This window comes from Astatotilapia calliptera, chromosome 7 (assembly GCF_964374335.1).
Source record: "Astatotilapia calliptera chromosome 7, fAstCal68.1, whole genome shotgun sequence".
NCBI lineage: Eukaryota > Metazoa > Chordata > Actinopteri > Cichliformes > Cichlidae > Astatotilapia > Astatotilapia calliptera.
Window position 1 is genome coordinate 34,055,918 of NC_137428.1, and position 119,516 is coordinate 34,175,433.

Genomic DNA, 119,516 nt, shown 5'->3' on the forward strand with positions numbered 1-119,516 from the left:
CGGACGGACGGACGGACGGACGGACGGACGGACGGACGGACGGACGGACGGACGGACAGACAGACAGACAGACAGACAGACAGACAGACAGACAGATAGATAGATAGATAGATAGATAGATAGATAGATAGATAGATAGATAGATAGATAGATAGATAGATAGATAGATAGATAGATAGATAGATAGAGCCATGATTTCTGAAGTTCTTCCAAAGTACTTCTTTAGACATTGTCTATTTTTCCACTCCTTTTCAGTCCAGTCCTCGTACTTGACCATTTTCAGACTTCTGAATCACTGAAGCACTGAAAAATATTGAATCATTCTTAATAGATGAACCAGTGTCTACACATCACAGACAACTCAGCAAAGAACCAAGTTTAAATTGCATTTTTAAATACTTTGTTACTAACAACTTGTCATAAAAAAAACCTACTTTGTTCCTATTTCTTCATCTGAATGTAGGAAAAATGCCAAAGAAAACACTGGCACAAAAAGTTCTGCACCAACAAGGTGATTCCCAAAGAGCTATTAGCTCAAAACTCAGCATATCTCTGTACTGAAAAAGTAGCAGCTGTCAGTATCAACAGGTCTAAGGAGTGAAATCAAATGTAAAACCTTTGGTTTAAATCATCGTCAGTATGTATTAGTATGTAACCTGGTTCTCCTGAAAGCCCATTGTTCTGGGTATTTGTCGGGGGCCACCTACCACTACAATGACTAAAATGAATGCAGGATTCTTGTGCCCAATGTCCTTTGCCTCACATTGGGTAGTCCAATTCCAAATCAGCACTTAAGGGGTTAATCCTCTGAGGTTTAATCCCCTAACGCTGTGCTGTCTTGAAAATTGTTTTCTGAGGTTTTTGGTGATGACTCTAACAAACAAATAAACAAGCAGTTTAAATTTCTTCCAAAAAAAAGTTATTTAGTATTTTCTTCCAAAACACAGGGTGGGGGTTAGCATAGGGTACTTGCCATACGTAGAACTCCCATGGTTAAATATTAGATGTCAGTATGTACAGTAATTACTTACCTATAAATAGCCTTGTAATGCTGTTTGTGGACATTGGAAAACAATACATAAAAGTAATAACTTTTCTTTCATAAAGACCTTTCTTTCTCCCGACCAACACAGCAACAAACGCTTTAACACTACAAAGAGTCATAAATGTAATTATAGATAACGCAAGCGCATGACTAAAGTGTGGTTTATAAAGTGTGGCTTAGCTCAACACCGGGACATTGTGTGGTTTAAAAATATCATACTTAACTCACCAAGTGAAGTCACATGAAAAACAGTCAGGTAGCCTGTGCAGATTTATATATATGACCTTTATATGTGTTGCTAGAGGTTAAGTGAAGGGTTATAAAGAACATTTGCAGATGAGCCTTACAGAGAACAGATGTGTTTGAGATATAAATAAATCAGTGTTGCATGGTGATCAATAAGACCAGGCTGTAACAGCTGATTCTAATAACACATTGTTGATTCCTGACTTCAAGCATGACAGACAAAAGCTCTCCTGCACAAGAGTCCGTGTCCGCGCAGTTTCCATAACAACGTGGTGGGCAGCAAATGGCTTTCCTGCTACTATTCCCTCTCCCAGAGGGCTGCAGTGTGTGTGTGTGTGTGTGTGTGGGTGGGTGGTCATTCCTGCAGGAAGATGGCAAAGTCTGATTTCTGAATGCCAGCAGTGGCTTCTGAAAGGTGAACATGCCTGGGGTACAGCCACACCTGAAGGCCAAGAGTGTGCCCTGACACCTGTACACCTCCTGCCTTTATCCTGAACTGTCTTTACACTAAAAAAAAAAAGTCCCCTGCTGAGAGCAGAGCAAGGGGCGGGGGGTGGGGGGGCAGCGTTAGATAATTAGAAGGGAAAGTTGGCGGGGTGCCCGATAAACAGTTGGAAGAGGCACAGGGAGAGTCTGGTCTCTGGACAGGAAGGGCACGGCTCTGGCATCCAGTAACAAATGTAGGACAAGCAGGGAGATCAGCAGTACGAGTGGATTCTGGAATCGGCTGCTCCAACCAAAACATACTTATTGGATTAGATTATTAGCCCTGTTCAGTTCAATTTACACAGCACTTTGTCAGTTTTGAGGGCAGCCAGTTTGATACTATGGGGGAGGAATGGAAACCTAGACTTTTCAGGAAACCCAAATCACTGAGCATGGGTCATCACTGAGCTGGTGCTAATTTATCATAAAAAGAAAAGCACAGGCGAAGAATCTGCTGCCTGATTTTGCATAGTTTTCTCTACAAATGACATGGTTTCCAGCATCAGTGTAATGAAGTAGGTTTAGAAAAGTCCAAATGAAATCAGAGAAGCTGGAAGGTCTGGGGGGACTGGTTGACTCTGTGTCTATGGAATCATTCAAAATGTCTCCATAAAGTTCAACACTCATTGTTTTTCTGCTACAACAGAACTTCTGCAACTTACACAGGAAAATATTATTCCAGTGGAAAATATTATTCCAGTAGAAGGAAGTTACAAAGGTTATGTGAAGAGAATTCATTTTTTAAAAATTTTCATCTACTGTACAAATACCATTAAAATGTTAGCCTAGCAGCCAGGTTGATATCTTACACTGAAGAGGCACAGACACTGATGTAATAGAGGTCTTTTGTTGTTGTTTTTTAATGAATTGTAGATTGAAGTAAGCAAAATTGTGCTTTTCGGTCACTGAATGTTATTCTTTGCTTATTCTTTGCTTATCAGCAGAATCATACGCAACAACCCATTGATGTCTCTGAGACGTTAATCTCGTAATCCTATTTAAATAAAATGATAAGTTTTAACAAGGAAATACTTCAATAAAACACAAGTACATTAAAACTTTACTTTAGTAACGTACTTTAATAAGTTACATTCCACCTCTGATTCTGTCTGTGTTTTTATTTGGGAGTTTGGGGCATTGTAAGCCTAACAATACTCTAGACCAATATCAGTGGGTGGGATCAGGAGGGGACCCCACCACTCGAAGGAAATCCCCTTCGTATCAGTATATGAACATAAATAAGATCAGACAATTCAGATACTTAAAGGAGCCTTCTGCTTACTGAAGACCTTTTTCCTTTTCAAAATAAGAAAATAAAAATGCTTACAATAAGTACAAAAGGTAATTTCAGTTGGAAGTGGGAAATGAGTGGAAATGAGTTACTGATGGAAACAAGCAGGAACAGGCACCCTGATCAAACCTGTTGGGCTGTGTTTTGTTCTGTTTCAGTATCTTTGTGTGCTGCTGCAGTGTATTCTGCTGAATCCTGAGAAGAAGGGGAAGAAAGTCTCCTTACAAGAGGGAGAGATGGAGCTGGCCACCACCCTGTAACCCATGGTAACGCCATCAGCTGCAGTGGGAGGGGCTATGTGTCACACTGTGTCCGGATTGGCTAGGAACAGGTGTGCTGAGGTTCCATATAGGGAAGATGGAGGAGGACCGGTGGAAGCATTATTGGGTTGAGGTGGATGAGGCTGCCTTCAGATCAATTATTTTATTGTCTGTGATTATTCTGTGTGGGGGGTTTTCTGCTACTTTGGATTATCCAAACTTCTGGTATTTCTACAGGTTGACCAAAATATCCCTTAGAAACCTGTAGAGTGCCACATCATCCCGTTTTGTGTTTCATAAAGTGTGCAGGATGAGATGATCTTCTCTTGTGTTACTTTTGACACTTTTGCTTCATTACAGGAGATGCCATACACAGTCTGTGTGTAAGCATCTTCTTGCTGGAGTTTGAAACCAGATCCTGACTCTCAATCAGCTGATCATGAACCAGAGTCTGGAGAATCAAATGTCTTTGCATCACAGATCAGTAGGAATTTTGCAGAATAGCAGCTTCCCTTTACAACCAGTAAATACAACTAGTAAATTTCCCAGATGTTAAACTGATTAAGTGGGCTAAGTGCACTTCTGTATGTTTACTACTTAAGTTACTTTATGTCAATTAGGTTATTCTAAGTCATTCAGAAGCTCATTACAGTAACTAAGTGCCCTGATCAAAGAAATGCAGCCATCCATTAGCTAAACCTACTTTATCCTTGAAAGTCATGTCGGCCTGGAACATATCCCAGCTGCCACTGGGCAAGACAGCCACGCAGGCTCATGCCCAAGGTCGGTTTAGAATCACTCATTAAGCTAACTGGCTTTGAACTGTGAGAAGAGAAAACATACTCTGCAGAGAAAGGCCGCAACTGACTAGCGCATTCAAACTCTGAATTTTGATTGATTATTTTTAGAACTAAAACTGATCTCTTACATTTAAACCTCGTAATGGCTGATGATATTCACTGCTGGTCATCTGACATCACTGAAGCAGTTTAAACAAACAGATGGATAAGATTATGAGGTTCATGTACCCTGACTGTGGTATTATCTAAACTACTGAGGAAAAGATTGTTGAAACTGTTGCAGAATACCTCCCACTTGAGAGCAGAGCTTCAAGCTTTTAAAGTTGTGTTCTTCAGGGGTCCTATGGGACTGTTTCTAATCACTAAAATCAAACCGGAAGGTCTTCCTGCTTCTGCTTTGTGCAGCTAAAATATCCAGATGATGTTTCAAAGAAGAAAAATTAAAGAAATAATATCTTCTGATTGGTAAGACTTTTAATAGACAGGTATGCACATTTAAAAACAAGGAGAGACATTCCAAAAGCATTTAAATGTATAATTTACCAAAATGTTAACTGAAATTTGAGTTTGGGGCATTTCATTATCTCTTAAAAGGCAACCTCAGCCACATTTCTTTCTCTGCTCTGAGAATATTAACACTGTAATGGTCAAGAGCTCAAAGGAATTTCCAGAGAAGCTTGATGCCCCAGGTCTTAGTTACGTGTGCTAACTCATCAGGAAAGCACAGTTTTTGGACTGGATTGCAAAGTAATAGCTGTGGACTTTTCATAGTAGCTGTCTATGGAAGTACAGTAAGTCAGAGGAAAATCAAACTCTAGCTAGAATTTATTCTTACAAATAAGACAAGCAAAGTTGAGTCCTCTGAAGTTAAAAATATACACTCACAGCCAATTCATTAGGTAGACCTAATACCAGGTTGGACACCCTTTTGAATTCACAACTACCCTAATTCCTGGCACAGGTTCAACAAGGCAATGAAACATTCCTCATGATGGCATCACACAGTTGCTTTAGATTTGTGAGCTGCACATCAAAGGTGGGAAACTCCCATTCCATCACATCTTAAAGATACTCAATTGGATTGAGATCTGATGGCTGCGGAGGCCATTTGGGTAAAGTGAGCTCATAGTCATGTTCAACAACTTGAGATTACGTGAGTTTTGTTGCGTTATCCTTCTAAAAGCAGCCATCAAAAGATGGGAAAACTGTGGTCATAAAGGGATGGAAATGGTCGGCAACAATACTCAGGTAAGACGTGACATTTACATGATGCTCACCAAATACCAAGGCTGGTATTATAGCATCACACCATTACACCTGAAACTTCAAGGCAGGTCCACGTTTTCATGTTGTTTACGCTATATTTTGACCCTTCCATCCAAACATCACAGCAGAGATCAAGACTCAAACCAGCCAACATTTTTCCAAACTTCTGGTATAGATTTTTTGTAGTCTATCCACTTCAAGGTTCAATACATTGTGCATTCAGATATGCCCTTCTACCTGCCTTGGTTGTAAAAACTGTTCAATAGCTCAGTAGTTTCGGAGATACTGTGACCAGCCCATCTGGTTTAAGTTACTTAAATCGCCTGTCTTCCGCAGTCTGATCCTCAGTTTATACTTCAGCAGGTCCTGATCATATGTACAGGCTAAATGCAGTAGGTTGCTGCCATGTGACTGGGTGATTAGACTACTTTAAACAGCTTCAAAAGATTAATTTAAATATTGCAAAGCCAACATCAAAACAAAGCAGTTGAAAATTATCTGAATATTCGATTGAGGTTTGTAAGAACTGCAAGGTGGTTCCTCTTTCCGAAAATAAAATTTAAACTTCAGGTTGTCAACTTTCAAGATAAAGAAAAAGTACAATACAATCATATTGCTTCATTCAGGTAATCTTTAATGACGAAAATGTCCATTATCTTCTCCAATGTAGTGGGGGAAAAAGAGATTAAAGCAAATGTAGCATTACAATAAACACTTTCATACCACGAGTCTTTCAGCTCCTTCCATTTCTATTCACATTAGGCCCTGCCATCAACAATGGAGGTCTTTTGTTTTCACACTTTAAATCATGATCCAGGTCCAACATGACTCCTGTGCGTTCACAATCTTTGTCCAACACCAAGAGAGGAGAAAAAAAACAAAAACATTTCAAAAACAAACTACACAGGAGAGAAGGATTACCACTTTCAAATGCTGCACATACAAACATAGGCAGAAAGAAAAACATTAGTATCTCTGTGGCTGAAACGAGAACATCCACACCCCGCAAGTGGTTCTTAGCCAGTCTTTGAATCAGCTTGTATGCATGATGAGGAGTCAAATTTTACTGTCCCCGTATCCTTTAAGATTTTGTATGTTATTCTTTTGTACCGTAAAATTTCACAATGAAATTCATTTTTGAAAAGGGAACAAGTCCTTGTTAACGTTTTGCATTTATGCTTGACTTTGTGTCATAAACGGGAAGAAACGGTCAAGCTAAAGCAAACGTGTTGTGTGGCGACTTACAGGAACTCATTGTGGTGCTATATGCTGATACGCGAACATCAACAGAGTAGACTCGGAGCAAGTGGATAAGGGGAAGAAAACTTAAAAGCACTCAGCTTACTCCTCGATGACTAAAAATAATTACAAAATAAAAAACATTTACTGCAGGTGGAGTGCATATCGACTCCAAATCAACTCTGCAGAAACGCTAACTGACTTCAAGTCATCTGGACCCAGGTTGGCTCAGACAAACTGATCAGCTTCAGAGATAAAGTTTTCCATGCATGCTACAGCCGTCCTAACATTAGAGCCTGTGTTTACACAAACTTTCCTCCAGTCAGTCAGAAGCTGCTGCAGCATCACGAAAGAGAGATAGATTGAGAACCACTGGGTACCTTCTGCCTATCCAAATTGATCCCTTCATCTGCAGCGTCAAGTTAATTCTCCTCGTTTTTTGTTTTGGCAAACCTGTTGGAGTGTCAGGAAGCACGGCTGGCTGTATCATTTTCCTTAATGGCTCTAAAATCTTTGGAAGTAAATTTCCATGTATAAAAGTAACTTGTTTCATGAGATATCCTCTAAACACTCAAAAATGTTCTCAAAGAAAATATCTAACTTCTTTTTTAATCTCAAATCAAAATCTCACTGTTAGGCCTTTTGGTATCGAACCTTTGAACAATACAACGCGTGCACTAATTTGAAACTATAATCGCGTAAAGTCCAGCCCAGTCTAGAGTTAAAAAAAAAACAAAAACACCACACATGCAGGAAATGATCAGTTATGCTCCGCAGAAACCAGGAGGCTCACTGAAAGGACAACTTGGACGCTCACAGTTTGGACAGACAGATGAACCTTTCCTGAAACATACACCACTGTTACCCAACCATATTGGTGTATGTAAAATACTGTTCGTGTACACACCGAATGGGACGCGCTGCCTGCCTTTCCATCTACAACCTGTATTCCAGTTCCTGTCACCAAGCAAAATATGCAATCGTATGCACATAACTGCATATTGTCACATAAATCTAACGGCAGACAGAGCCAGACTCCTCCAGTGAATTTCATGAGAGCTTGCGGTATGGGTTGGCCACTGTGGAAACGCCTTTCATTATTTAAAACTTCTCAGTAAACCACCATCATTACAAAATAAATTATTTAAAAAAAAAAAATAATAATCTAAATAAAATGGCTACTCTGAAAAAGGCATGGTCACATTTTTAGTTTGCGTAGCCAAGTCTGAATTTGCTTCCAAGGTCGAGTACTGGGCTACACCTGCAGGTGGCACAATCTCTGGTCAGTTCTATAACAGTCCTCCCTCCTTGTCAGTTAGTCAAAAGGGGACTAAAACAGCATGTGTAGAAGAAGAGTTTGGTTTGATGCTGCAACCCTCCCTGGAAACCCATGCATTATAAACATTCCAACTGATGAGGAAAAGGAAATATGACCTTCATTTCTGAAAAGTTTATGCAAATTAGTGAAAGATATTGGGGAGGTCAAGAGTAGGGGGAGTATCAACAGACAGTAAGAACAGTAGATCAAGAAAAAAACAAAAACAAAACAAGAGGCAGGAAGGAGGGGAGGCTGAGGAGGAAGAGGATGCACTTTGCCTGAGAACATGTCATATCTCAGGGTTTAGGAGGGGTAATAGGGGCAAGCAGGACAGGAAGGAGAGACAAGCATTCTTCTCACGACAGAAAAACTTCCTCTGACGCTTGCCCACTTCTGAGGCACTTTTCTTCATGTTCATTCTCATAAAGAGCTGGTGGGTGGCATGGTCAGCCTCTTGCCAATGTAGACCCTGAAAAGAAGGTAAATGACGTTAAACACGACTGGGTGTGGTGGTTTAATCAATGAGCTAGGCAAGGTGCCTAAAGCCTGATCTGAGGTAGGGGTACCTCAATTACTCTGTCACCTTTCAATGAATCCATTGAAAGTAAGTGGACATTAAACCAGTGGTTCCAAACTTGGGAGAGCCAGTTTATATGAAACAAGCAGCTGCACACGAGACTGAAAACTACTGGTGTTACATAAGTCAAACTGAATTGAACTCTATGGGGAAGGTAGATGACAGTGCTAGAACTATAGCTTTCAAGGGTCCCATTATAATAACGTTACTTAGTTACTGCTTTAAACAACTTCCCAAAGCAACTCCTGGAGACTGCCAAGCCACAATGACTGCTTAATCTGCAGATTTAATGCTAAATACTGTTTTGCATTGGATACATTTCGCTCTAAAACCAACCCTTTAGTTTGAATGCAAATGCCCAGCAGACATATTCCCCCCCCCCCCCCCCCCAATATGATTGGTTCGTTAATATCTCCCACTGAATACCACATCATGTTCAGCAAATGATGTCTGTCTGAAGTATTAATGCTGTGTAATGATTGTGTCTGACTGGGGAGCCAAGATTATTGTACCATGTGTTATCACATGGAACCCCTGGGAGTGTCACTATGAAGCAGCAGGTGTGCAGCCTTTTAGTCTGCAGCTGTTCTGCCAACATACAAAAAAGAGTGGTTGCAGCTGATGTTCGTCTGTGGTTATACAGCTCCCCCTGCTGGGGTTATGTACAACAACATGTTTGTTTTTTTTTTTAAGATTTTATCCTTTTTTGACATGCATTTAAAAAAATAAATCAATAAATCAGTTGAGCAAATTTCACTAACTACTGTCAGTCTTGCTTTAGACATAACACACGCTGCACAGGTGATCTGTGGTGTTTGATTCTTACCCCAGCCCCAGAGCGAGGATGTGTGATAGCAGCAGCGAGGGGATGAAGACTTTGAGGAACTCGGCAGAGAAAATGCCTCCTTTCTTCATGGCCCCAGTCTTCCTCATACTGAGCGTTACTGAGCGTCGGGGGTGCCGGAAATGAAATTCCCTGTTTAAAAACACACGCATTATAGATGCAGAACAGTTGCTTCATAACCTAATGCCTCTCAATAAAAGGTAAATATAGCTGTAAACATAACTTTCAGTCACATATGAAGCAAGCAAGCTCTTTCTGGGTAAGAGTTTGCACCTTTTCTTTGTTTTATACCTGCACACCTTAAAACACCTCGCGTGTTGGAGAAAAGTAGCAATTTGAAAAACACTGTGATGTGAAGAAAACTAAGTGATTAATCAACTAGTTTTAATCCCACAGCATTTTCGAAGCTGGTACCAATTAAAAGAGATGTGTCATGTATGCATGAGATCTTAGGTTGTATCACAGATGTCGTGCACATTTATCTGAGATACATTACAGAAACCTTTAGGTTTTCAAGGGTTTAAGTAATATATAGTTTTTATTCCAGCATCAGAGCTGACACCTTATAGCAGCTGGCTTCGTATTTGTTCTTTAGAGTGACTTTATTACCATAATGATCATTTCCTTTCTCTGCACAAACAAGCAGCTGAGCATGATCATTTGCACGCAGAAGGCTGATGTTTACAGAGTTCAGACTTACTTGGGGGGAATGTTTTCCGGTCGACTAGACCAGTCTGCAACCCAATCTGCGTCCTTCATCAAGATGTCCATGTCCTTCTCCTTGTCCAAGACATCCTCTTCAGACTAAAGGCATAAAAACATGTAGTTTAGCAATAAAAGCCTGCAGCCTTTAGGACCCTCACAACCTGTCTGTCAGGACAAACGAGACTTGTTTGGAATATTTGAGCATGTGCACGCCATGTTTTCAGATGTCTGACACCAGGAAAACACATAAGTAAAACTATAATGCTGATGACAGGCTGTGCAGACGATACAGAAATACACACTGGGTGTGGCAGCCATCTCCATGGAAACTAAAGGCAGGCAACGGCTGTCATCCCCCTCCAGGGCCAGTGGTTGAAGCTGCCATGGCAACAGACTGATGAAGCATATGATAGGCATACATATGCTTACGTCTTACCTGGCTGTCTCTTCTTTCCGCGTCAAAGATGATCTGACCCTCATCCTGGGGAGAGTGAGGTCGTGGGGGGCTGTGGTTTTAAAAAAATATAATAATAATAATAATAATAATAATAATAATAATAATAATAACAATAATAACAACAACAACAACTTGACAATTCCCTCATGTAACTTTAAAGTGAACAAGTGATGTACATGTTTTTGCGTCACCAGTTATCAAAGCAGTACAAAAGCGCATATATGCTGTGGTAATGTGTTCTACATACAGAAAAAATATTACTTTAATATCAGCATTTATTGTACCAGTACCAGCTGGCGGATCCTTATCAAATTGATCTGACACACAGCAATACACAGTCTTTATGCATTAGTTTACATTGCAACACTAGGCTGGACTGGATCATATGACCCAAGACAACAAAATCCAAAAATGAAGGCTCCCTATATTATTTTAACCTTGGGGTAGAAAAAAGCCCCCAGGTTTGGGTGGTATTGCAATATTAAAGTGTACTTCACACAATCTATAAACAAATACCACTAAAGCCTATTCCACAGCACATGCGCCTTGCCGTACCACAAGCACTATAAATGCATCGTCATCATGGATCTGTGAAATATTAAACAAATGAATCACTTAATATGAATAACAGGATTAAAATGCCAACTTGTAGCTTGTATTTATTGGCTATGAGTTAGAAGTCCTTTAAAGTGCTGCTCTTCCTTCACTCTGACCCCTCTGATGAAATGTGTGCAAAGCATCTCAGAAAGATAAGTAAAGAAAACACTTGCCTAATTGCCTCTGAGCAAAATGACACCAGCCTTGCTCTGAGAGTGTTATGACAAAATATATGTCAAGTGCTTGTGTCCCTGATCATTTCTGAGCGGTTTGCTGATACACTGCTCTCAGCTCAAATATCTGAAATCGTGCTCAGGTGACTTGCTGACAGCGGACTGATAAGGTCCCTTTTATCACAGTTTTGAGCATTACACACAAGCACACGATGTGGCTGTGGGGCAAAGGGTCAGTTTGTTGCTTACATGCCAGATAAATTGTGAAGTCTGCTAAGGAAAGAAGAAGCAAGTCGACTGAGACCCTTTCAACTCTGAATTGAATCTGATTTATTGTGACAGAGAAGCCGCTCCCAACGAGCTTTTAGAAGCAAACTGCCCAGTATTTAACACCTTGTAAGAGTTTTTATGTTGCACAAAGTCTTAATGGAGCCTAAAAGCAATTTTCTCAAGGGTTGTAGGGTTTTCACACCAAAATGCACAGATAAAAGCTGGTTTTGTAAATAAATATATGCCAGGAAAAACAATAGAAGAAAAAAAAAAAAAAGTGCAGCATAGTTTCTGGTTTAACACCATCATGCTAGTCAGGTGACAGGTGTGTTTACACTGTGCCCTGAAGATATCACATCTGATAGGCTGTTAGCACAGTGAGCTAACACTTCATCGAGTACTATTCCCTGTCATAGCATGTCACTGGTAAGAATCAGGTGAAAATAAGGTCATCATAGCCAAAACCCAGTATTACTTCAGAGGCATTTGACTTGCTAATACATGCTGCCTGTTAGGTTAGTGTAAAAAGGGCTTCAATTGTGCAATTTAAGATAACTGTTTCCAGTTTTTAACTTCTAAGAATAATACGTAATAAGAACATAAATATGCATAAATTTATTTTAGCAATTCATATGGCTTTAGCAAAAAATAATTTTCTTTTATTTTTTTAAATCTGCATTTCTGAAGCATGTAGCTTTACACTGAGAGAAAAATCACAGGAAAAAGCTGGAGAGGAATCAACTTCCTCATGTGACTAAATCTTCTATAAATACAGGCCTTTATGAACCAATGACTTTCTTGACTCTTGATCGTGATTAAACTCCCGTGTCCTAATCTGTGTTTAATGTCAAACAGATCTGGGAATACAGGAAGCTTTGCAACTAAGCTGGTTTTATTCTGAAAGTTTTAATATTTGCACTAAAAATGAAACTTTGTTGTTAAGAATAAACTGAATAGGTTAGAGATATACGGAGGAGCTTGAGCGATGTTTGTTCATAAAAGTACCTGTCACAGGACGAGTTGCTGCGGCTTGATTCATGCTGGGCATCCAAAAGGATCTTTTCCATGTCTCCGTTGTGGATTGAAGAAGAGGATGGGACATGCTCCAAGCCTCCCACTATGGCCTCCTCTTCCTCCACCTGAGGGAGCGGCAGCAGGCCCGAAACAGAGTCAACTGTTGACAATGACTGGGCTTGGTGATTTCTGTTCATCTCCAACTCCACCCAGGACCCTGAGGGAGAAAACACAGAAATATTATTCAGTATTTGTTTCTTTCTGATGTGAGTTAAAGCTTCATTTTAAAACATCTTCACTCAAACAGAGAAGAGTTTTGCTGCTAGGCTAACTGTAATCTCTCATAAAATGTGTTCTTGCAACAAGCAGATAGAAAACTAGCAGCTTCTGAATTTACAAGAACTTTGAGTTTAAATGGCCAAAGTTATAGTTCAAGAAACACCATTTACTTTCCATTTGTTGGTCTTTTACTTATTTGCAAAAAAATAACAGTAAAATATTCTTGGATCTTTTCTTTCTATTAGAATTACAAACAAAAAGATTGTTTATATTGTGATAAGAGAACCATTGTTATCTTAAATCTTCTTGTATAAACATGAGCCAGCTTCTATTTTTAGAAATCCAGTTGACTCTATGGACATGTGTTAAGCTAAAGATTAGATTAAATTTTGCATTGCTTTTCAAAAAGGGAGACGCGTGCACATGCTTCCCTGTGCATGGACTTGAAAACAAGTATTCAGGTTATCAAACAGTTAACCAAATTGTTTTTTAAAAAGTTAACATCCACCACTTTTTATAAAATAATTACAGACTTTAAAACAAACAAACGAACCAGACACAATGACAGGACATGTTTAAAATGTAAATTTCCAACAATGTGCCTTTTTAGCTTGTGAATGAAATAAAACCCAACCCTAAACCTTGATGGGTTGCAGTTAACAGGCCAGATCCTAGAGCTGTGCGGGATAGGTCATTAACTATCCTGATTAAAGTTAAGCATTCTTAGGCTTTGAAACTCACTGCCGTGCCCAGTAATGAGTTTCGAGTTGTTGCTGGTTCTAAGTAAACTTGTTTATACCCGTTACTGGCTTGCACAGAGCTAAAGAGGAACCTCAAGCAGGCTCTCCATGAGGAAACAGCTCAGCAGGTCTGACCACACAATAGAGAGCAGGAGAGAAAAAAAAAGAGCAGACCACTGTCAAATTTTTTTTTGCTCGTAGAGAGATAAACAACAATGGATAGTTGAAGTTTTGTTCAAATGGGATGGGGGTAGTTCACCTGCTCTCAAGTTACAGTTGCAGGAAAAACCTGGAAGTCTGGTGTGGGCTTGAATTGCATTCAAGCCATAAAAGTATATATCATATATGGGTATACCTAATGCCCCAGAACATTTTTTATCCATTAAAAATTTATGTTTTGTTCTAAACCGTAAACACTATTTGTTACCAACTCACTGTGTGTTGATAGAAGCATACAGCTATCAACTCTCTCCTAATTAGCCTCATATAGAAAAATGAGAGTTGTTAAAAGGAAATCTCATATTAAATACAGTTCTAATAATAATACATTTTATTTATGAGTGCCTTTCAAGTCACCCAAGGACACTTTACAATAGGATAAAACACTTAGTAAAACAATTGCAGAATAAGAACAATAAAATAAAAGCACAAGATAAAATTAACAAACAGTGGATTCACAGTGAATATGCAGATTTGAACAGATGAGTTTTGAGTTGGGATTTAAACTGGGGGAGAGAACCAGTGTTTCTTATTTCTGGGGGCAGAGAGTTCCACAGCCTGGGAGCAGAGCAGCTGAAAGCTCTGCTTCCCATGGTGGTGAGGCGGAAGGAAGGTACAGCAAGCTGGATAGAAGAAGAAGAACGAAGTGAACGGGCAGAACAGGTGGTGGTTAACAGGTCAGAAAGGTAAGGAGGAGCGAGGTTATGAATGGCCTTGAAGGTGAGCAGAAGAAGTTTGAAAATTATCCGGAATTTCACAGGGAGCCAGTGAAGTTCCTGAAGAACAGGGGTGATGTGCTGGTAGGAGGGGGTTCTGGTGATAATGCGAGCAGCAGAGTTCTGAACCAGTTGAAGCTTATGGAGGGATTTTTGGGGGAGACCATGCAAAAGAGAATTGCAGAACGGGTGAGATTATTGATGTGAGATTTATAGAAAAGCGAACTGTCCAGGATGACACCAAGGCTCTTAACCTGAGGAGAAGGGAAAACTGTTTCCCTTCTCCTCCACAGTTTCGATAACCATCGAAACTGTGGAGTTATCGATGGCTTTAATTTTTCATCATCTACATTTTTAAAAAGAGGAAGTGAATCAACTGTAAGCTTTCAAATTTCCCACTCTATAAGCCTGTAGAACCTGTTCAAATCATAATTTATCTCCACAATCATGATAATATGGAAAGCACAGTAACATACGCAAAGAATGGTTTTATAATGACATAACATTTTTTCCCATATGTACTAAGTAAAAGTGTAGAACAAGTAACCATCATCAAAAAGATATTATTATAATAATTTAAATAGAGATGTCTGAACGAGGTCCAGGGCTGTGAGTGACCAAAACTTACAACAAGTGTGACCTGAAATGACCATTTGAGTCCATCAAGTCATCAGGAAAGTGCTTATACGTCAGGTCTGGGAGGCCTTTCCCCATAGACACGGGGAAGTCTTTAAAGCCACTGATTATTATTATTTATTCTTTTTTTTTTTTTAAATCTTTGAGTTTTGCATGTCTACATACATTAGTCAGAATTTGACCGATTTATGTCTGTTATGACAACAGAAGTCTCTTTGCCACCCACAGGGTGACAGATTCCTTGAACTACTAGGGAAAGCGGCAAAGTTTTAGCTGGAGCCTTGGAAGACATTACTCTCAGCTGGCATCTGACTGGTTATTCAGATGATAAATTGCACCTGTTGTTATCCTGCCACGACCTGTCACAATATTTGCCTTTTGTTTTATGGCTGGTACAGGGTGTGACAAAGCCACAGCATTCCCTCTGATTAAGGTAAAGCGGCCTTTACTAGGAAATCCAAGCAAAAACATGCAAGACAACAAAGACAGAGCATGTCAACAATCACTTCCTGAGGGGAATTTCCTGGAAAGAGACAAGCTGGGCGCCCAAAACTGGCAGTTGAAGAAGTTAAAAAGTAATGTCATTTTCACAGCCCTGTGGTGAAAGAGCACCTAGTGTACAGTATGTGCTGTGGCTGTGATATATGACGCTGTCCCCATTTGTACGTGATGTCTGACATGAACTGGTAACTAAAGAGTACAGCATGTCAGAGATGAGTTACAAATTTAGAGGGGGGCAGATTACCCAAGTCTAGAATTTTGAGAAGGGGGTGGGGGGAATCTTTACGCAGCTTTAAAACACTTTCTCCTCCTACTCCACCCAAAAAAAAAAGGAGGAGAAGTCCTCATAAATATTACCATTACAGTATGTAAACACCATGTGGCATAGAATTTCATAGACAACAGGTCAGTTAAAAGCAAAGGGTGCAGCCCCCCCCACACACACACCCCTCCCCCCCTCTTAACAGGCCTCGACTCAGCACTCACACTCATCCTGCAGATTACACGGTGGACTGCAAGCCAAGCTGCTGTTGACAGGCCATTGTCTCCACTCTGTGGACTAAAACCACGTTACCATGGTGCTGATGCATCCGAACATTCTGGCCCAGCCCAGCCATCAGCTGTTGGTGGGGTTCATAGGGGTGAGACATGATGTTAAGGCTAAAGCTTATCCATGGTCGCATGTTGGGACTCAAGACCCCTGGGATTACATAACTATATTTATGACACTGGTGTGAGTGAGAAAACACCTAAAAAGAATCAGATTACAAAGTGCACTGCTGGCCTCTCCCTTGTGATAAGCACAAGGGCTAGCTGTCCTTATAGGTGTGTCACAGGTTTTTCTGTGACAACACAAACAGTACATGCACTAAGATCCACATTTTTTTCTTTTTGATCTTCTAATTTGGGCAGATGATATTCAACAGGCTGTTTCATATATATTAGAGATGGACCGATCTGATATTACGTATCGGTATCGGTCCGATACTGACCTAAATTACTGGATCGGATATCGGAGAAAAATAAAAAATGTAATCCGATCCATTAAATATCACGAAAGCACCTCACAAAACTTGCAACACGTCGTAACTCACCTCAGAACGTTAGCACGTCGGAGCAGTATGCATCACTTGATAGAGCGGCTGTGACATGCGGGACCTGTCGGTGGTCTGGATAGCATGTGGAGCTTCGCTAGCAACCAGGCATTTCATCTCCGACAAAGTTATCCCGAGAGAAGTAAAGCAAGTGTGTAAGTCCATCTCTGAATGTTTGTAAAGCATTCCTGCGTTAAGCTTAACGAGCGACTGCCTCTCGCTCTCCGGCTGCTACTTCAATCATGAAACTGCTTAACGATCAGCTGATCGGCTTTTCTGTCGCGAGTCCGTCTCTCTTGTTTGTTTTTGGTCCACTTTGCACCAGAAAGAGGAAACCAGCGGCTGAACAACAGCAGCACGTTTAAGCTTGATAAGCTGTTGTTAGAATTTATTTAATATTACTTTCTACTCGAGGATCTTTTTCTACGTAGCTGACGCTGGTAACTGTGCAGGGGCGGATCTTGCAAAGTTTAGCCAGGGGGGCCGATAGGGCATGAACAGGGAAAAGGGGGCACAAAGACATACTTTTCTTTCTTATTCTCATTTAAAATGTCGAGCTTTTAATAAATAATTATCTGACACCCAAAGTTTTAATTTGATGTAAAATGAATAGAAGTCAATTACTGTATATAGTGACTATTAAGTCTAATATATATACCCTAGTAAGCTATAGTACTCTTTACTTTGGGAAGGTACCATCTGTGCAGTCTGCAATTTTGTTGAAGAAAGATGTTGAATCTATTTAATATTTCTTGAAAAATAATTGATTTCTGTGCATTTTTTTTTCGCACTGCATCAAATTAAGGTTGATTACGTCGATTAAGCATCATATGGTGGAGCGTGAGGGGTGGTTCCCTATTTTTTATTTATTTATTTTTGTTGTTGCTGGGAGTTGGAACCCTATTAGTTAGGTTGCTTAATATTTACACTAAGTACTCTTTAAAATACCAGAATAGGGAGGATGGTGTAGGTTTAAGTTTATTAGATTGATCAGTATTGCTGAACTATGAAATATTTTTTTTGTATACAGGTATAACAGAATAGCTTTAGTGTAGTTGTTGTTTTAAACTTGAGTATGAACTTGCAGACTTGCAAAATGCAGCAAGATATTTTAAAAAACAGTTTTGTTGGTTAAAAAACACTATATCGGATTCATATCGGTATCGGCAGATATCCAAATTTATGATATCGGTATCGGACATAAAAAAGTGGTATCGTGCCATCTCTAATATATATATTAAAAATGTCTGCCATGAACTCGGGTGGAATACATTTACCATCCAGTGACCAAAAACTGGCAATTTTCTAGCCTTTTTTAGAAGCAGCTAATCTCCACTGGTTGTTCAAAATGATGTGTGTGTGTGAAAACCAGCTGGAAAGTTTGTTTCCTATCCAGCAGACTTTGGCTTAAAATTAAGCAGCCTCTGTGTTCTTACATGCTGCCTCTTGTATCATACTCCTCACCTCCCCAACCAATTTCTTTCGTCATGTGTATAAGGTCTGTCCCCTTGTCGTTGTGGCCAAAAATGGCATGCCAAGTCATTGCATGCTATTTATGTTGTAAAACTTGAATCACAAAAGCTGTCTAGGCAGAGCCCCCCCTCAAGTAAGTAAGCCGGAGTGTCAGCGTTCTAATCACACCACCTTTAAGGGCATGTTTTAGACAGAGGGATGCTAGCCAAGTTGCGGTCAATACTGGACAATCCTTCACACCCTTGTAGCTGTTAGGCACAAGATGGAGAGCCATAGAGGCAAGTTCAGCAAAAGACTCATTCAAACACAGGAAATCAAACTTTATAAATGCTCCTGATGAAACCTAGGTGTTTTTCCACTTATAATATCACATCTATACTGTACATAACATTAGTTTAACTTTGGGACATTTAATTTTAATTTAACATTAGTTTTACTTAATTTTTTTGGGTATTTTTTGGAATTTTTTTTTATATATTTAGAGATTTTCCATATTTGTATAAATGAACATCTGTAACAAAACAATTCGCCCTTGGGATTAATAAAGTATTCTGATTTCAATGCAAACAAGGGTCTTAAGTAAAATATTTATTTCATATCTTTCTATAAATACCAATGGACTTAGTTAATAAACTACAAAACGAAAGTTTAGAAAAAAAAACAAAGTGCAAATGTTTAAACAGACATTTATTTGGCAGAATAAATTAAAGCAGATGAAAACCAGAGGGAAAAAAAAGGAAAGAATATTAAGTTTTAATTCCGCTTATCAACAAAAACTTATGTCGACGGGAAAAAAGTTACATGAACGACAGAAGTAACCTCAAAAATCCAAGCAAACGAAAATCTTAAAGACAGTACTTAAGTCTTCTAAATTTCTTTTTGCTACTTTCCACGACACGAACGATTCAGGTTAAATTACCAAAATGCATTTCCCCATTTTTGCCACTTTGAACTTTTTCGACCTAGCCTTGTTGACAAAGCTTAAACCCCACGTCTACGTTCTACCTACCAATCGCTGATTGGCTTAGGATCCTGTCAATCGCGCGTACAACTAAAACACCATTGGCCCAAACAGTGTCAATAAACACACGGAACATACCGTTCTGTAAACCGTCCCCTTGTAGGCAGCTTCGCCGTGAAAAAAAATACATAAGCATACAAAATTACTGGTTAGCCCTGCAATAAACCTACTATAAAAACATCCAGAAATTATTTTTAGAAAGAATATAGACCGGGTAGCTGTCACAGTTGAGCAGTTTGGTTAGGATTTAGCTTACCGTTTAGCCCCGAGTCTCCGTTGTTGTCTGTAGAAGTAGTGTTAGCGTCGGACATCGTCGTGCCTGGCGAGCAGGATGGGTTGCATAAAAGGCTCGAGTCAGTGCAAAAGGCGCAGTGTTTTAGCTGCACACATTCAGAGTTGTAATAAGAGAATAGACCCGAGTCGTGTGCTTCTTTTTTTCCTTTTGTTTTTTTTTTTCTTTAAGATGGGGGTTGAGGGGGACAGCAGCTAGCTAAGCTACAGCACAGCTGTCGCTTGTTTTCGAGCGTTAGCTGGTCTGGAAGCAGCCAGTCTCCTCGCGAGCCCGCTCACGCCTTCGCTCCCTCCCTCTCTCCGGGAAGCTGGGTGATGACATCACAGCCTCCCGTTGATAAGCGAGAAGAGAGGGCGAGTCGACATAACGAGGCGGAAAAAAACAAAACAAAAGCTCAGGATATTACGTGCATCAATAATTGGAAAACAGAAGATCCGAAGTATTTTTTTTAAAAAATTCTTTTTTTTTAAGCATCGGGATTTGTTGCTCACGGGCTCTGCGTTTGCCATGCAGGACGGGACGTGTATGCCCCCACGTACACACGCGGTCAAGCCACGAGCCAGATGAATGTTTATTACCGGCTTTCAGCAAGTGGACACCCTTTCAGCTGATTTCAATAAACTTTCAGCGGCTGAATTTTATCACGTTCATCAAGTATTCCCTTAATCGCAACTGCACGTACGTCTTGCACGGTGAATGATGGGGCAACAGCTTTAAAAAGAAAAAAAAAGTCCCCTTACCAACTGAAGGAGTTTAATGAGGTCAACAACAATGCTCTGTGATAATCCAGCTGTAACGCTTAGCATAACATCAGTTGAGCAGTGATGAGATCCCACCAACAACCAAGCATTCACAAGGATGCAAAAAGTAGTTCCTTTATTTTCCCCTCCCCCCACTGTCATTGATTAAAATTGTAGTTATACATTACTAGAGGCATCAATATACTCTTAAGTGTCCACTTTTTAAATAGGGTGTGGAGACATCCAAGTGCTGCAGATCTTCTGTGAGGCTCATTGCACCATCACAGTTACAGTATCAGTTACGTCTGCAGTAGTTTAAACACTGTAATACCTCAAATCTTTTCTTTAAAAAAAAAAAAAAAAAAAATTGCAGTCTCACATCACAGACATCCAAATACTTGAGTTGGTGCAGCAACAAAGTCCAGTGTCAAATTAGATGTTATTCCCTGTTGTGAAGTGCAGCTTGAGCTGAATGTTGTGGTACAGGATTGGGGGGGTAAAAAGCCATCCCCCCCTCAAAAAAAAAAAAAAAAAAAAAAAAAAAAGTCACGTTTCGAGGTTAGGCTTCATCTCACAAAATAGGACGGAACAAACCTGTTGACTCTTTAACCTTTTTAATATAAATATGACCATCATAATTATCTTTGAATAGGCCTTCTCTGATACCTGACTATTATTGAAGACAAGAGAAAACAAAAAAAGAAAAAAAAAAGAAAAAAAAAAAAAAAAACAGGAGGAAGAGGAGCCGATGCACAAAAATATCACGATACACTCACACACACCCAAGGGGGAGAAAAACAAGGGAAAAAAAAAAAAAAACCAAAGGAGGAGCTCTTACTGAGTTTGGGCCTGTTTGGCCAACCAGAGCTTGAGGCACAGTGACAAACAGCAAGCAGAACAAAAATCTCACTGGACCAAATCTGAGCGGACAACAAAAAACAAAACAAAAAAAACAACCCCCAGAAAGCAGCAAAAAAAAGAAAAAAAAAAAAAAGAAAAAAACCACTGTACTTCTCAAAATCCTGGATGTGTCCAAGATGAGCAGCAAGTTGTGATGAATGTATGGTTTAATGAAAAAAAGGAAATGTGAAGACACTCAAAAACAGACAGCAGAACTGATGAATTTGTGAAAAAAAAAAGTGTACACAAAACAAAGGTCAAACTTTTCTTAGAAAAGTAAACACTACAATGGCACAGGATAATAATGGGACAAACTAGGGGTTTTTCATTTTCTACCATTTTAGGGGACGGGGTATTTATAAAAATAAGTGTGTCTGTATTCAGAAATTTAAGGAAATTAAACTTGTTTCACCCACATTAGAAAAGTAAAGGGCAGGCGGGTTGGCAAAAGAAAAAAAAAAAAAGATGATGAAGAGAAAGAAATTGGCACAACATCACTTAACAACAAGGCAGGCATCACTCTGCCACAGACAGACTGATGATGGGCAAAAGCAAGTCCTCCTCTGTCCACATCTAGTGGCAAAGTCTGGTCACTCAGTAGGGCCGGACAGGGATGCTGGTTGTTGGCATTACCACCACAGATGGCCCTGGATGAGGCTGTGAGGCTGCGGGTGGTTACAAATGACATCACCCGCGCCAGATGTGACAAGCTCACCCTGCAATTAGTTCACTTTATCCTGGAATATGTAGAGGTTGTTGGTCGTTGCCACCGCAATGATGTTGTCCTGGGGATGCCAGGCAGTGTGCAGGATCTTCTTATTGAAGTCCAAACTATCCACGCTGATTTCATCCTTTTTGCGTTTGCCGCCTGTGCACACCTTGCGGGGCTTCAGGACCTGCATGGGCTTGCTGTTTTCACGGGACGCCTCCAATGTCACGTCCCGTCTGTGGCCGCGATCGAACATCCTGAAGAAGTTGTTATATGAGCCGGTCATCACCACACTGCCCAGAGTAGGTGGGGAGACGTGGGAAAAGTGAGAGTCATCAAATCAAGTTATCCAAAAACAATGTCCATTAGAAAATAAAGTTTAAACTTTGTGCACCACTAGTTTACAAGTGATGGGCAATTAGAGGACAACTCTAAAACTGCTTACACATCAGAAGTGATTCCCAGGTACGTGGTTGCCAGAAATCATAAGAAAGTTAAGGATAACTTCAACCAGGCTTATGGGTGAAATGACCACTGGCTATACAAAGTGGGCAGAACCTGGCAAGTCACTGAATCGTCTACCAATGGATAAAGACTACTTCTGACTGACACATGACGTGGTAATAAATATGTTATAGGGTTACATAGGCAACCGGAGGCTGAAAAGTCAATCAGCTTTAAAGCAACAAACAAATCCCATCCATTGTGTATATATTTAATATATTTTTACAGAAAACATCAGTGATGGTGTTACAAAAACCGCACCTTAGTGTTCAAGGGTTAATAATCATTTTATCACTTGTTCTTTGAAAGCTTTTTATTTTTATGTACCATTGCGTTGGTTTATTTTATTTATATCCAATGATTATAGCATATTATTTTTCCTACCTTTTATCATTTTTATCTTTTTACTGCATTTTATCTAGCTGTACTTTCCATTCATGTTTCTTCATTCAAATATATTAAATTATGCAATCTCTATGCACTTAAGTCATTTTTATTACATTTCTTTGATTTTTTTTTAAAATTTATCTTTAATTGCTTATCATTGCATATTATTAGTTTTACTATATATTTGTTCTGTCTTATCAGCTTTGGCAGATATCTGTGAAGCACTTTGAACCTGAATGAAAGGTGCTACACAAACAGGGTTTGATGGATCGAGGCCAAATGTGCAGTGCACCAAGCAAAAAGAAAGAGTGGGGGGAAAAAAAACTTGCAGGGTGTAATCTTTAAAATCATGACAGCAATAAACAAAGTGCTACCTGAAAGATTATGTAATTTCCTAGTGTTATTATTGCATTTACCCCCTGTGTGTCTCAAACCTTTTACCTGTCATTGCCATTCCAGCAGCATTCAAACTTGTCAAAGATGCAGTCATTCTCATATAGCGAGCACAGCTTGCTTCTCAGGTACTCATGGACCTGTAATGATTTTTGTGGGTGGGGGGGGGGCAGAAACATGATGATAAGAAATTTTTAAATGAGACTTCCAAAAGACAAACCTCCAATATTCAAAATCTCCTGCACCCCCATAAAGTAGCAGAAGGTGCTTGAATCTGTGAAAAAGAACATCTAAAATGCCTGTCATTATCTGTAACCCTATCTTTCAGGGTTGGGTTCCCCCTAGTGGCCACTATATTACATTACCAGGAATGACTGGGCAAAAAAAAAAAAAGAAAAAAGAATGGCCACTGTCCAACTGTGACATGAATTACCACTGCATATAATAAAATAAAAACTAAAAGTACATTAAAATCAAATGAGTAAATATGAAAACCAGAGTTTAACAGGCTGTGGACACTATCAGACAATATTAGGTGTCAATCCTCCTTCCATGCATCACCTCTCAATCACATTTCCTAAAATATGCCTATAGCCTTTTCTAGCTGAGAGACATAGCAAACAGTAAGCGCCCACCTGAGATTATTACATTCCAGTAATGAAAAAAATCTATATGCTATTATTTCCTATGCAAAATAATGACAATAAATGATCTGTAATCATTTTGATAGTAAAATATTAGCAGCAAAATCACAAAGTTATTAACAAATTAATCGCCACAATTTGAAGATTCTGTGGCAACCAGGGCATCAGTGTATGAACCTACTGCCAGTCGTTTCATAACTGTTCATAACTGTGTAGTAAACCTGACACCACACACTAGTTTCTATTTGTCATTCTCACCTGATATGTCTCCACAGGCCTGGTTTCCATATTCAGGTCCCAAATCTTTACAGACAAGTAGTCTCTAGTCATCATGTAGCGTCCGTTGTGGCTAAATTTAACATCTGAGATTGATGATATGATCTCAGAGAAAAAGGAGCGATTACTTGGATCTTCTGGTTCCTCAAACACTGGATGACAGAAAGATGAAAAAAGTCAAACTGCAGTGTTCACCAAAAGGTCTGTGACATGAAAGTGCTTTGCATAACAAATCCAGTACTTAATCTGCCTGTCAGGGTAGAAGAAGGGACATATAAAAGTATGATGAGTAGGTACTCACACTTTGAGTGCTTGTCACATAGAGCTGAAACCCTCATGTCACACAGTCGGATGGTTCCTTTGCTGCTGCTGTAAACGAAGGTGTTACATTGATGAGGGTGGAACTCTGCTGCTGTGATCACCTCTGTAAGTTCCTCCATGTTAGCCGGTTTAATGTCAACAATATCTGAGGAGCATGCGGGTAAGGAGGGATAACGTCTTTCATACTCTGACACCTACCAAAAGAAGCTGAAGTGACTTTCAAACTGGGCGATTACAGTTGGTTTACTACCACAAGAGTTAATGGGCCATTTCAGGGCAACCTGTACCTTGCATGTGTGCATGCTGGAACTGCAGGAACTATCCCTCTGGGACCTCTGCAGAGCCATTGCAGGACAGTGTGACCCAATGTAGGTCCTGAAATGTTTTTTTCATGGAACTACAAGATTTCTTGGTTTGTCTTTTCCGTTTTCCCATTGCACTGAAGACCCACAAAGGACAGTCATATTAGCCACTGGACATGGCTACAGCTATGTTTTTCCATGCAAGACTTTAGAAAACAATGGACCAGGTTACATCTCAGTCCCCATCTTTTCTGTTCTGTGTCAGAGGTGAGAGCACACACGCAAACCAGCCACAGTAGAGTGAGTGAGGCAGAACCTTTCTGCCGGTTTGTGCTGAGGTGTAGGAATAATGATGCTTTTATGTTCACTGTTCACCCCCAGTTGGACAAAAACGTCAAGCTGATGACAGACAGGTTAATGCACAAGTCAGGTGCACAGACAAACATGCCCGCATGCATCTAAGGATACTGAAGCTGCGGTCAGTGATCTCGAGGTGCCAGAGGTTGATGCGGAGGTCGTCTGCAGACAGGTAGGTCTCGTTGTCGCTGTTGACTGAGACAGAGTTGATATGGTAGGTGTGAGCGTTGGCAAACACCCTCCGTGGACTGGCTTCCACCATGAGGTCCATGGGTTTTAAAACTGGTACCTGTGATGAGAAAAGGCAGTGAGAGTTAGCTGGCTCAAAGCTCTTCACAGATTTGAAACAACATCAAGCTATTAGCTAGATGAAAATAAGAAGCACCATCATATCTTTATACAGGAACACAGAACACAGTCTTAGCTTTGCAATAACAGGTTACACAAGGTTCTAAAAAGACAGCCCGGATTAGTAATAACAGTCATTTTTACCATCAGCAACAGCAACAGCAAAGGATGACAAACCAGTAGCCCTTCCCAACTTCTGACACACCCAGGTTTTAAAAGTTTTGCTTCCAAAGAACTACTGGTTTGTCTGACTAACCACACCCTTGAACCAGCCAGTGGTTGATTTGAGAACTGACCCGCAAAGATGTGATAGTGTTAGGGTCCTTGTAGCGCCCATCCTCCTCTTTGAGATTGTAGCCCTCTGGCCTCTTGTCTCGTTCACTGATTTTCCACAATTTAATCGTTTTATCTGTGGAAAAAAAAAAAAGACATTTTAAATGACATTACCAACTGTCGGGCACACTAAATGGAAATGTTATTTTCTTATAGATTTATGAGATTTTTAAAGCAATTCAGGTCTTAATGTAGTCAATATACAGCAGACTTTCTTAAACTGTTTGTACTCTGAAAAAGTTGCCTTTTCACCTGGTGCTATAAATAATGAACTTTTTGCTCAGAGCCGTCTATAAAATGCAAGTGTATGGTGTCTACATACATGCGATGGTGGTTTCACAAGAGTCAGGTAGCAATTTTATGATAGACAAAGTACTACTCTTAACTAACAAGCAGATTCATTAATTTCACCATCTTGTGGAGGAAATTATAATATTATGTTTTAATATCTAGTTCTCTTCACATCTGAGTCAAGTGTGACGGGGTCTATGAGTCACTCATTTCTCTTTAATGCCTGTATTCAAAATTAAACTCACTGCAGACTGTTGTTAAATATCTGATCATCAGCTTAATTAAAGAGAGAATTTTACCATTAGTTGACAACAGGAACTGAGCAGCATTCTTCTGAGGAAGCCAGCGAATCTTGTTGATTTTCTCTTCTATTTCCAAACTCTTCAAGTAGTCAAACTCTGGCTCGTGGCTCTGAAAAGTGCTGTAAACATTGTACTCGCTCCGGAACTGAGGCTGATTTTTGTTCTGTTGAGAACCAGAGATGAGTAAATTTGTTTAAAGGGTTTTTTGTATGAAAACAGACAAAACCATCTTTTAAATAAAGCCCACTATTGTTTGTTTACAGACATGCTTCCAAAAACTAGAATAATTGTTCTGACTTTGTGTCACCAAGTTCAGAGGATGACCTTTTCTAAAATGTGTGGGAATCAAACTAGGCAGAAGTTAACCACGACGCAGCTGTACCTCGATTTCCTGTTGGAAGATGACTACGCGTCCACCCTTGTCTCCTGTGGCCAGCAGCTCCCCTGTGTGGTTAAATTCAACTGTAGATATAATGTCCGCTGCAAAAAAATAAAATAAAAAGGACATAAGATTACATGTGCAATTTTAACATTTTGAAAGTGGCGTACCAAGACAGATGTGCCCCTCTACTACTCAGAAAGTACACCAGGAAACCACTTAGTTATTCTCAACTAACCCTGGATTTATCTTTGTGAGAATCAGAGAGGAGACAGGCAAGTGGCCCTGAAGATGCAGGAGGATGTCACAGCACGTCGGGCAGAATGAAAACGATTGCTAACCTAGTTTTCATCTTTTCTTTCCCTCTTACTCTGACAGAATTACACTTTCCCCCCCAGCAGCAGTATGCTGCTTTATACACTGAAGCTCACTCACACATAGACAGTTGTTTAACCCTTTGTTGCCCACTGGAGCAGAAAGACAATGCTCCAAGAAATTGCAGCGAGTGGTCATTGTTAACGACACAGTCCCTGAGGCCTAGAGTAAGGATTAATATATCCAAGCAAATCATTCTGACAGACTGTATTTGGTTAATTTTTAAAGTAAAGACATCAAAAATACAAATGCCAAATCCTAAAATAAGGTTAGAATGTGGCTTGAAATGACCTGAAAAGCTTGGGCATGCTGCTACTTGTAAAGAAGTGAAATAACTATATCAGTACTATGGTATTCTCTGTATGTTTTTTGTTGCAAAACTCCAGGCATGGTCATGTACCTGGCATCTAGAGAATGGCAACATGCTTCACGTGGAACTCTGTAGCAGTCTGACAGCTCCCAATCCTTTCACATGTTCTGTCAGTAAAGACAGTACATTTCTCACTTCACTGCATACAGTGTGGATATATATTGACTTTCATTATCCATCATTTTCATATCTGTGATAGCCATGTCACGTTACAGGTTATTTCCACAATAAGCTTATTATTTAGTTGTTTCCTCCACCATTGCCTGCAAAACAAGCTCAGACTGACCTCCCACCTCAAAACAGAATATTTCCATCCACATGCCTAACATCTGACTAAGTGCTCTTTTAATCAAATCCTGCTCCTTTTTTCCTTCGAACGTGCCTTTAGAGTTTGTGCTAGAAAACTCTTCTTGTATTTCTATATGATGGCCCATAGTTCATATCACCAGTGCTGTACAGTCCACCCATCTCTCAGCTAAACCTTCCTGCAACTCCTGCCTGTGCAATAATATTTCCATTTGGAAAAGGAAACATGCAGTCATGTTGCTCTTCCATCTTGTTTTGACTTCCACATTTGCCCATAATTTCCTCCTTCAAATAATTTTTTTTTTTTTTAAAAGCTGTAAATATGAGCTGAAGTGTTTTCATATCTTTTTATGGCCTTCCCCTACTTTGCTGACATCAATGACTTGTTTATAGGAGTCCATTGCTGTTGAGTCTTACCACACAGTTTAAAGACTGCAACAATCCACGAACTCTTTAGATACAAAAGTTACCCACAAGCTCAACAATATGTAACACTACAGCGCTCTCGCAAAATACTGGGGGCAATAAAGAAAGACGGACTTAAATATATATTTTTAAATGCTCACTCACTTACCAGTTAATTAAATACAAATATTGATGCTCACCTTCCATATAACTACATCACCAAAATTATTTAACAAAAATTAAGATTATAATATGATATAATTAACCAAAAATCCCATCTAACAGAGGTGCAAACCACTCTACAGCATCTGATAGTGGTTCACAGCTATTGATTTATCCTTTCAGCCTCTGAGCTTTTGTCCATCAGCCATCTGGAGGTCCCGTTTTCCAATTTTCCTGAAAAGTACGATACTCCCACAATGAGCAACCAAGAACAGAGTGCATGGAACAGCACAAGTGGCCCTGCATTATCAGCAGGTAATTATCCAAACGCCTGACTCAGCTCCTTTTTTTTTTTTAAGCATTCCTCTTGAAAATGCTAAAACCTCCAAATCTAGTGGCTGATCCATGTACAGAAGGTACAGAAGGACCCAGTAGCGAGTTTCCAGCAGCAACCTAAATGTCTGCATTGCCTTTTTCAAAAAGAGCTTTCCAGTGACTCACCAATGGAAAGCCTTTAATGTAAAGCAGGAGCAGCATCAAGTGTTTGGGTTGCATCTCTTCAGTGGAAACTAGAAGGGCACTTAAAAAGCACAGTCCTTTACCATGGCAAACAGTCCGATCAGACTTTATAATCACTACATCACACATGTCTGAGCAGGAAAGGAGCAACATTAGATCAGTTCAATGTAACGGTTTCTGAAACAGCTGGTGTACTCTGCACCCCCCACCCCCATGTGGGGCCCCTTTGGGGAGGTTTCTTACAGAAATATCATTGCACATCCCTAGATTGATTGGTTAAAGGAGGAAAGTTTGTCAGCTCCTGGTGGTCTCCTAAAAGCCTGGGGCCACAGCTGCTTGGAATGTCTGTTCACAAGCTTCTAGTATGACTGAATTATGAAAAGAAAAACCGGGATTTGCATCAGCACCAATATTTTGTCGATTCTGCCTTAGCCTCAGACTCACTCTCTGGTAGATTTTGCATAATGCTGCCAACAGGAAACAGAAAAAAATGTCTGAATTTTCACCAAGGCATACCCCACTATGGCTAAATTGTGCAATATCCATTAGTCTGAATTAATCAAATCACTTACCCTCAGCTACGTCATCATCGATTGCTCCTTTCACCTGAGAGAAGCACCACTGCATGTCACCTCCAGGACCTACAGAAATACAATTATAAATATTTAGTTCTGGGTGGTGGCAGGTTTATTACATAACATTTCACATTCTGGACAATGTAAACAAGTTCCTAAGAAAACTTATCATTTGAGTGTCCCCTGCTGCCTGTGACAGCAAGGGATAATTGATAAGATGTTAGAAATTAAAAGAGACAGGGTTCTTGCAAAATGCGTGTGGTCACAGATGTGCACATATCCTCTCACAACTACTGCAATTCTAGCCTCAAAGAAAACAGATAAAAATGTAATTTTTTCTCCAAACTAACATTAACATAAAGATATTACTGTTGGGTCACAGGCACATTAAGCAACAAGTAGAAACCGGCGATTTTTAAATAAATATAAACATGCTAGATCTAAGCCATGATTAGTTGGTAGTGGTTTCTCACTTTGAGATACAGAGTCTGGTTCAAATCTCACAAATACCAACTAAACTGCAAATGGTCTGGATGTGAAAGTAATTACACATTCTTTATTTTAGGCCTGGTCAATTGAGGAGGCAGATGGTCTCCTAATGCCGTCTCTTATTTTTAAAATCTATATCAACAAGACAAAACTTGCTGTCTGATTCAATAATAACGTCTAATCACTTGCCTCAACAGGTTCTCCATCAGCATAGCTCATTGCACAACAAAAATGTTTGGCATATTTTCCACAGATGATCGTTTCTCTTATTGGTTAAGTGGAAACTGGTCCGATTTGTCTTTAACAACATTGAAACACACGCGCTTTGAAGAAAAATGAAGGACATCTATGAGTCACCACGGATTCATCACACACACACACACACACACACACACACACACACACACACACACACACACACACATTCTGGACTGAATCATAAAAGTACTGATCTGGACAAAATGTAATAGCTTCACAGTGCCTGCACTTTCTGCAAGACAAAGATCCCAGAAAAGAAAAAGGCGTTCAAAATGAACTCAAAAATCTGTTTTAGAAGCAGGATAACATGCAGTGTCATTAATTTCTCCACCCTAATGAATCAAATGCATGTACCAAATATGTCACTAGATATTTCCTTTACAAGTATCAGTCCCGTCTGGCTACGGGGGGAGCTAAAGGCCAACACGATTTCAAACAAGTACTGAGCTGATGAATGAACTGAAAATCAACACTGCGCTAAATAAACCCATTTCTGCCAGAGTCATGGTTTAGATCATAGTGCTTTTATTTCTTTCGCTTTGAGGTTGTTGTTTTTTTTTCTTCGTTTTTCCGCTCGAGCATGCGCGTGTTAAAAAAAACAAGCCTGATGACTTTTAACTCATTTTACGCAAAAACTGTTCAGTCTGCAGCAGGGCCTGGAGGGCTAGCCTGCATGTGGGTAATGTCAAAGTTTGAGCGAAGCCAATTACGGCATGCTAGGCAAAATTTGCCCTTCTGGGCATTTGTTTAATCTTCTCGAAATAAAAAAAAAAATCAACCTTAGACTAAAAATCTGAGCACTGAGGTTTTGGGGATAGCTAGCATATACGGCGTGCACAGTTAGCTTACGAAAATGGTCCCGGGCCGGTAAACAGCCAGCTAGCTAGCTAGCTAGCATTAGCCGGTAAGGGCAGGCCAGATGGAGGATGACACTTGAGTTAGCTGGCTAGCTAACGCTAGCACTAGCTAGCTACCGTTAGCTAAACCGATACTCGACTGCGAAATCTCGCAGTTACCGCAGCTAAGAGCTCCTAGGAGCGGGGTCTCGCTGTAAAGACTCAAGCCCGTCCATATTATTTTATGTGTAACGGTTAAAGTCAATTACCTGCCATAACGAGACAGACAGTGGAGCTTGCCTCAGTCAGTCACGATCCTGCTTCCCACTCCCACGCGCTGATTCGTGGGATCTGAACTTTTTTTTTCTTCCGCTCGGTATCCGCTGTTTGTGTGCGCAGATCGAAATGTCTGCGAGGCTTTAAATTAACCGTAAAGCTGGATGTTTTATAACTCTCCTTATTTTATTTCCCGCTACGCTCCCTGACGTTTCTCTGTGTGTCAATCAACCTCCTCTGCCTCTCTTGCCGCCGGCTACTTCGCATCCCACAAGTCATTTCTTCCCCACCCCGCACCACAGTCTCTTCCGCACGTGAACTAAAAGGTCTTTATAATGCGCGCGCACACAGCAAAGTAGATGCACGGGCACGCGCGTACTCACATCTGGATGAAGAGGGTATAAACGTATTCTGCATTAATACTGCAACTCGATACAAACCTTAAGGAAGTATTAATAGTTCCTGTAGTTCCTTGTACTCCGTTACAAGGATGACCAAATCTGAATCAAATCAGCATGCAGGTTGAATCTTATGAAAATAATAATAATAAATCACTTCCCAATACGATTACTCTGAATGTGTGTTGCCACAACTTGTGTCAATATATATGTACATTTCCTGAAAATATGACTTACAGTCTCAGTGAGGGAATCACAGTTTAGACATAAGACCTGAGCAAGAATGAAAGGGGAGGTAGAGAAAGGAAAGAAAGATGGTAGCAAGAGCTGTCCATGTGTGATGTTAGCAAAAAGGTATGAGGCAGATTTTAAAGATGCTAAGATTTTTACTGGAAGTTATTGGAATGGACAGGATTAGAAATGAGTGGTTCAGAGGGAATGCAGGTTTGGAGATGAGGTTAGCGAGATATGGTTGAGATGTTCTGGACATATACAGAAGAAGAAAAGTGGATATACAGGAAAATAGGAGTGCCTCAGAAGATGTAGTGAACGAGGACATGCAGTTAATGTGGCAGACTGCTTTACAGTCCCACCTAAAGTAGGAAACCCGGTTACCGCAGGCCAGATCAGACAGAGAAACAGTCAGGTGAAAGGTGACCTTCGGATTAGCAACTAATTAATCACTGCTTTTGTGGAAGAGGATGGATGGATGCATGGAAGCATGAGGAACCAGTAAATGTAATTATTTAGATGCAGAGGTGCAGAGGTGTTGGACATTGATATATTGACAGTACCCTGCTTCTACTTTTATAAATGTTTTTTTTATGTGTCTTGACTAATGTATTTCAAAATTTCTTTTTCACAGCAAATTTTACTGCAGTCAAAATTTCAAAACAAGCTCTTTCTCTTTGCCTCTTCCTTTATTTTTTCAGTAAGTTATGCGTACTGTAAAGGAACCAGTGTCTGTTAGCACTGCAAACACACAGGCCTTCAGATGGCAAAGAGATCGTTTCACCACCTACATGGATCCTTGAGATCCTTTATCTTCTTCAGGGGAAGTATGCCTACCGAAGAAAATAGAAATGCACCATTCCGTTATCTGTGCTAATTCAGGAACGCAAGAAATACCATCAAAAGACAAGCCTGAAGAAGAAAGAGATTGAAATGAATATTTTGTTTCTAAATGCTTGTTCAGCTGGAGAGAGACACTACTGCCAAATATAATATCTTAGACTTAGTGAAGCTGTCAGTTCTTTGCAAGACAATTCTTTCTGACCCACTTTACCTGTCAGTGTTTTCAAGCCCGGTATTAGACATTTCCAGTTAAAACCCCATCTCAGTTATTATCAGCGAAAGTGCATCTGTTTGCTTGACCTTCTCATCAGAAAGCAGGAGACAAAGAAAGTTTAACTGGGGAAGTTAAGGACAGCAGATGGGAGTAATGGACACCCCTTGTGAATGCCTCTGATTTTGCACGGACCAGCTGGCAGCCAAAGTTTCATGTAAGTCTATTTTTAAGAATCATCCACAAACCCTGCAGCTAGCTGTTTCCACTGGGATTATATATTTAGTATTCTCTAAAAACAACTCTTTCCATCACTGTCTTGGGATCATGTCTTAGCAGGAATTTTAGTCGATGATAATGCCACCACGCTAAAGCTTTTCATAATATTTAGCATTAAACACAAAGTACAGCTGAGGCTTCAATTTTATATTTAATCATAAAGCAAAAGAATAATAAATGAAAACTTTAGCAAAGCAATGATAGCTGAAGAACTAAGAGGTCAACAGCACCATCACTTGGTGGAAATGGGAGTTTAAAAATATGAATGGTGACATTCAAGTACAAGGGAAGCCTGGGGTCACCCAAATTATTAGGATTTGTCCTCCTAAGCAATGCATGCCTGTACAGATTAGCGTGCTGGTCAACTGAAGGAGCACCAAAGTATTTCATGAGGAAAATGGAAAACGCCGACCTGCTGATCAGGATGTTGCCAGAGTCATTAGCAGTCATCCTCTGAGCTTTGTAAGCAGCTGCCAAGAGATATCACTAAAAATAAAAACATGCAAAAGAACATACAGCTACCAGATTTCCTGCATGCCAGGCTGAGGGCAGCATATGTCACTCTGAAAAAGCATGGCACGAAAACAAGACTTTCTTGTTGGGATGTTTTCATCCATGACTGGACGCTCCTCTGTTTGTAAATCGTCCAGCTCCAAATATTAGCAAGAAGAAGGAAATGCACATTATTAAAAGCAATTTACAATACAGTATATCTTCAAAGCAATTTGTTCTTTTCATAAATATTTTATTAACCATGTTAACCTGGAATAATTAAATACTTTGTTTTGTTTGTTTGTTTGTCTTTTAACTGGAGAACTTCTTGAACACCTGACAAATCAAAAACAAAAGAAATCTAATATCAATTTTCATATTTGAATTTTCATTTGTAAGATTTTTTTTTGCTACATCGGGCATTTTATTCATTTATCTATTCATTTAGTTAGTTTGTTAGTTATTTGCAGTTTATTGACTAAAAATGTATTGTGCATTTTATTCTTTTTTTTTCCTGAAAAAATAACCACACTAATGTTGTAGAAGTCTCAAAAACACACGTATGTGACACTTTTTGGCTGATGCACATTTTTATGCTGCCTTGATGCTAAACTATGTTCATCATATTAGATAGTGTGAACGAGAAGCAATCATGCTTTATTTACAGGCACTCATTATCACAACATTTATTCAACATAAACTGTGTCTAAATATCCCCTAGAATAGTAAATAATAACAATAAGAATAATAATATTAACAATAGTAAGGGAAATTTCTAAGGTCTGTTTGTTATTGTTAAACATCACTCAAAAGTTAAACTAACTGCCCAGCCAACCACCTTTCTTGCTCAGTCACTCAAACAACCTTTGTCTGAGTATGCCAGTTAGGGGACTAAAAACTAGCCTGCTCTTTGCTTTTTAGGCCACAAGAGGGCCATTGATGAGCTTTTATTAGTAGAATAGGTAATAGTATGGTAGTATAGTAGTACCAGACAGGGGCAGTGTTGTTTAAGAAGCCCTCTCCTGAACGAAGAGTGAGTCGTGGCCGGAAGTTACAGTTGTGGCAGAGATTCTATTATAATACCCGTAGCAAAAGATAAATAAAAATACAATAAAAATAAACTGTCTCACATACAGGCACACAAAACCAATCAACCAAACAAAAACACCTTTGTAAGCTGTTGTTGTTGTTTTTTTCTTTTTCTTTCATAAATAATATTAAAATAAATTAAAATATTAAAATAGCCAAGCCAGTACTGAACCCCTAAATATGTAAGCAGCTATTACTTGTACCGGTTATTCTGTGCATCTTGTCCCAGCTACATTATACATAGACAGACAGATATGCAGCAGGCGGTGCAGCAGACAGGCGGAGAGGGTGTGTCATATAGTGAGTCCCGGGCCAGACCATAAAAAGCTGCTTTGCGCTCTGCTGAACTACCGACTCTGTGCTCCTGCTGCAGCTCAGGTCCACACCCGTCCGTCCGTTATAGACCCAGATCACAACCTCCGCGTTCAGGTAAGGTTTGTGTTATTAACCCACGTTATTCGAAGAAAATATGTAGCCTGACGCACAGATTGCAGGATGGTAATTTGATGCGTTATTTAACGCCCGTTAGTTCTGTCTGGATTATAGGTTTAACAGAGAGAGACTAACCTACAGGGTGAAATTACGGTTTTTGTTATACTTTAACCAATATTCTTCTTATCTAATAAATAGAAAAAGTGCTAAACTTAGCTTTTAATTAGCTATAATGCAAGGCAGTGTTGCCATATAAGGACAAGTCGACGGAAACCTGAAATGTTTCCTGAAAATGCAGTGTGGATGAAAACTGACGTCACACTCTGTCTGACTGTATTTAGAGTGACTTTCATGATGTGATGCAAAAACCCAAACAACATGTTACTATAGAAACATGCTGTTTTTCAGGATCTATGGTAGAAACTGTGAGATTCTACCTAGCAGTTTTGTATCCTAAAGCTGGAGTGTCGAACATATGACCAAAGGTTGGTTGTTGCAAAGCATGAAAATTACAGAAATCATTTAACAATTTGAGTTTTATTAATAAAGTGCACCGTTATTCATGGTGTGGTGTAGCTAATATCACTACACACAAACGCAGTATTATACAAAAAGTTTTACTGGTCTTAGATTAAAATGGGTTATGTATCACCCGTGGACTAAACTGAGTGTACCCGTCTGTCCTAAACACTAGTTACTGTGCTGTGGTTGCCACAGAAATGACGAAACAGTTATGAGCAGATCCGTCACAACATCCTCTTCGTGACAGTTGTAGCGAGCATATACTGAGTTCATCAGACTGTATGATGTGTGCAGAAGTTAGAAAGAACTGAGTCAGCTCCTCACTCCAGAGATTAAGTGGTGTCTGAACTACACCCTACTTCAAATTTATACGCCTTAAACAACAGTGTGCATGCTTTCTTTAGGGCTCATCTGGGGAACAACAAGAATGAGTGCATACCAAGTTGTGGTCAGAAGTTTACATACACTTATCCCGGGCATGAATGTTATGGTAATATTGGGCTTTCAATGATGTCTTTGAACTGTTCTTTTTCCAGGGTGGAATGATTGTACAGCATACATCTTTAATACCATTCAAAAACAAGAATTGGGTGCACAAGTTGGAATTTATTTTGGATTTCTTTACTGCACACAGAGTCAAAAGTATATATATACAGGTTCAAATATGTATTTACGCTCACTATATTTGGCTAAATGTCCCTTAGTGAGTTCCACCTTGACCAGATGTTTTTGGTAGCCATCAACAAGCTTCTGGCAAAAATTCTGGCTGGATTGACCAATACTCAGAACAATGGGAAAGTCCAAGGAACTCAGTGAAGATCTAAAACAGAGCATTGTAGATTTACACAAGTTGGGAAAGTCTCTTGGAGTTATTTCTAAAGAACTACAAATTCCAAGATCATCAGTTCAAACAATTGTATGTAAGTACAAGTTACTCGGATGTGTCACCACTTTGCTGATGTCTGGAAGAAGACCCAAACTGTCACCGTCAGATGAAAGGAAATTAGTTCAGATGTTCACGAATAACTCAGGACTCACCAGTTCATGGCAGGTTCAAGCCTGCCATGAACTGGAAACTGCTGGTACACCACCATTACTGTCCACTGTGAGACGAGTTTTACATCGCCATGGACTGAGCAGGGGCCAACCAAGAAAGAAGCCCCTGCTCCAAAATCGACAGCTTCAAGCTCCATTGAAACTTGCAGCTGCCCACATGGACGAGCCACATGCCTTCTGTAAAAAAGTTTTATGTTCAGATAAGAGAAATTTTGAGCTATCTGGCCACAATGACAAGAGGTATGGTTGGAAGAGTAAAAGTGAGGATTTCAAGAACACGGTACCAGTTGTCAAGCATGGTGGTGGTAGCATCACCAGTGGGGCTGTTTTGCTGTCAGTGGTGTTGGTACATTGCAGGAAATGGAAGGAATGATGAAGAAAGAAGATTACCTCTAAATTCTTCAACTTCACCTCAAATCAACAGCTAGACAATTGAAACGTGGTCACAGTTGGATGTTCCAACAGGACAATTGCTCCCAAACACACATGAAAACTGGTTTTGGAATGGATAAAACAGGCTAATGTTAATCTTTGTACAGTCTTATTTTGTGCAATAGATCATAAACATTTTATTTGTACTCAGAAATCATTTCATTGTGAAATTATTAGTGTTGTCAGCCTTAATCTCGCTAAAATGACGTTAACGCCATAACCGCATTAACGCGGCAAATCTCCGTTAGCGAGTTAACGCAGATCGCCCCATGCGAGTTGCTACACGGCGCTAACGCATTAACGAGCTGATGCCATGCAGCCCTCGCATGGAGCGAGCCCGTTAACGTTGACAGCACTAGAAATTTTATATTGTATATCAAACTTTTAACAGAATCTTACTTTAATGAGAGTACTGTGTGTCTTTATAGAAGAGCATTTTTGTATGCTAAATCTGCAGCGCCCGTCAAAGTAAGAGTGCCCCAACCACTGAAAGTGTCTGATACTTATAACTCATTGCAAACATGAACTCAATTAACAATTAATAACACTGTTAAGATAAGCAGGAGTGGATATTTTACCTGTGTAAAATAAAGGTCCTGTGAGATTTAATAGAAATTACACATTCCGGGCAGCCCCAATCAGTAGGATTAAAGTAAAATAATTTCAATAGCAGTTTTATTATTATAATTTGGCACTCAGTCTGCATTGTTGAGGCTCAAAACCAATAGAAAAAGACAACCTTTTATGTCAGAAAAGGCCAAGAGAGCTGTAAGCTGCTAAGTTCAGACAACCTGGCAGATTGACTCTGCATGAAAAATGAGAGCATGTCTTGTGTTTTTTAAATATCCATTTCCTGACCAGCTGCCTCTTGTGGTCATGCAGTCTAGTATTGACTATTGTCCCATTCTTTACAAAGTTGAGATTGTGTGTCAATGTTGTAAAGCATTGCTATGGTGGCTATGGATGGATGTTTGGCATTCAGTCACCGCAAAATTTTATTTTATGATTTGACTGTCAAATGAATCAAACACGACTAGGGATATCTAGGCTGTCTTCAACCACAAGTTAAAGTTAAGTTTAGATCTAGGTAATTTTATAAAATATTTTATTTTAAATGCCATTTAAATTAGACTTGTGAAAGTGATCATCATTGTATATGAATATATGTGAATACACCTCAAGCCCCAGAAGCCAGTCTTGTCCCATTAAGCAGCATTGACTTCTTGTAAGTCTTATGTGTAGCTCACAATGGCTTCTGATTTTTTTAAACATGCAAAGTTCTCGTAGTTCTTCCTCTAACTCTCCAATTATTAGCTTTGAATGATTTCATGGTGGATGTAATTATGTTTGTAGGATCATCAATATAACGGTCAGCTTACTTTTTAACTTCAGCTTTCTGCCTCATGTTGTCTTTGGGTACTTTAAGTGCACAGATGAACGAATGATTGCAAACTGCCAAGTTCCTGAGGCAGCAGTGCAACCACAATCATAATGACTTCTCTATAACTGATACATAAAGCAAACATTTTACTGTAGTTTTGTTACTGTGAAATTGACCACACAATATCAGGAATGTTCCTGTTTAAAAGTGTAAAATTGCATTGTTTGGGGCCATAATTGAAAAAGAAAGTAATGTGTAACACATTACTTGTTACTTAATTACTCACTGGAGAACTCACTTCATATGCGCACATACAGAGTGAAATCCCATCTTTAAAACTTTCTGCACATTACATGAGAAGAGAAGTGGTTACAGAGTTTTTCAGCTATGGCTACTCACATATTGATTGTTCCTGAAATAAGTTTCTCATATCATTTGACAGCCATCCATAAATCAGGGAGATTATTTACAAAGTCATAAACAGCCATTTTGATTCTCCTTGTCTTACACAGTGTCAACAGATGGTAGGGAAGCAGAGTGGCTATTACAGAGTCTGTACAGAGCATTATCTGATGTGTCCTGAACAAGCTACATGGCAGCTCAGCAGCCCTGAAGAGGCTGAAAGTGGCATGCATGGAGGAAATGAGTCACCAGAAATACCCCCCCCCCCCCCCCCCCACACACACACACACACACACGCACACACACCATTCCTGAAGGAGGAATATTGTTTTATTTGGGAGAAACTCAGGAATGATATGCTGCCATGGCCCCCAAGAATCAAGATTTTCCAGATAACGCTATTTTGAGTTTGTTTTTGAAGAATGGACACCAGCAGACAAATCACAAGGGCTTATGTAACAGTTTATTTCTTGTCATATGAATCCAATGCTGTGACCTGCACAAGTTTCGAGTTTTCACTCGGGCCTCGAGCGAAGGCAGACACAAAAGAGAGGTTGGTGAGGATTGGGGGAGGGGATCAGATAACTGGAGCTGGAATGAGCTCTCATTCCCTGTTTGTTAGGAGGCGAAGGGGTGGTGGGTGGGTCCACAGATGAGGGGGTACAAACTGACTGGATGCCAGTGTGCGGCTGGTGGCAGACGCCTCCCTTCTTCAGCATGCCCGTGACTGACCACAGGTCATGTGACCGGTTCTATTTAGGCTGTGTTGAGTCAACAAACCACCGTTCCTTGAGTCACTTTATCCAGTGTGAAGCAACCCTGAATAGTAAATGACTGTTTTAGTCAGCTGCTGCCCCTCATACAAGCAAAAACATTTGTATTTGTAAGAGTCTTATTGTGCCTTAAACTTCATTCTCTAACCTTTTCCCCGTGTAAGTTTTCGTCTTCTTTTTTTCACCATTACTGGCTTTGATTCTTCAAAGGTTGCTCAGATGCTGAGTGTATCCCCTCTGATGTTTGCTTTATTAAGTCAGGGATCGTACCTAACTCTAGGATGAAAGAGCTCTGATGTGCAGGAGACAAGACAGAACATTTTTCTCCATCAGAGGAGAAGATCACAGTCACAGCCAGTCATGTTTATTTAGTGCCACAGAGATGATCATCTTCAGAATATGAAGCTGCACAGAAGTGATACTGTCTTTTCCACAAGTGGTATGTTTAAGAGGGAAGTTAGCCTACTCAGCAGCTACTAAATGAAAACCCTTCAGTTGTTAAGGAAACCTAGCTTTGTTTTCAGGTATGTTTTTGAGAATGTGATTTAGGAGGTAACCGCTCATAAAACTTGCACCCTCTACATGAGAATATTAAATGATTGTGTAATGGCCAGCTTGGGGTAAAAATATTCCCTTTACCGCTTGATTTCAAATTAAAGTGAAGCTGTTTGCATATTTCTGGGTATGTTGGTTTCATTAAAGAAATGCTGTAGCATTGCACCAGATTTATTACCAGCTGCATGAGAGCACAGTGTTATTGTATGTCACTACAGTGTTTTGCTAGTTGCCAGGAAGTAGCCATCTTGGGAGGATGTGCTTGCTTCTGCACTTAGATGACTTTTGAAAATACATAATTGAAAAATATGAATCATCAGGTGTGTTTTGAGGATGCTATCTGGGCTCACTGATATAATAAAAATAGCTCTAAGAAATAACCAAACTTTTTTTGGGGAGGGAAATATCACTTTTTTTCTTCTTTTTCAACCTTTAGATGAACTGGCAGCAAGGTGATGATTAGCTGCTTAGCATAAAGAAAAGAGACACGCTTGGCTTTGTGCTATAATAAGTTTATGAAACACTGGGAAAGTGTTAAAAGAGAAATTTGAGGTCTTAGAGGGGGTGTTACAGCCTCTGGGGGTACAGGAAAACCTCAGTGTGGGAATAAGACATCAGGAAGTTACAACGCCCTGCATTTTTAATTTCGCCAGAGCTACGCTAGCTTCTTCCATTGCTTTAAATTATCATGCTAGGCCAGGATACAACATGCTACATGGAAGTGGTAGCTCTCTGAAACTCTCATCTAGCTCTCCAAAAAAGTTGCAAACCTTCAGCTTTTCCTATGATATTTATGGAAAGAAAGCAAGAACGAATTCAAAAGGTACTGATGATATACACTCTCACTATATAGCCTGAACAACAGCATTACAGAAACTACTGAACTCAAAAGTTTGGTTATGTAAAGGCTGAACTGTGTCATTTTGATGTTCCAGACCACAGCAATAGATCTAAACAGGAATTCAGTAGGAAATTTGGCTGGCTCGTGTTTGACAGCTTAAGTAGAAAGACTGAGGTTAGCCCATGTGGTGATCCAAGACAGATAAAATCCAAATTAGAAATAGTTTCTGGGTCACTTTTGTTGTGAAATTGTTATGAAAACTCTCTACACTGTTTTTTATCAAATAAAACATATGAGAACTTTATGACCCAAGCCACTAATGTGTGTTGAAGCTTTCAGAAACTGGCTATTCAACATTGGTATCGTTAGTTAATTCTTCTTATGTGGCTAAAGAAGCATCATTTATGGTTTTTGTGACCGTCAAGCTTCTCACAAGGGGAAATCTACAAGGACTGTGTATAATGCTGTGATGGCATCGCCTCATGGCTTCAGATCTTTCCCGTCCAGCCAAACCTGTGTGTAGTTATGGAAGGTCAGGTGGTGCCTGGCCTCGTATGACTCCAGGAAGCTTCTGTTTTGACTGCATGTGTTTCACTGTGAAATTATCCGCCTGCTTTTCCATCTCAAACCATTCCTTAGCTACAAAGTAATGTGCACTGAGTTTGACATAAGAAGAGAGCACAGATGGGGGGGGAAGAAGCCCCACGTTTGTTGGCTTGGTTGCATGAATTCGGAGCCACTTTCCTCTTCCCGGGTCAATAACAGATTCCTGCCATGTTTGTGGGCAGGCGCCTGCCTAGAAGAATGGCCGATTCTTGCTTCAGTGTGCATGCAAATTGAAAGGCAGTACACGAGCAGCATTCCTGTGGAAAACTAGGTTCTGTGTTTGTTTTGAACTGCATGAACTCTAGTTTATACAGTTTTATAACATCTAAACTTGATATTGTAGTTTGGGTTAGAGCACTACTCCACTCCACTGCAGAAAAAATGTTACCTCTGTAGTGTTTATGTCGTAACAAGCAGCTGGTATAGGATGCTGTGACTGTGTGGGCTGTTGATCTTTACTGCAGAATTTGTAGCATAATTTTGTTTAAATTATTGCCTCGTCGTGGTATGAATTGTGTTGTTGGCATTAGAATTTTTTACCCAAACAACATAACAGCTGCAAAAAGTGAAAAACTATTCAAATTTTAACCACTTTTCTTTTTTTAAACAGGATGCCCCGCTCTCATTTTAGCATCTGAGACATCCGCTCAGGCGTTCCAGAAGGCAGTAGGCAGTAATCTAGTGTAGCACAGGCACCTACTTGAAACTGTTTGTGGGTGGCATTATGTCAGACATGAATGAATGGGTCTATGTGTGTGTCTGTGTGTGTGTTTATGATTGGACAGATGTCTCTGAGCAGATTTGTCCACTATGTAGTTATCTAAAAACACATTTAAAGGCTTTTTTAAACCCCTGGTTGCAGGATATACAAATAGACAGTTATACAGAAACACAGAAGTGTTTCTATTGCCAACCATCACTAACAGTTTATGATGATAACAATGAGTCATAACTGCCATGGCTTCCTCTTGCTGCTCTCTAGAGGAAATACCCTGAGCACAGTGGATGAATCACTCTGCTCTGTATTAATACTTAACTAGAACAAAGCTTTATCTTTATATTCATGGCAACCACTGAGCTTTAAGGGGAGTGGCTTTTATAGCTCTCATGTGGGCAGTGTCTGCTTCACTTTGTAAAGTTATTACAACCTCTGCAAGTTTTATTGGTGCAGTAGCCTTTTGACCAACTAAGTTTATTGTTTAGCTCATTGACCTGCATTTGTTTTTGGCCTGTGCAGTAGCAAAAGCCCTTAACTTAAGGTCTGTGACTTCCCTGAATGCAGGATGGCAGCGCACCACCCAGAATTTGAGCGAGCTGGACAGCAGCCAGGCCTCCAGGTGTGGAGGGTGGAGAACTTTGACCTGGTGCCTGTCCCTGAGAACCTGCGCGGGGGATTTTACACCGGAGATGCTTACCTCATCCTCAATACTATCAAACAGCGCTCCGGGAGCCTGCAGTACGACCTCCACTTCTGGTTGGGTGAGTGCCGTGAAAGGGAAATGATCTCTGGGTTATTACTCAGAGTCGACCATTATAACTGGAAGGGATACCATACAGTGCTGTTCTTTCTTTTGGATTATTCAAATGTGAAAGTAAACCACGAATATCACAGGTCACACTGAGGCTGAGCACAAAACCCCTAGTAGCACATGGGAGACATGCCTTTTTGTATTTGTTTCCATTGTGATGTGGCAAAAAATAAAGATGATCTCAGTTTTCCAGTGTGATCTTCTTTGACTTGCAAAGCAGATGAGGAACAGTACGAGGATGAAGGCCCTGGAAAATAATTTTGCCCGTTGTTGCTGCTGCAGTGGAGAGGCTGAAACTAGTCAGGACAGTGAGTCATGTGCCATAAAGCAACAGAAAGCCACATGGCTCATTGGCAAACAGTTTTATCAGATAATAAGCTGTATCATTTCTATCAGATTGTGAAACGAATGAGGGTTGGTGTTTAATAGTAGATGTTTTTTTCATGCATTTAAAACCTAATAAGGACTAAATGTAGATATTCTCAGTGACAAATGAAGTATGGAGATCCCTAAAAAAGCTGATTAGTGTAAAAGATGACCTTTTAAGCTAAAGTATTAGTGAACATGAGTTTGAACTCATAAACAGGATTATTATGAAAATTATTTTACTTTATTGCATATTTAAAATGATTCGTGGTTTTTGTAGAGGAGGTCAGCCTGATGTTAGTGAGAAGGTGAGCACAGGAGTCCAGGCAATCTTGGCCAGAGTGGAGAGCTGAAGTAGGAAGAGCAAATAAGGTGAGAGGCAGGTCAGCCAAAGAAGAATGTGACAGGTGGAGCCGCCCTGCAGATAATTGGTTTTGAATACCACGTGAAGACCTGGTGCACAGGTGCAAAGGAAAATAAATTCCTGGAAATTGAAATACCTGGAAGTGAGAACTAAAACGTAGCCTGACTGCATGCTATGAGAATTTGCCTGTTAAATTACAGTACAGCACTGTACTGGCAGCTGGTTGTGTCAGCTGTTATCTGCCACTAGGTAATATAACATTTACATAACGAAAGAAGACTTTGCTGTATAGATTACAGGTTTCCCTTTTCTAACACAATTAGCTCCTATTATACATAATATTCATAGAGATTTTATGATTTTACGATAAAGCTCTACATCTCCATCCACAGCAATAAAAATCAATCACAGATCATATTGTAAAAAACACACCTTTACCAGTATTCACAAAGAATTTGCTGTGCAAACTCTTGTATTTTTACAGGAGTTTGGTATAACCATTTACTATTGCGCACTATCATTTAGGAGGCCGATCTGTTTGGCTGAGTGTGAAGTGAAAAGCCAGCGGGTGTTTTGGAGAGATGACCAGTCGGTGTCATTCCCAGATGCACAATAACACTCACACATGCAAACCCAAAACCGAGAGGGAGGAAAGGGGGAAAAAAGCAGAGGAAAGAGGAGGAAGTGCTTCCAGTAATGCAACATAATGTCTTACATTGAAGTGCTGAAAATTTAAACCGTGCATGCAAAAGTTTGTAGATTATTTCACCAACGACTTACCCAATACAGTTTAATGTATAACTATTTATGGCGGTTTAAAATAAAAAAAACCTTTATGTCAAGGGAAAATTTTAAAGCACTAGGAGCTTTACAGAGAAAACTAAATTAATTATATACTATATACTTCTTTATTTGATTAAAATTGGGAGATAAGATAAGATAAGATAAGATAAGATAAGATAAGATAAGATAAGATAAACCTTTAGTAGTCCCACACGTGGGAAATTTTTGGTCACGGCAGAAAATACAAGAGCAGTAAAAAATTAAGAGAAAAAGAGAAAAACAATAGAATAGAATAAGATAAACAGAATAACATACTATACAAAATAGAAAGAATACTATATACAATAGAATAAGTACTATACAAATAGAAAACAATACTGTACTAATAGAATAAAATACTTTGTTAAATAGGGAAAATGGGGAAAATTGCCCTGTCTGTGTGCACATTGCACATGAGGGAGACAGGGCAAAAGTTATAATTGTGTATTGGATGTGTCCAAACCAACATTGATGTTCTGGTAAGATAATCATCTTAATCACCAAACATTTTCATTTCCAATTTCAAATCCCAGTTAGTTGTCACTGTTTGTATCTGTGCTGTGTGTGTTGGTATTAATAATGGGAAATGGGTATTACTAGGTAACGCATTATTTACACTGCTGAGTCAGATTATTAATTTTATTTTGTTTTCGTAAGCTTGATTGATCTTGGCACAGACAGTTTACCAATAAGCAGGATGTGATGTAATCCACCCACATGCTGATGGACTACACTGTGTGCCCATAAATAAAACAATGTTACATGTATTAATGTGACCCGCTGCTGCTCTTACATATTGATCTCCTAACTGACTGAAGTCCTCACTGGGAGAACTGGTCAGACACAAAATATGGCTAACTGGGTTATTTTTCAGCAGAACTGTGAGGGCTGGATTTAAGATGGATCCCTTCTTTGGTTTCTCTCGCACAGGTGATTTCTGCACCCAGGATGAGAGCGGCTCAGCAGCCATCTTTACGGTCCAAATGGACGATTTCCTCGGGGGGAAACCCATCCAGTACCGTGAGGTGCAGGGACACGAGTCCAAAACCTTTCTGGGCTACTTCAAGTCTGGAATCAAATACATGGTAAGATGTCACTGTTGAACTAGCAGAAACATTTGAATTTACCTAAGAGGAATATGATAAATGATTAGAGGGGTGTGTTTCCTTTATGTTTTTGATGCTTTTAAAACCAGGCTCATGTAAAGAAATACTTTATATTTATCACATATTTTGAAACAGAATCTCAGTTCCTTTATTCGTTCACTGTTACATGAAACATCTGCTGTAAATTTAGATGTTTCACATGCATAGAAACAAATCCCCGTAGTTGGCTCCATAGTATACTGTAAGGTGCAAAAATAGAAGATTTGATCATTTTGATAAGGGTTCAAGCTGTGTAAGTGAAATATTGATATATGAGGATTTTTCTATACAGTTTCTATGTGTATGTACGTTTTTGCCACAGATGTGTCAAGAGGGCAGTAAATTTGCAGAGAGAACAGGGCTCAAAAAAACATTTTATTATTTACAGTTGGAGTGACTTTACTTTCATTTATTTATTTTATTTCACTTTTAAATGCGATGCTCATATTGCAGAAAGGAGGCGTGGCATCTGGTTTCAAGCACGTTGTCACCAATGAGGTGTCGGTGCAGCGAGTGCTCCAGATTAAAGGACGCCGCGTGGTCAGGGCAACGGAGGTGCCGGTCAGCTGGGACAGCTTCAACACGGGAGACTGTTTCATCCTGGACCTGGGAGATGTAAATCTTATACATAGATCTTATCTTAAAAAATGACTTGTAAAAGCTCTTCTTCATTCAATCCACTGTCTTTCCTTTCACCCCACAGGAGATTTACCAGTGGTGTGGCTCCCAGAGCAACCGCTTTGAGAAGCTGAAGGCTACTCAGGTTGCCAAGGGGATCCGTGATAATGAGCGCAGTGGGAGGTCTCGAGTTTATGTCTGTGATGAGGGGGTGGAGAGAGAGAAGATGATAGAGGTGCGATCAGTGCATTATGAGATCAAATTTAGGTCTTCAGGCGTCGCTTTTTTATTAAAATCTCTGCCTCTGTCCTCAGGTGTTAGGTCCCAAACCAGATCTACCAGCTGGAGACTCGGATGACATCAAAGCTGATGCTTCAAACAGGATGAGGGCTAAACTCTACAAGGTCAGAGCATGGATTTGTTAAGAAAAAAGCAACAACACAGAAACAAACATGGCGTTCACTCACTTAGAAACGTGCCTGGCACATGAGCAAGGAAAGTTTTTGTTCCTGTGTTTGTGCACAGGCTGATTATGTGGCTTCTTCAACATAAAAAATGTTGGTTGCTAGAAATGGGCCTCTAAACACCAATACAGAAACCTCATTATAAAAGGATAATAAAGTTATTTATGATGAATTAATATATTCATGATTCATTGTGAACAACAACAATTTACAAGTGACCACAAACGTTTTAGTTTAGTTCCAGAACGATGCACCCAAAGTACTAAAAATAAAGTAGATTAAAAAAAATGTAGTAAATGTTTTGTTAATTTTGCACATATATACACTCACACTTTATTAGGTACACCTATTCAACTGCTTATTAACACAAGTAATCAGGCAATCCAGACAGCAGCTGCATGCATCTAGGCAGGTAGACATGATTAAGACGACCTGCTGAAGCATCAGAATGAGAAAGAAAAAAGATTTAAGTGACGTTAAACTTTAAATATGGCGGGTTTGTACGAGTATTTCAGAAACTGCTGATCTGGGGTGATTTTTCCACTCAACCATCTCTATAGTTTACAGAGAGTGGTCTGAATAAGGGATAATGTTTGTGCTGAGAGAAAGGCAACAGTTACTCAAATAAGCACAACAAAGTATGCAAAAGAGCATCTCTGAAGAGACAATATGTCAAATCTTGAAGCAGGTGGGCTAGAGCAGCAGAAGGTCACACCACAAAGCCACAGTATACCTGAGATATATTGCTGACAATTCTTTATTACTAGTGTACACATCAACTGATGACAGCTTCAAGTAAGGTAACATCCCATGTCAGAAAGCTCAAATCATCTCAAAGTGGTTTCTTGGGCAGGCCTCACTGTACCTCCACAGTCACCATCATGGGATGCTGTCATACCAATCTATCTGCCAATAAATCTCTGAGGAATGTTTCCAGTACCTTGCTGAAAGAGTGTCCAAACCAGTAAAAGGAAACTGTACCTAATAAAGTGACTAGTAAGTGTAAATCGATATAGTCCAAAAATACAAACTCCCTATCAGGAATACACATTTAGGTAATAATTAAGGTAAAACTATAATGTGTTAGAGAGTAGGAAACATTTTGTGGGTTATTTTAGAAAAATATAAAATTTTTCTAAACTAACCCCCAAAATGTTTCCTACTGCAGCTCCTTTTTTGTGATCATTCATCAGTTAAAATATAAAGTACTGAGCGTCATATTTCTAAGATTCATAGAGTAAAATTGCCAGCTGACATCAATTAAGAGACGTATCTTTTATAAAACCCTTGCTCATATTTGCCTGGCTTAAAAGATCAAGAGGAAGCAGCGTCTACAGCAGCCTTTCAATCTCCTGAAAAGCGGTACTTTTCCCTGCTTGGCAGCTCCTTCATCCTCCTTCCCATCCTCCCCTGCAGGTGTCCAATGCTACCGGAGCCATGTCGATTACTCTCGTGGCAGCAGAGAACCCTTTCGCTCAGAGCACCCTGGAGTCTGGTGACTGCTTTATCCTGGACCACGGCTCTGATGGAAAGATCTTTCTCTGGAAAGGTCAGTGCAGGGTGGTGCAGCGGACTCAAGAAATGGCTCTTGGCTGAGCTGCTTTTTTCCACTCTTGCAGACAACACAGCTGTCTCATATCGTTCTTAGCAAAAGCGCAAATACGTGCATTTCACAAAAGTTAAACTATTTACCTTCTCGTTACCAACTCTTCAACTTTCAGAACTCTTTTGTAATATTTATATTAGTGCTGAAGTCAATGCACCAAATGACCTTTCTCACCCAGGTTTAGAAATAATTTCTGGCCTCCTTTTTTGATTTTCAGTAACATTTCTCCATTTCGTTCTCCAGTATTTAATGTCTTTTCTCTTCAGGCAAAGACGCCAACATGGAAGAGCGGAAAGCAGCGATGAAGGCAGCAGACGAATTCATCAAGAAGATGGGTTACCCCAAACACACACAGGTCCAGATCCTGCCTGAGATGGGCGAGACGCCGCTCTTCAAGCAGTTCTTCAAAGACTGGCGCGATAAAGATGAGACTGTGGGCCTGGGTGTGGCCTACATCGCTAACAGCATCGCAAAGATTGAGAAGGTGCCTTTCGATGCCGCCACCCTACATGAATCCTCCGCCATGGCCGCCCAGCATGGCATGGTGGACGATGGCAGCGGAGAGAAACAGGTGGGGGTTTGTCATTCAGCTTGTGATTATGTGTCAGATTTGCTTTCAGTGCTGCCTGTGTGTGTCATTACTTTCCATTCCAGTAGGGGGAGCAGGTGCACCTTGAAATCTACAGCCTACTAAATGTGATTTTTTTTAATTTTACGTTTTCCATGTTATTCTTTTCCCCCCTCTTAGATCTGGCGTATAGAGGGATCTGACAAAGTCCCAGTGGATCCATCCACTTATGGACAGTTCTATGGAGGAGACAGCTACATCATCCTTTACAACTACTCTCATGGAGGGCGCCAGGGACACATCATCTACATGTGGTGAGACATAAATTTGTCAAGACTGTGGAACCATAATTAGAGTCTGTATCGTGAAGTTACCTGTCATCAGACTATAGCACTAAAATATAAGCAGCCGGCGTGGAGCTGGAGTATTATTTTTTTTAGATAATTAGCAGGGTCTGATCAGATTTACTGATTCATAAGCAAACATCGAGGCTGAGGAGTCAGAAATAAATTTGTAGGTACATTACATTTGTAAAGCACAAAGGGATTTCACATAGAAATTTATACATTATGAAGTTGTTATTTTGCACTCATCGCATCCCCCTTTCAGAGCTAGTTCAGTCACTGGAGCTTAAACTTGTTGCCACAAATTTAAGTATCAGTCATTCAATACTATAAAAAGGGGGATATATTTTCTTTTTGGTAGCACTGAATTTAATGTAATAGTCACTGGAAATAAACAAATCATAGTTCAGTTTTGCACTTTTGTTTCACTGTGAAAAGTACGCGGAGGAAAGATTGAGAAGGTGTGAAGTTCAGAAAGTTCAGCGAGAGACACAAAGTTGATATATATTAGATTAATCACAGTCATAAATCTTATTGGTTGGGCTGTAAGCATATGCTGTGTCCAAGTCAGTTCCTCTTGTTATGTTTGAATGCTGAGCTGATAAACTCATCTTGTTTTCCAGGCAGGGAGCGGACTCCAGTCAGGATGAAATTGGGGCTTCTGCGATCCTCGGCGCACAGCTGGATGAAGAACTCGGCGGCGGTCCTGTGCAGGTACAACATATTGTTCTTTTAGCGTGCTTCTGGTTTTTTTTTTCCATATGCTTATATATTATTTGATCTTCCCTGTCATCAACGACTCTGCTCACGTCTGGCTTCCTTAGCACGTCCTGTCTGACTTTTACATCCTTTCACTGTGTTCCCTCTTCCTCATGGTTTCCGTGCTGCTGCTCATTTCCTCACTTGCTTGGTTTCTGGCCTTTTCTATCTCCTCAGGTTGTTGGCGCTCCTATAACCACTCAGGTATTTTTCCTTCATTCCTTCCCTGCTCCTCATCTTCACTAAGGGACTCATGTGTTTCGTGTCCAGAGCCACAGCAAAAATAGAAGCAACAAGGACATATTCTCTCGATTCTCCCATTCTTTATAATTACTGGAGGGTATTGTGTTATTCATTTTTGAGAAGTCCTTTCAGGTTTAGTGACTGTAATAATGAGCTAAAGTGAATTTCAAATGAAAACGACTCGTTGAAACACAAACAGGACATTCCACTGTGGAGTTTCATGGGAGGCTCCCTCCTTCTCTGTCGCCAGCTCGGTCTGCTAGCATAAATAAGCCACACTACTTTTTTCCTTTGTCCTGAACTGATGTCACACCAACATTATGATGCCTTAGCCTGTCTGTGAGGCCTAAATATTCATGAGTGGCTCTGAACTCATACGAGTCTTTGGTCATTCACTGCTCACTCCTCGCGTGTGCATGTACGGCCTTCTTATTGTCCGTGTGTTGTGGCACGACTCTGTATGTGTTTGAATTTGTGTGTAGGAATCAGCAGCAGTCCCAGTTATTTGTCCTCATGTTCCTGATTCCTCATCTTGCAATTACCAAACACTTTTTGCATTTGCTCATCTGTCAAACTAAACTGAATCACAGGCTGTACTTAAGGATGAGCATAGCAAGCGTGATGTCACCTGTTGGTCAAGTTCTGGCCTGAAGCCAGAGTTTGAGCTTTTCTTTCACCTCTGTCTCATTTGAGAAATCGCTCCCATTGCAGGGACTTGTCAATCACGAGATGCATATGCTACATTAATAATGATAATGAGCATTATGTTATGTTAAGTAAGACTTGCTACGCTGTCCAAAACCTTGTCAGGAAAGTTTCTACTCAGGTCATAGCAAAGTCCCAGTGGATCCAAATTGAGGAGCAGTGCTGGTTTCTCATAGATTTTAGAGGCTTTTTTCACTAAGAGAAGTTGCCCCCTTCTGACCATTAAATAGAATGCATTTATAAGCATTAAGGAATTTTCACACTTGTATATACAGTCTATGAACTCAACTTTAATCTATCAGCAACTGCAGCAAGCCAAAAGCATCAAATGTCAAATATTTGAAGGAACAGCAGAACATAAAAAAGCATGTTGGCTTTCTATGTTAAACTTCATGTAATACAAATAGTTTCTCCCTGTAAACTCATCAGTAAATATTTATCTCTTCTCTGTTTGCCCCAGCAAGCTCAGGATTAGTGTAATGTGCAGTGCTTACTGAATTAGAGGAACCACTGACTGCAACACCTCAGAGTTATGACTGTTTATTACAAAAAACCGCAGACTGTTTTCGACATACCTTATCTTCACCGTGGTTACTAATATCACAGATCTCACTCTCACCTCAGGGTATGGCATGATTTGGCTCTGTGCTGCCATCTTGCGTCAGTGGTGGGAACTGCTGCAGACTTTTTTTCCACACCTTGTTGATGCATATTTCACAGGACACAATTAGGGAGGATGTGTCTGCAGTGATTTGGTAGCACCGCTTGTAACATCAAAATGCATGAGGTATTTTTCGATATGAATTGCTGTGACAACAACTTCATTAGATGCAGAGATTTAAATTCGGTATTTGTGTATCAGGTGAGGGTGGTGCAGGGGAAAGAGCCGGCCCATTTGATGAGTCTGTTTGGAGGAAAGCCCATGATTGTGTACAAGGGAGGAACGTCCAGAGAAGGAGGTCAGTCCGCTCCAGCTGAGACTCGACTCTTCCAGGTGCGCTCCAACTCTGCAGGACACACACGAGCTGTGGAGGTGAGAGGAAACGTCTCATTCATTACCTGAATTTAATCATTCCTCGATTATTTAATTTTTTTCTTCTCTCTTTTGCAAAACAGTTTCTAACAGATTTCTGAAATATTTGTTTTCTAATCTAATAAGCACTGTCCATTAACAATGAAGTAACAATTAGAGGTTTTAAAGGAAAGCAGAAGCACTTCATACTTGAAGTTTTTTTTAAGTATTCAGTAAATGGTTGAAGGGTATTTAAGAGGAAAAGGGAAAAATGCATAGTAAGAATGGAAAACACCGATGTCCTTTCCTTTAAAATATCCTCTCGAATTGGTGTTAGAGGGCATAAAATGTCAAATAAAGCATTATGCTAGCATGAATATTGGTAAAAATGAAAAACCACCAACACTTAAGAAGGTCAACGTACAACAGCTCCTCATGATAACTTGCAATATCTCTGTTTCTATGCAGCTTGACGTGCAGGCATCAAACCTAAACTCCAATGATGCTTTTATTCTGGTGACCCCCGGCAACTCCTTCCTGTGGGTGGGAGTGGGTGCCAGCGACACAGAGAAGCAGGGAGCTCAGCAGCTGTGTGACATCCTGGGCGTGTCTGTCTCCGAGCTGTCCGAGGGAGGAGAGAGCGGTGAGGAAACAGGATAAACACAGTTACCTCCACTATCATTTTCTCTCCTTTATTTAATTTTTTTGCTGCATTTAAGTCAAGCTGAAACCCAACAGCTGTTAACATACTCAGAACTGTATCTGTGTCAGCTACAAAGTGTGGTCTGGCTGTTAAAATAGCGCTTTAATGCGAGGCTAAATAGCTCCCTTTTTGTATTTCGGCTAAGCGCTTATGTTCATCCATATTGAAACAAAGCAGACTTGATTGCATCACCCCTTCTGATGTTGTCAGAAGTCTTGCTATTTGCTTTCCAAGCTCAAGAAGAAGAAACTCCCTGCTAACAGTTTCACATATAAAAACACCTCAGGCTACAACATAACAGATTCAATTTTTCATAAACACCCTGCTTTTGAGGACTGGCCTCGGCTGGGGCCTCGCAAAAGACAAGCGAGAAATTCACCATTTTATTTCTGATGGTTGAAAAGATTTTCTATTCAAAATTGATGCTGTACTGTGCAGGTACCTGCTGTTTCACAGATGCTGGTTGCAAATTTACATTTACACTTTGTTTTATTTTGCTTTATTTTACCCTTAAAGGTGCTCTAACAATAATTTTGTATATTAAAAATTGATTAAATAGCTGTATAGCTGGAAGGGCAAGAATAATTGTAACAAAAACTACACAATATTGCAAACACCTCAGCAGGTCCATTAAGCTTTTAGCTCCTGGTTTGTTTCATTCTTTATATATGTTTACAGGTATTTTTTTTTTTTTTGGTCTATGGCAGGTGATGTAACAGCACTGACATTTTCAGTGCTCTTATCTCACCTGTAAACCACTGCTCACTTGACAAAAACCACCAGTTTCCACATGGGCAAAATAAAATGAATAAATAGCAAAATAAGGTTGCCCAACTAAAGTCTATGTGTGGGGAAACACTGCAATTGCACTTACCAGACACTTTATTAGGTACACCTATTCAACTGGTTGTTAATGCAGATATTTAATCAACCAATCACACGGCAGCAACTCAGTGCATATAGGCATGAAAGCATGGTCAAGATGATGTGTTGGAATTTGAAGCGAGAGCCAGGATTGGGGAGAAATGGGATTTAAGTGTCAGACTGGCTGACCTGAAATTTTCAGAACACATTTTCCCACATGCACATCTCTTATCCCACTGCCTCCCAGTGCAAATAGAGGAATTTGTGTGTGATGACAGTGAAATCACTGGAACATCTGTCCACTAACAGATACTTCTAGCAGTTACCTCAGTTAAAAATAGTGATAACCTGATAATGTAAACCAAGCATTTTGTTTTCTTCCCCATTAGACAGAACCAGGCTTACTTCCAGGTTTTATGCTAAACTAAAAACCTGATTTGGCTTTGTACCAACAAAAAAGGAACAGAGTTACCCAAATGTCAAACTATTGCTTTGCCCTCTTACAAATTCTGATGGTTGTAATAGCTTGAAGTGTTTCTGTCGTTTTACAGATCAGTTCTGGGAGGCTCTGGGTGGAAAGACGGAGTATCGCACCTCCACTAGACTCAAGGACAAGATGGATGCTCATCCACCCCGTCTCTTTGCTTGTTCCAATAAGACTGGAAACTTTATAGTACGTTTTCTTCTCCTGCTGGATTGGTTTTGTCCTATTCTGACTCGAGTTTTCAAGTCTTTGGTATTGCACGAGCATGTGCAGGATGTCAAGAATATTTCAAAGTACCTGCTGAAAACAGTGCACTGTGTCTTTATTTGTCGTTACGTGTACATAAAAATAAAGCCCCCTTAAATCCGTCTTCTTCTTCTTAGATTGAGGAGGTACCAGGTGAGATGACCCAAGATGACCTTGCCACTGATGATGTCATGATCTTGGACACCTGGGAGCAGGTAAAAAACAAGCTGACTGCCTTTGCTGTACTATATGCATTCAGAGCAGAATCAGTGCCCACAAAAAGAATAAACTCCACAATAAACCTTTATTTATTTGGGGTTTTTTTTATTCTTAGGTGTTTGTCTGGATTGGAAATGAGGCCCAAGAGGAGGAGAAGACTGAAGCTATGGCATCTGGTGAGCAAATATGAGGAGAAAGAACAATGCCATGTGGAATAGGAGACGAGAAATACAGCTGGCATTGCAAATTATCTAACACAACATCAATCATTAGATAAAAAAAATTAAAACTTAATCAAAAAACAGAATGTATTTATTTAAAAGACATCATAATTACTGATACATGCATTAACAGCAAAGTGCCCCATAACTAGAGCAGCAGTGTCACCAAGAGTCAAAGCATAAAGCATCTTCTGCTACCCTTTTAATCCTTGTACTAATTCAAACTCGTCTTCCTCAGCGGTCCGTTACATCGAGACAGATCCGGCCAAGAGAGACCCGAGGACGCCCATTGTCAAACTCAAGCAGGGCTTCGAGCCGCCCACGTTCACTGGCTGGTTCCTGGGCTGGGACTACGACTACTGGACCACCGACCCTCTGGAGCGCGCTATGGCTGAACTGAACATCTGAACATTCCCTTGTTCCCACCTCTCTGCCCCGACCTGTCACCGTGTAGCAAGATCTTTTTTTTTTAAGCTACACGTGCCCTTTTCTTTTTTTAACGAATCACTGTTTTTTTTTTCACTTTGTCTCAAATGCTACTGTTGTGCCTTGAAACCAGTGAAATCATCCAGTACAAATAGAACTTCAACAGATACACAGGCTTTCCTTTAGGATTTGCACTACATATAGCCTCAAACTACGACTCTCATTCAAGGCGATTTTCCCATGTTTGACAATAAAAACCTGTTTACTAGCAAAATATAACAAACATAAAAGAAGACAGTTTAAAGTTTGGTTTTCCTGCAATATTACAAAAGCTACTGCCAAGAAAACAGCTTATAAAAAGCAATACAACCAATGCCTTAGAATGATTTCCTTGAGCTTACAGTAAGCTTGTTTTTTAAAGGGTACTGTCTTTATTGATGTTTTTGTACCTTTAGATGTTATATTTATTTTAAAATAATGCCACAGATTCTAACCCAGGAAGCTTGTGTTCTGCTGCGGTGTCTTTTAGTGGAAAACCACTGCTTTGCTTCTTTATTAGCTCCACTTTCTGTGGCAATTTCTAAGGTTTCCTGTAATCAATTCAATAAACCAAATTAAAATATACCAGCTGTTTTCTGCCTCTGCTTTTACAAACACTTAACTTCTCACACTGACCTGAAAGAAAAAAAATCAACACAAACATGCTTTCAGATTTATTTAGTCATATACACTTAACTCAAAATAAAATCATATCAAATCATACTGCACAAAAGAATGTGTGCTACAAACAACAACAAAGCAAACACAGGCATTAATCCTGAACGAAACTTCAAAAAGTTATTCATGTGTCTGAGGTTTTTTTTTACAGAAACAAATTCATTTAAATTACAATGAAAACTGGTAAACTGGACAACAATCAATCAAACAGTCTTTAGAGAACACAGCAGCACAGTGTTGTCCACTGGTTGTGTTTCCATATGTATCAAAATTCCCTAAATGTCACTATTGTTACCACAACAGAAACCTATACGACTTACTAAAGTAAAATCGAACAACCTTTCCCTTTCCTAACAAAGAAATCTTCTGTGTGGCAACAACAACATGTGGCTGTAGGCAAAAATCACTTCTTGGTCAAACAGTCCAAACACTTATGTTAAAAGTAGGAAAGCAGAACAACAGATTAAAACAGAACGTGTCATTTTCACAATATATAAATTCAAACATGTTTAAATATTTACACGCTGAAAGAAAGAATATGATCAATTATAACTCATTTTTTCAGCTTCCTGATACTTGGACACTTTCTGAAGCTTTAAATGAACAAACTTGCAAATAAATAAATAAATAAACAACTTAAAACAAAAACTAAAGAAAACTCAATTAAATAAATAAAACTTCAAGTTAAAGGTTATGCTAAGACTAAAAACTCATACTACATATTATTATATATATGTTATATAATATATTGAATCAGTGGTCATTTATTGGCAAACACACCAAGATGACTGCGGGGCATTGCCACTGCTGGCTCAAGCTACCCGCTCAGCTGCCAGAGCACCTGAGGCAAAGCAAATATTCAACTCCAGCTCTGATAAACAGAGAATATGCTAAATTTCACAGGTTTGTAATAAAGGGTAAATTCTCAAAGAAGGCCTGTGGGCTAGGAGATGATACCCTAGATTGTGTCACTTTTTTTCTTTGATTATAAAGTTGGAAAAAAATAAAAAGAAGTTATAAATTAAACCTATGTGAAAATAAGCTGGCTGCTTTCAGATGTAATGACGGTGAGGCAATGAAGTTGATTACACATGTATATGTGCTCAGTGATGCATGCTGGGAGTATGTGCATTTCTTTTCTTTTTTTTAGACACTTTCTCATGTATTGACGAATTTCGGCAAAATCTCCAGTGGAAGTGCCAAAATGATGGTGGAGTTCTTCTCTTCAGCGATGGTGTTCAGGGTCTGAAGGTAGCGCAGCTGCAGGGCTGACGGAGACTCTGCAATCACCAGGGACGCCTCCTTCAACGCCCGCGATGCGCTCATCTCCCCCTCTGCTGCGATCACCTTAAGAGGAGAAACAGGAGGGAAGAAAATGAAAAGAGCGCCTTGATCTCACAGCCCAGTGGAAGAAGCCTCTACACCCACAGTTACGACTATTCTTATTACAAAATCTTGCAGAATTCCTTTTTTCTGGGTTGCGATAGATTTCTTGTTTTATTTGTAAATCTCCTTTAAACCAATTTTTAAAATCTCCAATAACCTATTTTTTAAAAGGATTAGACCAGTATGTAACCTTACAAACTACATAAATCTCCCAATGTTACTTTTTTCTCCTTTTTATGAAATTGAAGTGTAGAAAAATAACAACAATCGATAAATGCAAAAGAAGGACACAGGAAACTGGAAGGCAAAAAGCTGAGTGCTATTTGAATACTTTCAAAATAGGTCAGTGTTTCCCACACATTAGGAAATGAATGGCCAGACAATCCACTTGATCTTATTTTGAAATTCAGTTGCTGCTAATTTGCAGCATTTCGTCTCTCAGATGGTCCTCGAAGACATTTCCCTTAAAAGACTTGTGTTTAGACAGTGATATGGAGATGTAGAACCGCCTTACCTTGGCTCGGGCCTCACGGGTGGCCTCAGCCTCAGATGCCATGGCTCTCAGTAGCTGAGGGGGCAGTTTCACATCTTTGATCTCCACCCGCTCCACTTTGATTCCCCAGTCATCTGTGGCATTGTCCAGAGTGACCTGAGGAGACAGCCATGCAATATACCGTTTGTAGTACCACATCTGTAAAAATAGAACGTATGTTTAAAAACCCCTCAACAACAATAGATTTTATCGCAAAGTTTTTAAATGAATGAGAAGGATGTCCCTCATCTTTCAAAGTTTTACATTTTTCAGAACTGTCCAGCAGATGGAGCTGACAGTGGTGACACGTTTCTCTCACAAAGCAGAGAAACAGACACACATTTTACATCTACACACTGTCACACACTGCATGTCTATTTTTACATTTTATGAGCAAAAGAATTCAAGAAAAAGTGTCTATTGGTCATTGTTGATCATACTATGATTATACAACTCTTCTGAGAGTGGAAGCTGTTACTGCTACAAAGATTTACCAGTGGGAATTTTTGCCCATTCATCCAGAAGAGCATTTGTAAGGTCAGACACCAGTGTTAGACAAAGGGGCCTGGCTCACAAACTCCATTCTAGTTCATCCCAGTGGTATTCAGTGGACTTTCAGTCAGCTTCTTCAACACAAAATTCATCCAACCATGCCTTTGTGGACTTTGCTTTGTATATTAGGGCACAGTATGTAACAAAAAAGGTCTTTCCCCAGGCTATTCCTACAAAGTTGGAAGCATAGAATTGTCCAAAATGTCTTGTTAAGCTGAAGCAGTGAGATTTCCCTTAAGTGGACGTAAGAGGCGCAGGCCAAACCCAGCTAAACAATCCAACGGCATTGCTGAATTCAGCGAGTAAGAGGTGTGGTCACAGACATTTGTCCACTTCCTGAAGTACCTCCTGATCACTGTCTCTGTGACTCTGAATTAGAAATAAATATTTAATCATTTACAGCAGCTCAGCATAAACTGGAAGTAAAAGTTTAATGGAAAAAATAAATAATTAAATTCTAAAGCAAACTAAAAGCTGGACTCATCATAGAAACATGGGATTAGCTAAGCTTCACTCAGTTTACAGCAGTTTGTTAGTTTAACAGTAACACACAGTTCGGGTGACAGCTGCATTATGCACCTGGTAAACAAGGCTCAGAGCAAGATGGCATCTCAAAATGCCTTAACAATGAGCCAATAGAGACAGAAGGACTTCACAGAGATGAGGGAATACCTTTTGGATATACCACATATAACAAATGTGTAAGGTCATACCCTTGGACACACCCTTAGAGTGACAGCTCAAAGGCTTATTGGACAATGTAAACGATGTAAAAAAAAAAAAAAAAAAGAAGTAAATTTTGGAAGTATATAATTATTTCTTGCATGTTTTGGGGTCACAGTTACAGCTAAGAGAAAAGCTGAAGGAGTTTACCTGCATAAAATGTGCAATGTGTTCACAGTCAGACAGAATCTCTGCCAGGTTCTTGTTACTCAGAACATTCCTCAGGGTGGTTTGGGCCAAAAGCTGCGTAGCAGCATCTGCATTACTGACATTAGCCACGGCCAGAGTAGGATTCTGGACCCGGTAGTAGACCAGGGCATCAACACACACTGCCACAGAGTCTCTGGTCAAAACCTGAGAGAAGAACAGTGTTTACACAATACTGTGTAATAAGCTAAAAAACTACAAATAAAATAACTACGCACAGTTATTATTACATGAGCTGAATTCCAGTGAAAGTGATCTGCTTAATGTAACTGGAAGGGTGCATGTCGTACCTCTTGTGGTGGGATGTTAAAGGTGACGGTGCGCATGTCCACATTAATAAAACTGTCAGTGCACGGCAAGACGAAGAACAAGCCTGTGAAATCACAAGAATGCAAATAGTTTCAACAAAGACTAACGCTACAGTAAACACAATAATGAGGAAGCTTCCTCACAAATGTTTGAAAAGACCAGGATGAATGAGATCCTGGCAGGAGGCCAAGTCAAGCTCTCGCTTTATGAGACTGCAGCTGTACTGACAGCAAGGCAAAGCCGTGGATATTTGCAGCTTTCATTAGCCTGTTTCAAGTCACTATGATTGAATTAGTGCATCAAACAATACTAGTGAAATAGACATGTGCTAGGTGTGCAATCATTTAGCAAACATTAACACCACACCGGATAGAGAGTGGTTGGATGCCATTCCTGTCAAGATATTGTAAATTTAAATGGTGAGATCACAGACATCTGTTCAGGAGGGGCAATGATGATAACAACAGTCTCCCTGTGCCACTTCCACCATGAAATCTGAAGCACTCTCAGTCAGACAAGTAAAAAGGTCCCAGTTGGTCTAATACAGTCTGAAAAACATCTTGTGATGCACATAAGCATGTTTATCGATAAAAATCTCAGTTTCAGGCAGAATGAAAGATTTTACAGTAAACTTTCTGTCACGGTCGGACGGCCCTTTCCGGACGACCCTGCTTGTGTTTATGTTTTCTGTATATATGTTTGCTTCTCCCTCCCTGGCCCTCGGGGTTGTTTACGGAAGTGCGCGCCGTGGGAGAGGCGTGTCCTGGCGACTGTCGTCATTGGGAGTCCCTCTTCGCTGTTGCCGGCCCACCTGCAGCTGATTACCTGACCAGTGGTTGGTAATCATTCCTCCAGGCTAGAAAGGGGTATTTAACCTGGACTCGCGGCGACAGTCGACGTGGGATTATTACTCCGAACTGGTATAGTCTGTGCGAGCAGTGTGAGTGTGTTATTCGGCTAGCGTGTGGCTAACGCTGGATTTTCCTTCTTCCTCCAGGAGGGGCGAGCGGAGAAGCGAGTTGGGGAGCACACACACTAAGGGAGTTACTACACGGAATGCACTGGGAGCAAGGGACGAGCACGATTGGAAAATTGCACTTTTGAATGGATTGTTGGACTTATCTGTTTCACTGTAAATAAACGCACTGTGTTTCTGTGAGCAAGAACCGCGCCTGGGTCCCTCTTTTCCGTGACACTTTCTTTGTGAGCCCGTAGATAGAGAAGCCAAGAGTTGCAGGTTGCAGGTGCTATTATTAACCCCATGTTGTCATAAACTCAAGCCCGGGGCTCTCTGAGGAGCCACGTTTCAGCATTTTGAGAGGACACTGCTTGGTTTTTAGATCTAGTACAACAAGAAATCAAAGATAAAGAGACAGTGAGTTGTGAGGTGTATGCAAATTGTACCTCGTGGGAGTCTGTATTTTTTACTTCTATGCTTCTAACAAATCTGCTGCCATTCAAAACACAAGTTACATAACTGATCGCATGGATAAGGCATTCAGAAAAATATGCTGTAGCGCTTGAACAGCTCTGTGGGTGCAGGTTCCCTCGGGCCCCTGTGTGGGGCCTGAGTGAACCTGCACCCATGCCCACTTTGTCTGTGGTCTTGTTGCTATAAAGCCTACCAAAAAAATCACATTTTAATTTTTAGCTATGACATGCCTTGTGTCATTCTGCCCAACAGCAGGAAGAAAACGCTCTTGTAAACACAACACAACAGGACCCACTGCCCCCATGCTTCTCTTTGATTCTTCCTATGGTTTTTTTTTTCATGGTTTTAACAACACAAATATTGGACTGTCAATCAGTGTCTCAAAAACTACACTATGGACTGTCACAAAATAGTAAGTAACACACATTACGTGCCCCCCCCCCCAAATGAGAAATCCTCAGGATTTACTGGAGGAATTGGCACTACATTTGGTTACCAGATGATGCATGGTAATGTTTCTGTGATCCCCCAAAATGAAGTTGGCTTCTGCGACTTTGAGTCGAGTTGTTTAAAAAAACATTAAGTGGATTTCCATGAAATTTGGTACACGCATTAATATGCCCCGAGAATCAACAGCAATTGCTTCTGTGATTTCATGACTCTTTTTGTCATCTGGTGCCATCATCAGGGTGCATAATTTGCCCAATACTTTGCTATATGAACAAAACGGATCATACATCTAATCAGTACTTTCTTCACGTCGGCATTTTAACAACCACACTGTAATGACACTTGGATATACATTATGTAACTTTTTGCGCTCCCTTGCAGACTGATAGAATTAGAGGTTTTTGTAGTAAAGTAACCGCAACCAAACAACTGGTGTGCTCTACAAAACAAAGGGTGGAAAAAAATGTAACTCAACAATACACATCATATATGAAAAAATTATGTTTAGGTCAATCAGTCCAGTGACTGTGGTCAGCTGTGTGACGATGGGTAAGTTTCCTACACTGTTTGTCTGAATTTAATGCAAGAAAAAAAACCCTCCAATTTAAAGCTCAGCTGATAGCAACTGATGTCATTAAGTCTGCCAATAAAAGCAGTAATCAATATTAAATTTATTGACTGCATCTAAAATAACGGACAATCTAAATCGCTGGTAACAGGACACTGACTAGTGCTTGTTCTCCTCCCGCCCATTTGAAGCAGCTCTGTATTACGGTAGCTAAAAGTGAGCCACTGAAACACTTAAACAAATGTCCAACAACTGACATTTGCAAAGAAATGTCAGGACATTTGAATGATGATCCATGCAACCACAGCTGAGCATGAAAAATATATTATCTATGAGTTAAAGACTACTAACATTTCAATAAAGGAACTGTATATTTAGATGACTATTTAAAAAAAAACACGATGGTGTAATAAAAAGAGAAAAAGAAATAAAACATGACTTCTTACCTGGTCCTTTGGCTCCTCCTGACAAAAGGCGCCCCAGGCGAAAAATAATAGCTCGCTGGTACTCCTTCACAATCTGTATACAGAGAAAAACAACCCCAAGGTCATATATAATATGTAAGTAAGTATGAGTAATTTCTTTTTCTTGCAGCTAGATATGGAGGTATTCTTATGCATGCTACTTTTAAAAAGAAATGAGTTTTCCTGTAAAGTAAAGATGCATTTTATCTGGGTGAATGGTAAACAACCATGCGTCACCAGCTTTTAAAAGGTGTTTCTAAAATAAAACAAATAGCACTGTAATTTAAGTAGCTGACCACAATACACATCCATATGGAGATGGGCAGAGTAATCAGCAGGAAAATGAGGGAGAGCCCAACCAGAATCCTGCCACAAAAGCCAATGTCAGTGTTTGGGTTCTCCAAAGCTGGGGAAAGAAGACAGACAGCATGATTTCAACTGGTTTGTACCAACTATGAGAATATATTAATGCATAGTGAATCTTGTATATTTGGACATATCTGCATGTATATTCTTCTAGATGCTAAGAAATTATATTTTAGATTTTATTTTTATTTATTTTATTTTTCAAAGGTAAAATGGAAGGGAAAAATCCTAATCTATTTGGCCCTATGTGAAAAAGTAATTGCCCCCTTTCAGCCTTTCAAATAGTTGAATCAAGAAATCCCTTAAATAGAACCTGTCTGACAAAGCAGGTAAGCTAAAAGATCTAAAAAAAAAAACAAAAAAACAATGCAACATGCCACAATCTAAAGAAACAAAGTGATTGACAATCTATCACTCTGGAAAGTGCTCCATTTCTAAAGCTTTGGTACTCCAGCAAACCATTTTGAAAGACGCTATCAATGAATGGAGAGAACTTGTAATGTTAATAAATCTTCCCAGGAAGAGGCTGCCTACCAAATTTACTGAAAGAGCACATCAACGATTCATCTACGAGGTCACAACAGAATATAAAACAACATCTAACGAACAGTATTCATGAATCAACAATAAGAAGGATATCAGCAAGAGTGCCAAGGAAAAAACACAATGCTGAACAAAAAGGCTTTTTTTGTGTGAAACACATGTGGCCAGTCATCCAAACACCTGACTGCAGTTCTTGATTCTAAGAGTGGCACAATCAGTTACTAGGTTTAGGTGGCAATTCCTTTTTTACATAGGACAGGTAGGGTTTGGATGGCTTTTCCCCCTTAATACATAAATGGAAAGTGCATTTTGCGTTTGCTGTGGTTTTCTTTATCTAATCTGAAAATTTGTTGATAACCTGAAACATGTAACGCAAACAAATTAAGAAATCAGCTCTCTACTTCTGTCAATCCATTCAACAGACAAAATTAGAAGTCAGAATGCCATGAACGGCTTATACTTAACTTACAATAATTTTTTTTGTGTTTTTTTTTTACAGTAATTAACATGTATGTTACGTGGTTTAATACTGTTTCTTGAACGCTACTGTCTTGTAAAACATTACTGGACGGTTAAGGTGTGAGTGGAACTTATTAACGGCTTATTAACGGTCAGAGCTAGCTAGCTCGTTTTTTAAGTAATGATCACTAAAAAAAATATGTACTTCTACCAACATTTAATTAGAAATTTCACGCTAATCTAAAAGTAAAACTTTCAGCTAAGTGCCGACTTAAAGAAAAAGCCAAATAACTCGGCTGGGCCAAAGTTCACTGACTTTATGAAGCCATCTCTGTCCAGCTATCAGTAAAAGGCGTAGAAAATTAAGCAGCCGTTACCTAACTGCCGTTCGCGACTTCGGGCTCGTTTCATTTCAGCATCTTCGTTGTCGTCAGCCATAGTCCCGGCCAAATAATAAATAACTAACAGTGACAGCAGGAAATGATAGCGATATATTGATTCACTATGGGCGACAGCCAGTTAGTGCGAGGTGACGTTTACCCAAGTTTTTACTTGCAGTAATCTGACGCAAGGGGGCGTGGCTGAGACCAGCTCCATCCCACGTCCTGGAAGACCCCATAACTGTAGAAAACATTGGAAAAACCACCCGGAGAAGAGAACGAGGAAGTTTCATATTCAGTTCACTATTGTTCATGCTATACAAACGTCTGGAGTCACTTCTCATTTCTTAATGTTTTGCTAAGAAATGTTTAAATATATGCGGCAAAACAGAGTATAAGGTGAACACAGTTTGTTCTAATTACCTTGAAAGTCAATATTTGGTGTGACCACAGTCATTCTTCACAGTCTGAACTTTCTCAGGAAAGCTTTCCAGTATTTTCTCTAAGTGGTCTTCAGGAATAGTTCTCCTAGTTTCTTGGACATTCAGAGCTCTCCTTTGGATGTTGACTTCCTTTTTTAAATTTTTCTGTCAAGATGATGCCAGTAATGTTGAGTTCCGCGCTCTGGGGAGGCCAATCCATCATCGACTTCCATTGTGAGTTTCTTCTATCCAGGTATGTTTTCACTGCACTGACAATGTGTTTGGGACTGTCGCACTGAAAAAAATGAAGGCATTGCATAGTGGATCAAAATCTAAGAGTACTTTTCTGCATTCAATACTATCAATTTTATCAAGGTCCCCAAACACCATAGGCTTTAAATGAATTACATCACAGGACCTCTTTGCGTTTTACAGATTGATGTAGACGCTCACTATTGCACCTCTTTCCTGACCTCTTATGTACATGTCAACAATGATCTGAACCAAAAATGTCAAGTTTGGATTCATCACTCAATAAGACCTGCTAATATTTGGTCGAGTTCTTGTGCAATTTGGCATACCGATACAATCTTTTCCCTAATGCCCTTCTGTAAGACCTTCAGATTGTGTTTATCTGCTGTAGAAAGTATTTTATGCCCGACACTTTTTCTTTTGTTTTCTACTGGTTTAATTTCAAAAGAAACATTTTAGAGTCTGAAAAAACATTGCTTAAAAATTAATAGGAATAAATAAGAAAAAAATTACAACAAATTATAGGTCCTTGGAAGCAAAATATAAAGATGTGAGGAGTGGCTCAAGACTTGTAAAACTAATTTGATTGATCTGTCCTGACTTTGTCATTCTTATCCCTACTGAAGTCTCATTAAAAGAAACAAAACATGTCAAGTCAAACTGAATGTGTTCAGTTCGATGGGGAGATATTTATACTAGATGTATGAGCATCGCCTCTGGTTTGAAACAAAAAAATTTCTCATATTCTAGACTTTCACACAGATCAAAGTATCCTGTGACCACCAAAAGCTAATACTTAACTTTTGAGTCCAAAGCATATTTGACCCAATATTTATACTGTATTTCCAATATTATACTGTTTGCTTACATTTTGAAGCCTAATATATAGCATTAATGATGTCACAAATATGTGCTTGACTTAAAAATGTGCATGTAGGTGTTGGCATCTGAAGCTGAGATGAGATGAGTTGAATATTTAAAAAAAATGGCAGAACCTTTAAGTGAGACATTGAGCTCAGTGCTTGGAGCTCACATTTTTTATTTAAGATGGTCTGATACACCAATAGACCTTGTCAGACAATTCAACTGCAAATGAGCTTAAAAACATTATGTAGTCTGCACCGCCTCATGAGGTTAAAGAAAGATCAGCAAGGTTGACTTTCTTATGGCTTCCTCACATACAAAAAATGTAGTGGAAGTAACAGTCTACTCCATAGGTGTCAAACTCTGGCCCGTGGGCCAAATTTGGCCCGCAGCCTAATTACATTTGGCCCGCGAAGCCATACCAAATTACTGTTAGAGCTGGCCTACTGGTATTATACAGCTAATATATATATTGTTTAGTATTAAGCTTTGCTTGTTCCATATTCAGTTTTCCAGCAAAACTTATTTGAGTCCATAAGAAAAGATTCATTCTTAAATCTGGAGGAAGATTTTTTTTTCAATAAATATTAACGTTAGCTCGCGACTTTGTTCCAGTTTTAAATTTTGGCCCACTGTGTATTTGAGTTTGACACCCCTGGTCTACTCAGTGTGGCAGCTGGAGCCTATTTAAATTAACCTGCTATTTACAGGCTACTGTCGAGGGTAATGCTAACAACTGAAAGTAGCTTCCATTAATAACCCAGGCAATGAAATATTTTCAGTGAATTTATGCGACAGCAGTCAGAGATTTCATTCCACGTTGACATGATAGCGTCACACAGTTGCGGCAGATTTGTTGGCTGTGCATGTGAATCTCCTGTTCCATAAAATCCCAAAGATGCTCTATTGGGTTAAGATCTGCTATTTGACTGCAGTAGCTTTGTGTTATCCTTCTGGGAACAACCATCAGAAAATGTGTACACTGTGGTTTGAAAGGAACTGACGTGGTCAACACCAATACTTAGGCAGGCTGTGGTGTCTAAATAATGCTCAATTGATAAAAAGTGGCCCAAAGTCTGCCATACCATTTAAACCACCAGCAGCCTTTATCAGGTGTACCTGATAAAGGCACACCTGTTTAGCTATTTAGCTATTTAGAGTCCTCCACCTGACGTGGTTCAAGTGTTCCAGTGTTTTGGCATTGTTCTTTCATCAATGGAGAACATTTCTGCCAAGGGCACATCTGTAAATACCTGATTACAGCTTCTCCAGTAAGCCTCCTCTCTACTTGTTACTGTTGCCTCCAGAGGCATTTTAGAAAGTAAGACATGCTTCAAAATGACATGAGATTGATTTACAGGTTAAAAAAAAAAGCAACCATAAAAACCTGTTGAATACTAAACATGAGAGTTGGTCAGTCTCTGTAGGCTGGAAGACTACCTATGTACCAAAAGACTATTGCAGGGGCCCAGGTTTGAGTCCTTTCCTGTAAGCTCTATTTTTATGTTATAATAATATTAAAAGGCAAAAATAAATCCTAAAAAAAACAAAACACAAACAAATAAAAAAAAAGACTAGACTGCACACGCCACCAAATAATTGGAAAAGGTTTTATCCACAGAACACTTCTGATATAATCTGTGGCTGAAAGAATCATTATCTTTATGCAGTTAATCCTGAATTTGGCACTGAAGTTTGCTTACTTTATTTTATTATCTTTATATTCATTTTAACACTGCTACACCTACGAGTTCAATAATGAAATGTTGAAGGATGTGAATGCATCAAAACTGGGATTTTTTTCTTTTCTTTTGCTCTAAATCAGAATTAATAATTATCAAAGAAAACGGTATTTTGAGGAAAAATTAATAGGCCACGGTATTTTAAATCCCTTTACAGATCCCTACAGAACATGCACAAATGAAGATAAAGCCATCAGGATTAAATTTTACAGTCAGTAATGAAATACAAAATTGGAGCAGATTTAGAGCGTATAGACCATATGTAGACACCAGTTGACGAAGTGCTAGTGTATTTTTTTTCTTTTGGATCAATCCTTATTTGTAAGCTCCTTCAGTATTAACACCAATCATTTTAGTGACAGAGCTGGTTGTTGAGTTCAGGTGGTGGCATGCACAGAAAACCCAGGCAAAGTGCAATTATCCTGGGGAAAACTAAGGGATGGTGGCTGTGCATGTTGCAGTGGTCTAGAGCTCCACCTCACCTAATCCTCTTTTAATTAGGGTGAGAGAAAATGTGGAACCCCTCCTGGATTAGTCACAGCACATTGACAAAGCACCAAGCTGGGACCAGTGTACAAGACTGGTGGCCAATGTGGCCAGTTAGGTACAGCTAAGACCCTCTCATGTGTGAAAAAATACCCTTCCATCTCCCCGAGGCTACCTGGGCTTCGGGCTTCCTGCAGCTGAAACCAAAGTGTCTTTGGTCTCTGGTGAACTGGGAGGATAAGTTACAGCATATGATTCGCTCATTTCCAATCCTTCCCCCATTTTCACTCTCACTTGATAGGCTATTCTATCTGCAGCCAGACTTGCTCCCTATTATCCACCCTTTTTGCTAATCCTACAGGGTACTTTGTCCTCCTCGTTATCTTTCCTCATCCCTAACTATCTCTCTTCATGCTCTATCTGCCCATTTCTCAGTCTCTCCTTTTCTTAGCCAATAATGGAGGTTCAGCTTCATGCCGATGGGGATTAAGGTGAACAAAAGAATCAATTAGGATCCAAATAGTCCACACAAGTACTTGAAGTGTCTAGATAGGGCTAACATTAGCTAGTTTGATGTATCACAGTACAAAGAAATGTGATCAATTATAAATTACAGAGAGCCACATCAGCATCCTGCAGACTTTATCCAAAATGAAAAGTAGCAGGTGTAAATAAATGTTTTTTTTTTAAAACTTGTCTGGAAATGTTACATTTGATCCTAGTAGCACTGTTTTCTTCAAATAAAAATAAACAAAAGTATAAGGCAAAAGTATAAGACTAGAGACGTTTGGTAAGCGATTTAATAATTGACCACTAGGGGTCATTGAGGTGGTTCCTCATCCACTGTGTCACTATTAGCAGGCAGCCACACAGAGCAGTGAGTGAACTGTTATGACAAAAAAATGTGCTGGATGTAGAAGTGAATGGGCAGATATATGACTACAAAAACAGCTGACAAGTTGTTACAATACAAACTGAGGCGTCAAACATAGGCTGGTGCAGCACAAACAGAAAAAAACTGAAAGCAGAGCATAGTTTGTCTGACGCACTGCACAGGAGAATTGCTATAGACCTCACTGTACAGAGGATCCTCTTATTGATATATGGATATTTATGTAGTTTATGCCAATATATCTCAGGAATAACACTGATGAGCAAATGAAAACGGCTTTGGATTAATAACATGACTAGACAGCAGTCATTATATTTTTCCATAAAGAATAATTTCACTGTCTGATCCAGTCAGAATAAAGTATTTCAACTTGTTTCCAGCTATTTATATACCCATTGGGGCATCAGTTGTTTTATGTTTGAATGCAACAGTGATAGACAGTTACAACATCAACTCAGAATTGCCAGAAACGTCATGACTGAACATAAATACGTAAATAACGACTTTAATCAGTTGGAATGTTACGACCCCCTCTGCTAGGCGACAGGAGGGGATAAACATACACAAGCCCTCTCACAAAATCAGAGTAAATAAGGGGTTTTATTACAAACAAACTGAAAACCGACGGGGCTGTTCAACAGACCACCGGGGAAACAATTAATACACAAAGAAAAGAACAGGCAAGAGTAAAAGCTAAGGGTTAACTAAAGTGGGCAGCAAACACAAGAGTCTAATAAAACTAAGGTTAGCTGTATATCAGGTTACAAACACAGTTCAACTATTAGGCAGACAAGAAGGCCACTGCATGTTCACATCAGCACAACAATCCCCCACAGTGTGAAGAATCTTCAGCCTTTTTATACTCCCAGGTGCAGACAATCAGCCAGTCAATTGGTCTCGGAGTGTCATGGGATCTCCAGGCAGCCAATCGTCCGCAAGGTCTGGCACACTGTGATCTGCATAAAAGAAGGCTGGCACAGGACTCCCAGCAGCCAGTCATCCACGAGTCCTAGCACACTTAGATTTGCATAAACACAAAAGGGTAGTCTCACTCTCTCCAAGGCCCAGGGCCGTAACATGGAATGAAATGAGGACCAGGCATTGAGCTGATAATTCACTCATAGAAAAATCCAGAAAATAAAATGGAACGCGCATTTTAAAAACTGATCAACAACCTCTGCGATACTGTGCACACTGAAATTTAAATATCTTATCCTGTGATGGACGAACCTGCCACAAGCCCTGTGTCAGCAGGGTAGACTTGAGTTATATGTAGGAGAAGCCAAAACAAAGAAAAATCAAAATCATGTGGTTGAAAAATAATTACTTACTATTCTTCATTTTTCTGACCTACTTTTAATTCTGTACTCCTCTAATATCACTATAATCCATACATCCACATATATTTTAGTTTTCCAACAAAAACAATCAGCACCTAATAACAATCAAATTGCCAAACAATATTAGATGGAGGTAATTAAATGCTTCAGCAACTGCTAAGCCACATTTTTCCTTATACTGTCTAAACTCATGACTGCTTCCTAAAGGTCACCTTGTTTCTTTTATCCAAAAGAAAGCAAAGACTGATGAAATGATGTGAAGCAACCTTGCAACATTCCCATTATAAGATTAAACCATGATGGAGTCGTATATTCTTGTCATGACTTGGCAGGCCACTTCATGTGTGATGAACATTTTTGACAATGAGTTAATACATCCGTTAAGAAAACTAACAAAGTATGATGTTTAATTTAGAAGCTTTTTAAATGCACTCTACATAAGCATCACACAGTCAGTGTTGGTGGGCTAAATGGGAACATAAAAGCAGAGATGGCTCAAGCCGAAGCAACGAGTAGCACACTGGACAAACTTCAGTGGACTTCAGCTCTTCCTGCCTTAGACCCGATAACACTGGGTGGCAGTGTGTACCTCTAAACAGGAAAGATTTCACCTCCTGCCTCCAGCAGAGGAGCTCAGTCTGTGAGAGGCACTGAGGTTTGACCACTCTGAAGCTTAACTGAGGCAAAAATATTCCACAAAAGACCTTACCACAGGGTCCGAGTCTCTATTAATTAGTTTTCCTCACCTTCAAAATACTGTTAAAAAAATAGAGATTTTTGTGACATATTATAATCGATATGCCGTACTCAGGGCTGGGCAACACATAATCGATATACAAATATACTCCACTGTACTGTTTAATCAATCTTTTAATCTAAATAATATTAGAAACCTCAAAACTTCTGCATTTCAGACTTATTTACATACAATGTTTGTCTCATTTTATTTTTTCTTTTGTTTACTGGGAGCAGATTGGCATTAGCGGCAAACAAAAATGTTAACATTTTGTACAGACAGCACAGAAACTAATTTCCAATGCAGCTTAATCTCTCAAAGACTTGTAGTGAGCTCTTCCATATAAGCAGTGCATTATTCTCTGAGCCGGAGGGGATTTATCAAGTCTGCATGGAAGAGCAAGTAGGGTCAATTATAAAATCACACTACCGTATATGTTTTTTCCTCTTCTTTTTTGGGGGGACGGGGGGAAGGGGTCTGTATATAGTTTCAAAGAATCAAATGCAATATGATAAAAAAGAAAAATCTATTTACTTTTGTATATGTAATACCAGATTATCCTGGAAAAGTCTGCAAATAAGCCTCGAACACACGAGTTTACTCCAAAAGTTGACAGCGAAGATGGAGGTCACAGAGGTCACGGTGAAGATAAGCTGAGAACTTGTAAATCCTGTCAATCTGTTTTCAAATTACTGCAGTAACAGCATGCGAGGTGTTGTTTCCGTGTATTATGGTAATGTAATAGTTGAGGCAGGCCTTGGTCTGCAGCTCCTGTTTGTTCGCAGGTACTGCGCTTGCTGCGTTTGGCATTCTGCTCCACTTCTCCCACTGAAATGAGTTCTCTCTCTCTCCCTCTAAACTTACAGAGGATGTGGCGCCCACACAGCTGTTCTCCCCTGAGCTGGCGTACATAAAACATAAAAGGCGAGCCTATATGAAAAATGCACAGAGCGCTGGAATATAATGTGCTTGATACCCTGCTGCTGTCGGGCAGGAGAGAGATAAAGAGAGAGGCCTGCCCTGGATAGATTCCTTTTCTGCAAAATTCGTTTGACTGCAGGCTTGGATGGATGCCTGTGCAAACATTTACTCACCACGCTCAATCCATGGATCACATTACAAAGATTGATTGTTCACTTGCCTCTCACCCTCCACTGTTTCATTGGACAATGTGAAATCAAATGGGATTTTTTTATTATTTTTTTGAAAGAGGAGTATCTGAGGGGTAGAGTTGTTATGCACAGAATAAGTGCTTCTCGGGGAGATGTGAAACGGGTGCGTGTGTTTTCGAGCAAATTCCTCCCATTGTTCTTGTGTATTCCAGATGAATTGAAATGCTGAGTGCCAGACAGTGAAAACAAATCAAAATGATTGTTCGAGTTGAAAGAGTGGCACGTGGCACCGTGTTTCTCTTCCTCATGTCATCTTGTAAATTAGCTGAGCTGCCGTGTGAACTTGTATGGCAATTAATTTGTGACACGCAGGTGATTCGCTACCTACCGCTGCATGATTGCAAAGTTCACTAAAAGTGAAATTATAGACGGGGAACACTGGAATTGCACGCACACTCTTTGGAGAATTTGTAGTCCAATTAAAGCTCAGCGCACAAACACTGCATCGGTGTGGTCGTGCCAAACCATAATCATCATTTCAAGCTATTGCCAAATATTGACTCAGTTGTTTTTAGGGGCCTCTGGGTACTGTATCAAGAAGCCTAACTAAGAAAACAATTGTCCAGGAGGCAGGGAGCAAGGAGTGGAAACTCATAACGACATAATCTGAAAATGACTCTGGTCCCTCGGTGCGCTACAGAGAACCAGATCGAAACAGACATTACTCAGTTCAAGGTGACCCGCAGCTTTTACCCCAGTGTTTTCCAACCAACTACACCAGCCAAAGCGAATCAGACACATATAAGATGTGATTCAGTGCGGCACGCACACGTGCTCCCCCGGTGTTTTAATCAATAGAAAAGTGAAAGCAGGTAAAAATGAGCACAGACACGGCGGGAGATTCTTAGTGTTGCTGTGTCAAAACTGCTCGAGTGAAAGTAAACAGCCGAGAACAGGTGGTTTGACCCCAGAGATGAAAGGTCAGGACACAGGACACTGGTCTCTCTCCTCAGCTAACCTGCTTTCAAAATAACCAAACTGATCCCGGAGACCCAGTACTACAGCAGATTAGCCCCCCTCTGCTGCGTCTTGTCCTCTCCTGCCAACACGTCCGCACTCTCGTTTCCATTTCCCCTCGGTGTCGTCCTCCTATCATCATTTTCCTACACTCCCTCCCTCCTCTCTCTCGCCCCCTCACATCGTTAGCATTTAGATAGTTGAGAGCAGAGGAGCTTGGGTAATAGGCTTTTCCCTTCCCTCCATCCCTCTTTCTCCTCTTGCTCAAATCAGCTGAAGTAAGAGGGATTAAATCAAAAGAACAACAATGATGATGAGAGCAACTGCGAGGGAGAGAAAGGGAGAATCAGGGGATGGTGGGGGCGGTGGTGCATAACGCTTGATCGGGTATGAGCTCATTAACCCGGGCCTTGACAGAACTGATGTTAGAGGTGATTGGAGATTATCACATTTAGGAGATACTTCATCCCCTTATCTCTCTCTGCTCCGCCCCGCTCGACTCCCCCCACCCCTCCTGCTCCTCCTCGCCCTTCTTTTTCCTTCCACCGCGGCTCTCTTTCTCTCAATTTCATCCAGGTCAGTTGTCCGTGGCTCGATTCTCCTGGGTGCAGGGAAGGCAGGTGGAGCTCGCAGATACCATCGACACTGGTTCCTGTGTCTGCTTGATCTCCTAATTCTGCTTCATTTAAACTTCATCAACTGTTCCACTGGACCGGAAGCAGAGAAGAATGAAAACAGGTTGTGTGGAAACAGCTTTCTCTCCCTAGCTCCTCTTTTGTTGTTCGATCTGATATGATATCCCCAAAGCTGCTGCAGCACCCCCTACCACCACCCCCACCCCTACACACAAAAACACACACTTCACCTCTACTCCTGAAAGGCACGCTTTGCACTGCAAAAGATGTCAGTGAGTCTTAAAAGTTAAAAAGATACTTGATTTTCATTATTTCAGATTCGTATTATGTCTCTTGAAGGCTCTTTCTAGCCTTAGATGTATTCTTTTTCTTTGGAATTAAAGACTAGATACTTAAAAATCTGACTGACATTTTTCAAAGACAAGATGCCGTTAGTTCTATTATCTCATTCGCATTAAGTTATCTGGTGAATTGAATTTGACCACAGGTGCAGATGATTTTTCCCTCTGGGTTAGGACTGTCAGCGGGGGTTAGCTCTAAACCCAAACCCACACAACCATAGTTGGAAACTGATCGATGGATTGATAATTAATGGTGTATGCAACTTTATCTGAGACGGCATCATATGAGGTGCTCAAAGTTAAAACAATGCACCTGTTTAGATGTTTAATTCTGAATTGATTAAATGACCCTTTAATTGGGGGGGAAAAGAAGCAAATTTTCTTATAGTGTAAATTAAATATTTTTGGACTTTTAAATTTTAGTCAGGGATCTAATCATAAATCTTTGCACTTTATTAGACTAGGAATTAATCAAACAAATTGCTGGTTTAGTTTTTTTTTTTTTTATTCTTGAAACAAAAACATGTTTTAAAAGATAATTTGGACAAACTGAATCTCATTCTCATTAATTTGTCCGCCACTAATAGAAGAAAATCCGACTTCATGTGTTTCTTGACCTGTGTAACATCTTTTTTGATTAAGTCATTCAATACAGTCTCATTTTTGTGGTGTCAAATAGTGCAATTTTTTTTTCAGTCAACTCACTGGCATCACACAGAACTTGGATCCATTGGCATTACTGGACAGACAGTCTTTATTAATGGCATACTGGGTCTTCGTGCAGTCTTCAAGTTCATCTGTTGGGAACTGGGGAACTCTTTTCTTATTTTTTATACTTCCACTTATACTTTTTTTATACTTACACATTTTTATACCAAATTCTGTGTTTTGCTTTGCCCCTGCAAACAGATGGGTGGGGCTTCTGTGTTCGTTAGAGATGTCCACTCTCTTTGAGATCACAGGGAGCCCAGATTAAAGAAACCTGTTAAAACAGAGTATTTCAAGTAGTTGAAGCCTGACTTTTTGACTCAACCACAAAACGGTGGTCTAAGTTCAAATACAGGAGAATCAGAGTTTAAGGGTTAGAAAACACTGTGTTTTTTTTGTTTTTTTGCAGTGTGTTTCTGCTACAAGCTCATAAACTCAGACACACACACACACACACACACACACAAATTGGGAAAAGTCACTAATCCTGCTGGCCCTGAACACTGTGCATTCCCCTCCCTCCTCCTTTCACACTGGGAAATTTAGCATGCCCTCTCGGCTGAGGCAGAAAATGAGATTACTGTATTTAAATGACTATGGTAATGGTGAGCATGCTGCCAGGCCCCTGTAGGATAAGGGATTTCTACCACGCTCATTGTTAGCAGTTTTGCAAAGTGCCATCGTCCTGCTCCAGCTCACAATGGTAATGTCATTTAAAAGACATTTCTCTTTCTTTCTCGCACCCCCCACCCACACACACACCTTTGCTTCTTTTCATGCCCCGCTGTTCCACCATCAGCCCCATGTAGCAGTCCCCAGGAGGGCCGGTCTCTGAGTATGTGTGTGCGTGTCAGCGTTCCCGATCCACCAGTCCAGACATAAGGTGAATATTCTTCTTTCAAAGACGCAGTAGAGTGATTGGACACGGTCAGTCTGTTTTGGAAGACATAATCCAATCCATGTTTGTAATAAAGTGTGCTCTCTAAGGACCAACACCATGCGTCTGCTGTGGACGCAGACACCAGGTGGCCAGTAGGTCAAGTGTTTCATGTACCTGCGTGACTTTTAAAAGTGAGGATTTCTTCTGCTTCCTGAGGATGAAGGAGTTTGGTTTACACCTTTGAAAAAACACTAATGGATGTAAACCACAAAACTTTGTAACTAGATAAACGGATAGTAAACAATAAATTTGATGTATTTTACTTTTTACTTGGGATAATCAAAAACTCATAAAACTCACTGATCAAGAAAAATAATGATTATAGTCATATATTTAACTTTTATACCAGCTGTAATCACTGAAAAAATTAGCTTTTGTTAATGCTCTCGCTTTAGTTTGATAAAAAAAAAATTGGATTTTTGATCAAATAAAATTGAAACAATTTAAGAGTCTGTGATGAGCACTACTTTACATAAATTTTACACCAACGATGTCAAACATACAACCATACATTTTCACATTTTTCATCAGTTATAATATATTTTTCACTTTGGTGAAATGAGAAGGATTTACAGCTAATAAAAATGTGATCAAATATCACAAAGATTGTGCATCCATCCATTCTCTTCCACTAGGACCATTTCCACGCTGCTATCTAAATTTTGAATAAATATTCTAGATTCATTTTATCTAGAACATTCTAGATAAAATTCATTTCTGTTACTACACAAGTAAAATGACATATGGCCTACCGAAAACAAGTGCATGACAGGATTAGGAAAGGATGAACACATAGGCGTCTTGTAGATCTTTGGTGAGCTTGTGTCATATTCAGCGGTCACACACCACAATTGTGTGGTTTCATGTTAAACGGCTGCCATTGTGAACACTGAGGTCATGTCTTTTCTGATAACTTCAGGGGTTTTCTTTGGCTATTTCACAGGCGGGCTGGGCTCGGGGAGAACATTTGCACTACAGTCTTGGCCATGGCCCTATTCCATATCAGTGATCACTGAGCACAGGCCGCTGATCCAAGCTAATTGTGGAAATTATCCATGTGCTCCTTATGGAGTAACAGCGAGGGCTCTAACAAGGAAGGGGGGCTATCCATAAAGAAAAAAAATGAGAATAACACCGACACAGAGGAGGACAGTGGAGAGAGGGCTGCGCAGAGATGGAGTGAAGGAAAGAAAGAGAAATGTGCTCATAGGAACCAAAGGACGGCAACTGTGAGCTGTGATGTTCCTCGGCGTCACAGAGCACTTCATCTTAGGTGGGTTTTTCTCCAGGTCCCCTCCACTTCCATCCGGCCCCCCTGCCACCAACCATCCCCATCCCTTGTCCCTCTCTGCCTCCAGGGCTCCCTGCTGCAAGCCTGATCTATTGGTTCTCAGCAGCGTGCCGAGCGATAAATCATGGGAATGGGGGCCGGCGATGATTAGGTTGTGGAGTGCGGAGATGGAGGGAGAAGCGAAAAGAGAGGACGGATGGATTGGAGGAGGAGGAGGAAGAGGGGTGTAGGTGGGCCCAGCAGCCTTGTGTACAGCAGACAGGTTACTGATGGTGTTTGTTTCTCACAGGCCTGTACCTGTGCAGGGGGCAGATTCTCCTGGGTGTTACATAAAGGAACTATGGGTCTGCCGGGGCTCCGTCGCAGCTTCAAGAACACATAAACTGAGCTGGAATTACCCAGGCGATGAGATATATATGGGCACAGTAGCATTGCTTATTCTGGCCAAGCCCATTATATCAGCCCCGCTGGTGAGACGAAGAGGAGGTGGAGGAGGTAGACGCGGCAAGGGATTGAGATGAGCCCTTGGGAGCAGAAAATGTAGATTAATACTGTTGCATATTTTAGCACAATTAAAACTTCATTTGTCTAAATGTGTGGACTTTAGCCTCATTTAAGCTTTGGTGGCTTAGTAGTTTTTTAAAGGGAGAAATTAAGACATTGACCAGGAGGCATTTGCAGCTCATCAGAAATAAAAACAACACTTTCTTTTTTTTTGTTCTGTGACATTTTAAAAATGGATGGTTACACCTTATTTTGCCCAACTGCAGGAAACTGAGCTCCCTGTCAATTATTGATACCCCCGCCTGCAAATCTGATTATATAAACACTGAGAGGAATGTCGATGAGATTTGTCTGGAACTTGAGCAAAACTTGAGTTTATTGCCTCATTGACAGAGATTTGCCAGTCAAGCACCCTTTAGCCTGTCACCTTTTCCCAGGTATCAAATCCCCCTCATGCCGCCTTGTCTCAGGCAGAAGAGGAGTCGGAAAACACAAACACGAGCAGGGATAATAATGAACAAGATTGTGTGTGCATGTGTGTGCGAGTGACTGGGAGCGGGATGTGCCACAACAAGCCCCCCTCAAATTGTACAACCCGATTTTACTGCTCGCCCATTTAATGGCTGTTCTCTGTTACTGTATGTTTCATCAGCGGCGCAGGGTGGCAGGTGGGAGGGATCCTGCCTTTGGAGGAGCGGAGAGGGGCTTTGTTTGCTTTAGTTTACATGCTCACTCGTTGTTTGTTGCATGTTGGTGCGCCAGCTCTGTGCCGTCAGCCTCGCTATCATCACGTCTGACAGCTTCGCGGCCATGTTTTGAAGGGAGAGGAGGAATTAGAAAATAGGGATGGGTGGGAAAAAAAGGAAGAAAGGATCCAGGTGTTGTGGTTTAACCTTACCTGCCAAGATCTTACAAACTGTTTTTTCTTTTTGGATCGCTGGTTTGAGGTTCAGAATGAGGGTACAGAAGGCAGTTTCAGAGCCGATGTGGGTGATTCTCTTCTTTTTCCTGGGTGCATGAGGAGAGGAGGAGGAGTGGGGGGGTGGCCAGGATTACAGAGATGATCCTGCCATTCATCCTAGCTCTAAACAGAGCCCCGTCTTCCCTCCCCAAACCCTGCTAATTCCCTTTTGATGAGGCGTGCTAAATAAATCCTATTTCCACGCCTTTATTCCCCACCGACTCCTGGAGCGTAGATCAGGGACGCAGATTTTAGGGGCTTCTGCCGCCGTTTGGGACCCACAATGGAGCCCGTCTGCATGGCAGCCCACTTCGTCCAGTGAGCCTCATTATGATTTCACCCCAACACATGCCCAGTTGCCCACAAACACACACAAACACAGACACAAGCAGACTGACACATTTACACATATAGCTCCACAGAAATACGTCATGATGGCTTTGTGCAATTGCTAGGACAAATGCCGGACATCATGTCATGTACTTCAAATTTGTTGTTGGAGTGTAAAAAGATACTCCAGGTGACTCTGTGTGTGTGTTTGTGTGTATATGTGTGTACTGTACATCTCCCTCCTGTCCTGTCGGCCCTTCCACTCTCACATGCTGAGCCTCTGCGCTCGGTTATGACGCTAACAAGCTCCTCCGTCTCTCCGGCTCTGTCTACACCGGGGCCCTGTTATTAATGGGGACCAGCTGGGAGTGGTGAAGGTACATGCACAGCCAGACAAAGCCCCATATATAATCATAAAGTCATAACAAACGACCTGATGTAAATGAGGATGGGGGTGTTCCGAGGGAGGCTCGGTTTGGAGAGAATAGGGCCACGGAAGCTGGGGTGCAGCAAATGAAGAGTGGAGGGTGTCATCTGACATCAAAATTGCCAGTACCCTCTTGGCTGGCTGGCAAAGACTGACCTACCTGACCTTTGACCTCAACCTGGACTTGGCAGACTGTGGGTCAAGCCTTAAGAGAAGCGTTGAGTACCTCTCCGACGGCTCATTTCTCTGTTGATGGGGCAGTTAGCCTGAGAAGAACACTGCCTCCGTTCATGTCCAGGCAAACAAAAGACAGCTTCCCGGACTGTCTAGCAATAGCTTGGCCTCCTTGACATATGGCACCACTAAGTGTGCACTTCACTGGCTTGTAGAGTCATGGAGAATTTCTTTATTTTGAGGTGTAGCAATCATTACTATTTTATGTTTCAGGCGATGAGAATCCTAGCCTGCTCATCTGCAGTGTGCCTCTTCAGTGGTGAGGCTTACGCAGACACATGCTTCCAATTAGCTGGGCTTCTTCATGTAAATGCTTCATAAATTATCCTCCCTGCCCCGGGATTACGTGCTCATAAAGAGAGTTAGCATCTCAATAAAAAGCAAAGATTGTGTATGGAGAGCAAATTAGTGGGATGGAGGAAGGAAAAGAAAGTCATATGAACTGGCACCAGGTGGGGTTAAACTATGATCTACCGAACTGTACCAAATTGCATGTGACTGTGGTCTATCAAGGCAATTTAAAGGGTGACATGGTAGCTCCTGACATGCAACCTCTTCATTCTGTCTTTTAGGGGTTGCACAGTGACCTGCTGGTCAAAGATACTGACTTAGAAAAATGACAGACTCCAGTATAGTCTCTATGCATTCCTAGTGTGGATCAAGACAACTGTTTTATTGATGTTACATTATAGGAGTAGATCTGTCCCCAAATATGCACACCATGCAGCACTAAATGTGTGTATCTATGGTGATAATACACCTAAAGATAAATGACATAATTCTTAATGTTTACATTTTGACAAGTTCATGTTTAATCACACAAATTATTAAAATAATACTTATATATTAGTGAAGCCAATGAAGGCTTAAAGCTGCAATCTTTCTAATAAACAGCAGGGGCACATGCTATGACATCATCATCTTGCCTAGCAACCACCTACCAACAGGTTAAAATGACTCATTTGTAATGTTTATACACCTGTAACACTTTATAAGACAATCATTTCATTTTAACGACAGCAATGCAATTTATGTCCCAAAAATTGTAATATTATGTTATTATCTTTATTTGATATTATGATCTCATCCTATTGATTAGCAACCACCTACCAACAGAATAAAGTGATATTCATATAGCAGAGCAGGGACTGAGTATGGGCCTGTACTACTATAATAAATTTCTTGGAGAAAATGACCCAAGACTGGACTTCAATCAGTGGGTGTCATTGCCGTGGCTATGTCTCTCTTTTATGCAGAGTCTATGTATATTAGTCAGAACGCAAAAAACAGATGTGTTTTTGCTTTCTGCCAGAAATCTGCCAGAGCTTGCAACTTTTGGGGGGAGTGTATTTTGTATAGATGATGAAAGCCAAGTGGTTAGAGTGCATACCAACTGGTTCCAGGTTCAGTTCCCAGGACCTTTACTTAATTTAAACATCATGGTCTCTCCGTTCAGATATTGTTTGTCTGATAGAGGACGAGGGCAATAAACAAATAATATAAGAAAAGCAGCTGTAAGGGGAACCGCCGGCTGCAAGAGTGAGTTATGCAACCATTTAATCATTACCACTGGATACTGGTAAGAACATTCAACCAAGAGCTAATTCCTAAAATAATAATTTATGTATTGTGAAATATTAAATGGACTGTACCCAATTTATTTAGTGTGATTCAATTCAATTTTCTTTATATAGCGCCTAATCAGATGGACACTTGCCTGTTTTATTCTAACATGAAGACTTTACAGTAATGCAGAGAAAACCCCAACAATCAGATTACTCCCTATGATCAAGCACTTGGAGACAGAGAGAAGGAAAATCTCTCTTATAACAGGAAATAACCTCGGGCAAAAAACGTGATGTAGCCATTAAATTAATGTACTTTTCAAATAAAATAATATGAGCACAAAATCAAGTGTACATTTCTAGACTGCAAATACTCCATACAGTGTGAGAAAATTACATAAAATGCTGATTTTATTTTGCCAACTGTCTTTAAATTTACAGTGATGTCACACTGGGAGAAGCAAAAGCCACTTCTCACAGGCAGAAATGAGTGAGTGTTTGGCATTTTTTTCAAATAATAATAAAAAATGACTGCTCTCAGGTGAGTAACACAATGAGACACTTTTAGGACTTTCCCTCCCTTAAAGTGCAAAACCAGAACTTCTCCTAAATGGCACCGGCTGGCTTGGACGTACGTGATAGGATGATTTGATAAAGCAACGTGCCTCTGCTCAGGCTAACAGATAATAGCAGGGGTATTATGGGAATTAGACCGTTTGGTTTGTGTAAAGGTGCGGGGTGTGCGAGGGGCTTTTGAATTCTGCCGGGCACATAAAGCGTCTGTAAACAGAAAGCACAAAGACGCCTTAACGTGCTAAATCTCAGGCCACACTGGCCATACAATGGACTGTCATATTGAATTGGCCCAGAGCTGTGGGAGAGAGGCTGGTTAAGAAGACGCAGGGTGGGAGTTAAGCTGAGAAAGAGAGCCCAGTGTGACAGACACTTGTCCATGTAACAGCACTGCAGAAACTCACACCGGGCTCTCAACAACACTCTGCTTTACTGTCGATCACCAAGACACTCAGCAACACCGCCTGTCACCTATGCATGTAATATAAATGCAACCTCACTTTTTCTCTGTGATATATATCAACCAGCTCAGAGGAGCAGACAGAGACTGGCACACATGCGCACACATGCGCACACACTCTCACACACGCTCACTTTTGAATACAGCACCACACAGACAGTCAATAACAGAATGGGGTGTGAGATTAAGCCTAAGCCCACCTTCTTTTCATGTGGCAGAGCAGCCGCTGCCCCGAGATCTGGCACCAGATGGCGCTGTGCCGGTTGGTGCCAGGAGATAATCGGGACAGATCGGGCTGCATTACTACCCATTATCTTCTAATTATTCTTGTGTGGAGCGCTGATCCTGCCGTTTGTGTAAGTGGATGGCACAGAGAGCCTGTCGCCCCCGGCAGCACGAAAATCCTCCCTACTTCCCTCACTCCCTCTGGGGAGGGAAGGCAAGATCAGCCAGGGGATGGGAAGGAAGTAGGAGCTGCTGGGTAAGGAAGCCAACCTGAGATAGGAGAGATGCGCCTTTATGAGATAAAACGCAGGCACCGGTTTTCATAAGGTCACACCAGTGATGTCAGAGTGAGGGGATCCTAGTGACCTTTGACCTTTGTGCCGGTCTCACATAAAGCATCATTGTATTCCTAGATGAGCATCTTTCGTCTGTGATGACTCTATAAAAGCACGATAAGGATACAGTTCATGTCTCCCATGCGCCGTTTGTACTGTGCCTTTGTGGAAACAGGCCCCAACCCCCTCTACCCCAAAGGATAGCGCTAACTGCGCAGAGGCATATGGCTTACCATGTGCTGGGTCCCACATGCACACTCTTAAGCGCGATTCTACCCAGAACATCTTCGCTTAATTATCAGCATTTTGTTCAGCATCCTCCTATTTTGCATATTAATATCTGTCAGCTCAGTATGCAATATGAGGAGATGAAAGCTTAGGCTACGCTAAAGTACAGCCGTAAACACAGGCTTCACCGAGCAAGAATATACATGTTCAGTTGCATCAACTCCCACAGGGTCCAAGATGATGTGTGTGTTTTCAATACCTTTTAACCAGGTCTCAAGTGTGCCTCGTGTGCGTATGCATACGTTTGTCACAATCTTGAAGTGACATACGAGCTATGTGCGTGTTTTTATTTGCAAGCATCACGACCGACACAACATGCTTACCCACCAAGATGCACGTTTGCATGCTCTCACGCGACGCACGGTACCCATCTTTCCGACTGACGTGTAATAAAACACGGTGTGGCATTGTTGATCAATCTCGCCAGCCCATGGGCCGCACAGCGAGGGCATGTACATGCAAATGAGAATAGCTAAATGCCACTGAGGGGGTGGAAGAGGGAGGCAATCACTTCAGCTGACAAACAGCACAGGAAGGGGGGAGATGCTAGAGAGACGGGGAGGAGGGAGGGGACCGGGGGGGGGGGGGGGGGGGGACTTGATATCCAGGGGGAAATTTTTTATGCAAGGTGATCCAAGAGAAATAAAGACAGCAAGCTTAATTACAGGAGGTACTGCGAGAGATTAGTTCATCATCACCACAGTTTAAAAGTACAGGTTAACGAGAAGGAGCACAGCAACTATCATGCTGATAATTTAACTGAGTAAAAAAAAAGAAAAAAAAAGTTCTCTATGTTTCTGCGTGTGTGGCAGTGGAAAAACCAGAGGGCTCTGATTAAAATGTAAGAGAGGCTTCGGCTAAGACCTGAACCATTCTCCGCCAAGCAGGGGTCAGGTCAACTGATCTGGGGGCCACTTGGGCAAATCCCAAACACAAACACAGCAGAAGAAAAGCACAGAAACCACGCAGAGGCTAGCGGTAAAAAGAATGATAGAATTCGTCCATGGGAAGATGAACAGCCAGGGAGATCATGAAGGGGGGAGCTGATTAACCAGCTTTTAGATCTCTGGGAAATAGCCGAAGGATTGTGCCTCCAACTCCACAAATCCTGACCCTTAACGTTGAATCTATCAACCCTGGGAGCCCCTGTGCAACAATGAGAAGTCTATAAGCTGGTCCAAGCTGCTCCATTGACGGTTCATTAAGTGACAATGAGGACAGATAACTACTTCATTGCTGCATTGATTCTCTTTACTCTTAGTGAGAGCTTTTATCTTACGTCAGCCCAGCTTTGAAGGAGAGGGCATTCCTCCTTAACGCTAAGCCTCATTCGAAAAAGCAAGCAGCAGAGACTGAAGCAGATGTTATTCTCCTCACACATGTGGATGCTTTAGCTGTCAAACATACATGAGCAATCTGTCTTTCATCTATCTATGACGATGAAATGACTGGGACTATACAAAGAGGAGAGAAATGGAGGGAAGTTCGATATTAAACCTCGAGCCCAGGGCATCATCCCACTTCAGAAGGCCTGTCCCTGATCAAAGATGGAGCAGTAGGTCATAGATCAGAGAGCAGCTGGGTGGAAGAGAAATAGACAGTCCTGTAAATGAAGCCTGCAGGTTTGATCCCCGTAGTAGCCAGCATGCCAGCACCTGTTAATGAATGCTTTTGGAGTGTCTCTGACATGCTGAGCCAACAGTCGCTTGCCTACTGTTGTCGAGCATCTGTAGTTTTTGTGGCTGACTCTGGTCATCAGCCTCACTGACTGATTACCATTTGTAGCTAAACTGCACAACAGTAAATATATATTTAGAGATCACTGAATATGAGAGTCATACTTATTTCAGCCTACCATTAAAGAAGTGTAATTGGCTAATTTCTGAACCACAAAAAAAGAGAAAAGCACAAGGTAGCTATATTTTTTTATAGCTCTAACAACAGTAAAATCCTCTGTCTTTCTCATGGTGAAAATTACTCTCACTTCCAGTGGGTGGCTAGTGATGACAAGTGATTTGTCTTGAAATACTGCAGCACAGGATGCCAGTGTCTAGACATTCAGTGCGAGAGTGTTCGTATTAGCGGTTCAGCTTATCAATTAAGCGATTTCCTCCTTGCTGTTCAGTTTTTCCCCTTTTCTGCCTCTGCTGAAAACCACAGTTTTCCATCACCAAGTAAAGTTGAGAAAAACCTGTGCCAGTGGCAACTTTTTTTCCCCCAAATGCAGATGTTCTGCAATTTGTAATTCAAATTTATGACAAGATTTTTTAATCAGAGAAAAGCTCAGTGTTTTTTTTCTTCTCTTTCCAATCTTTAGACCAGGGGTGGGCAATTCCAGGCCTCGAGGGCCAGTGTCCTGCAGGTTTTAGATCTCACCTTGGGTCAACACACCTGAATCACATGATTAGTTTGTTACCAGGCCTCTGGAGAACTTCAGGACATGTTGAGGAGCTAATTTAGCCATTTAAATCAGCTGGGGTGGTTCAAGGACACATCTAAAACCTGCAGGGACACCGGCCCTTGAGGCCTGGAGTTGCCCACCCCTGGTTTAGATGTTTGATGTATCCAGCAGCTTTAAGTGCAGAAGAGAAGAGCAAATTCATCAATTTGTCTTTTTTGGGAATAGCTGTTTAAGGGTATATCCACACTCACATGTTTTCATGCTTGGGCCAACCATGAGGTCGAATTATTACTGAAACTAACTGACCAGTGCCCATGGTCATGGCACTGGAAATCGTGTGAGTCATTGCAAAGCAAATATAGCAACATATTACAGCAGAGACAGAAGCATTATCCATCACCAGAGGAAGCTGTGGTAATTAGAAGAGTAACAATGCAAAAGGTGTGTAAGTCTACCTGAAATGTTTCAACTGAACTTTAGTAAATCAGTGATTCTATATCACTGTTTCCAGCAGATTGCATTTTTGGCCGTCCAGACTCAAACAAACCTGCAGCTTTTTTTTAAACAAAACGTGGTCAATAACATTTCCAGCAATCACAGTTTCTGGGCTTCTAAAAGTGGCAGAGTAGTGAGGTGTAAAAATAGTAAAAGTTACATGATTAAAAACCAAATGTGTCAGTTTGGCTGTACCCCATGGACAACTTGGTTTTCAATGGCTTAAGTGCTGCCCAAAAATATCTTCTAGCTATTCAATAACCTGGTTTGGGTATCTTTTTTTTGTTTGTTTTTTTAAAGATCATTTATCAGAACCAACATATGAATAGTTGCTTCTCCTGTTCCCTCTACCTATAATTGTTATATAATCATGTTTGAGTCAATGGTGCCTGCTAGTGAGCTGGTAATAAACCACATGTGTTGCAGCACCCAGTAAATGTACCAATAAAATATGCATATTAGTCTTCAAACTAAGTGATTATTATGGTTGTTCATTATCATCTAAACAGAGAGCTTTCCTAAATTTGCACGGAAGGGTTTCCATGAAAAATCCATGTTGTGGTGGTGGCAGTGGTGAGATTGGAGTTTGGGTCTCAAATTTTATTTTACTCAGTGTTTACTTCTGTTTTCACTCATAGTTTGGTTAGGTAGCAAAGCTACTTGGATAGAATTTGAGAAAGATGATGGTTTAGATTAAAATACATCAATTTAGAGCATAACCGGAACCGGCTGACGTTACTGTAGCGAGAGGTGCAGATCGGTGCGGATCCGTGGAAACTTCTTTCCAATCACCATCAGACTGTTGGACAGCACAGAAACAGATCCTATTCTGTAGGTTATTACACATCACAAATCAGTCAACAAAAATTTCAGTGCAATCAGCATTTCTTATGTGCAACAATTAAATCTTTTTTTATTTGTGTTTTTAAATTTGTACCATTGCGTCTGTATTTATTTATATATTCCACATGCCTCTTTTTAATCTTTGTACTGAGATTTCTTTTATATGTTTTTATGCTCATGCTTGTGCAACATCATTTCATTCTGCATTGCATCCTTGAGGTAGTGCTGAATGACAATAAAATTAATCTTGAATCTTAACCACATGTCGAAAAGTTCATTTTCTAGGTCACTCAAAGATTCAAATGCTTTTTTGAATATTCTTAAAGGAATAAAGTTTCTGCATATCATTTTATTATAAAACTAAAGCATCACATTTTTTAAATATTTAAATATTTTTTTCATCCAAACTTCATATTCACAAGTCTCTCTAAATACCATTGGAGCCATTATCACATTGTTCTCAACCCCAGCTCGGCACCACACAAGGGTGTATTTGCTTTTAGTGGAGGTGGAAACTTCCTGCAAGGTTTTGTGTTCTCTCTCAAGATTGAGGTTCAAGAGAACAGTAGGGTCATTTTCACAACAAGAAGTCTCCCTTTTTTCTTTTCTTCTTCTTCTTTTTGTCTTTTTTAGGCTGTGAGTGTCACTCAGCAGTGAGTTATGACCCGTGTGACAGTAATCAAAGTGAATGGAAGAGTGAGCCAGGTGGTAATTGTGTATTATTCAACTTACCAGGAGAGCATGCCACGCCGCTTTAGCCTGTTGATCGCTTATGTATAATTTAACGCAATCTGTGCATGCATTATGAATGAACGGGGTTTGTGAAGTGGCAAACAGAGTGCAATTAATGCCTCGGAGCTCGGAGTGTGCACATTGACTGTCTTTAGCCTATTTTTGCTTTGCTCATTTCACTTCTTTGTTGCTTTTAACCCCACTCCTCCTCTTTTACTTCCTTCTCTCTTTCTCCTCTGTTCCCCAACCTCGGCTGTCTCCCTCTTTCTCTGGGAGTCAACTTTATAAAGGAGTGTGACTGAGAGTGAGTGAGTGAGTGAGCACTCTGGAGGCAGTCAATACCTTATCAACTCCTGCCGAACGCTGACACCTTGACGTCCTTGACAGCAAATTATTACTTTTTCATGACGCAACCAGGTGCAATTACAGCAACATCTTTGCGCTGTATCCTGCTGCTCCTGCAACTGTCAAAAGGCGTTCCTGGTGGGATCCTGGAGGAGCTGAGACATCAGTCTCTCAGTCCCTTCCAGATCTTGCAAAGACAGACTGACAGACAGCAATTGGGGGGACCAAGTGCAAAGTGAAAAGAGAGGGAGCCATTCAAGCATTCCCAAAGATTCAGTAAATAGTTGCATTCTACTCGAATTCCTTTTCTGGGAACACTCAGCGGTTTGTTTAGAGGGATGTTGACTGACAGTGAGAGTGTGGCAGAGTTTTGTTGTTGTTGTAGGTGCAGGTGAGCGAGCTAGCTGCAGCAGCTGCTAGCAGCCCAGTAAACAACTGTGTTTGTAATGTCATCACACGCTCCTCGCTTTCAGCGCTTCACACCGTAAACCCTGTAGGCTTGATTATAAAGTTTAACCACACTTTAACGCACAACAACACTGAGGAAAAAAACAGCAGGTAAACCTCAATTAAGACTTCAGAGTGTCACTTTCTCCCCGTAGCGCTGCAGCAGAAGAAGAGAACACAAAGAGCCCACAAGCCTGTGATGCCACCCCTGTGAATATGGGGATGCTGGGTGGTGGGGGAGAAACTTTGCTATCCTGGAGGTGGATGTTGCCTCATGTCTCTTTGTGTGTTTGGTGTGTCCCCCCGGTTGGGAGCGTAGTGGGTAGACATGAGGGCTGCGGTGGCAAGACTGTGAATGTGTGTGTTTGTCTACCTGTCTGTGTGAGCATGTGTCTGTGTGTGTGTGTGTGTGTGTGTGTGTGTGTGTGTGTGTGTGTGTGTGTGTGTGTGTGTGTGTTATTGAAAAGAAGGACAGGTAAGAGGAAGAGAAGAAACCATGAAGACAGAGACACCTGAGAGGCTCGTCTTTCATCCCAGACTCATCATCTACTGATCCTCACCCCTTTCTCCCTCCTTCCTCCCCCACTCAGCCAATTTCTTCAGTTTCCCTTTAACAGGCCATGAGCTTCAGACATTTTTTTTTCATTTTTTTAAAAGCACACATACAGACCTGACTTATGTAGGTAATGACACCTCAGTGAGCTATTGGTTTTTCCTCGGCCTTCTGTGTGTTTTTTCTTTCCTCCTGTCACCCTCCCTCCCCCCACCTTTCTTCAAGCATTGCCTTCCCTCTCTTTCTCTCCTTTACTCCCGCAAGGCCTCTTGCCCCCCCATCCCCTCCTCCCTCTTTTTCTCTCTCTCTTTTTTCCTGTAGTGTCAGACACAGATTTATTCTGCTTGTGATGCGTGTAGAGTAGAGGAGTGTGAGTGAGCAGGGAAGGGGTGGAGTAGGGTCAGCAGAGGGGGAGGTGTGTGTGTACAATAAGAGATAAGATCATGGCTCCCTAGGGGCTTGTTTGGCCCTGTACCCGATCCATCAAACACTCGCTCCAAGTGCCAAGGTCAACTCTAATGAGCATTTTCTGGGGTCTTATTCTCAGCACCGAGCGGCCCCCAACTCACGCACGCACACACATTCGCCCGACCTGGATGTGCGCGCATGCTTTCTAAGCACACCTTGGACATACCTGCTTAGCTGTGGGATGGATGTTTGTGACAGGAAATATAGCATGCTTGCATGCATCCCAACAGGTATTTTACGCAGAAATCAGGCATCCCTGCAGGAGGGCAGGTGCACATGGGAGCGGGGAAGGGATGAGTGATCCATGTATGGTGTGAACTGTGGCAGGTGCATCCAACTTCAGTATTTTTTCCCAATACGTCTGTAGCATCAGCCATCAAACCTGTCAAGTATAGGAAGAGGACACTGGATGATTGGTCTCATTCTTGTTTACTCCTTTTACTTGTTTTACTCAGGTAAAGGTCTTCAATAGATGACTGCGCAAAGACATCATCCACCTTCCTTAACACTGTTCTTTTAATTTTATTAGTAGCTCTAAGATTATAAAAAAACCCATCTGATTCCACACTGACTTTCATTTGTTTGGTCGAATAGATGCTATATGATGACACAGAATTAAATATTCAAATTTAAAAAAATGTTCTCAGTCTGTGGCACTAAAACTTAGTCATTATATTGCCACAAGTACTGAAAAAACTTAAAATAAAGCCCATACCTCTAGTCCAATCATTTCATCTGCTATGACTTTTCAGATGTGATGCCTGGAAATAGCCTCACACTCATTTGCACAACTGTTTCCCTTACTTTCTGCATCCCCAGGTTGGCCGCGCGCTCAGAAAAAATAAAAAATGGTCCACTGCGCCAGGCAGGTGGGCTTTTAGTAGAAAGAGTCCCTCATCATCCCCTCATCACGTGCTGATGTGCCAAAAGTTGTTAGGGTTTGAAGGCTCGCGGAGTGTGGGTGTGCGGCGGAGCATGTGGAGCATACTAATGAAGCAATAAAAGTGACGGCGGGAGGGGTGAGGGTGGGGGTTGGAGGCATGTTGGAGGGGAAGGTAGTGGCGAGTGGAGAATTGGGAGTCGCTGACAGGAGGTGTGATAATTGAGATGTTGCGACCCCACATATTACCTGCATATTGGCCAAATTAGGAAGCAGGGAGTTTAAGGACAGGACAGAGAGCTGGAGACCCCCCACAGTGATCCACCTTGTGTGTGTGTGTGTGTGTGTGTGTGTGTGTGTGTGTGTGTGTGTGTGTGTGTGTGTGTGTGTGTGTGTGTGTGTGTGTGTGTGTGCAAAAGTAGAAGAGAGTCTGACATTTTTTTAGTAACTTCTGGTTAGTTATTATGAAAAAAGTATTTGAGTTTGAGTTTGTAGTCATGGAATTAAAATGTAAGCTAGGCTAATTAGATGTGCTGTCATGGTATAAGAGCATTGATGACAACTGTGATATTCAAAAAATGAAGTATTGACATAATGTTAATATTCCAGTGGGAACAGCTATCTGGTTGAATTTGCACAGTTAGAGATGCGCGCAAATTTTGTAAGTGTACGGTAATTAATTTGCCAGCAAAGTTAAAAGTGAATTTTTCATCATTTTTCATAAAACTAATTTTAAGTTGGAAAAACTGAGAAGTTCTTCTGTACTTCTGAGGGTTTTTCTCTTGGAAAATCTTCTAAAATACTTATATGTTTTCTCATTATGTATTAAATAATGTTTATTTAACATACTGGAAACAGCTTGTTGATTAAAGACTGAGCAATAGAAGATAACACAGTTTCTTTAGAGTATACAATTCGTCTTCCAATTTAAAGCTATATGACCACATCAAAGTGCTCCTCAGACCATCTACAAGACATGTTAATTAACTTACCAAAGATGTCCTAAAACTACTAATAAATATAAAACAATGTAAGGCCAAAAACAACAACATCTAATAAAACAGAATAAGAATACTTTTTGGTGGTTAGGACCGTTGTTGGGACAAAATGATTACGTAGGTCTCTGGAAAGCCATAATAGGAATGTTCGAACTTCTCTGACATTACAAGATAATGATGAAATAACTAAAATAGTTTGCAGGACCCAACGTAATCCATCTCCTGGTGAAGCACATCAGGTACTTTAACAGGTTTCTACAGCATCTTGTCAAGCACTGGGTTTTAATTACTTGTGCATATGCTCATTTGTGTGTGTCTCTCTGTGGAGGGGCTTGTCCTGAGTGACAATCATGATGTGATTCATGGATGAAGCACGGCCTCTTCAGCGCCCCCATTTCCCCACACGGAGGGAAAAGGCCAAGGGCCCGACCCGCCTGTGTGTTCCCTGGCGGGACAGGGGGTAGGGGTGTGAACCTGGACCTTCTGCCTCTCCTGAAGGTGCAGTAGCTGGAGCCGAATGTCTCCACCGGCTCTCCACCAGCTTGTGTGTGTCTCCCTGTGGCAGCTGCAGGAGACCCCCTGCTCAATGTGAACCCACCAATATACCATCACTCAGAAGGAGACTACACGACAGATTAACATTGAACTATGACACAAATACATGTGGAAAACCAGCCTCTCTGACTACTACTGGCACATGTTTGGCTGCTGGAATGCACTAATCCCTGGTTCCACTTGCACAGAAGTGAAACTTTCCTGCTTTTCTCTGCGTTAGATCAATGTAAATGTGCACTTTTTGAACAAAACAAGCTATTTGAAGACATCGCCTCAGGCTCCGGCAAATTTACATGAGCATTTTTAAAACTTTGTATGGAACTTCTTGAGCTTTGCACTTAATGGGCAAAAAATAGGGGGGATAATTATTATTGCACTAGTTTGGGAAGTGTTACAGGTGATTCTGTCAAAATAGAAAAGAAAGGTGTTTAAATAATATTTGTCATTGCTTAGTGAAAACCTATTTTCAATTAATTGTTTTAGGATGTACATTAAATAATACATTAGATTTGTTACTAATCTCTACTTTGAGTGACTTGATTGCATTTTTTTCTGCCAAGCACAGGAACAAAAAGTGTAGACCGGCTGTGTCTACACTTAGACGGTATTTGCTGTTTAAAAACAGCTACGGAGGCTTACAAATCAAATGTAAGCAGAACTGGCTGCATGTCGGCTAATAAGGAACAACATGAAATAGAGATAACATTAGATCCAAAGTTTGTGTATAAATGAGCACCATGAAGTGAATTACAAGAAATGACCATTTTAAGCAAGTAGGTGTAGTGCTAACGCAGATGTTAGCAAGCTTGGTTAGCAAGGGGCAGATGGTCTGGGTAAGTAACATAGAATTTTATTTTATTTTTAAAAGAGAGAGCGCAAGAGAGACTCTAATGACTAAAATTGGAGCACAGATTTCTTAGAAAGGTTTATTTTAATTTTTTTTGCAGTTTACTAACAACACAAAGTTGAAAATTCCAGTTTGGTGCCTGGAATTCGCACAACATTTTCACCCTCACTAACTCCTGAGTATTGCATAACAATAAGCCTTAATATAGCTTCAGAATTTGTAAGAATATTAAGACTTTTAAAAAAAAATATCAGGCTGTAAACATGCTTATTTCTGCTATAAAGTTAGGCCTTTTCTTCTTATTTTGGACATGCCCCAAATTGTACAACTATTAGCTGGACATCTTTAAATATTTTTCTGATATGTACAATTGCACATTAGAGCCGGACCCAATAACTGCATTGTTTGGATCTTCCTCTTCCCTTTTACACCTCAGCCCTGCTGCACAAACTACAGTTTTGTTCGGAATGGTATTGCTAAGAAAATGATCTTGACTCTCTGGAAATCTGACACTGTACCTCAATTCAAAATGTGGCAAACAGAACTGACTCCTCTACTGCACATGGAGAGGATTAGGTGTACATTAGAGGACAAACTTAGTAAGTTAGTAATGTGTGGCAACCTTTTTTAGATCATGTATTAAAACAAAGTTCTCTTTGATCAATCACAAATAACTCAGTCTACCACCCTAGTGTTTTACTTCTGTTTATTGCCAGTGTTGAAGTAGTGTTTTTGTTGCTGCTGTGTAACCTTTTACCTTATTTGTGTGTTTTTGCCCTTGCTGTTGTGTTGTCTGATTGTTTTTTCTCCCTTATATCAAAAATCTTAATAAACATAAAGTTAGGCATTTTAACATGCTATTGGAGCCAGCCACTTGAGGAACTACAGTTTTTGACACATCAGTGTTGGGTGTATTTTTCAGCCCATGCTCATTAAGTTGATTATCTTTGTTTCTTTTTCTCTGGCATATTGGACATTTTGGTCTAAAAAGATTTGTTTTGACAAGATTTTACATCCAATAAGATTGCTTAATACAAAGTCATTGCCTGCACTGTATTTGGTTTGCTACTGTCATGTTGTGTATCATCAAAAAGCCAACTCCTTCTACACATTCTCATCATTTACGCCACAAATTATTGAAAAGAAGTAATCAGATTACTGCTTTTGCACAAAAAATACCTAGTCTGGCTTAGTGGAAAATCTTTTTTTATGAGTTACAGTTATCACTTACAAGAATGCAGGATTGTGGTTGAAAGAAATTTAGAGAATCTGAAACTTACTGTTAAAAGATAACGTGAAACAAAGTGTGTTCAGATACACTTTGATGACCCAACCATCTGCCTGCATCTCCTCCTCCCAGTAACATTTTATGGTTCTGTAACAACATCCTCATAATTCTGCTTTTGCTGTTGTTGACGCTTAGAAATCTGTCTGCCCTGTTATTTATGACTCATCGCTATCAAACACAAACACCTGGGAGGATTAACAACCAACTAAAGTGGTGATTAAAACAAAATATCAACAAAAGCACTAAAGGACAGAGCTCCTTAAACTTATGCGTCATGGTTTAGGTCCTCTCTCTGGGTCAAAGGCTGGGGAAAGTTGGCCCTTGCCTGAAAGAGCTGGCATTGCTCATGAGGGACAGCTATGATGAATGGTCGTAGGCCCTCGTCCTCCACCTCCCCAAACCCCTCTTCATTGGCTCCTCACTCACCTCTCTGCCTCTTGGCAACATCCCTCCATCGCCTCTTATCCTCTGACCAGATGTGTTCATTGAACTCTGTCAGGAATAATAAAACACTGGCTGCAAGAGGCATGCACACCGAGCCTACGGAGCAGGACGGGAGGGTAAGCTGCATAGTCAGATGCATGAACATGCAATGATGAAAGCTAATAGATCCAAATGAGGCATCCTAATTATTATAACGATCAATAGTGCAATGGTGTGATGCTAATGAGAAACACAACATACTGAAATTGTATTAAATGGTCATGTAATCACATTTGGATGTACTTTAACTTAAACATACCACGAAGACAACATCTCCTTTTTTTTTTACCACATTTCTCTGCTAAACAAACTTCTCCACTCAAAACTGCCAAGAAAGGAGTGCTTCACTTAGCCACTTTGATTAGCAAAATTTGATGATTACCAACAAATTAAGGTCATTACTTTGCTTGAAGAAAAAAAGAAAAATGGCTAAAATTGTGCAAACAAGTAGACGCGTGACCTGGTGTTTGCTGAACATGCCACGTCAGCATCGTGGACATTAAGCTGTCACGGATGTCTGTGACATTTGCTTTCACGGGAGAAGGAAAGTTTATGATGGTTTCCTCTAGTTGTGTGAGTCTCATTCGACAGAGTATAGCAGAAGAAATGTCAAACACTGCTCATCCTGTATTGAACTCAAGTCTATTGATGGACGAAGAAGATGAAGAGAAACTGAGAAGGATGAAGGAGGAGGAGAAACTGTTTTTTTTTTTTTGTGGCTCTGATTTTGCTGCTCAGGAAGCCCTCCTGGGACAGAATCAAAACCCTTCCTCTTCTGATACCCTCTCACCACAGGCACCCGGTGACCACTCGCCCCCAGAGAGTGAGTCAGGATGAGAGGGAGGACGAGGAGAGGTGGCAAAGATGGAGGAAGGGCGAGCAGCACATTGATGGCTAGAGTGATGATTTCCTTCACACACAAATGCCCCCACTCATCCTTTCAACTCCACCCACCTCCCCATGGCCCCAGCCCTGCAGGCAACACATGCACACATGCACTATACCACACACACACACACACACACACACACACACACACACACACACACACACACACACACCATGGTTAGGCCTCCAATTAAATCAAAAGTGGTTTGTTTTTATTGGTCTTTTGCGCTGACAAGTGGGCTATCATTCTGACGGCTCTACCTGTCAGTGAGCAGCTGAAAATCCTCCGTTGACAATGCCCAATGCTTCCAATTAGGGGAGAATCAGACTCCTGGCGCGCTAGCCATCTTTCCTCTCACCCCCCCCCCCCCCCCCCCCCGGCCCACCTTCCCTCCCTCTTTTCTTCTGCACTCGATCCCCTACCATTCCCCTCTTTCCCTCTCACTCTCCTTCGTAATATCTCCCTCCTCCTACCTTTCTCTTTCTCTCCAGGAGAAGGGGGTCTGTCTCCGCTGCAAATTACAGACACAAAACGAAGGTGGTGGCGGTGCAGGCGCTGGGAGCTGCCGGTCCAGGGCCCTGTCAGCATTAATGAGACGATGAAGGTTTATTTTGCCCGCATGCATGTGCTAAATTCTTTCTTGTGTGACAGCTGACTGGGAAATGTGAGTGTTAACCTTATAAAAGATTCAGCGGGTTCTCATTATTTTCTGTCAACTCCAGTACCTGATGCCGTTAAGGTGCATCATTTGCATCCCTGACTGGTCCGAGGTGCAGCACCAGCACCGGAGCAAGCTTTTTTTTGTTTCCTTTTTTCCCTCCTCCCCTCTTTTTTTAAACACTGTTTGTTTGTTTAAAGGAGTCATCTTTTTACATACATCCTCCTCGAAAGACGCGCTTTACTCGATGTTCCGAAACGATAGAGATGCCAAAGTTTATTCAAAGGCGACACACGTTTTTACAAAACATATCTAGATACATATTTAACACGTCTGCTCAATTGAGCGAGTAAATAAAATGTAGCACAATGTTTCCTCTTTTTCCTCCTCCTTGCAAAAGCATGGAAAGCTGAGAAGGCCCAGCAGGCATTATTAGTAGTAAAGCTTATGGACAGGAATCCAGTAATGCACAATGGGGGTGGGGGGTTAAAATAAAGCACATATCTGCAGATAGATTATTAACACTGACAAGTCAGTATGGACTATTATGATGAAACTGCACTTGGTGTCAGTTTATCATGTCTCAGGCTCTATGTAAACCCACTGAAGCTTCTGCACAAAAGACTGATCAGCATAAAATATTTACATCCTGGCCTTGAATAATCTGAATTAAATTGAACTGTACAGCTGTCATTCCAGCCAGAGAAAAAACAGTCTACACTTCAAAAAATAGCCCAAGGGTGCCAATTTTGTTTTCTAAGTGGAAGGCTGTTTAATGTGGGTCAATTATAAAGTATTATTAAACCAGGTGAGTGCTGCGGAGACAGGCAGCAACTGACCATTCAGTGTCCATTTCCTGAAAACATCCCCGTTTCCTTCCTTTAACATGGATCAATAACATCCTCCTACAAAGTCAGTGTATGTGTGTGTGCGTGTGTGCGTGTGTGTGTGTGTGTGTGTGCGTGTATGCGCGCGCGTGTGTCAGAAAAAGATCGTGAAAAAGGGAAAGTGTGTGTGTGTGTGTGTGTTTGTGTATCAACACCAGGTTAACAGTTGCACTGGCCCTCAAGTTCTGACCACTTCCTGAAGGGAAAAAAAAACCTCTACTTGACCACAGGGACACTTGCTCAAAACCAGCAGAAGCATGAGCCAAATCATTTCACTACACTACACACACAAGCACACACACACTTACAGTTACAGTCTATCTCCACTGTCTTCTGCCAAAAAACACATACTCCAGGATTTAGAAACTTAACCAACAGCCTAAAATGTTAAATTTAAACTCAAAAACACATTTAATTTTAAAACCAAGATGCTCATGTAGTCGATATTAGTGGTTTGTTTGATCCAAAAATGATTTAATGAGGGGAAAAAAGAGACATAAAATATCTTCTGTTTCCAGTGTTTTTCCAGTTTTATACTGATCTAAATGAATTAAGACACTCAAACATAAAATTTTGGCAAACTTGTAATTTTTTTAATGATTATTTTTAAAGTCACATTTAAAACAATTAAGAATTACAAACGGGTTATATATATATATATATATATATATATATATATATATATATATATATATATATATATATATATACTCATACATACATATATACATACATATACATACATATTATTTTTTACACATATGGACTGATTTTTTTACCCCCAGTTTTTATTATTATCATTATTATTTTAACTAATTAATTAAATTGTTGATTCATTGATTACCTACAAATTTATTGTTGTTTTTTTTAAAGGAGCTTTGGTTCCATTTCTAAATATTAATTTTAAATGTAATTATTGTGTTTTTCCCGACATTATGGGTCAAAAAATAAAAACACAATAATGAGCAACTCAAATTAAATTAAACATAAGAGGACTTTGGGGTTTTTTAAAGAAACAAACAGGAATAATTAAAGCTTCTTTAAGTTTTAAAGGCCACATGATGATCCCAAGCAGGAAGAAGTCGGTTTAATCACCTTATGATTAATTCACAACAACATCGCTGGAGCCTGTGGATGCATGGCACGGTAAGAATAAAGAGGGGAAGTTAAAAAAAAAATCGAGAAAGCACCAAACCACTGCTCCTTTCATGCACAAGCAGAGGAGAAAGAAACAGCTAAGTCAGGGTGGGTGTGTTGCCTTATATCTGTGTTGTCCCCGCCTCATATGTGACAGCTTGCAGCCGTGATGGGACCCCATGGGAGCGGGGAGCGGATTCACTAACCTGCCGGTGTCTGAGACCGACGCGCGCCTCCAATCTGGTGGTCACATGGGGTGGAAGATGAGGGGGGAGGGGGGGTGTGGGGTGTCGGTGATGATGGGAGGGGGGTTAGTTAGATTATTAGGGGCTGTCGAGGCCGTCGCACGGGGCAAACTGTTGTGCAGGATGGAGCTCAAGGCGCGCACACAATGGCATTTCACGCGTGTTAAGGTGAAAAGTGCGCACAATGGCACTTGAGGCGACTTGAAGTTTTGGCGTCACGCTGCTCGGAATATTGTGCATAATTACCAGCGACAATGAGATCATTATTATGCTCTAAATGATGACTGTTCACCCGCGAGACCAAGAAAAGAAAAGCAACTTTTAGTATGTTTATATATATATATATATATATATATATATATATATATATATATATATATATATATATATATGATGATTGTAAAGTTGCAACTTAAGGTAAATGAAAAAAATAAAATAAAATAAGATTTTAAAAACACAAAAAGGCCCACTTCAATTGATTTGAATTGAATTGAATAAATAAATAAATAGGGCTGTGTTTATAAAAATGCAAACAATAATTTTAATAACTATAATAATAACTTAATAATAATAATAATAACAATAATAATAATAATAATAATAATAATGTTGGCATTGCTCTAGACTAATAGTGCAATGTCAAAACCCACCAATCGTTGTAATCGAGGTTAAACCTGAAAATCCTACAAATAAAAAAAACTAACTAAAAGTAAAATTAGTGAGAGTAAAAAAAAACTAAATCGTTGAAGGGAAGAAAACTGTATAAATGGAATCTGTGGAGGTGGGAAACAAATCCAGTCAAAGAAAAGGAGTCGAGAAGAAAAACAGCGAGCCGCCCCACATAATAACCCCATTATAAGCCTCATCAATGATGTAATGAAAGCAAACAGTGTGAAAATTGCCTGTAAACAGTTGGATCTGAGTCTCCTGATGAATTCAGTGTCTCTTTTATCAAAGTGAGGATGAGCCAGGATGGGGGAGTCAGGGTGGGAGGCAGAGAGAGAGAGAGGGGGGGGGGGGGGGGAGCGAGAGAGAGTGGGCGTGTGGGGAGGTCCACTTCCAGCTCCCCTCAACCAATGAAGGCTTGTCACAGGGGACTCACGTGGACGAGGCGCTCTTAAAACCTAGCTCCTGACTTTTCCTCAAGTTCAATTTTTTGGGATTCCCTCCCACCCCAACCACATCTCGTCAATTTACTTGCCAGATGTGACTGTTTAACCCAGTTTATCGTAGCTTTTTTTTATTTTTGCTTTTGCGTTGCGCATCTCATCGTCCTGCGTCCTCCGCTTCTTCCTCTTTTGCTGCTCTCTTTTCCTGCAGCAGCTCTCGGACGCTTCTCTCTCACACTCTACTGGGTTTCTTTTTTAAAAGATTTGTTTATTTATTAAAGGTTTGCCCGACCCCCTTGAAGGAATGCGAGCAGTTTGCCTCTGTCTTCCGCAAAGCCTCATGACCAGCTGCCCTGAAAACTGTCCCCCGGTCCCATCTCGGGGTTGACGCTGTCCCTGTCCATGGTGCTGAACAGCTTTTTCCCGAAGACGCCGTTGAGCTGCGGCTGCTGCTCCACAAATCCTCCGTATTTCTGGGTATTTTCGGGTACTGCAGGTGAGATGTCAGCAATGATCGCTTCATCTACCCGGAGAGGCTTCTGAACTCAAAACAGAAGGAGTTGATCCCGAAGGAAGCCAAACGAATCGATTGTGACTCCTACGGTTGATTTCAGAGAGACTCCTTCGACTCTCACGCGCTCTCTTTCTCTTTTATTTTTTTAGACTTTTCCGAAAGACGAACATTGGAATCATGGACCATTCGTGTAACTCATCTTAGCGTGGAAATATCTGGCCTAAAAATAACGACAAGCCGGCTGGGGGCGGGGGGACTGGAAGTAGCGGGTGAATTATCTTCATTTGTAGCATATCCAAAAATATTTGTGTTGATGCCGGAAAGGGGTCACTTCTATTCTGGATCAGCTGAGACTAAAACAACCCCTTCTGCCCTAAAATAAAAACTTGTCCTGAATACCAAATGTCAGTTTGAGGAGGTCTCATCAAGACAATGGAGGCGTCCGCCAATGGGTCCAGTTTTGGCATCGACTCTCTGCTGTCCCACAGGCCTGGGAGTCCGGTGTCCAAAGGGGACAGTCTGGTGGGAGAGTGCCGCTCCCCTCTGGAGTTCAGCCCCAGATCAGACGTGGAGAGCGGCTGTTCGTCGCCTCCGTCGCCGAGGAGGGAGTGCGTGGATGAGGTAGCCCAGAGGCAAGGTCACGGCGTCGGCCTACCACCGCACCTGCAACACGCGCAGATATCTGCTGGGTCGCAGCAGAGGACCGTGACCTCGTCGTTTCTCATCAGAGATATTCTCGCGGACTGTAAGCCTCTGGCTGCCTGCGCTCCTTACTCCAGCAATGGACAGCCGACTCAGGAGGCGGGGAGGCTGGCCTCGAAGATCGCGGACGACTTTATGGAGAAAATCCACAGCAACTCATCGTCAGACAGTGAATATAAAGGTAAGGGTGCCACACTGACTGCCTACTCTACAGAGGAGAATGGAGGCAAGCCTGCTGTACGTCATAATACATATTTGGCTCAAAACAAACAAACAAACAAACAAACAGACAGACACACAAACAGACACACAAACAAGACAACATAAAAAAAAAAACAACAACAAACTTTTGGTAGTTAAAAATTCCACTGAATGAGTTTTTCAAATCTATATTTTAACACTTTAAAACCTTTACTTATTTCTTTATTCAGTTATTTATCTTGATTGATGTTTATGTTTGATTTATTGTTCTTCGCTTTTTATTTTGCATACGATAGTCATAAATAAAGTAAAAGGGTCATGTAAAGGTCTGGCACAAAATGTGTAAGCTAGTGTAATGTGGAAGAATATAGAGCATAAAGTTGGAACAACAACAGATCAGCTTTTCAAAATAAAGGCTAATTTGGATATTTTGGGGTGTTGACTGGTGATTAAAAATAAAATAAAAGTTCCGTTTTTAACGTCTTAAATTATTTCATGATAATCAATCTTTTTACTATAAAAACAAAAATCGAGGCATCTATTTTCTAATAAAATATGCAGACACAGGTGATCATACAAACATACTGCTCTTATGTGATTAGTAGCAGGTCACCGGAACGATGACCAACGATAAGCAAAATATCGACGTGGAAATGAGTCGCGATTGGTTACCTCTGGATGGTGACAGACCAGAGCCTTTTAGCAAGTTATTATAAATAAAAAACAAGACAAAACAAAAACGGCTGCCTGCCTGTACACGCAAACACGCGGGGTCCGCTTCAAGCTCTGCGTTAAGCAGAATATCCGTAAAGCATCTGTTGATGTCAGTGAGGCACGAATGGTAGAGATGACAGGGTCGCCTCCAGATAAATGCCATCAAGGGCCTCTCTGTTTCCAATCATGTCAGCCATAACAGACGTGCCACCTCCACTGACAGTTTAATGAAGCAGTGCCTGGAAAGAACTCCACCGCTGTGGGCTACAACAGGAAATACAAACAAAATCACACTTAATACACCTACAAACTATTATTATTATTATTATTATTATTATTATTATTATTATTATTATTATTATTATTATTATTATGTTTTCTCGCAAGCTATTCATTTAAACGTAAAGTCACTGATTTCTTCAACATTTTCCGCCCGTGCGCTCACGTGCATCACAGAGTGGATGCGACGCGCTGATTGATTGAAGAAGCCGCGGGTCCCACGCGCGGCTCCCGCCACGGTAACTTTGATTTCCACGAATCCGCCTTCTGTAATATATCAGGGATTTGATGCAATTTGTCCCCGGCGCTAATCAGATTTGTAACCGCGCCCGGCCGCCCAGCTCTTGATTTCCACTCATGTCCACGGTGCTGTGAAGTTTCTCCGGTCGCGGTTGAAAGGCTCGTCCTTTCCCTTGTGGCTCAATTAGGCGGATTATTGTGCTTCTTGAGACGACTCAACTATTCAAGTACCAAGATCTCTCGCCTTACTCGCTTCTATTGTTTTCTTCTTCTTTCTCTTCTTCTTCTATTTTATTTTATATTTTTTTTAACTATCAGAGAATTAACTATAAGGACTACATATCAATGCTCGTCCTGACACGACACCACGTGTACAAAGAACAAAGGCTGTGGATCTGCTAACAGGAAAATATCAAATTGGAAGGGTGAATATTGGAATAGCTTTTCATAACAATTTAAGGCCAAATCAAACAGCTCCATAAGCCTATAGGCGCAGTTTCCAGTGGCGCGATTTCACTCGAAAATGACAGCTCTTCTAAAACGTAGATACAACTCATCGCTGGTTAAAAAATAAATTATAAAATATTTTCACATTAGAAATGTTTTTAAAATTGATTTTTTTTATATCTGCAGATTAAACGGTGCACTTTGGAGCCCGCAGAAAGTGATTTTGTGTTGTGTTCATTTAAAAATGAAACTTTAAAAACAAAACAAGGCCTTCTGGTCAAAAGTTCGGCTTAATACACACACACACACACACACACACACACACACACACACACACACACACACACACACACACACAAACATATATGTATATATGTATATATCTGTATAGATATAGATATGTATTTTATTTCCAATCAAAGTTTTCCAAAATAAGTTTTTGCTTCTTTTACACACAAAAAACAGAAAAATGTTGACAAATCCTTAAAGTCAAATTAATTTTTCTGTATTTTTGTGGTTTTCGTCTTCAAATCCTACATTAGGTAAGCGCAACGTAACAGGGCAAACCATTTATTCTGTTTGTGTTTACTGATAGTTGTTTGCCCTGTAGGACAGTCGTGCACAGATTTATTAGCCCCCTCTTCTTGTGGAGGCTGCACGCAAAAAAATTCTACTGTGTGCCGTGGGAGAGGCCTTAACTCTGGTTTCACTCTGTTTCTGTCAACCAGTGAAAGAGGAGGGAGACAGAGAGATCTCAAGCAGCAGAGACAGCCCTCAGGTCCGGCTGAAGAAGCCCAGGAAGGCCCGGACAGCCTTCACAGACCACCAGCTGGCCCAACTGGAGCGCAGTTTCGAGCGGCAGAAGTACCTGAGCGTCCAGGACCGCATGGAGCTGGCGGCCTCCCTCAACCTCACCGACACGCAGGTCAAGACCTGGTACCAGAACCGGAGGTAAAGACGCTGCTGTTTTCTAAAAGGGAGGGGGGTGGGGGTTAATCTCGTTTCTCACGGCCGACTCATGACCCGGGACGCCATGTTTTCCAACTGAAGGTGGCAAGATTTCACCTCATATCTGAGTGAATGCGGGATGACAACGAACCATTAACTTCGATTAGTGATCAGCCTGCCGTTTTCTATTAATTGATTTATTGTGTGGTCCATAAAATGTTAGAATAACTAAATATATCTGACATCTGATCCCAAATCATAAAAACAGCATCCACGTTTGAAGTAGAGGGACAAATTGCTTTATTATTATTATTATTTTTTTTGTTGTTGTTCTTCTTCTTATTAGATAAAAATTTCAGCTCTAACTTGTATACATCTACGGGAGCACTTACTGACTGGCAGCACTTCTGTGGATTAGTGCTGGATATTTGTATTTTATATACTCTTAAGAAACAATTAAAAGGGCATCACATAATGGAGACGTGTCACTTGACCTCAAAAATATATATTTTCTATATCAGCTTTTCAAATACATTAGCAAAGCTGCACAGGAAACAAATGTAAAATAAATAAAAATACTTTTGGGTTCAGATAACTTTATTTATCTGCAGTCTGTCTCTGAGGCAGCTAAATGACATAAATAAATATAAAAACAACACTTTGGACTATGAATAATGTATCATTGCATGTGTGCATATTAATAATTCAAACAAACTACTATATCTACTCAATTATCTTTAGTATGAATTATTCACCTGCATGGAGTGCACACTGGCAACCTAACAGACATCGCTGGGTGTGAATACATGTGGCAGGTTGGAGATTTTAGTGATTTTAGAAAGAAAAAAAACCTCACTTGAATGTTAATTGGATTCCAGGTAAACAGATGGGAGATATTTTGGTGTGTCAAACACGAGACACGTATTCAGATATACATATGCTCCACACTTAAAAAAGAAGAAGCTAAAACCTAAAAACATCTTTTATCTCTTCCAGGACAAAGTGGAAGAGGCAGACGGCGGTAGGACTCGAGCTTCTGGCCGAAGCTGGAAACTACTCCGCCCTGCAGAGGATGTTCCCGTCCCCGTACTTCTACCCGCAGAGCCTGGTGTCCAACCTGGACCCCGGAGCTGCCCTCTATCTGTACAGAGGCCCATCGGCGCCCCCGCCGGCCCTGCAGAGACCCCTGGTTCCTCGGATCCTGCTCCACGGCCTGCAGGGGGCCAGCGAGCCGCCACCTCCTCCGCCTCCCCTGCCTCCTATGAGCGGCGTGCTTCCCCGGCCAGCTCAGCAGCGGTGAGCGGGCCCCTGCAGATATTATTTTTCCTTATTTTTATTATTATTATTTTTTTTTTGGTTTTTCCTTCGCCGATCCTGGCAGCTTGGGACTCGTTAGAATAAACGAAACAAAGACAGAAAGAGTTTTAAAAAAACAAACCCCGAAGAAAACTAAGACTAAAACAAACTGTTCGGCCTTTAAATGGTGAAAACTGATCCACGATGAACCCAGACGGACGGACCTTTGTGACTGAGACCCCCGCTGCCTGTATGGAAGTTTTTTTTCTTGTTCTTTGTGTCTTTGGGGGCAGGAACTTTATTTATAACTTATTTATTTTTCAATATGAATCAAAGCATCTAAGTTATGTATTTATTTGAACCCAATTACAGTATTCAGTGTTTTTCTCAAAAAACAGATACACTGCATTTGTCGGTGGCACTTTGACCTTCATTCCAATGCTAATTAGACCTTTATTATTATTATTATTATTATTATTATTATTATTATTATTATTATTATTATTAAAAAGGTGGAAACGAACAACCACCCCTGTAATCTGAATAATAGCTTATTTGAAGAGCTAACGGAACAATGAAGGGATTTTCTTTCTATTTTCGTTGATTTTCTAGGTTGTCATTGATTTTTCTTTACACGTGAAGCCGTCATGAACCTGTAAATAAGAATATTTTGCATTTTAACCTAAAAAGACTGATTTTAAAAGAAAACTTTTCCCGTTTGTTTGATCTGTTACTGCGTCTCTTTCAGACCACGGTGATCCAGTATAACATAATCGGCTAGATTAGCCATCAGAAATTATACAGAAAAAAAAACACACAAAAAAAAACAAAAACACATATTGTCTGAGAAAGGATGGACTACCTGCCCGGACCCACGTGTAGGCACATATACAGGAGAGATATGGAAAGAAAAGAAAGAAATCTATAAAAGTCTTTTTCTTGTTCTTAGTTGAAGTTTTTAGCTGAGTAAAGTTGTCAAGTAATTTATTTAAAAGCTGTTTGATCCCCGCAGAGGGGAAGGCAATCACCTCAGTGATTATTCATTTTGTATTTTTTTCGATAAATGATTGGACTCGGGTCCGCATACAGGTGTAACCGCCTGTTGATTTGCTATAGATGTATTTGAACATTGTGGATTACTTATGTTACTTCATATGAAACCCGTGATAACCCTTAATTGTTAATACTCTCCTTTGGTGAAAAAAATGTATATTGCAGATATCAAACTTGTGGAGTGGTTCTCGTATATCTCCTGGATCGTTTTTAATTATATATTTTTTAATTATTATTATTATTATTATTATTATTATTATTATTATTATTATTATTATTATTATTAATAATAATAATAATAAAAATTTCGTTCCTCTAGCTTTCCCCCAAATTATCTCCCCAATTTCGTGAAGTTCTTTTTTTCTTCTTTTTCTTTTTTCTGGTGAAATTCACAGCAAAAGTTGGACAGAAAAAAAGGGGGGATTTGATGTAAAAGAGAATTACTTTTATAAATGTGGAAATAAAAGTCTTTCATTTAATCAAGTGGCTGCTTGAGTGTGTGACGGGAGGGCTTTTCAGGTGGAATCAACACGTGGACGCGGGGCATCACGCAGAAGAAGCTACACGAGGTGGACAAAAACAGCAGCAACACTTGGTGCAGTCTGATGCAGCCATGAAGCTCTGATTTTTTGGGGGATCGTGTTGTGCTGAATTAGCTTCTTTTTTTTGGGGGGGGGGGGGGGGGGGTACTCTTTATTTCGGATTGCGCTGTGTACACATGCGCCGTTTTTTTGTTTGTTTGTTTTTTAAAAAAAAACGTATTACCCGCTTACATAGCAAAAAGTATCTTTAAACAAATACAGCTTATTTAAACAGCAAAAAAATTATTTTGACTATTTTTTTTTAATTTGGCATTTTTAAAAAAACGAAAATAGAAATCTGGATATTAGCAAATTAAAATAATCATAGAAGAAGAAGAATTTTGTATGAGCAGTATGAAGGTATGAGCAGAGTCCTGTTTGATGTTTAGCGAAACGTCAGTGGGATTTATTAAAAAGACATTTTAAGGAATGTCAGTGTTATTGAGCAAAAGTTGGGGAGATGCATCCTGCTGCTTTAAATCACTTTACATGAAGAAGTTATAGGAAAAAACTGTCTATCCCTCCTCTGTTTGGTTTGGTGGTGTTGATTTTAATTAATGGAAAGGTGGACAGTTGTCACTTTTTCTAATCTTTAAAAAAAAAAAAGCAGACGTCTCTGGAAATGTTAGTGCGGTTTTTTCCACTTAATATTATTATTAGTTGCGCTCATCGGGTGTTTCGTTTCCTTTTTTGACAGCAAAGGGCTTTACAGATAATTAAACAAAAGGAACAAAAGCGCACGCGGACAGTGCACACACATACACACACACACACACACATTCAAAAGTGCAATCAAAGATCAATTCCAGCTAATGTCTTTAAAGGAGGGCCAACAAAGCAGAAGGGTATTCTGTCCAAAATGGAGCCCCTGTCTCCTGCCATCCTCCCTCCCTTCCTCCCTCTCGCTTTCTCTCTCTCATTCCCACTTTTCTAAATTAACAGCAGCGACTCCAATTCGTTTTCCATAAACAATGCAGGAGATGAAATATTAATGTCATGTGCGCAATTGTTTAAGTGCCTTAAATGATCCCCATTTGGAAATTGATTGTTTCCATCCTTCTTTTTTCCTTGAGGGTGCTGGATGCGCGCTCCTCTGCCAAACGGCTCCAACAGCTGGTGACCGGGCTGGAGCTGACTGCAGACCGGGGATCAGCGTGGGGACAGCTGGTCAGCGGCTCCACCACAACTACCACCACAACCCCTCCCTTCATCCTTACAAATTTCAATCAGCCACCCATGCACCAACCCCACTCTCATCCTCCAAGTCTGTGTGGACCCAAGTTATTCGGCCATGGCGCTTTGGGGGTTAAAGGAGTTCAGGCTGACGGACACGACTTGGCATGTAGGATGTTAACGATTAGACAAAAGACTTTAATAGGTTTTAATTGAAAGTCGATAATGGGTTTGATAGCCAGCTCCCCCTGCTGTCCTCCACGCAAGGCACCTGTTATCTGGGGGCTCCACTTAGTGGCTGACCATGCTGTGAAATATCAGACTGACGGCCCGATAACGTGCGCTTTCATGATGCGTAAAATTGCATTAAAAATACAGTTAGCCGGCCCGGCGGGTTTTGACGACTAGGAAAGTGAAGAGAAGGAGAAAAAAATCACCTCCCAACTTGCCAAAAGATCATTATAGTCCCATCACAAGGATCCGTGACCGATTCAGTTAACAACGAGACATTTTTGGGGGGGAGGGAAAAAAAGGTGGTGGTGGGGGGGTATACTTGCAAAGTGCACAGCTGATTATATAAGCAAAAGCCCCCGTGTGTCCTGTTGGATGACTCGGAGATTTTTTGTTCTATTCTTTGCATGTGAAAGGCTGGTGGTAAATCCCCCGGCTCTTACCGTGGATTGTCCCGGGCTCAGGGTTAATGAAGTGCGGATGGAGTCTCGTTGAGCTCCCGACTGACATTAAAAAAAAAAAAAAAAAAAAAAAAAAAAAAGGCTTAAACCCAAAAGATCAGTGACTCTGCCTAATCCCACGGACCCCACTAATAATATTAATTCAAAAGAAAAAAAAGTAAAGAAAAGAAACCATCAACCTTTTGATGAAATTAAGAGACAATCAAAGCGTAATTTGCATTATGCTCGTAATGTGAAAGCTTTTATATTTCCTTTTATTTCTTTCAGTGGACCAATGAGGCACATGTGCAGCTTGCAGTAAGACTGTTGCGATGCACTGCCAGCGTTTTGTTTTTTTAAAAAAGAAAAAAAAATCCGCGAGGGAAGATGAAAAATAGATCAATTAAAATGTTCAAGAAACGCATGGCCTAATTTGCCGTGTTTCCCCCCCTCGAACAATAGTCATAAAAGAAAAGCTCTAATTTTACAGTTTCGTGCGCACAAGCGAAATGTGCTTTCATTTGGGCCATTATATCTGCGCTCAGTCAGATAAGAAATTATATCAATTTATCCCCACATCCCTAAAGTCTCCATCCCACATGCTATGTGCATTTGGGTCATTTTGGAATAACGTTTGAAGCCATCATAGCACACAAGTGTTTCAAAACAAAGCAAAATCGCTTTATTACACACAGATCCTCATGTGTGTAATAATCCAAACACAGTGTTTGACTTTGGTTGTTAAAAACAAAGAATGTTAAAGATTTTTCTGCCAGTTTTTCCACAAAGGGTGGTGTTTTAAACCTGTTCTTTGGAACATAAAAGAGAAATTAGAAATCTAAAAATATATATTTGTATCTCTCCAAAAACATGGCAAACTAGTCTATTATATAAAAATATAAAAGACTCATAATGCTTTAGTCTTCACAGCAAAAATATAAATGAACCAAAGCTTGATGCAGGGATCTTTTATGTGTGTTGCTTCAGTATAAAAAGCAAGCAAAACGAGGCACACTTTAGCCTGAGCTTCCATGCAGAGTCACCCACGACTTCATTCACTCCACTAAAATTTCCTTTGGCCCAATAGCTGAAAAGAAAGGAGAGGTTATCTTTAAAATAATCTGACACAGCAATGAACAGAGACGCTTAAAAAGATGAAGAACATGATGAAGTATCAGTAAGTGTAAAGAGGGAGTGAGAAAGAGTAAAAGGAGAGCAGCAGCCTCCCAGTTAGAGATCCGCTCCTTGCCTGGAGGTACAGAGGGCCGTGAGGAGGAATGAAAGCCTCGTGGAGTGGAGGGGAGATAACCCCACTAATCATTTCCCCAATATGACTGCGGAGAACTACAAACTTGGGTCAGGGGCGCGGGGATTGACATCCCAATCTCAGCAAATAATGAAAGCTTTCCTCTCGGATCACAAGGAGGGTTAGGGAGGAAGACAGGAGAGGAGAACTGGGGGATCGACTCAGTGAAGACGCACACACAGTCTACAGTTGAAACATCTAATTTCTGTATTTTCTTCCACTGGACTGCAGAGGGGAAAGAATATCTCACACATGCCAATATGTTGACTGAAACTGGCATATGTTGTAGTTTTAGGACGATACATTCTGGCATTGTTAAAACCACCAAGAACTTTCAGTACCACTGATAAAAACTGACTGAAAGTGTATTTAAAAAACCTTCCTTCTCTATTTTTTTTTCACTAAAATTGGATGAAGCTTAGAAAATAAGTTAAAGATACAGAAATTTATTGATCCAGCAATAGGCTAATATCAGCCAGTTAGCATACAGGATGATGTTTAATGTTGCAAAGCATCAATTTCGCAATCACTATACACCAGGAACTCCAAATCTTGTCTTCCAAATCTAGTATGAAAAAAGGGGGAGAGACTTTTTAGACGTCCTTGTTTCGTTGTCAAAAAAAAAAGAGATAAATAGCAACAAAGCTGTATCCACATTAGGTATCAGCTAAATTGTCATTTTAAACATCGTCATTGGTATCAGCCAAAGATTTCAGTCGTTAAAGCAACAGTAATGCAAACATTTTGGATCGTGTTATTTGAGTTAGGTCAGCAAAAGTTTCTTATTAATTAGTCTGGTGAAGGCTACCTAGCTTGCTAGCCAGCTATTAGTCCTAAAGTATGGTAATCAAAACGCAAGCTAATGTTTTACTAAAGTACTGCTGGTAAGAGATCAATAAATTGCCTTGTTTCCAGCATTATTATAATAGCTAAATTACCATTATTTGATAGTGTTACATATCCTTCACTGGTTAGTCAGCAAAACAAACAAAAACAAAACAAAAAGGTCGCTAACACACAAAAAATGGTTTCGTGTGATGTACAAAAAAAAAATCACAATCCTGATATTTTCAACTACAGTAAGCTCATAACTAAAGAGCTTTTTTCGAAAAAGAACCAAAAAAAATGTTCTTTAGCCTTTTCAGGACAACTTCCCACAACCTCTGGATGTTCTTGTGTTAAACATCCTGACTCAACAAGAAACAAGAAAAAAATGTACACAAGACGCTGTAGTTTTTTTGTGTTCACAAAGTAATTTTAGCTAAAGTTTATGTAACTCATAAAAGCTTTCAAATAGTTTTTGAAAAGTCGTCTTTTCTTTTTTAGATTATGGAAACACCCACAATAATGCGACTGTTTCATTCACAAAGACCAATGAAAGAAGCGCTAAATCAGAGCTCACTGGGTAACAAAGGCTAGCGGGACAAAGGCAAGCCCGGGCATGGAGTCAACTCTTTCTAGCAGCTTTTAAATAAGGAGGATTAAATGAATTAACGGTAATGTTGCGTTCTGTTTATTTCTTCTTGTCAACGTCTGCCAATTGAAAATATTACAGGAAATTTCTCCCATATCTTCAACTCTGAACAGTTTTCACCATACAGAGCTTTGTCTGAGTCGACACCTGAATCTGAATCTTTTGTTTTTAATTGTACACAAATAATCAATGCAAACTAGTTTCGAAATATGTTAAGCCTGTTGTCCTCTTAAAAGACAGATTCATTAGTTCATGACACACCCCAATAATAATAATAGCTAGCATTAACTTTATAGAGCTAGCTGTTATTATTATTTATTTATTTATTCTGATAAATGCGGGAAAATGTTTGTAAACTCCTGATGCCAATTATGTTTCAGTTTAATATGATGTAGATTACACCCCCCCCCCCCCCCCCCAAAAAAAAAAGCAGGGTTTTTGTATTCTATCAGTGTGAGACATTTCTTAAATGACAGTTTTTTGTTTTATTTTATTTTTTTAATGTTTAACAAACTGTCCTGAAACCAGGGCCAGTCAAGTTTTAGAATATATTTCCACTTTTCCCATACAGTGTTTAAAGCCGTGTTGTTCTCAGCAGGGGTTGGTGTAAGCCACACTACTATCAGATGACGCCGATTATCCAATCAATACCTTGTTATGTCAGGCTTTTTCACCTGCCACACTGCCCTCTCTGCAACCACTCCGGTCAAACAACATGGCAAAAGGAGAAAAAAAAAACAGCCCGAGGCCCTGACCCCCAACGGTCAGCAAGTGCTACAAATGCCTCTGGGACCAACAGTGAGTAAATCTTACACTGTTCAGTCTAGACAAAGACATTTGAGAAAATGGGAAATAAATAAATAAAAAAAAAATAAATCAAAACAAATTATTGGTGGTCTTTCTATTTTTCAGCCTTGACATGTTACACATCTGCAGGAAAACGCAAAATTAAAGAAAACGGATGCAGACAAATAAGAAATTCACTTGCCAGACAACAGGAGACATTTGCCATTTTCATATTTGTAAACTGGGAAGTTTCACGGTCCTGATTAGGTGGCAAAAATTTAATCACAACAGGTCAGACCTTTAAAAATATTTTTTTTTCCTCTATCTAACAACCAAGGTCAGCAATCTCATAATAAAGCTGGTCCTTCAAATTCTGGAAAAGCAGCCTTTTTTTCCCCTCTTCAGCACAGCATAAATGCACTTATACATGTGGAAGAATGTGCACACTGTGGTTTGATTTGAAAGAGGGCTCAATCAGAGGGAACAGGCAGTTTCTTGCACACCCCAGTGGATCCTCTGGGTCACTGTCAGGGCCACAGGGAGGCCTCTCACCTCATAAACATAAAGGGAGGAGAGGCCATCAATAAGAGATGAGGAGTGGTATACATGTATTTTTCAGTGCTGCTTCTGTGTGATGTCTGGCAGTTCTCTCACATTCTGTCTCCTGGTGGAGGGCAGAGAGCAGAGCAAGACCACGCATTTTTTTTTTTTTTGAATTAGGCCTTTCTCACTCCCTGTCTGCGTGTCGAGGTGAGGACAAAGAAGTGGGTAAGTGAAGGGTGGAGGCAAAAAAAAGCCCCTCCAAAAAGTAGTATGTCGCTGGATAACAGGTACCCACCTTTGCCAGCGGGCTGATTGCTTCATTAGTGAAATGAGAGAGTTTGGAAACAGGGTAAATAGGAGAAATTCAGTCATCATGATCAAGTGTCTCACCTACAGGGTTTCTGTCATTAAGTCTTTAAAGATGCATTATAAAAATCACTGATCTGATACTGTTCGACCATCCAAATATATATAATGATGATGTGCGCCTAAAGCTAAAACAGAGAAAAGCAACAAAATGAAATCTACATCTAAGAGAACTAAATATGCCAAGCATGACGGTTTACAGGCTGGTATAGATCAGCTGATTTTTCTTCTTAGGATTTAGTCAGATTGACTCGAGTCGTGGCTGTGGATAAATTATGGGAAAGTTGCAGATGCGTCAAGGGAGCAACGGCGTGGTTTCAGTCAGGAATGGAAGTAATTGATGTCGCTTGCAGCCTACAGGGGAGTGAGCGAGCGAGCGAGCACACAACAATCGATTCGATCAGCGATGGCAGGCAAGGCTACTAGCACAGCCTTAGTTTGATTTGCATGTAAAAAGATCCCACTGATTTATTGTCATTATCAAAAGGCAGGCAGCTGTTAGGCTACTAATACAAGACTACCAGCACTGTCCCATTAGTGTTCAGCTCTATTCAACTGAGAGTAAACAAATTAACATCCATTTTATATCAGAGTTCAATAAACTTGAAAATACCCGGATGCTGTTTAAAAAGAACACTGAACAAAAGAACACAGAAAACATACCAAATGTATAATTTTAAGAAAAATAATATTGAATTTGATGGCAGTAAAGTTGGGACCATCCGTGTTTAACATTGTATACATGGTAATAGATGCAGTCTAGCATTGTCTTGCTGAAATATGCAAATCCTTCCCTGTAAAAGACTCCAGCTGGATAAAATAGCCTCTATGCACCTTTCAGCAATGTTTGTGCCTTTCCAGATGTGCAAGGTGCCAGTTTCATAGGCACTACTGTACCCGCATGCCATCAGAGATGCAGGTTTTTTGAATAAGCGCTGATCAACCTGGATTGTCTCTCTCATTTTTTAGTCCAGAGAATCCAGTGCTCATGTTTTCCAAAAAGATATTCACATTTTGATTTGTCTGACCACAGAACAGTTTTCTTGATTGTCTGTTTTAAATGAGCTTTGGCACAGAGAACACGGTAGCCTTTCTTGATCATATTCACATATGTCTTCGTCTTTGTATGATCGAGCTTCAACCTGCATTTGTGGATGTCACAGGAACAATGCAGTGCTGACTAAAGGCCCTTGGGTCACAGGGATCCTTGTTCTTTGCGCACAGAGATTTCTTCAGATTCTTGGACTCTTTGATGTTATTATGTAGTGTCGATTATGAGATATTAAAGTTTTCGCAATTTTAAACTGTACCACAAATGCCTAAAATGCTCTTTTTATAGCCAATCATGTTATTGATCTGTTGCCAATGAACTTAATTAGTTGCTAAATCTTTGTCTAATTGTTTCATTGTAGTACTTACTTTTCCAGCCTTTTGTTCCTCCCGTCCCAGCAGCGTGCTTCTGCCAATAAATTGAATACAAGCTAATATTATCCATGAAATACTAATATGTGTCAGTTTAAACATTTGATGTGTTTTCTGTCTTCTATTGTGAAAAATTCTGGGTTTATGAGATTTGCAAATCACTGCATTCTGTTTTTACGCAGCAATGACATAAAATGACTTTCTAAGTAGTTGGAATCAGTGAGGATTTGCTATTTTTCTTGGGTTAATTTAGTAGTATTTATGTATGCGTAATGTCAGCTGTCCATAAACAACATATTCGTGTGTATATGTACCCACACACACATAAAAACAAGAGGTCAATATTTTACTGTGTTTGTTTCCACTTGTCTGCACACACACAGAATTTATGTGTATCTCACACACTCATGGAGGGTGTCAGGTGTGTCCGTCTTGGGGTCACTGATGTTGGAGAATCAGTCAAGAGTGGACGGGTCAGGGACTTAAAGGGGAGCCAAAAAGCCCCTAATTGGACAAGTGAGACCGGTGGCGCTGATGTTGATGACGGGGAAGACAATCTACCTCAGTGACCACTTCTTGACATGCCATTTGCCTCTGAGGACCCCTAGGGCTGGCCAAGCACCTGCCCGACAGAGCCATAACTCCAGGCCACAGCGAGGACCTCGGGCTAACAAGCCAATAAGGCAAGAGTGGTGGAGTGAGAGATAGAGAGTCGAGAAAGACAGCCGAGAGGAGTAAAGCAAAAGTAGGAATAGGCCGAGAAGTCAAGAGGAGACACTTTTCTGCTGCAGAAACTTTATTCTCTGAATCACGCAGAAGCCGGAGATCTCACACTACCGAGAGGATGGCTTTAATCGCAAAAGAAGCGCCGTGGTTTCCCTGCCTTGCTCACGATCGTAATGCGCATTTCATCATCAGACAAACTGACACCGATATATTTACATGGAGAAGGAACAGCAGAGGAATTTGGAGGCATCTTGCCTGGGAGATCAGAGGCCCGGTTTAGAGCACGGAGGCAGCACAAACAAACAACAGCAAAGGCCCCTAGCTCTGCACACACACTCATAAACACAGACACCCACAGACACCCACACCTGTATACACCTGAGTGGGGGGAAAACACACTCTCCTATTTTGAAGTTTGTCTGGAGTGGCAAGCTGAATAAAGCATGTGAAGCGTGATGCCAGGTAGGAGAGAAAACTAGCTTCAAACGGTTATCAATACAATTGGCTGTGCCAGGCGCAGCAGTTTAACCTCTTTAGCAAGCTGGGTGTCTGCTAACTGGATGTGACGCTTTCACTGGAAGGCGCCTTCTGTGGTGTCGTCTTCAGAAAGACTCACAGGGGCCTGATGGGTACTGAGAGTCCCAGTTTAACTGCGCAGCGCCGTGTCCCTTTGACAGTCCCCGAACTCAACCATAATAACATCCCAAGAAAACACAACAAATTCTCCCACTTGGCTGAGAATAAACAATATAAAAAACACCCCAACAAGTTATGATGTGCAGCGGAAATTTGCAAAACAGTAAATAGTGATTCAAGTGCTTCTCACAACAGATGTCTCAAGTTAGCCTGTTTATGGGAATCAACTTTTCCTGACAGCTCTCATAACACTTTTTTTTTAACCTAAGAATATCAGCATCCTCTTACACGCAGTAAAGGACAAATACTGTGAGCCATACAAAATAATTCCAACATATTTGTAAACACTGACATGAGTACAAAGATAAACAGGCTCCCCATAAAAATCCATCACATCAAACATTTTTCTCCACAGCTCTGCAGCATAATTTATACCCGTGCTCCATCGTGCTTGTTGGAGATTTTTTTAATAGATGATGGGACTATTTACAGTGAAACTACTCAGAAATATGTGATTTAAGCACATTTAAAGGTTGAGCAATTATCAACTGCCCGCTGATCAAGCCCCCTCATTTAATAGCCTCAATGTATGTCACCTATCCTGAGGTGTGAAGACGAGGAAGCAGGAATAAAATAAATTCACAAGAAGCTCGGAGGTTGCCAGAGCGGGGAGGAAAAAGGGCAGGGGAGCAGCCTGCCAAGGATGTGGCGGAGGCGTTGGGGATTGCAGCTGGCGTGCAGTCAGGCTGGCTGGGTGCGGCAGCAGCCCCTGCACCCCTTGATCCTGCGCAGAGGCAGGTTTCAGCAGACCCGAGGGTGCCAAGACGCCGCCATCCAAACCTGGAGCTATCATTCTCCACATGGACTCACAAAAAAAAAAAAAACAGGAAAAAATGCACAGAGAGCACACATGTCTGCAATATGTGTATGCATGCCACCACACACGCACACACACCTCTGACAGGCCGTACACAGATGTTCCAGTGATAACTATGACAATGTCAACACATACTGCTGCCTAACTCACATCCTGAGTCATAATGAACTAGGGGCATCGAGCCTCCATTTCTTCTTCTGGGCTTCTCTGACAATTTGTAGACTGCTTCTGGCTCCAGGTTGCTTCCTGACCCCCAGGAGCAGAAAGAGGAGACGAGGCAGAAACGGGGAAGAGGCTCAGACAATAATAGCAACAGAGCGTATATACACACACACACACACACACATATATATATATACATAGGAGAAGCTGATCGTGATGAAGAGATGTGTCACTCTGTAACCAGGCTCTCCGTTTTAACACCACATTGGCGTGTGACCTCAAAGAGCTGCTGTCCCCTTCAGTTAGGACGGAGAGAGGATTAGCAGCCAGGGGAGGCAAGGAGTGGGGAGATGGCTCGCGCAGATAGAGTAATTGGCGCAGCTAACGGAGTATTAAAGAAAGGGGAGGTTGAGTTATAAGATGCGGCGAAGGAAAGGCGAGGAGTCAGCAGGGGGTGGGAAAGATAGACCCGCTGATATGAAGACCCAGGCAAAGCCAGCACAGTGTGGCAAGGAGGCCGATACACAAACACCACAGAGGAGTAACTATAGCTTACCTACACCAACCTGCTGAGGCTCCTATGGGAAAGTGAGATGCATGTTAGATGCACCTGTTCTCAAAAATTAGGAATTTTCTTAAGAAGTGACCTTGTGAAAAGAGAGTGATTCTGGCACTTCTAAGCTCTTTGGTTAACAAAAACTATCAAAGAAAACCAAACAGAAATCTGATCTGGATTTGCAATCCAGGCCTTAAATATTTTCCAGATGCACAGTATCCAAGGATACAGAAATCTTGATTTCTTTGTTTATTAATGATCTTGATTTCAGCTCTGAATCTGCAGTCTTGAATTTTTATCAATTTGAAAAATATATATGTATATGAGAGAATTTGAGCCCTTTAAAGCCTGAACCATGAAGTAATTGCCAGAAAATTCTAATTTAAAAAAATAAATTGAGTGTTTAGTGAGTCTTCTGATGAAGTTAAAAACGAATCAGTTAAATTATAATATGCATATATAAGTTTTGATTTGCATCACATTTGCTGGAGCAGGCAAATATGATTCCCTAGTTTTGAAGATATGACATTTCTCTTGGATGTAATGATACCAAACTACTTGGAGTTTTCAATACACTTAATAAACACGAGGTCATGATTTCTGGATAGGGGTGAATTTTTCCAACAGATTTTTTGGCATTCTGATTGCTTACTGTGGACTCTTGAGCCGATATCTCCAAAACTGGGCAACTCAAACTAAAGCCAATGTGTGTTTTGACATTGGTGTCAACTGTCCCTTTGAACATTTACAGCGAAAACCAGTGCTGGAGGCTATTGAAGCATGACCCGAGAAAAAAGACAAAGAACTGAACTCTGATGTTACTTTAGATCTGGAGCTACGGGGTGAAATGCTGTGAAATGGCGTCTTAAAAACCAGGCTAAACAACAAAACTGTGTGTTGCTTTGCTGCTGCTCATCTCCATTACAGCGGGCCTCAACCACAATTACTAACAGGGGAGCGCTGCGAGCCCTCGACGCTGAGAAAAAACGTTTTGACAGCTCTACTAAATGAGATGGAAGGGATGACAAGAAGAGGGAAAGCCACGAACTGTGCGGGTCCTAGTGTCTGCGTACACACAGTTAAATCAACTGCTGGCTTTTATTTTGGATGCTTTTATCACTTTGGATTGCTCACCTGAGCTCCCCTCAAAGCTATTAATTCTAAGCCACAAAGTTTACTGCCAGTGCCTGGCCTCACATTTCTGCCTCCGCTAAAAGAGGAGAGGGTAGAGGAAAGGAAAAAAGAAAAGGCAAAGAGTAACTTATTGTTTTTATATGAGATCTATTCCCCTGGTGTTCTGGTCAATAATGACTTGATATATCAGTGACTACCTTGCTATTTGCACTGTTTTCGGTGTGTTTTCTCTGCCTGTGATTGAGCGAAGCTATTTTCACGCGTGGAGAGAGGTGGTTGAGGACCAGGGAGGCTAACGTCTGTTTGATCAAAGTTTATGTGAAATTTCCCGGGGCCACCGGGGAGCCGCTGTTTATGAACTGTAATAAAAAGAGTCATTTTGACGGTGTGACCCCGGTGCACAGGCGAATGGGGGAGGAGGTGGGGCGGTGGGGGGTGTCGGCGGGATGGGTGGAGAGAAGAATTTGGTTATGTCTCTGTTTGCAAGGAGGAGGTGCTCTCACAGGTCTTGATGAAACAGAGGAAAAGGAGGTAGGGGAAATGGAAAGAGGAGCACGCGGTGAGGAAGGAAAGTACAAGAGGGTTGCGGCGTTTTTTTACGAAGCGAGGGTTGAAATGACAAAATGAGCTCCTGCAGAGGACGTGAGAGAGAGTGATGAAAAAGGACGGAGAGCGGGAAGAAAAGGTGGAAAAGAAAAGAAGGATAGAGGGAAGGAAGGATGTGCCCTCCCATGTTGTCCTAGCAGCCAGCCAGCAGCTCTTAATGAAACACTTTGGTTCAGTTCCTGATTCATCTCACGCAGCACGATCAGCTTTGTCCCCACCAATCCTCCCCTCATCTGAATTTAATACATCGTAAATGAGAAGTTAGGATGCGCACACTTTTGCTGACGACTCTCAAACAAGAGGACAAAAGAGAGGGAAACGAGTTATGCATGACGTTCTCGCGTAGCGCTCAAACATGTTACAGGAAGATGGCAGTCGATAAATGGGTATAAATAGTAACCTTTAAGAAAATCAAATAGCGTTGACCTTTTGCTAAATCAATAGAGTAATCCTCTGTGCTTTCTGTGCTGCCTGCGGAGACGCTTGAACAGTATCACACTTTTTAATG

At 40.6% G+C, this 119,516-nt stretch overlaps 5 protein-coding genes and 1 long non-coding RNA gene across 9 annotated transcripts; 3 read left to right on the plus strand and 3 right to left on the minus strand.

Moving 5' to 3' along the window:
* Positions 1-7,836: 7,836 nt before the first annotated feature.
* Positions 7,837-19,869, minus strand: bnip3lb (BCL2 interacting protein 3 like b). The gene is made up of 6 exons (XM_026174340.2): positions 19,524-19,869; positions 12,580-12,805; positions 10,514-10,583; positions 10,073-10,176; positions 9,355-9,504; positions 7,837-8,420 (listed from the first exon to the last, which is right to left on the minus strand). The coding sequence occupies exons 1-6, from the start codon at positions 19,576-19,578 to the stop codon at positions 8,372-8,374; spliced, it is 654 nt and encodes a 217-aa protein (XP_026030125.1). The 5' UTR covers positions 19,579-19,869; the 3' UTR covers positions 7,837-8,371.
* Positions 19,870-20,896: 1,027 nt separating this feature from the next.
* On the minus strand, positions 20,897-31,642 carry ppp2r2ab (protein phosphatase 2, regulatory subunit B, alpha b). Its single transcript, XM_026174339.2, has 10 exons — positions 31,310-31,642; positions 29,455-29,523; positions 26,749-26,846; positions 26,364-26,529; positions 25,737-25,849; positions 25,204-25,381; positions 24,414-24,578; positions 24,095-24,264; positions 23,241-23,332; positions 20,897-22,201 (listed from the first exon to the last, which is right to left on the minus strand). The coding sequence occupies exons 1-10, from the start codon at positions 31,314-31,316 to the stop codon at positions 21,922-21,924; spliced, it is 1,338 nt and encodes a 445-aa protein (XP_026030124.1). The 5' UTR covers positions 31,317-31,642; the 3' UTR covers positions 20,897-21,921.
* A 3,489-nt stretch (positions 31,643-35,131) lies between these two features.
* On the plus strand, positions 35,132-56,191 carry gsna (gelsolin a). 2 transcript variants are annotated; one of them, XM_026174341.2, is made up of 17 exons: positions 35,132-35,288; positions 43,142-43,338; positions 45,871-46,025; positions 46,539-46,700; positions 46,789-46,938; positions 47,018-47,107; positions 48,584-48,716; positions 49,040-49,344; positions 49,522-49,655; positions 50,309-50,399; positions 50,622-50,648; positions 52,255-52,425; positions 52,873-53,047; positions 54,523-54,644; positions 54,839-54,916; positions 55,036-55,096; positions 55,380-56,191. In XM_026174341.2, the coding sequence occupies exons 2-17, from the start codon at positions 43,143-43,145 to the stop codon at positions 55,547-55,549; spliced, it is 2,220 nt and encodes a 739-aa protein (XP_026030126.2). In that variant the 5' UTR covers positions 35,132-35,288; position 43,142; the 3' UTR covers positions 55,550-56,191. The 2 variants fall into 2 exon arrangements, with proteins under 2 accessions (XP_026030126.2, XP_026030127.2); XM_026174342.2 differs by lacking the exon at positions 50,622-50,648.
* On the minus strand, positions 55,628-65,127 carry LOC113025997 (stomatin-like). Of its 2 annotated transcripts, XM_080304446.1 has the most exons (8): positions 65,079-65,127; positions 64,816-64,896; positions 63,204-63,313; positions 62,890-62,962; positions 59,975-60,057; positions 59,628-59,831; positions 58,185-58,319; positions 55,628-57,631 (listed from the first exon to the last, which is right to left on the minus strand). In XM_080304446.1, the coding sequence occupies exons 1-8, from the start codon at positions 65,110-65,112 to the stop codon at positions 57,443-57,445; spliced, it is 909 nt and encodes a 302-aa protein (XP_080160572.1). In that variant the 5' UTR covers positions 65,113-65,127; the 3' UTR covers positions 55,628-57,442. The 2 variants fall into 2 exon arrangements, with proteins under 2 accessions (XP_080160572.1, XP_026030129.1); XM_026174344.2 differs by lacking the exons at positions 64,816-64,896; positions 65,079-65,127 and adding an exon at positions 64,653-64,809.
* LOC145430079 (uncharacterized) lies at positions 60,072-61,159 on the plus strand. The gene is made up of 2 exons (XR_013910488.1): positions 60,072-60,913; positions 60,991-61,159. It is a non-coding gene; the product is annotated as an uncharacterized LOC145430079 (long non-coding RNA).
* Positions 65,128-99,502: 34,375 nt separating the features above from the next.
* Positions 99,503-108,515, plus strand: barhl1b (BarH-like homeobox 1b). Of its 2 annotated transcripts, XM_080304447.1 has the most exons (5): positions 99,503-100,091; positions 100,259-100,992; positions 103,421-103,643; positions 104,637-104,936; positions 107,644-108,515. In XM_080304447.1, the coding sequence occupies exons 2-5, from the start codon at positions 100,542-100,544 to the stop codon at positions 107,957-107,959; spliced, it is 1,290 nt and encodes a 429-aa protein (XP_080160573.1). In that variant the 5' UTR covers positions 99,503-100,091; positions 100,259-100,541; the 3' UTR covers positions 107,960-108,515. The 2 variants fall into 2 exon arrangements, with proteins under 2 accessions (XP_080160573.1, XP_026030131.1); XM_026174346.2 differs by having other exon boundaries at positions 99,503-100,992.
* Positions 108,516-119,516: the final 11,001 nt, after the last annotated feature.

What these genes read in the sequence shown, in the direction of transcription:
- bnip3lb (XM_026174340.2), bottom strand. Translation starts at nt 19,578, where the DNA reads ATGTCCGACGCTAACACTACTTCTACAGACAACAACGGAGACTCGGGG. An exon ending in AGCAACTCGTCCTGTGACAG is followed by an intron (nt 10,584 to 12,579) that starts GTACTTTTATGA and finishes TTAAAACCACAG; the next exon opens with CCCCCCACGACCTCACTCTC. An exon ending in CCGGAAAACATTCCCCCCAA is followed by an intron (nt 9,505 to 10,072) that starts GTAAGTCTGAAC and finishes GTTTTTAAACAG; the next exon opens with GGAATTTCATTTCCGGCACC.
- ppp2r2ab (XM_026174339.2), bottom strand. An exon ending in TCTTCCAACAGGAAATCGAG is followed by an intron (nt 26,530 to 26,748) that starts GTACAGCTGCGT and finishes GGTTCTCAACAG; the next exon opens with AACAAAAATCAGCCTCAGTT. An exon ending in TGCTGGAATGGCAATGACAG is followed by an intron (nt 22,202 to 23,240) that starts GTAAAAGGTTTG and finishes TACTCTGGGCAG; the next exon opens with TGTGGTGATGACCGGCTCAT.
- gsna (XM_026174341.2), top strand. Translation starts at nt 43,143, where the DNA reads ATGGCAGCGCACCACCCAGAATTTGAGCGAGCTGGACAGCAGCCAGGC. An exon ending in TGAGGGCTAAACTCTACAAG is followed by an intron (nt 47,108 to 48,583) that starts GTCAGAGCATGG and finishes CCTCCCCTGCAG; the next exon opens with GTGTCCAATGCTACCGGAGC. An exon ending in GTCCGAGGGAGGAGAGAGCG is followed by an intron (nt 53,048 to 54,522) that starts GTGAGGAAACAG and finishes GTCGTTTTACAG; the next exon opens with ATCAGTTCTGGGAGGCTCTG.
- LOC113025997 (XM_080304446.1), bottom strand. Translation starts at nt 65,112, where the DNA reads ATGACTGTGGTCACACCAAATATTGACTTTCAAG. An exon ending in AGGAGGAGCCAAAGGACCAG is followed by an intron (nt 60,058 to 62,889) that starts GTAAGAAGTCAT and finishes GTGATTTCACAG; the next exon opens with GCTTGTTCTTCGTCTTGCCG. An exon ending in CCCGTGAGGCCCGAGCCAAG is followed by an intron (nt 57,632 to 58,184) that starts GTAAGGCGGTTC and finishes TCTCCTCTTAAG; the next exon opens with GTGATCGCAGCAGAGGGGGA.
- barhl1b (XM_026174346.2), top strand. Translation starts at nt 100,542, where the DNA reads ATGGAGGCGTCCGCCAATGGGTCCAGTTTTGGCATCGACTCTCTGCTG. An exon ending in GTCAGACAGTGAATATAAAG is followed by an intron (nt 100,993 to 103,420) that starts GTAAGGGTGCCA and finishes TCTGTCAACCAG; the next exon opens with TGAAAGAGGAGGGAGACAGA. An exon ending in ACCTGGTACCAGAACCGGAG is followed by an intron (nt 103,644 to 104,636) that starts GTAAAGACGCTG and finishes TATCTCTTCCAG; the next exon opens with GACAAAGTGGAAGAGGCAGA.